Source organism: Notolabrus celidotus, chromosome 16 (genome assembly GCF_009762535.1).
Source record: "Notolabrus celidotus isolate fNotCel1 chromosome 16, fNotCel1.pri, whole genome shotgun sequence".
NCBI classification, from domain to species: Eukaryota; Metazoa; Chordata; class Actinopteri; order Labriformes; family Labridae; genus Notolabrus; species Notolabrus celidotus.
In genome coordinates, this window is record NC_048287.1 from 663973 (window position 1) to 798730 (window position 134758).

At 41.6% G+C, this 134758-nt stretch overlaps 4 protein-coding genes and 1 long non-coding RNA gene across 8 annotated transcripts in view; 3 read left to right on the top strand and 2 right to left on the bottom strand.

Moving 5' to 3' along the window:
• Positions 1-11905: 11905 nt before the first annotated feature.
• On the top strand, positions 11906-92308 carry hpca (hippocalcin). Of its 2 annotated transcripts, XM_034704076.1 has the most exons (5): positions 11906-12377; positions 69878-70046; positions 76894-77175; positions 84680-84785; positions 89860-92308. In XM_034704076.1, exons 2-5 carry the CDS (start codon positions 69951-69953, stop codon positions 89955-89957), a joined length of 582 nt encoding a protein of 193 aa, XP_034559967.1. In that variant the 5' UTR covers positions 11906-12377; positions 69878-69950; the 3' UTR covers positions 89958-92308. The 2 variants fall into 2 exon arrangements, with proteins under 2 accessions (XP_034559967.1, XP_034559968.1); XM_034704077.1 differs by lacking the exon at positions 84680-84785 and having other exon boundaries at positions 89860-90422.
• Positions 58868-59576, top strand: LOC117827512 (small nuclear ribonucleoprotein E-like). Its single transcript, XM_034704078.1, has 2 exons — positions 58868-59037; positions 59363-59576. The coding sequence occupies exons 1-2, from the start codon at positions 58942-58944 to the stop codon at positions 59543-59545; spliced, it is 279 nt and encodes a 92-aa protein (XP_034559969.1). The 5' UTR covers positions 58868-58941; the 3' UTR covers positions 59546-59576.
• A 3942-nt stretch (positions 92309-96250) lies between the features above and the next one.
• Positions 96251-120884, bottom strand: LOC117827905 (transmembrane protein 54-like). 2 transcript variants are annotated; one of them, XM_034704752.1, is made up of 6 exons: positions 120764-120884; positions 112011-112207; positions 109726-109785; positions 104703-104894; positions 100024-100167; positions 96251-97713 (listed from the first exon to the last, which is right to left on the bottom strand). In XM_034704752.1, exons 1-6 carry the CDS (start codon positions 120774-120776, stop codon positions 97279-97281), a joined length of 1041 nt encoding a protein of 346 aa, XP_034560643.1. In that variant the 5' UTR covers positions 120777-120884; the 3' UTR covers positions 96251-97278. The 2 variants fall into 2 exon arrangements, with proteins under 2 accessions (XP_034560643.1, XP_034560644.1); XM_034704753.1 differs by lacking the exon at positions 100024-100167.
• Positions 116033-117361, top strand: LOC117827906. The gene is made up of 2 exons (XR_004634299.1): positions 116033-116128; positions 116448-117361. It is a non-coding gene; the product is annotated as an uncharacterized LOC117827906 (long non-coding RNA).
• A 12096-nt stretch (positions 120885-132980) lies between the features above and the next one.
• The window catches only part of LOC117827907 (dynein regulatory complex protein 1-like), a 20752-nt gene continuing 18974 nt past the window's right edge, over positions 132981-134758 (bottom strand). The window contains exon 14 of one of the 2 annotated variants that reach the window (XM_034704755.1): positions 132981-133095. The gene's annotated coding sequence lies outside the window, so the exon portion shown is untranslated. Of the gene's footprint in view, positions 133096-134367; positions 134611-134758 lie in introns of those variants that run through there. The other variant, XM_034704756.1, reaches the window with a different exon arrangement.

Below are 134758 nucleotides of genomic sequence, written 5' to 3' on the forward strand. Positions count from 1 at the left end.
ACCTGCTCCTGACTGTGTGTAGAGCTTGTGTGTAGGAATACACATAAATACTGCTTGTCACTGTCGGAAATGACAATTTGAATACGTACTGCTCTCTGTTATGTTCACAATACACAGATGCCTTTGAGACACGTAATTTAAACATGACAAAATATTAAAAATATATATAACATATTTTTGCAACAAATAAGTTGGCAATTAAAGCTTGAGATCTAGATTAAGTTTAATATAGAATGTGAACTACTTGTTAAAAACAGACTAACTGGAACCTAATCTGACGAGGCCAACTACAAGAAGCCACACCATACCCACACATTTACAGGTGCTCTCTGTGCTGGGATTCTTAGCCACAGGGACCTTCCAGAGGGAGATGGCAGATAGATCTGGAATCATCAATGAGCCGCATTTTACCGGCAATACTTGCCGGCATTATTGAATTAAGGCCGGAGGACATTCAATTCCCCTATGGAGCACAACGACAAATCGAGGTAAAGAGGGGGTTTAGCGCGCTGGCCAACATGCCAAATGTCATCGGTACCATAGACTGCACACACATACACATCAAGGCTCCATCTGATGATGCATTTGCATACATAAACCAGAAAAACTTTCATTCCGTGAATGTGCAGCTGATATGTGATGCAAACTGTGTGTTGCTCAACGTTGTGGCTCGGTGGCTCGGTGGGACGCATGACAGCTTCAAAAGGTGGCACCCGTTTGGAGAATGGAGCTGTGAGAGACGGCTGGCTTGTCAGTAAGAATGTAGTGTTCTATACAAATGCATGTGTTTTATATGTAGAGACTTACTATTTTATATCCATACAACATAAAATGTACTTCCTACATTCCAATTTGCCCCAAATAATTTCAATCTCCACCTCTGAGAAGTTCTTTTTTCGCTCTCTATCCTTCTTTCCTTGCGCCATGACTGCAGGGCAGGCTGACCAGATGCACAGGTCTGTGTCCTTATATGGTGGTTATTTGATATTCATGGGCGGGGATTAAAGCAAATTGATGATCTCCAGGAGCGTGCCGTCAGTTTACTATGGGTTGGCATTCATGATCTTACACACGTGTTTACGTTCAAATCTGAGTTTCCCTCGCCGTTCATGAATGAGACCCATTGTGTGTAACTGTGTGCATTAGCTTGTACAATTACTAGTGACATAAAACTCATACAACCCCACTTCAAAAACACTGAAATATCCCTTTAAGATTCCCATCTGAGAACTAAAACCCCGAGAGGGGTGGATTCATTATATTCGACGCTCTGCTGTCCCTGCTGAGGGAATAAAACAAGGATCAAAGTCCACACGTCTTTGAGCTTTTTTTTTTTACACGCCTGTATGAATGGAAGCCGTCATGTTACTACGCACTTTTTTGGCCCTCCAGGCTGCTGCGGTGGTCACGTGACTGAAACTATGAATACATATCACACAGCACTTTCAGCAGACCTAGATTGTTTCTCCTGTTCAGTATTTACTTACAAAACAAATATTTCAATCAGCCAGTTTAATTTGACAAAAGTCCTAAAATATTCAAACTGGGCTCCAGAGCTCAACATAATCCTCCAGTGAAGGCTGAGTCAAACATGTGCCTTCAGTTCTACCGTCTACTGCAATAAAAACTGAAACTCTGGGATGTCCAAGTCCCTAAAAAACATGTTTCCTTATCCATGTGAGCTCAAAATGAATCTGTGGATTCAAACAAGTCTTTACGTAGAAGATGATCAAGAAGGAAACAAAAGTCAAGGCTAAAGTTTGCTGTGCTTTCAATCTGGCCAAATAAAAATTAAAGACCTTCTGTACTTTAATTTATATATTCAGCAGACCTCAGTGTCTGAATATCTGCTCAGGAAGTGTGAATGCAGTCAGTACACCTCCCATGTGAGCATACAAGTAAACTCAAGCTGTGCAAGGAAATTGTCATTCCACTCATTTCCCACACCGCATTTGATTTTTCCGACCTCCCTGTGATTTTTGTCCTCACCTTCATGTGAGATGGAACAGCGTGATGGCAATAACATGCATCTATAAATCCTTCCTATCAATCATTCATCATTCCTTTTAATCAGACGTGTAACATCTGTATTTGCAGACGCCTCTGTCTTCTGTTTAAAATCTTTGGGTGTCACACATAAATAGAGATATAGATAAAATTAAAGATATAGAATAGAATAGAATGGGGGCGGCAGTAGCTCAGTCCATAGGGACTTGGCTTGGGAACCGAAGGGTCGCCGGTTCGACTCCCAGCATGGACAAAGTTTGGCAAGTGGACTGGTGGCTGGAGAGGTGCTGGTTCACCTGCCTGGGCACTGCCGATGTGCCCCTGAGCAAGGCATCGAACCCCCAACTGCTCGGGGTGCGCTGGTTGACGGCAGTATCCTCACTCTGACATCTCTCCCTAAGCATGTTCACTGCATGTGTGTGCATTTGTATGTATATACCAAAAAATAAAAAAAAACTGTATGTGTAGCATGTCCAAAATAGCATGAGTGAAAAAATTGAATTTCCCCCCCTGGGGATCAATAAAGTACCTTTCTTCTTCTTCTTCTTCTTCTAGAATATCATTATTGTAATTGTCACAAGTACAACGAAATGAAGTGCAATCTTGTTTCAGTGCACATATAAAAAGTAAGTGCTAAGAAAACACAGAACCCACAAGTCAGACAAACCCACACTTGCATCTACATTGGACATTCATTTCACAATCCCCTTTGGCAAGATATCACAGTACTGAATTGATGTTTTAGCAGCGTTCAGTGCAGTGATGGCTGTGGGGTAGAAACTGTTTTTCAGTCTACTTGTCCTGGTTTTCATGCACCTGTACCTCCTGCCTGATGGTCGTATTAAGATGCAGATTGTTGTCTCTGCACCATCCCCTCATATGCTCCAACTCCACTCTGTAGGCGGACTCGTCCCCCCCAGAGATGAGCCCCACCACCTCGGTGTCACCCGCAAATTTGATGATCGTGTTGCCATGGTTGGCGGGGGCGCATTCGTGGGTGTAGAGACTGTAGAGCAGGGGACTCACACAGCCCTGTGGGGAGCTGTGTACTGTGTCACCCCTTCCCCCAAGCACAGAAAAAAAAATGCATAGAGAGAAAAACAACAACAAAAAAACACAAGTATTAGCACATAATAAGTCGTCCTCCAACTCCCATCCATGAAGAATGCTGAAAAGTGATGTTGTCATCTCTTATGTAGTTCTGGGAACCGTTTCTTCCACTCTGAAGGGTACTGGCCTTTCAACAGTGTATGTTTGAGATCTGAAGTTAAATAATCCAGGAGAGGATTCTAGATCTTAAGAAATGAGCCTTCATTGGTCCTAAGAACTGCACTTATCCTTTCATGAGGCATAACATTGAAGATCTCCCTATATCACAGTGTTACTGTGGGTGGGGTGTCTTTAACCCAATTTAACAGAATGCATTTGCGAGCAAGAAAGAGGAGTTTGTCCAACAATATGTAGTGATTATGAGAAAGTGCTAATTCTTTAGAGGGCAAACCCAATATGAAGAGCCCTGGGTCCCTTCTTATTGTGGTCTTCAACTTCTGCTCAGTTCTATGTGACTCCAGTACCTAGCAATTCTATTGCACTCCACGAAATAATGATAATGAGTCCAAAGGTCTGTTTAACATTTACTGCAGATGGGAGAATTAGTTTGCAAAAACCTATGGAGGGTGGCCGGGGATATGTGTGGCCTGTGTAATATTTTATATTGAATCTCTACAAGCCTGCTACAGGTGTAGGTTGAATGATCTAGTTGTACAGCCTCCTGACAATCTTCCTCATTGTATTGATTGTCAAGGACTTCTTCCCATTTTTGTGAGAACTTGGTCGTGTCCATAGACTGTATAAAATATGGACGTAGTATCCGTGACCTCACCCATCTGTTTCTGAAGAGCTGTTTTGAGGCCAATCAGCCCCCCAAAAATATCCACCCCCTGTACAGTGTGTGCCGATCGAGAAATGAGCTATCCACACTACACTGGTCTTTTGAACCAGACTGTAAACATGTTTATTTCTGCTGTAAAGATCGTCTTCTTTGAATTGGTGTGTATGTGGTTTCCGGTATTTCCAGAGCCAGCCTCAAGCGGATCCTCGATGAACTGCAGTTTTTAACACTTCCGCATTGGACTCATATTTTTAGACCGGAGGTTGCAGCTTGGTGTCACACCAAGTGGCTGCTGGGGGTGGCCATGGCCACCTCTGAAAACTGATTGACCACCCCTGTGGATACCCTGAGATTCTTAAACATGATTGGCTACTTGCCATGTCAGAGGCATTACTTATATTCAGATCAGCTGTTGTGTTTCAGCGAGCTGCAGAGACAGTCGTTTCTGTGGATTTGAATATTATTTTTGTTGATGCTGTGACTTTGGACAATCATCTTCATTTTGAGGCCCTAAAGAGTTCAGTTCAGCAGATTGAAATGTTGACACTCTGTCGAGTTTCATTTTTATGTTAACGTTAGAAATCTACAAAAATGTAATATTTGTTAAATGATTTTATAAAAGAAGTTAAAGTAGATGTGATTATTGGAAGTAACCCTCCTAGGTTTGAGATAAGCCTCTAATGTTTTCCATGCCTGGCCAACCCTTCAAAAGTCAGTGCCCCAGTTTGGCCACCCAAGTCAAAACTGTTTGGTGGCCACTAGTCACACCGTCATCTGAATCCACTCTGGTGTTCTGATCATGCTAAAGCAGGAGCGATGACTGGGATGAATCTGCAAGGATGTTTCATTAAACAACATAGTAAACATGGTGAGAGCATACACTGTCTACAGAATATGGGTTACCTAATTGATAAAAGCAAATGAGAAGTAATTATCACAAGCTTCAGTGGCTAACTGAAACCCACCATGGCAAGCTTTGTCTCAGGAAACTGTTGCAGCTCTAAGTACTTAAGAAGTCCCCTCCGGGATGAATCCTTTTTGATGTTCCTGTTGGGGAAGCACTTGTTATGCAGGCCAGCTGTCCTTTCAATGAGCAACCAGATTCAGTCCAGAGAGGCCACCGACTGTGAGTCATCTCCAATCTAAGGAGCTAATACGAAATCTTTCAACTGCTATCGAAAGTTCTGTGAGGTGTGACAAAGTATGGCTGATGTCTGGCTCAGATGGCGGAGGGTAAGAGTCTGAGTTATGTGTGTGTGTGTGTGTGTGTGTGTGTGTGTGTGTGTGTGTGTGCGTGTGTGTGTGTGTGTGTGTCAGAGAGACTACTCGTACTCAGTTTGTTCCATTGTGGATAACATAAACAGACTATGATGTCTGACTCACTGAAGTTGCTTCTTCTGACGTATGCATATTTGTGTGTGCTTGGAAATGAAATAGAGTCTTGCCCTACAACAGAGACAAGCAGTGCATATATTTCAAGAAGAGCACATGTTTCCATCCACCTGCTTTATGCAGAAACGTCTTATGTAGCAGCAGGAGGCCCCTCACAGCCTCAGTTTAAGTCCTACACATGTAGATCTATCTACTGACAAACACTTTAATCAGCTTGAATGATACAAACGAGTGAGAGAAACAATATAGACTTATTTTCCTCTTAACCGCTTCATCAATACAAATGAAAGAAAATATATGTTTGCCAGCTATGCTAAGTTACATCTCATTAGATTAAAAAGAACAGGCTGATACCACAGACTGTGTAAAAAATGGATGTAGTATCCGTGATGTCACCCATCTGTTCCTGAGGTGCTGTTTTCAATCAATCAATCAATCAATCTTTATTTGTAACAAACGTTATCTCAAGACGCTTTTACAAACATAGGAGGTCTAGACTACTCTATGTCAATATATATCTAATCTATTAGAATATATATCTAAAAAAGAAATGTTCATCAGAGACATCAGCTTGGCCATAATCGTCCTGTCAGCCACCACCTCCACAGGGTCCAGGACTGAGCTGGCCTTCTTCACCACTTAGTTCAGTCTTGCTCTCCTGTATCCTGTCCGCCCACAGCAGGTGACATCCTTCCAATGTGGCGTTCGTGTCCGGTGTTAGCTCTGTTAGCATTATGCTACTCTGCCAGTATTCCCTCTGGTGCTGGGTTAGCTCGTCCACCTTATCGTAGATAGATCTTACATTCCCCATAACGTTGGGTGGAAGGACAGGTCCATGTCGTCTTTTCTTAGCTTGCACCTCAGTACCAGCACGTCATCCTTGCCTCCTTCTCCTCAGCTCACAGGGAACATCATTTTTTTGTTCAACGTTTTGAGGCCAATCATCGGCGGCAGCCATATTGGAAATGTTGAACTCAACATAACTTCTGGCAAGCTAGTGTGACGTAAAGAGGCAGGCCTTTAGCCTTTATCGCTACCAGCTACAGTGCTCCCGCCTGTCAATCACATCAGCCTCTTCCTTATTTGGGCAAAAGTCGTAAGTTTAATACCTTTGAAAATACCAAGTTAAAAAAGAATTCACCACGTACAGTGTGTGCTGATAGAGAAATGAGCTATTCAGAATAAACAGTTTTTTGAACCAGGCTGTAAACATGTTTAATTCTGCTGTAAAGATCATCTTCTTTGAATGGGTGTGTATGTGGTTTCTGGTGTTTCTGCAGCCAGCCTCTAGTGGACGCTTGATGAACTGCAGTTTATATAACACTTCCACATGGGCTTGATATTTTAAGACCGGAGGTTGCCGCTTGGCAGATACTCTTTGAAAGTAGCTCACACTAGTTTAAGTTGACATGTAAAAACAGCCGTGTCCAAGTCTAGAGGCAACAAACTTCAAAGAACGCCAGGTGCAGAGCATGCGTCTTCTGTAGCATGTGTAGACTTTTAAAGCTAGGGTTGGTAGCCACGGAAAACTAGCATGAATTTGAATGTAGCATTTCCTCAGGACTCCGTCTAACCCCTCCCCCCCTCCCCTCGGAGCTCCTCCAAAACGGCGCCCCCACTCACATGCACGAGTGCCGCTGATTCACGACCATATGATGGTGACTGATTCAAAACTGGTCCTCAGCACATGGTTTGTGTTTTGCACTACGTCAACTCATGTCTCACTCAGCGGTAATATAACACCAAAACATTCTCATAGTGAAAGTTAAAAACACAAACAAACATGAAATGTACGCTCTGCAGGAGGCGGGCAGAACGGCAGGACAGGATTTGATTGGTTTCATCATTTGGCTCCTGATGGCAGGGATTGGTTGGTGTTTTCCCAGGTTTACTCCGGCTGTAGATAGCAGCTTTTTTTTACCTCTTTTTTAAGAACACATTATGTATTGATGTCATCAGGACATAAAGATCATTTTAACCAGTATAACAAAAAGTGGATCTAAATCTGACTACCAACCCCAGCTTTAAAGTAATAATCCACTTCAAGTGCCATGCAAAGATAAAACAGATCAGCAGCCTGTATGGACGCTCCACAGTCTTTGTTATGGAGGGGGATGATTCAGACTGTAACTTAAGCTGGGAGGGAGAATGTAGTGCATCCCTGAGTACAGGGATACTGGGATGTTATATTCAATATGTAGCCTAGATAACATGACATTTACTGGGGAAATACTCTACATAACATTATTTATACACAGACTAAAGTATCATCAACAATGGTGCATCTAAATCTGACTACCAACCCCAGCTTTAAAGGTGGCATATCATGCAAAATTGACTTTTTAATGGTTCTCTACCTGAAATATGTGTCCCTGGCATGTCTACAAACCCCCCGAGAATGAAAAGAATCCATTCTGCCCCTGTTCTGATTTCTCCACCTTTCTGTAAATGTGTGTGAAACGAGCCGTTTCAGACTTCAGTGTTTTTGTTACGTCACAACAATATCCGGTCTGTCACGGAGTCAGAGCTCAGAGCTTGTTCAGCCCATAGACTGTATAAAATACAACTCAACCCCTCCTCTGTTTTTCATTACCTGCACACATGTGTGCTAACAAGGAGCTTAGGAGGGAGGCATGCTAGTTGTAGGCTGTCTTAATAAACACAAAGGTCGGTTTTACTCCCCACGTCTGCAGATTTGAAGATCTAGTGGATGATTTTTATTTGTCATGGATAAGTGCTAGCGCTAGTTAGCATAGACACATAGCTATATGTTCGTAGCTGTAGCTGTAGCTGTAGCTGTAGCTGTAGCTGTAGCTGTAGCTGTAGCTGTAGCTGTAGCTGTAGCTGTGTACCAAGACACACGTCGACATACTGACAAATAAAACAACAAGAAACACTAAATCTGTGACCAATCCTTCAGAAAGGTCCTGCTGCCTTTCTGGTAGAGGTCGGTTTTACTCCCCACGTCTGCAGATTTGAAGATCTAGTGGATGATTTTTATTTATCATGGATAAGTGCTAGCGCTAGTTAGCATAGCCACATAGCTACATGTTCATAGCTGTGTACCAAGACACACGTCGACATACTGATAAATAAAACAACAAGAAACACTAAATCTGTGACCAATCCTTCAGAAAGGTCCTGCTACAGGCGCCTCTCCGTCAGGATCAGATTCAGAGGGTTGAAGTAACGTGATCTCTGAGCAGCCGTGTATATTCAGCCAACATGTAAACATTAGATCAACGTGCTGGAGAGCCGAGGCACATCCACTTCCTGAGGGGGCGTGGTCAGAGAGAAAACAGAGTGTTCTGATGAGGAATGAAGAAGAGGGTTTTTCAGGCAGACCAAAATCTGATTTCAAAGTGTTTTTTTGAGCATAAACTTTAAAGACATGTTTTGGGGACCTCTTAGACCAATATATATTGATGAAAAAAGCGCGATATGTCACCTTTAAGGTCAAATTGAAATGAGGGGGTCTGGACTGCAGTTGGTTAACTTCTGTTCCAGCCCTAATTTGAAAATGAAACGCCCCTTATAGTTTTTTCGTACATTTGTATTGGTAGCTTCCCTCTTGAGTTGAAGCCAAGCGGACATTCAGTGATGTATTTCTTAGCTGGTTGAGGGTCTACTGTGTAGGCATAGGTGGGTCAGGATGGATGCGTCCTTCATGGAGAGAAGAACGGCTCACTTATCTGCTGCCTCTGACGTAGCCTTCGAAATGGGGACAGCCTGCAATTGGTCTTAACTGTGTCCTCTGAAGGAGGCTGCCCCTGAATAAGGACACAGCTATCCTTGAAACACTAGGATGCATAACTCCAAAACAATGTCAGTGGAGCTCACACAGACATGTAGCACAGTGACCATAAACAAATTGGAGAGCAAGATAAAAATAAAAAACACTAATGATGTTAGCTCCAAAGAAGATGAATTGGTCTAAATCAGTTACCAGTCTTAACATTAAAGGTCAAAGTGCACGGCACATGAACCAGACTTGGCCGGTTTCCAAGCTGTTCCAGTTTACAGGGAATTTGCTGTTTTCTTTCTTTGTAATACATAACATGCTCCGAGTCTCCAATCTCAAGATTCAGACATCAACCTTTTACCTTTCACATTTGTTTAGGTGACCAGCCAGGTAGCAGTGGAGGAAACAGCAACCCCTGAGACAGTGTCCACCTCATAAATCCAGACATGTGGACTGAAAATGCTTTGTGGAAAAGAGAAAACAGGTACATTGGCTAAAAGACAAAGCCTGCACTCAGTGCTAGCATTAACATTAGCAGAGCAGGAGCAGACCCAGATATTAAACTTGTTTTTCCAGCCACATCTTGGTGAAGTCTACGGTTAGCATCACATCTTTAGCTCGTTTTATTACTTTTATTACTCAGGCACCTCTCTTTGGAATCATCAACCAGTCAGGATCCGGGAGGCAGACACCCTCTCCACTTTTAAGAGTAGGCTTCAAACTTTCCTTTTTGATAAAGCTTATAGTTAGAGCTGGATCAGGCTTGGACTGCCGGGGGAACTGACTAACTGGGATCCTGTCTTTCCATCTCTCTCCTCTCTCTGCCTGTCTCTTACTGTAACTCTCCCTGTCCCATTAAAGTTACTAACCATAGACCTTTCTGGAGTCCCTGAGTTCCCTTGTCTCGTAGATTCCTCTGAGCTGCCGTAGACGTCCTCCTGCTGTGGACGATCTGGACTCCAGCTGATACGGACGTGCTGGACTCCATCGGCAACAGCTTCTATGACTCGTCTCATCACTATCACCTCTCTCTCTTACTCCCCTCTATCCCTCTTTCCAGACCCAACTCGGTCGAGGTAGATGTCTGTCTAACATGAGTCTGGTTCTGCTCGAGGTTTCTGCCTGTTAAAGGAAGTTTACCCTCACCACTGTAACTAGCTAAATACTGCGATGTGCAATGCTCATGATGGATTAAGGTGGGGTCAGACTGAGTCTTACCCTGTCTTGGTGTTGGGTCTCTGTTCATAATTGGACATAGAGTGGTCTAGACCTGCTCTGTTTGTAAAAGAGTCTTGAGATAACGTTTGTTGTGATTTGGCGCTATACAAATAAAGATTGATTGATTGATTGATTGAAAATGCTGCTTCAGCGACCTTTGCACCCTGAAGAATATAGTTCTGTGAAAATGAATATTTACTGTGGAGATATTTAAAGACATTGAACACTGTGCAATATTATGTCCATAAACAGCTCCAATAGAAGATAGTTTGTTTAGGGAGAGCCCTATTGTTCACGCACTTTCACATATGTTATGTGTTTTTTTGATATATTTGTATACATTGAAAAGGCAGGGGGATTACTTGCCCTTCCTCAATAGTTCCCGCTTTAGTCTGTATGGTGTGGTATGTATGTTCAGGTGCCCAGGCTTACAACATAGATGTGGAAATAATTGATTTTGACAAGTTGTTTTGATCATAAAGTCAAATACTGTTGTTCATTTCCAGATGCCTGTGACTAAATGTGTTATGCCTCTGTAGATACACTGGTTTGTAAGTTGTAATGTACATGTGTAAATGATAAACTGAGGCATAATATTGTAGAAATTGCACTTCTTTTTCTGAAGAAATGTGTGGTTTTTCATATTGTTTTGTGAAAGGACAGTTTATTAAATGAGAACAATGTCAGAATTAACTTGTATTTTTTTTGTACTAAAACAAAGGGAAATTTGGAGTTGTTGTTATATAGGTTATTATGCTATGATTTTATTGGTCCTGCCCGCCTGACATCAAATTGGGCTTTATGCGGCCCCTGAACTAAAATGAGTTTGACACCCCTGTACTAGATGAAACTGAGTCCATGTCATGGTTTGGTTAGTTTAATTCTTGTGTTTCATGCCTTGGTTCCTCCCTGTGTTGATTCTGTAGTTATCCTTTGTCTCTCTTGAGTGTTTAGTGATCCTCTTCTTGTGTTTTCTTAGTCTAGTCTAGTGTTTAGTCTAGTCTAGTAGGGTCAGGGGGATGAGTAATATTTAACTCAACATTCATGTTTTTGTTCTTCAATGAAAGAATTGATTGTTCAATCTACTTACAAATAAATCTGTTTGATTTGTATTTTTTTGGATGGATGTCTGCTTATAACAAAACAAATATTTATGCTTGGATATGATACATTTCTATTAAATTTCCCTCAATTCACAGTTAATTCACAGTTTTAATTCCCATTAATTCCCATGGAAAGTTTCCAATTTAGAATATTTCCAAAATTCCCCAGCTTAATTTGGCAAATTACTGGATTTTGGAAATTGTCTTTCCCCAGAAATTAGTGTTACCATATGTTTCTTTTATTATTCCAAACCATTTCTCTTTTGCTGTGGCTCAGCATTTAAATAACCTTTATCAAAAAAGTGTTATACTTTCTTTCACAAATGTGGGAATGAAATTGCGTTCTCTGCGTTCTAAACATCCGATCCTAGAATCGCCCCTGGTGCAACACACCGTCCAGCTCTGTGACTGGGGGGAGAGAGAGAGAGAGAGAGAGAGAGAGAGAGAGAGAGAGAGAGAGAGAGAGAGAGAGAGAGAGAGAGAGAGAGATGGGAGGAAAGTTGGAGGAGGGCTGTGCGCAAGGTCGGTGCCAATAGGCGCTTCGCTGTCTAATTAAACCCCCACCACGCATTCCAAACGCAACCTTCCCCCTGTTTAAATCCACTCCAGCGGCGCTCTGCACTTAAACACACTGTGCTCCGTCACCATCCCGTCCCGGCCTGGCCCCCGGAGGAGAAGAAACGCCAGAAGCAGCAGCAGCAGCAGCAGCAGCAGCAGCAGCAGTCCCGCACCGCACCGCAGCACCATCACTGCTGCCTCTCGCCTGCACGGTAACATGGTCTACAGGGCTCGGCTGTTGTAGCCAAAGGCCACTTAGACAGTCTCTCAGCTAGTTCCGTGTGTGTGATTGGATGTGTGTGCAGTAAGAAGCAGGAGCAGCAGTAGGCCAGCAAACAGACGGAGATCGGTCCCTACACCGCTGTTCTTCACTGGAGGAAGGAGTCCGGAGCGAGCCCAGCATCCCCGCATCTCCGCAGCCGACACAGGGATACTCTCCTCCCCCACGACACCGCGGATTTATCGGGTAAGAAAGTGGGTCATGATGTGCATCGCACATCCTAAGCCTCCTTCATGTTTTGTATGCATTAATGCGCTCCCTGGTTAGAGGGATCGGGCTTCAGTAGAGGCGACGCATCGCTTTGTTTACCCTTATTGAGCAGAGGATTTCAGCTGTGGTGACAAGAACCCGCCGAGTAACACACTCACATGATATGACCTGAAAACATTCCCGCACAGCTCCAGCAGTCTGTGCGATCGAACCGAAACCACAAGGCGGTTTCGTTCTCGGTGGTTCTTTCTTTCTAATGAGTGCCTCAGCCGTGTTCCTGACCTGTTCGGTACAAGTGAGAGGACGGCCTGCCATCTTTTATGAATGATCTAACGCGGGACAAGCAGAGGGAAGAAGGATGCGCATGGTGGTGCTCTGGCTCCTCCAGCTCTCCCCTCTGTTACAGCCATGCGCTGTCACTGTCACCGCGCTGAGAGGAAGAGGAAGAGGAAGGGATCATTCCATTAAAACACATGTACACTTTAAGAAAACTGACATCCAGCTTTATGTTTTACAGGTTTCCTTTGTTTTGATATGAAAATAACATCTAAAAGAACATTTATACAATTTTAACAACACTGATATTTAGCAGGAAAATAATAATACAATTTCAAAATGCATAATGTAGTCGTAGTAGAATTGATTCAGTCATTATATAACAGTCATTTTCACAGTGCAGAACCTTTAAACAAAGCAACAGTAATGTTTTAAGTGATGAGCTTACAGTCAAGCTAACAGCTTCCAAAGTGTAAATAAACACAAATAAACACACTATGGATGGCCGGCACCCCTAGCATTGGCCTATGCTGCCTATGCCACGGGCCGGTGCTGGCCCTGTGCTGCCATATTTATGATCATTGTAGCTGTTGTCTGCACCATTGTTGTGTATAAATAATGTTATATAGAGTATTTCCCCAGTAAATGTCATGTTATCTAGGCTACATATTGAAGATAACATCCCAGTATCCCTGTACTCAGGGATGCACTACATTCTCCCTCCCAGCTTAAGTTACAGTCTGAATCATCCCCCTCCATAACAAAGACTGTGGAGCGTCCATACAGGCTGCTGATCCGTTTTATCTTTGCATGGCACTTGAAGTGGAATTATTACTTTAAAGCTGGGGTTGGTAGTCAGATTTAGATCCACTTTTTGTTATACTGGTTAAAATGATCTTTATGTCCCGATGGTAATCAATACATAATGTGTTCTTAAATAAGAGGTAAAAAAAGCTGCTATCTACAGCCGGAGTAAACCTGGGAAAACACCAACCAATCCCTGCCATCAGGAGCCAAATGATGAAACCAATCAAATCCCGTCCTGCCGTTCTGCCCGCCTCCTGCAGAGCGTACATTTCATGTTTGTTTGTGTTTTTAACTTTCACTATGAGAATGTTTTGGTGTTTTCTTACCGCTGAGTGAGACATGAGTTGAGGTAGTGCAAAACACAAACCATGTGCTGAGGACCGGTTTTGAATCAGTCACAATCATATGGTCGTGAATCAGCGGCGCTCGTGCATGTGAGCGGGGGGGTCATTTATGGAGGAGCTCAGAGGGGAGGGGGGGAGGGGTTAGACGGAGTCCTGAGGAAATGCTACATTCAAATTCATGCTAGTTTTCCGTGGCTACCAACCCTAGCTTTAAAAGTCTACACATGCTACAGAAGACGCATGCTCTGCAGCTGGCGTTCTTTGAAGTTTACTGCCTCTAGACTTGGACACAGCTGTTTTTACATGTCAACTTAAGCTAGTGTGAGCTACTTTCAAAGAGTATCTGCCAAGCGGCAACCTCCGGTCTTAAAATATCAAGCCCATGTGGAAGTGTTGTAAACTGCAGTTCATCGAGCGTCCACTAGAGGCTGGCTGCAGAAACACCAGAAACCACATACACACCCATTCAAAAAAGACGATCTTTACAGCAGAAATAAACATGTTTACAGCCTGGTTCAAAAAACTGTTCTGAATAGCTCATTTCTCTATCAGCACACACTATAGTTTTCCGTGACTAGCAACACTAGCTTTAAGTATGTCTTTGCTGTTCTTTACTCACAGACTGGTACAATAAGTCTATTACACCAACGAAGTGATCTGATGCAGGAAGCTGTGAGCGAGTCTGAGGTTGAGGACATCTAAAAAAAATACTTCTACATGCTTTCTTAACGTTGATAAAGCAGCTTGGTTAGAGTCAGTTATCCCACCGCGCCCTCTTAAAGCTTGCATCTGTGTTGAATGAAAACTGTGATCCATCATCACTATCACCGCTCCCTCTCTCTCTAATTTTCCTCTATCCCTCTTTCCAGACCCAACTCGGTCGAGGCATGATGGCTATCTAACATGAGTCTGGTTCTGCTCGAGGTTTCTGCCTGTTAAAGGAAGTTTGTCCTCTCCACTGTAACTAGCTAAATACTGTGAGGTGCAATGCTCATGGTGGATTAAGGTGGGGTCAGACTGAGTCTTATCCTGTCTTGGTGTTGGGTCTCTGTTCATAATTTAAGATAGAGTGGTCTAGACCTGCTCTGTTAGTGAAAGAGTCTTGAGATAACGTTTGTTGTGATTTGGTGCTATACAAATAAAGATTGATTGATTGATGACTGAACATTTTACCTGCTGATTGGCGCCACAGTTGTAGGCTAAATAGATACATTTACAGGGCCTTAGGATTCTGTGTAGCCTATATAACATCTGTATTTATCACACAGGCAGGACCAGTGCTCTGCCTGTTTGTGCCTTATTCAGGCCCAGCCATGTTACAATGCTGCAATACATTGGCCTCTACATTTTCTTACCTAAACACCACAGCTGTTGCGTGCCTTCAGTATAATCCCCTCAGATTGAACTTGTTTCCGTCAGACCCAGCACAGCAAGGAGGGAAACACTGAGCGGACAGACAGCGACTCAGAAGTCATGTGTAGTAGAGCTGTGTGTGCACAGTCGGGCTGTAAGACACTGTGCTGTTCAGCAGTCGTGTTTTACCGTAGCTAATAGTCAAAGGAATATTGACAGATCTGATAATGAGGCCATGGTGGGGTCTGACCCTGGGTTAATGGGAATGTGGTGCTGATGCACAGTCCTGATTCATACATTTGGATTGAGGATTTGTGTCCCGAGGAAATCTGCTCAACTTCATTTTGCCCCCGGCTGAGAAATGGGCAGAACCCTGCAGCTGATGTTTGGTTGAGGAGAGGCAATATTTAGCCTGCTTGTGCTAACGCTAGCCTAGCTGTTACATAAGAAGATAAATGTCTGCTGGAGCACTAGGAGCTCAGTCTCTCAGGCTTATATGAGCACACTCCCCTGCACACACCAACACTCATAAGGTGAATGTATATACACACACAAGCAAAGGTTGTAACCCTGAGGTGTTAAGCACCAAGCAAATGATCAATGTAGATAAGGTGTGTTTCAAAAGGCAGCTGGTTTGCAGTGCAGAGAGAGGGGGAAGTGGTTTCATTATTACACCTCTCTCTCTGTAAAGGCTCTCTCATGCAAGGCTGTGCTTTGTTCACTGTACTTCTTTCCACATTCACTCTGGAGGCTTTCACAGGAACAATCAAGTGTTGCTCATATAGACAACCTTGTTCTCATGTGACACTGCAAGGAATTCTAGACAGGATCCCGCTGACCACATGCTTGGAGTGCATAAGTCCGCTGTGTAAATGTCACTGTAAATGATGGTATCTGTCCCATCATGTGACCATAACACACAGGCTCAGTCTCTTGAAGGGAAACCTTTGGAAGCCTCTGATGCTGGGAGGCCTTGGTGGAGCTGAAGAGAGTATCAGGCCTTGAGACGGGTGGACGGGGCTCTCCTGCAGAGGTCTGCTTTGTGTTCATCTTCAGGCAGCGTAATGGATGTTTAATGGAGGTTTAAACAGCGACCCTGTTAACTGGAGACTCTCAGCCGGATGCATCCCTCATAAACGTCTTTAGACGATCATTAAATATCTGATGAGGATATTTTGAAATCTTGATAAAAACTCCCTCTGTGCTTCAACAGCTGTGTAAACTCCACAAACACTGACACGTTCAGCTGAAGGTCTCCAGTTTACAGGGTCACTTTTAAAACCGGAACACCGGGAGAGACACATTCACGGTGGGCTGAGAGAAGACTACTGTTACAAGCTGCTAAATCAAGAGAATCACAGCTTCTTCTTTTGAAAAGTACACACACATACAAAAAAGATAGAACAAATAAAAACTAATGAAAGAAAGAGAAATCAAGTGAATCACAGATGTGTGTGATGTTATTGTGGACGGAGGGAGGAATAAAAACACTGTGGTTAATCTACCAATCAGATACGTTCAGCATTGCAGGCCCTGCCCCAGAAAGTCCCGGGACCTTTGAAATATACTACCCCCCTAGCAGGGGCTTTTAAGGGGGGAAATGATCTACCCCTGAATTGCATTTAGACCCCGGTTCTTTCGGTTGAAATGCACATAGATCAGGGGTAAAGTTTCTGCGGTCGAAAAATGCCTTTAGATGATTGGAAGTGCAGACATGACAGCGGTATCCTTATCAGTTGATGATTACATTTTCCCTCTCTTAAAGTCTTAACATGGTTGTTTTTGTTGGCTTTCTTAACAGAGGCAAAAAAAAACCCAGCAGTATCTATATTAAGTCCTCTTACCCAAGACTTTTAAAGTCTGTCTGCATTTCCTTCTCCCTCAACCAGCCCTGTAACACGGTCACAGCTCATCCTGTGCTGCGGCTTGTGTCTGTTTTCTTCAGTTTGGATCTCCTTGTGTGCTTTAACACTCCAAACTAATATCTGTGCTGTTTTTTTCACTTCTCCTCTTCTTTTCTGTGTCTCTGACCTCAGCCATTAACCACCAATCTAACATTTGTGACGTAGCTTCTTTTCCCTCAGATATGCGTGACGTGTGTGATCAGGTTGCGTCATCTTTGCTTTTAAGAATTAATAACCCTTCATTAACTTGATCAAACCCAGATCAAGTATTTATCATAACCAGGTGATTACTCAGACACTAAGGCTTTAAGTCAAAGCGATGCATGGTAAGCTGTCTGTTTGAGAAATGAGCGGGCACAGTCTGTCCATGCTTGATTAACAGCTCTGTTTATGTTGTCTCCTCTTGTCTTCATACAGAAACACACTAAATCTAGCTGCATCGATATTTGGAGGACATTTAAAAGGGAATACAAATACACAAGAAACAACAAAAAATAAAAGCAAGGACGTGCAGTATCAGCTGTGTCTCATCTCTCCCCCATGTTTGCTGCTTACTCCCAGATGCAAGCTGCAACGCTTCACTGAAAGCAAGCTTGTGATTGGTTGAGTAGCATCACGTGAGCTTGTAGCTCTGACCTGAAACTAGTGAGACTCAGAGAAGGCTAAAAGAGTTCCTCTGAAAGGAAGAATGATATTTGTATTCTTTGTAAGCCAGCCCCCCATGTGCTTGTGTTTCATACACGGGGGACTTGGATTAAGTCAGTGTTTCTCTTGTCTGCTGCTGGCCCTATAATCTGTCCCGCTTCCATAAAGTGGGGCCTTAACCTATCTGTAAGAGCCATATTCATGGGTTTTGGGTCAAGCTGTGAACGACATTGATTATTGTGCCACATCACTGTCTTGTTGCTTGGGGCGCAGGTATATAAGTATCAGATGTGTGTCTTGACCCAGAAGTGCATATTGTTTTTGACTGCTGTGACGGTGGCATGGAGAACCACGGCTGAATTGTTTATCTAATGAATGAAACTGATGGATGCTGTTTATCACTTGGCATGGTGCTAAAATGAATGGATTGTAGTGTGCTGCAAACCAGAGTTACGCCTGAAGAATTGTTATTGAAAATCTACAGCAAACAGTCTCGTATTGACAAACATATTACAGTACAGCGCGTCAACCAAGTCATTCCTGGGAGTAGTACAAAACACATTGACAGCTTTAGTACTGGACTAAGCTTCTATACTGTCTATCAGACTGATCAATCAATCAATCAATCAATCTTTATTTGTATAGCGCCAAATCACAACAAACGTTATCTCAAGACTCTTTTACAAACAGAGCAGGTCTAGACCACTCTATGTCAAATTATGAACAGAGACCCAACACCAAGACAGGGTAAGACTCAGTCTGACCCCACCTTAATCCATCATGAGCATTGCACATCGCAGTATTTAGCTAGTTACAGTGGAGAGGAAAAACTTCCTTTAACAGGCAGAAACCTCAGGCAGAACCAGACTCATGCCTCGACTGAGTTGGGTCTGGAAAGACAGATAGATGGGAGTAAGAGAGAGAGGTGATAGTGATGAGACGAGTAGTAGAAGCTGTTGCCGCTGGAGTCCAGCATGTCCGTATCAGCTGGAGTCCAGATCGTCCACAGCAGGAGGACGTCTACTCCTAGACTGATGTGACCTGTGATGTGCTGAAAGAGCAGCTACCATGTGAAGGGGCAAAACTTCAGAGCCTAAATCCACACAGACTTAACCTCTCCAGAGCGAGGGGTGACTCTGGTCCTCCTCGTGGGATCTATGATTTAAAGAGTGGCAGTGTGTATTTTGTAGGTGCTTGATTGGGGATGGACATTGAGAATGAATTAACTCTTTGTTAAAGTTAAATAGAAACAATCTTTGAGTTATTTAAAGGTGAACATTTGATGAGAGGAGGAACCCCTGATCAGCAACCTCTAAACATCTGAGACATGAGACCACAAAGTAGAAAAGAAATGAGACAATCAATCAATTAATCAATCAATCAATCAATCAATCAATCAATCAATCAATCAATCAATCAATCAATCAATCAATCAATCAATCTTTATTTGTATAGCACCAAATCACAACAAACGTTGTCTCAAGACTCTTTTACAAACAGAGCAGGTCTAGACCACTCTATGTCAAATTATGAACAGAGACCCAACACCAAGACAGGATAAGACTCAGTCTGACCCCACCTTAATCCACCATGAGCATTGCACCTCACAGTATTTAGCTTGTTACAGCGGTGAGGACAAACTTCCTTTAACAGGCAGAAACCTCGAGCAGGACCAGAATCATGTTAGACAGACATCTGCCTCGACCCAGTTAGGTCTGGAAAGAGGGATAGAGGAGAATAAGAGAGAGAGGGAGCGGTGATAGTGATGAGACGAGTAGTAGTAGCTGTTGCCGCTGGAGTCCAGCACGTCCGTATCAGCTGGAGTCTGGAACGTCCACAGCAGGAGGACGTCTACGGCAGCTCAGAGGAACCTACGAGACAAGGGAGCTCAGGGACTCCAGAAAGGTCTATGGTTAGGAACTTTAATGGGGCAGGTAGAGTTAAAGTAAGTGATGAGAAGGGTTGGGGGGAAGGGGTGAGATAGGATCCCAGTGTGTCAGTTCCCCCAGCAGTCTAAGCCTATAGCAGTATAACTAAGAGCTGGTCGAAGCCTGATCCAGCTCTAACTATAAGCTTTATCAAAAAGGAAAGTTTGAAGATAAGAATAAAGTTAGTTAAAAACAGTTTGAGTCTAAATTGTAATAAACAGTGATTGTGCTGGTTTCTCTCCTGTCCTCTCCTCTCACCATCAGCAGGCTGAAAGGGCAGCCAATTACTCCCCGAGCTCAGCATGGGGTTCGGCTAATGAAGTCACAGGGGAGGAATGTGTGTGAAGGAGTGTCTATGTGTGTGTTCTTTAGCATGAAAGGGAAAACAGCCTTCGACTGTAAATGTGCACCCTGGCTGCTCCCTCCACTGATAACTCTTTAAAGATCATATCTCAGAGTGGCCTCTTCCTCCCTGCCTCTATCTGTCCTCCTCTGCTGTTGTCTATCACTTCTCTCCCGGACCGCGAGAACATTTCTGTCTCTCCGCTTGTTTCCTGGCGTATACAGTCAGTAGATCTCTTCCTGTTATTGGTTAGTTAGCCTTTCATTTCTTTCAGTTTATCCTGTCTCTTTCAGACTCTTAATTTTGGAAGGGGAAGAAAACGACAGACTTCAGATGTGCCTTGTACCACCTCCCTCTTCAGGGAGTTGGATGGAGAAGCTGACAGCGAGTGCAGAGTCTCCGTCAGAGCAGACTTTTATCAGACGGCAGGGCTCAATATCTTATATCTTAAAACTGAAGGCTTTAACATCCCGTGAGATCTGATCAGACTCGTGTCAGAGCGGTTAGGAGGGTGTTTATACAGACTCATTGGTGAAACTGTGTGCAGCCTTGATAAAGGATAACAAAGTGCTTCTTTTCTGAAGCAATTTATCACAGTTGTTTGTGTCCATGTGGAAAATGCAACATCAACTATCATCACAGTGATAAGATAAGATACTCCTTTATTTGTCCCACAACGGGGAAATTAATGGAGTTACAGCAGTAAACAAGAAGGTTTATGGTACATGAATTTCAACAAGAATATATATAGAGAAATGTTTTTCATCAGAGACGACAGCTTGGCCATAATCCTCCTGTCAGCCACCACCTCCACAGGGTCCAGGACTGAGCTGGCCTTCTTCACCAGTTAGTTCAGTCTTGCTCTCCTGTATCCTGTCCGCCCACAGCAGGTGAAATCCTTCCAATGTGGCGTTCGTGTCCGGTGTTAGCTCTGTTAGCATGATGCTACTCTGGTGCTGGGTTAGCTCGTCCACCTTATCGTAGATAGATCTTACATTCCCCATAACGGTGGGTGGAAGGACAGGTCCATGTTGTCTTTTCTTAGCTTGCACCTCAGTACCAGCACGTCATCCTTGCCTCCTTCTCCTCAGCTCGTAGAGAACATGGGACCTAGCATCGTTTAGCATTAACATGCTACGGGATGCTAACAGCTGATCTCGTATGTAAAGAATGTTACCATGGATACACACAGGATCTCCGGACACACAGGAACAAAAATAGTAAAAACACCACTGCGAACGTAGCCAGTTTGGTGTCGATGGCCAACAAATGAGTCATTAAAAGTCATGACAGTGTTTGCAGAGCATGTCCTCCAGTGAACCCAACCGTAGGATTTTGAATGCTTATCTATCAATAAGTCCCATAAGCCCTGTCCACATGGGACAGTAATACCTCGGGACCTCCAGTAACTTGTTGTAATTGCAGAGACCTTATGTGACCTCAATCCCACGTCAATCTGCTATGATCCAAAACTGGTAAATAAAAAAAATCCACCAAATATTCCCTCCTTTATTTTACCAAAGAGACGTCACATCAGGTCTTGTGATCTTTTTTTTTCTTTCTTTTGTGCAGTTTTTGTTCTCACCTTTCGTCAGGAGGCTGCTTCAACATTTATAAATAAAAGTTTGATTGTAATTTGAGTGGCTCATTTTAGAGTTCAGCAATGAGATTACAAAGCAGCGAGCATAAGCTCAGATCATCAATGGAGTACAAACCTCAAAGGATGATGAGATGGATGACGGCAGCATAGATAGAAGTCTTTGTATTACTCAATACCAGAAAAAAAAGCAAACATTCTGTGGTTGTATATTAATAGTGATGTTAAGCAACAAATGTTATGTGGACTTCACATCTGGGGGATACTGTCAGAACATTTGACTGGAATACAGATGTTGCTTACCCTGCACACATGTGCTGCAGTAAACACACAAACACAGATTTATTATGTAGGTTAATAAAAATAAAAAGTACTTATATATAATTTATATTAATATAGAATTTGATATATCATATTTTATTGATATTAATTTTACATGAAACTCCTACATACATCCAACCATGACACTCACAGTACAACTACATTTTTAATTTGTATATACAGAAAACTTAAATAACTTTAATATTAATATATATAATTTATTCATTCATTCGTTCATTTATTCTTTCATTCATTCATTCATTCATTCATTCATTTATTCATTCATTCATTCAGTCATTCATGTATTAATGAATTAATTTATTCATTCAGTTATTCATTTATTTATTATTTATTATTTTTTATTTTATGTATTTATTTGTTCATTTATTTATTTAATTTTTTTTATGTATTAATTAATTTATTCATTAATTCATTAATTTATTAATTTATTAATTTATGTATTTATTTTTATTTTTTTTATTTATGTATGTATTTATTTATTTATTCATTCATTTATTTATTTATTCATTCACTCATTCATTTATTTATTCATTTATTCATTTATTTATGTATTTATTTTTTATTAATGTCACATTGATGTCTTTACAAATATTAAAAGCATTGGAAACATTTAGACAAGCATAAAAGAGCACAATTATTATGACAAATATAATAAAACACAGAAAAGAAAAAGAAAATTAGAAATATATTACAAATAAAATTTAAAATTGGATTTAAATGTTAAAATAAGCTAAGATAGGAAGGCAGTGGCAAATAAAAAAGTCTTAATCATAGTTTAATCCTGCCCAATAATTCTTGAAAGATCTCATTTAAGTTAAAGACAAAATATCAAAGTGTTTGTGGACTAAGAATTGGTGATCGTATGGCCATGGGAAGGCACCAGATCTGTAATTGGAATGCAGAGTTAAGGTATCTATGTAAATGTTTCATGCTCAATCACGGCATGTAAATCTGCCGTCAAGGAAGGGAAAAAGTTACAGCAGATACAGCACCAGGAGTAAGCTCCTGAAAGCTGTATTTAATTATTGAATATCTGTCTGCCTTCTATGAAAGACCATAAGGTGCCGTAAATACAGGCAGTGAATAAAGGTGGTGGACACTGTAGCTAAAGTCCCATCACCTACAGTCAGACAAGTCATATTTTAATGATCTGAAATGTTTATTCCTACAGTAGCAGAACAGAGTTTGTGTTTGTCATTTGGGCTTCAACCTCTTCACTCCCTGCAGATTTGTTTTACATGCAAACATGGGTGGGATGTAAATGAGCACAGTACTGGTAGGAATGGAATAGAATTCAAGCCAAAATACTATTCGATAATCACTGGCATCTCTTCTGTGATTATTTGTAATCAATGTGCTGCTAGAAGTGGTCTGTTTCTGTGACGCAGCAGCGTGCAATGTATGTTTACATTTTACAGTAGGGGTGTAATGTAATGATTTTATGGACAGGATCTCAAGGCGCAGCCGGGGGGAGGAGGGTCTCCAGTTCGGGGAGCTTGGAATCTCATCTCTGCTTTTTGCAGACGATGTTGTTCTGTTGGCTTCCTCGAGCGGGGACCTCCAGCGGGCATTGGGGCGGTTTGCAGCTGAGTGCGAAGCGGCCGGGATGAGACTTAGCACCTCCAAGTCTGAGGCCATGGTTCTCTGCTGGAAAGCGGTGGATTGCTCTCTCTCGGTGGGGAGTGAGACTTTGCTCCAAGTGGGGGAGTTTAAGTATCTCGGGGTCTTGTTCGCGAGTGGGGGTAAAATGGAGCGTGAGATCCACAGGCGGATTGGTGCGGCGTCAGCAGTGATGCGGACGTTGTATCGGACCATTGTGGTGAAGAGGGAGCTGAGCCGGAAGGTAAAGCTTTCGATTTACCAGTCGGTCTGCGTTCCAACCCTCACCTGTGGTCATGAGCTGTGGGTCATGACCGAAAGGATAAGATCGCGGATACAAGCGGCTGAAATGAGTTTCCTGCGAAGGGTGTCTGGGCTCGGCCTTAGAGAGAGGGTCAGGAGCTCGGACATCCGGAGGGACCTCGGAGTAGAGCCGCTGCTCCTCCGTGTCGAAAGGAGTCAGCTGAGGTGGTTCGGGCATCTGATAAGGATGCCTCCCGGACGCCTCCCTTTAGAGGTGTTCCGGGCACGTCCAACTGGGAGAAGGCCCCGGGGTAGACCCAGAACGCGGTGGAGGGATTATATCTCCCGTCTGGTCTGGGAACGCCTCGGGATTCCCCAGGAGGAGCTGGAAAGTGTCGCCGGGGAGAGGGATGTCTGGGTCAATTTGCTTGGACTGCTACCCCCGCGACCCGACCCCGGATAAGCGGAAGAAAATGGATGGATGGATGGATGGGTGTAATGATTCTTTTTAACAGCGATTCGATTCCGATCATGATTCATGGTTGCCGATACGATTAAAGGACGATATTGGTTCATTTAGAACGATACGGTCCGAAACGATTCAGTGACTTTTTAGCCAAAAATTCAACCAGTGTGACTGTGAAATAAACACCTGGATACTGGACAGTTCTAGAGTCCTGATGTTTCTTGTAAGGGAATCAGGTATAAATTAATCATTTATTGCCCGAGCTGAGTTTTGTCCTAGTCTCTCACTAAACATGCTGGAGAGGCCTGAGGCTTCTGCAGAGCTGATGTTACCTTGATGAACGCTGCAAGAGGTGCCTGGACGGTCAGCGTTGTGTGAAATCCCATGGCGCCTTAGTAGGTGGTTGGACAGATTTGTGGTGTTGCCGTGGTAACTTTACTTGACCTTCACATATCCTACAAACAGCGAGCGACTTATTTAGAACATCTCCGTCTTTGTAAAAGCCAAAGTGTTTCCACACACTGGACCGCACTGGTGGCGTGATCATTTCTCGCTCGCTGGCTTCTCCTCTGTCATCCGCCACGCTATGTTTTGTTGTCAGCTGGCGCGTGGCGATGACATCACAGACAGGCAGCCTGAATTGAGTAACGTTTAACGTCTCCATCATTACATGTGTAAAAAAAAAAACATTCATATAAAGTCTGCCGTGCTTAAATCCAATGTGTTATTTCCTAGTATGGATACAATCGATTTATTACCTTTTAAAACGATGTTAGATCAACACATGTTGCCTGGAAGGCCAACTTACCGAGCACAGATCGATGTAGTCGGATCATAGGAAGATAAATCGATACATCGATGTAGTAGATGAATCGTTACGCTCCTATTTTACAGCTGTGCTCAGTCTCCGCAATGTTCCCTGTTTCTGAATCTCACATCAAATCACTGCACTCTTAAAGGGGACATATCACGCATTTTTCATCAATATATATTGGTCTAAGAGGCCCCCAAAACATGTCTTTAAAGTTTATGCTCAAAAAAACACTTTGAAATCAGATTTTGGTCTGCCTGAAAAGCCCTCTTCTTCATTCCTCATCAGAACACTCTGTTTTCTCTCTGACCACGCCCCCTCAGGAAGTGGATGTGGTCTCGGCTCTCCAGCACGTTGATCTAATGTTTACATGTTGGCTGAATATACACGGCTGCTCAGAGATCGCGTTACTTCAACCCTCTGAATCTGATCCAGAATCTGATCCTGACGGAGAGGCGCCTGTAGCAGGACCTTTCTGAAGGATTGGTCACAGATTTAGTGTTTCTTGTTGTTTTATTTGTCAGTATGTAGACGTGTGTCTTGGTACACAGCTACAGCTACAGCTACAGCTATGAACATATAGCTATGTGGCTATACTAATTAGCACTAGCACTTATCCATGACAAATAAAAATCATCCACTAGATCTTCAAATCTGCAGACGTGGGGAGTAAAACCGACCTTTGTGTTTATTAAGACAGCCTACAACTAGCATGCCTCCCTCCTAAGCTCCTTGTTAGCACACACGTGTGCAGGTAATGAAAAACAGAGGAGGGATTCAGTATTATTTTATACAGTCTATGGGCTGAACAAGCTCCAAGCTCTGACTCCGTGACAGACCGGATATTGTTGTGACGTAACAAAAACACTGAAGTCTGAAACGGCTGGTTTCACACACATTTACAGAAAGGTGTAGAAATCTAAACAGGGGCAGAATGGATTCTTTCATTCTCGGGGGGTTTGTAGACATGCCAGGGAAACATATATTTCAGGTAAAGAACCATTAAAAAGTCAATTTTGCATGATATGTCACCTTTAAAATGAAAAAGCTGTGAAAACTCAAAATTTCAAGGCACTGTCTGCACTAGATTTTTGAGTTTTGAGGCTAACTAGAAACTTTACATTTGAGCCAACTGATGAGTTGTTGTTGAGATAACTTATCATTCATATGTAGTGTAACTTAAAGTTTTGAGTTCTACTAAGAAGTGAAAGTTGTCCCAACTTATAATTGTTTGTTTAGAAAATGTCCCTTTGTTTACTGCACCGTTTTTCACACCTGCAAGGTAGCTAGCTAATGTTCAAGGCAGCTAACTATTGGTAATGACCATGCCTTATTAAACTAACTAAACAAATTAAAGTGACAGTAACCGGTAATCAACTCACTATCAACTGACCAACTGTAAAGGTAGAGTTTCAATACAACACTCAAACAAAATACTCACCTTTAGTGCGATCAAATCCACACAGGGCAGGAGAGATGGAGCCACATGTGGGGAATTGAAAGTGTGGATGAAGACCCCTGTAGATTTGAGATGGAGACCCCGTTCTTTGCCTGAAGCAGACTCAAATAATTCAGCCGAGCCTCAAACCCATCATTTCAAGTTTTGCCTAACTTATGAAATGAGACCAACTTTACACAACAAACTTCATACAGGGAGTTGAGATAACTACTTTGATGGAGTTTGAAACAAAATGAAACATTTTTTGTCTGCTTCACCAAAAAATCATTTTCAGACCAACCATTTGAAGTTTTCATTTCTACAGCGTACACATCAGTCACCTGTGTATTTGTTGTGAATGCACAGTATGCGTTGTATTGATCCCCATATTTAGTGGTTGGAGCTGTATTTGATTATTACTGCGTGCTGTCTGTAAGACAAACTACACTGCAGGGAGATTTAAGCTTTACTCAATGCTCGAGTTGAATGTGAAGAATTTTCCAGAAGACCCGGTGGTGAATGTTGTCCCTGTGTTTAGTTGCATTATATGTGAGTAGAGCAGTAATCTGACAGTGAGAGGAGTAGATAAAATGTTCTGGGTGAGAAATTATAACCTGTTTCATACCCTGACAGCATCAATTAAGCTCAGCGTTTCACCCCCCGACAGGCTCTCGCAGGGCTAGCTGAGCAATAACAGAGGGCCAATCAGAAATAGAAAAATCGATCTGGCGCCGGCTGGCTTGGATGCATTTACAAGCAGCCGTAATGACTGCCGACTCATTTCTCCAGCTGCTGGTGCAATCACAGAGCAACCTTTCTCTGTGTAGAGCTGTGAGCCAGAGAGCAGCGTTATTCTGTAGAGCCTGTTCAATTAAATGTGCTGTCTGCCTCTCAGGGCACAGCATGATATTCATACAATGTGAAGTTGTATTTTCTTCTTCTTGTTCAGTGGACACAAACAGGAGCTTGTTTTGGAGATACTTTTGACTGTCTTTGATCAGGAGCTGACTCGCACCAACTCATCAAACAAAGCCTTCTAATGAGAGCAGTGTCAGATGGACGTTAGGTTATTAGAGTTATGTAAGAATATGTTCTCCTGGAGTGGGTGGAGCTCATAAGTGATGCCTACTTTTGTGTTTTGTCCATGATGGTGAAGTCCTGCTAGGCCACACACACTTTCTTTACTTACAAAGGAGAGTGAATGACTGGGAACAGGATTCAAATGTGTGGGGTTGGATATTAATGAGGAAGCAGTCACATCTGTGACTTTAATGAGCAGCGATAGCACGTGAAAAAAACTTTCATTAAAGGCATTAAATGATACTCCAGGATGGTTCCCTGCAAACAATGTTGTAATATATTACCCAGCTCTCTTACTGATCGTTCAGCTGTGTAAGAAGCTTGATTCTGATTGGTCCAAACCCTTTGACTGCTGTTATTAACTTTCACTAACATGATCAACACCAGAGACAAACTGATTACACGTCATGTCAAATCAATCCACAGAAAAGAGTTCAGACACATTTAGCTTCTGCTTGTTGACACCATAGACCGTAAGGTGAGGGGAAACTGTTAGCTTCCGTTAGCATCAAAACAATGTGGCTAAACCGTTAGCTTAGGTTAGCATGCTAAATCAGCAGGCTACAGATGTTTCCATATTGGATCCTGTCCATCAATATGATGAAGGAGAGGAGCAGGTGAGAGAAACTTTAGGTTAGTGATCTCTCCAAAGAAAGTTAAACCATGAGCAGTGGTGATGATAGCAGCAGGGTTCAAAGTTGTGACATTAGTTTCTTTTTAAAGGTGTGTGAACCACAGAGCTCAGAGAAGAAGGAGAGCTGAATGAGGACAGTTTCATGTTCAATCCACCACAACAGGCAGAGAAGAATCCATCACCATGGAACGATCACTGACGAGGAATCACTGGGACTATTTTTAAAAACTCTAAACATAAATCATTTAAATCAATAAAATCATCTTTAATCAATGATTTTAACAACGTGTTTGTATCTGAAGTTAGCACATATTAGATAATCACATGTAGTGACACCCCAACACAACGGCTGCCTCTGCCATAGACATTGAGCTGCTAGTCTGATAAATGATGTTCATTTTACTCTCGAGCTTTTTAAGAGCTAGTTTGATAAATGTTGGGAACAAAGCTTTAAGATAGAAAAGAAAGAAAGTAGAAAAGGGAACCCCTCGGCTGTCGAACAGGTGAAGAGGGGTCCAGCTGCAGACATCCACTCTCAGCCGGCTTTACAGATCCTCCAACGTGAACCGGAAGCTCCCTTCCATCGTAGGATGGAAGTGACGTAAATCTAATCCTCCTTTGCGCTCTCAGCAGTCTGATAGGCTCCTCCCCCTCCAGCTCCTCCTCCTCAATCATTGGACGGAAGTCACATGATAAATACGCCCACCTAACGTAAAACAACGTCTTGAGCGAGAATAGTTATCATGAAACTGACTTTAATCAGTCCCTCCAGGATTTCGCAGGATTTGTTTGTGATTGTTGCGGCCCAAAAAGCCTGAATTTGCGACAGCTTTTTGAAAAAGTTGCGTTTTTTTTTTTTTCTGCTTTTTTTCTCCAATAACATCTCAGGGGCAAGTAAATATGCTAAATTACAGTTGTTTTTAGAAAACATTCTTGATGTAGCCACTGACTGTATTTTGATTGTCTTGATTCACAGAAAAATGCCATGAAAGGGCTGTATTGCACATTTACGACGGTCCCTGAATGCACCTCACAGCGACTGAGGCACAGACAGTCAGTTCACGGCACTCTGAAATGAATCTGCATCTTTAATGACTAGGAGTTGATCAAAACTTATTAAAGGTGTCTGATGTTTCACCAAACTGGATTAAATCAAGCTGTAGACGCAGAGCTTTTTACGGTAACCACGGCAACAACGTCAAACATCAAATATTAAACAGACGTCCCCTGGTTGTGTCTCTGTCTCTAACACACACCGGGGGGTAAAAATCATCAATGAAGGAGGGAGAGCTGGTTCATAAAGCACACCTGCTGCAGGTAGAGACCAAGCTAACACTGAGCCCCTCAATCTATAAATAACAACGTTGTCATGGTCACTTGTCCTGCCTGCTGTCCCCTCTCTCTCTTCACCCGTTCTCTGTGCGTGTTTTGTTGTTGAAAAGTGCCGATCAAGTGAGGACTTATGTTTATGTTCCAAGGAAGTGAAACTGATGACAAAACCGATGATGTACAGGGGCTGAGATTGAGGTGATTGGTCAAAGTTGCGGTGATTGTAAAAAATTGCAGGGCCGCGAAAAAATTGCACTGATTGGTTGACTTTGCAACTTCCTGGAGGGACTGTTTAATGAACATGTTTGACCATCATGTGTTGCATATAATATGAAGTGACTCATATTGCTGTGAATCTTTAACCCTTGAATTGATCCTACCTCCATCCCTCAGTCCCTCCAGGATTTCGCAGGATTTTTTTGTGAGTGTTGCGTCCCTAAAAGCCTGAATTTGCGACAGCTTTTTGAAAAAATTGCGGTGAAAGTTGCGATTTTTTTTTTTTTGCTTTTTTCCCCCCAATAACATCTCAGGGGCAAGTAAAAATGCTAAATTACAGTTGTTTTTAGAAAACATTCTTGATGTGGCCACTGACTGTATTTTGATTCTCTTGATTCACAGAAAAATGCCATGAAAGGACTGTATTGCACATTTACGACGGTCCCTGAATGCACCTCGCAGCGACTGATGCACAGTCAGTTCACGGCACTCTGAAATTAATCTGAATCTTTGATGACAAGGAGTTGATCAAAACTTACTGAATATGTCTGATGTATCACCAAACTGGATTAAATCAAGCTGTAGATGCAGAGCTTTTTACGGTAACCACGGCAACAACGTAAACATCAAATAGTAAACAGACGTCCCCCGGTTGTGTCTTTGTCACTAACACACACCGGGGATAAAAATCATCAATGAAGATGAGACAGATGCATGGAGGTGAGGAGAGCTGGTTCATGAAGCACACCTGCTGCAGGTAGAGACCAAGCTAACACTGAGCCCCTCAATCTAGAAATAACAACGTTGTCATGGTCACTTGTCCTGCCTGCTGTCCCCTCTCTTCACCCGTTCTCTGTGCATGTTTTGTTTTTGAAAAGTGCCGATCAAGTGAGGACTTATGTTTATGTTCCAAGGAAGTCAAATTGATGACAAAACCGATGACGTACAGCGGCTGAGATTGAGGTAATTGCTAAATTTGCGGGGAAAGTTGCGCTGATTGTAAAAAATTGCAAGGCCGCGAAAAAATCGCGCTGATTGGTTGAATTTGCGTTGATAGTTGCGATCGCGAAATCACAACTTCCTGGAGGGACTGATCCCTGTGTTACGGTTCAAACAACAATGAATGGAAACACAGAGGTTGTGATAGGACTGTAATTCAAACAACTGTCTCTCTGGAGGAAATGAAAAAGCTCAAGATCATTACACCAAACAGAGGTGCCCACCAATTCATGTTGTGTTATTGATGACGTGCATTTTACACTTTGTTTTTTCAATGTAACACTACTGAGGAATCAGGTTAACCAAGGTAATCAAACCAAGAGGGGTCCAGCTGCAGACCTCCACTCTCTTAATCCTGAAGTCACTTCATTCTGACGGTGGAGGTGAGCTCAGAGTGGAGCCTGCAAGAGAGTCGGTGGAGAGTGGAGGTCTGCAGCTGGACGGTCTTGAACAGGTGACATGAGGATGTGATCTTCGCTTTATGATGACTTACATGCAGTTCTCATATTTTATGAACATGTAATCAATCTTCCAGCGGGATAAAGTCAAAGGTTTTTCATTTCAGGACATTCAGGGTCGAACAGACAAAGATTTCAGTGTTTGCATTTTATTAAAACAACTGGAGTTTTGTTTCCTGTGGACTCCAGGAAGACAGACGCCAGAGCTGCAGCTGGTGTAATGTGGATCAATGTAAATGAATCAATAACAACATTTTGATTTGCAGTGACACACTTGGTGAAATATAACCTGTAAATCAAACCTTGTTTTTATAAATTCACCATAATGTCACTCGAGAATGTGGATCCCTTTTGCACAACCTTCATAAGGTATCCCTCAGGATTTAAATGTAGAGTGGATCAATAATGCATCAAGGATGTAGTAGTCTTGATTGCTCATCAACAAGGTGTAGTAACGTCTCAGCAGTTATAATACACAGCTTTAAAAACAGAGAGAGCTTGATTCAGTCCCAGAGCAGGAAGAACGTGACTTTATAAGCAGACCCAGAAAATCAAAGTCATTTTTTCAGAATCAGTGATAAGCTTATCTACTGTGTGCTTCAATGAATCAGTCTGGAGGAATGAGTGATGACAGCATAATAACAAACCTGTGACCCACTGCTGCACCCGACAGTGCAATGTCATATTTCCATCTGCAAAGATCTTGTAGCCTTCAAAACAATTCTGCTTTGCACTTCATACACATCAGTCTAAAGACTCAGTTAGCTAAGACCTCAAGACAAAAGGCCCTAACCTACACCCTGCACAAAGCGTCCACCAGATTCTTTATACCTAGCACCTGCAAAGTGTAAAGAGCGAATGAACTGGCCCCCACATAAGCGCCCATTGGTGTGCTAGTCTTAATATGAGGTTTGTTCAGGTGCAAAGATGGCTTGTTGCTTTCTTCTGGACGTGAAAAGCGTCGTAGCCTTAGACCAACAAACACCTGGTGGAAGGTCAGTTGTGCAACACTTTCTTTAGATGTAGAGAACTCACCACAAACTGTGCACGTCCCCTGCTTGTTGCACACGTATAAAGACATGCAGCAGTTCTTACACTCATGTGGATATCAGTGCATTTGCTGCAACCAAACTGTTCATTAAAGTTGGGGCAAAGTGGCAGGGAAAGGCAAGGCAAGTTTATTTATAAAGGAGCATTCACACAAAGAGCAATTCAAAGTGCTTTGCAGAGTTAAAAACGAAAAACAGAACAGGAACAATCAACAAAAACACATAGCAGACACTTCAAACACTTCAGTTTTATATGCATACAGTTGTGTTTGATCTACTCTCTCTCTCTCTCTCTCTCTCTCTATCTCTCTCTCTCTGTACTTATGTAACTTAACGTATATAGTAAACAGTGTTGGGTCTTATTATTTATTTAAATTAGGAGGGATATTATGAATAATAATCTTAACCGAAATGAACCTTTCAATTCAATTCAATTCATCTCAGAACTTCTTCTCAAGGATTAAGACTCACACATTGAATCTGTTCTGTGAGTTTCCTACTTTGACAAGTTTACAGAAGGTTATGATCACATGCTTTGTGAAGAGTTTAATCAAGTTGATCCTCCCAGCATGATGAGATATGAGTATAAAAACAAACGGTGATGGCCACCTTCCACAACACTTAAATGGGGACTGATGGCGTGCACATGGATTATTCCCTTCAGCGCAGTGTGCAGAGGACAATACCAAACATTCGCCCACTACTTGCATGTGGAATTCAGAGCAGAGTTGGATGCATAGGCGGACAGAGGATACCAGACAGACATGGCAGGTCATGCCTGTTGGCCCCAGATCAGAGGAGGCTCAGGTTAGAGTAAAAGTGTGGGGCTCTCAGGATGACAGACAGAGGATGCTCTGCTGCCTTTCATTTTTACTACAGAAGTTAGACCAAAATGAATAAATCCACCATGCTGCTGTCATACGGCCGTATTTAACGGTTGCCAGACGTTTTAATGTGGAGCATTTTCTTATTACTCAGTGCATGATTTCACATCGTGAATCAATCAAATCACTGACCAGTGTTTGTTCTAATCATCTTTCTTGCATGACATAAACTTTAGTTCTTCTTAGATAATGAAGCGCTCTATAATGTCCATGTGAATGTAAACCAGATTATGCAAACTGCACTTTAAGAAAGAAAAGTCCAGGCATGCCAGTCCGTGCGCTACAATACAGTCTCTCTTCCTCCTCCTCTGTCTCAATGCAGCAGGTTGGCATCAACGCGCTGACCCCCGGTGCTTGATCATATTATTTACATATTAAATGTGTTTATCTGGGTTACAATGTCAGTGTTTTCAGTGTTTTATTGATGGTAAATGTAAGTTATTAAGCAGATTGGGCTTTTAGAGCGGATGTCCAACAGTTGTTCTATATGGCCGGAATTCTGGAATAACTCCGGCCAAATTGGCGTCCCAATTAATGTAACCGCTGAACGAACCACAACAAAGGGATTTGTAGTTTTCCTCAGATCAACTCTGCATTATGTACAGATAACAGGATTTGATACAGCAGGATATACTCTATGAGCCGCACGCATCTTTATTTATGAGTATGTATTATTCTGATTAAGCAAATTAGTGACTGCACCCCCTGAGTTCATCAACACATACACCATCTGTGAACACATTCTGACTTCATTTAGGATGAAGTGTGATCGTAATGTGTCAGCTGCTGGATCAAACATCAGGAATAAATGAAGACACTGAATCAGCAGCCATGTGCTCGTGTTTAGAAAACATCTTACTGTGCATCAGATGTCTGCTGGGATGGAGAGAATAATCAATCAATCTTTATTTGTATAGCGCCATATCACAACAAACGTTATCTCAAGACTCTTTTACAAACAGAGCAGGTCTAGACCACTCTATGTCAAATTATGAACAGAGACCCAACACCAAGACAGGGTAAGACTCAGTCTGACCCCACCTTAATCCACCATGAGCATTACACCTCACAGTATTTAGCTAGTTACAGTGGAGAGAAAAAACTTCCTTTAACAGGCAGAAACCTCGAGCAGAACCAGACTCATGTTAGACAGACATCTGCCTCGACCCAGTTGGGTCTGGAAAGAGGGATAGAGGAGAATAAGAGAGAGAGGGAGCAGTGATAGTGATGAGACGAGTAGTAGTAGCTGTTGCCGCTGGAGTCCAGCACGTCTGTATCAGCTGGAGTCCAGATCGTCCACAGCAGGAGGACGTCTACGGCAGCTCAGAGGAACCTACGAGACAAGGGAGCTCAGGGACTCCAGAAAGGTCTATGGTTAGTAACTTTAATGGGACAGGGAGAGTTAAAGTAAGTGATGAGGGGGTTTGGGGGAAGGAGGTGAGATAGAATCCCAGTGTGTCAGTGCGCCAGTTCCCCCGGCAATCTAAGCCTATAGCAGCGTAACTAAGAGCTGGTCCAAGCCTGATCCAGCTCTAACTATAAGCTTTATCAAAAAGGAAAGTTTGAAGCCTACTCTTAAAAGTAGAGAGGGTGTCTGCCTCCCGGACCCTGACTGGTAAATGATTCCAAAGGAGAGGGGCCTGATAACTGAAGGTTCTACCTCCCATACTACTTTTAAAGACTTTAGGTTTGACCAGCAGGCCTGCATGTTGGGAGCGTAGTGTTCTAGAGGGGTAATAGGGCACTATGAGCGTTTTAAGATGATCATTAAGAGCTTTGTAGGTCAGAAGAAGGATTTTAAATTCTAGTCTTGGTTTAAAGGTGTATAAAGTAGTTTGGTGAGAAGGTAAAGAAAAAGAAAAAGATTGATGCTTGCTCGTCCTATCTGTCTGTCACTCCCCGGACATTATCTGAATTCCTCTTCTTTCTCTTGTTGTTACCTCAGCTTCTTTCTATCTACGTCATTGATTTTTGCATCTTCCCACACTGCTTACTCTCCTGGTGCATCCTTACAGTTGTCCTGCTATAGAAGTGGAAGTGTACCTGCATTTAATAACAACAAACTCCATCAAATTGACTCATTTGTTAAGGAATATAACAAGTGAAGTCAAGACAACTTTCTTAACACAGCTCTGATTCACAACAGGGATTCATATTTCATAAAAATCAAAGGGCAGCACTATAAATAGGATTAAAAGCAAATTGTGGTAGCTTCAGGGTTAACCCATAAAGAGTGCTTACCTTTGGGGCAGCTGTGGCTCAGTGCAAGGGTAAGTCATCTCTCAGTCTGAAGGTTTGCTCCCAGCTCCTGCAGAACATATGCTGAGGTGTCCTTGGATGAGACACTGAACCCCACTGTGCTCTATAGTGTGAGGACATGAATGGGACAAGTACATACTGATGGGTATTTTGTTTTTACCAGCCTCCACATCAATGTGAATCTGTGAATGTGAGATGTAAAAGTCTTCTGAGTGTTGTACTTCACACCCACCCTGCAGGTTATGTTTAGGATAAGAAATCAATGAAAGCACGGCTGCTCGGCTCACAGACTGAGAGGGGGGAACAGAGGAGGGTACATGTTTAAATTCAGTCTCTGTACGTGTCCTGCAGTTTTACAGGATGTGTGTAAAATAACAGCTGATCAGGAGGATCTAGTTCTTGTGGTTATATCTGTTTTACTCTATTTCTATGGTGAAACTTCTCCCAGTAAACATTCATGTTACAATTCTATTAGGTTTGAACTAGGGATGTAAATTTCCAGTGTTTTCTGTGATCGATCTTTGAAAATGTTAAAGATCAATTATCGATCAATCATTTAAAAACGAAAATGATTTCCATGTCAAAAACAAAGCCAAATGCGTTTTTTTCCCTGAATCAATTTTTCCAACACAATGTGTATAACTGACAGTATTGAATATCTACGGATTGTATTGAGGTGTTCAAAATGTTAAACATGCTGAATATCAACATTCGGAGTAGGCTAATAATCTCTGCAGACATACAGTCATAAAAGTGAAGGCTCAGACTTCAACAAGAGAACTGAACAGAAACAGATTTCAGACTCTCAGTGTCCAGTTTTCTGTCTACTCGTTTTTATTGAGAAAAATAAGCATGTGAACGTGGTCAGGTGTCAGCCGGGAGTGCAACCGGGTCAGAATCAGTCCGGCGGCGGAGAAAAACAAAGCACTCGTGGAGACCTGTCACTCAGCTGCAGCGCCCAGCTGAGAGTCCCCACTGTGAGCAACACCTTCAGTCAGCTGATTCACATGAAACATGCTTTAAAGGTGACATATCACGCTTTTTTCATCAATATATATTGGTCTAAGAGGTCCCCAAAACATGTCTTTAAAGTTTATGCTCAAAAAAACACTTTAAAATCAGATTTTGGTCTGCCTGAAAAGTCCTCTTCTTCATTCCTCATCAGAACACTCTGTTTTCCCTCTGACCACGCCCCCTCCGGAAGTGGATGTGCCTCGGCTCTCCAGCACGTTGATCTAATGTTTACATGTTGGGCTGCTCAGAGATCGCGTTACTTCAACCCTCTGAATCTGATCCTGACGGAGAGGCGCCTGTAGCAGGACCTTTCTGAACCATTGGTCATAGATTTAGTGTTTCTTGTTGTTTTATTTATCAGTATGTAGACGTGTGTCTTGGTACACAGCTACGAACATGTAGCTATGTGGCTATGCTAACTAGCGTTGGCACTTATCCATGATAAATAAAAATCATCCACTAGATCTTCAAATCTGCAGACGTGGGGAGTAAAACCGACTTCTGCCAGAAAGGCAGCGGGACCTTTTATGAAGGATTGGTCACAGATTTAGTGTTTCTTGTTGTTTTATTTGTCAGTATGTCGATGTGTGTCTTGGTACACAGCTACAGCTACAGCTACAGCTACAGCTACAGCTATGAACATATAGCTATGTGGCTATGCTAATTAGCGCTAGCACTTATCCATGACAAATAAAAATCATCCACTAGATCTTCAAATCTGCAGACGTGGGGAGTAAAACCGACCTTTGTGTTTATTAAGACAGCCTACTACTAGCATGCCTCCCTCCTAAGCTCCTTGTTAGCACTCCTTGTTGTGCAGGTAATGAAAAACAGAGGAGGGATTCAGTATTATTTTATACAGTCTATGGGCTGAACAAGCTCCGAGCTCTGACTCCGTGACAGACCGGATATTGTTGTTACGTAACAAAAACACTGAAGTCTGAAACGGCTGGTTTCACACACATTTACAGAAAGGTGGAGAAATCAGAACAGGGGCAGAATGGATTTTTTTCTTTCTCGGGGGGTTTGTAGACATGCCAGGGAAACATATTTCAGGTAAAGAACCATTAAAAAGTCAATTTTGCATGATATGTCACCTTTAAACTTCAAACACCTCCCTGATAGCTGAACCAAACATGAGACCACATGATGTTTGATCACCGTGATGGATAAAGTGTGTTGGAGTAAGTTCTTAACAATCAATTAATCCATTCTCCATTAATTGTTGACATCCTAGTTTGAACTCAAGTAAAGCTGGTCGTATCCAAATTACAAATGTTATAAACAATGCCCCCTCCAGCAGAAAAGCTAAACAGTGATTAGGGATGAGCGATGATCTTCAAATGCTCAAATATAAAAATCAAAGAGTTACTTTGAATATTATCTCATTTTAAAAGTACAATTTCTCATGGTTTTTACTACTAGGGGTGACCCCAAATAGTGGAATATTGGACGATTCGTTCTAACGAGTCTTAGTCGACTGCCAATCTCATAGTCGAATATTTGCATATGAAACGTGGATCATTCCATTCAAACCATGGGGGTGCTCAATGTCTAATGTTACATTATTTTCCTGTTTCCCTTAAAAATAGTGTCTCATTTATCCTATTTTGATATAAATATAGACTTATTTAATGTAATTCTGAGAACAGCTCTTGAAGTGTTAAATCTCCTTAAAGTGGTAATTAAATCTCCCCTGGTAATTAAAGGTGGACTCTCCCATTTAGCGGGGACCTGTGGAGCAGACGTACCTCAGCTGGTCTTTAAATCTTTCTACGTTCATGGTAGCTCAAAATGTCAGGAAATAAAACTTCAGTTGATCCTAAAAACTAGTGATGAAGATGAGGAGCAGCTTCATGAAGAGGGCTGTGAGATCAAGGATTACCGGACCACACAAAAACTGTACGGGGCCAAAAGAACGAGCAGGGATACCCAAAGCTGTCTGAAGCCTCAAAAACAATCCACAGCATCCCATCCACCTCCACACCATCAGAGAGGATATTCTCAAAGACAGGATTTACAGTCAACAAAGACAGGAGCGCACTTCTGCCCGTACACACGTACAGTTTGAAAAGACTCAAGCGGACAAAGACGAGATGAAAGACTGTTTTAAAAGGTTCTGTTAAGAGATTTAAAAACCCTTTAGCTGGTTCAGGTTTGATTTTGAACATTATACAAATGTTTAGTCTTAAGTTGGACAAACTACCCTCCACAGTGCTGCTCTCCTCTGTGTGAACACTGTTTAAATATCTCCTGATTCCTTATTCTATAGTGGAGCGTTGTTCCATGTTTAACTGATGGTGGTCTTATTTGAGTTTTCTCTCCTTCATCACCTCGTTGTTTTTGTAATATAGATTTAAAAAATCTAAGTTTTATACTTATAATATTCTGTTGTCCCTTTTACTTTAAGCTATGAGTCTCTTAATTGTAAATGGTTATGTGTAATATTGTCATGCGGTCACCATCATGCAGACTAATAAGGAAAAACAACAAACATTCTACTATTCATCGACTATGGGCAAAATCTGATGAATCAGATTCAACTAATCAGATCCTTAGTCGGGCTCACCCCTAGTTTTTACTGGTGCCTGGTCGTAATACGGTCTTCCCGCCAGACGGCGGCTATAGAGCAGGGGTGTCAAACATATGGCCTGCATGCCAAATCTGGCCTGCCAGATGATTCTCTTCAAATTTGTCCTCTGGGGGTCGCATACAGTCACAGTGCTGATGGAGCGCACCTGAACGACGCTCGGGGACTTTTTTTCCTCTAAGTGAGGAAAAGAATACTTGCTGTTTGCATAATGCAGTTGAAATTCAGAAAGACTTTTAACAGAACTTCATGATCCAATTAGCACTAAAGTTGAAGTATATGTGAACTTGTCACAGCAGGAGCTGTGGATCCACAATCTAAGAAAGGAGCCACATATTGTGAATCGTGCTTACCATACACGTGCATGCATCACGTGCGCTCCCCCACTGCTAGCATAGTAGTACTAAAATACAACAGCTGTTTTTGTAAAAATATAGTTTTTTAAATGTGAACATTTACAGAATTGTATCTTTTTTGCACTAACTGCATTAGCAAACAGAAGAAGAGGAATGCTAACTGCATTAAATAGCAAAAGAAGAAGAAGAAAACATTGGAGACAGTCGCAGTGATTTTCTCTGTTTCTGTATCTCACACTACTACACACGTATTTCAGAGACTGAGCATGGCTGTAACATGTAAACACACACGCCACGCTGCTTCTTCATAAAGATCGAGACAGATGCAGCAGTGCTCGCTACTAGTAGCACCTCGTCCTGCTGCTGGTTGAGGAGACTGCCACACAAACCGGCTGTTAATGGGACAGGTGTGTGAATAATCGTGGAATAGATGCCAATGGTAATTGAAATTTATCTTGGCTTGAAATGCCCATCCTTGCTGTTGATGTATTGTTCCACTCATGTTTCATTACAGTCCTTGACCTAAATAAGCAAACTGCCTCCAGCCACAAAGAACAGACGTTGAACAGACGTAGGATGATAACTGTGTCCATGGGAGTGTGGTCTCTGTCCTGTCTGTTTAGTGATTGCTGCACGTGATTCTAAGTATACGTGCTGCTCTCGGTGCTGGTGTGCTGTTTTGGGACATGTGTGGAAATACAATCTGCTGCCTCAGAAGCCCTTCACCCCAGAGACCCAGAGGTAAGGGATGTCCCCTTTTTAGAGCCCTCAGAGAGGCTGAAAAACAGCGCAGTAACCCTTTAAGTACTCAGTGCACATGGAACAATTCAGCGAGCAGGCAACATGATACTGTTGGCAGGTTGAAAGGAGAGAGGTTTGATTCAGTGTCCTATTTAACTCACCCTCACAGTATAATTTAGACCGGAGCTACAACTAAACCTACAACAAGCAACATATCATCACAAACACTTCTGTTGCATTCAAGTTTGAACATGCATTTGAATGATTATGTCCTACTTAACATTATGCACACATGGACCTCATTAAACTTTAGTGTGTACATGTCAGGTGCACAAAGGTGAGAGACTGACCTCTCTGCCGAGCGCCCAGACAACCAAACCAGGACAAATAGCAGCATCCAATACAACACGACACATCTGAACCCCCTTTCTGGTGGTTTAATAACAAGGCAAAAGGCCACAAGGGCAGGTTCGAGCAGCCCTGTTGCCAGTTTGTGTTGGCAGAAGCAGGACGAAGAGATCTAGAGCAGCGATACCAGGGGAGCTCAGACAGCAGCAAACTAAGCCCGAGGCATTTAGCAAAGATCAAGGGCTGTTAAAAAACGACAAACTGACATTGGAGATGGATTGGAGGGGCGGCAAGACCGATGCAGGAGGAAGAAAAAGAAAAAGAAGAGGCTCAGTGAGAGGCAGGGAAGACGGGTGTTGTTTGTCAGCAGATCGATTACAGCTGAAGATAGAATGATTCCAGGATTTTCCTTCACCTAAGCTGCAGGGAGAGCTGCACCGCTGACCCCTGAGAGAGGCATGGGTGGATCAGATGGAGCTTTTAGGGGTTACTATGACAGACAAAATACCAATTTTACCTTTAATAGGACTCTTGGAATATCATCATGATGATACGAATATGATTTTCATTGTACAGTCATGGCCAAAAGTTTTGAGAATGACACAACTATTCATTTTCACAAAGTCTGCTGTTTCAGTTTTTATAATGGCAATTTGCATATACTCCAGAATGTTATGAGGAGTGATCAGCTCAACTGCAATTAATTGCAAAGTCCCTCTTTGCCTTGAAAATGAACATTATCACCAAAAACACATTTCAACTGCATTTCAGCCCTGCCACAAAAGGACCAGCCAACATCATTTCAATGACACACAGGTGTCACACACATTAACACAGGTGTGGGTGTTGATGAGGACAAGGCTGGCGATCAGTCTGTCATGATTGAGTGACTGGACACTTTAAAGGGAAGATGGTGCATGACACCATTGTTCCTCATCTGTTAGCCATGGTTACCTGCAAGGAAACACGTGCAGCCATCATTGCATTGCACAAAAAGGGCCTAACAGGGAAGTTTATAGCAGCGAGTAAGATTGCACCTCAGTCAACCGTCTATCCAATTATCAAGAACTTCAAGGAGAGAGGTTCAATTGTTGCCAAACAGGCTCCAGGGAGCCCAAGAAAGTCCAGCAAGCGCCAGGACCGTCTCCTGAAGGTGTTACAGCTGCGGGATCGGGCCACCACCAGTGCAGAGCTTGCTCAGGAATGGCAGCAGGCAGGTGTGAGTGCATCTGCACGCACAGTGAGGCGAAGACTTTTGGAGGAAGGCCTGGTGTCAAGGAGGGCAGCAAAGAAGCCGCTTCTCTCCAGTAAAAACATCAGGGACAGACTGATATTCTGCAGAAGGTACAGGGACTGGACTGCTGAGGACTGGGGTAAAGTCATTTTCTCTGATGAATCCCCTTTCCCATTGTTTGGGGCATCTGGAGGAAGGCTTGTTCGGAGAAGACGAGGTGAGCGCTACCATCAGTCCTGTCTCTTGCCAACAGTGAAGCATCCTGAGACCATTCATGTGTGGGGTTGCTTTTCGGTCAAGGGAGTGGGCTCTCTCACAATCTTGCCGAAAAACACAGCCATGAATAAAGAATGGTACCAGAACGTCCTCCGAGAGCAACTTCTCCCAACCATCCAAGGGCAGTTTGGTGATGAAGAATGCCTTTTCCAGCATGATGGAGCACCTTGCCATAAAGCAAAAGTCATAACAAAATGGCTCGGGGAACAAAACATTAAGATTTTGGGCCCTTGGCCAGGAAACTCCCCAGATCTTAATCCCATTGAGAACTTGTGGTCAATCCTCAAGAGGCTGGTGGACGATCAAAAACCAACAAATTCTGACAAACTCCAAACATTGATTATGCAAGAATGGACTGCCATCAGTCAGGATTTGGTCCAGAAGTTGATTGACAGCATGCCTGGGAGAATTGCAGAGGTCTTGAAAAAGAAGGGTCAACACTGCAAATATTGACTTATTGCATGAATTCTGTGTAATTCTCAATAAAAGCTTTTGATACTTATGAAATGCTTCTAATTGTATTTCATTATACCATAGAAACATCTGACAAAAACACCTAAAAACCCTGAAGCAGCAGACTTTGTGAAAATGTAATATTTGTGTCATTCTCAAAACTTTTGGCCATGACTGTATATAGCATCAAACACATCGATGACAATTATCATGGTAACAGTCTTTCAGTTTGGGATTCACCTCTTTTTCAAAGAACTGAGCGCATGGCTTCATAGAGTAGTCATTTATATTTAACAACATGAAATATGCATAACTAAAAACATCTTCTAAAAACACTGTAAGTAATAGAAAACAAACTAAAGAAAGCAGCTGTCACGATCAGATCTGATTGACACTCTCAGCCAACCTTTCTCCGGTGTGTTATCGTACACACGTGTGTATTTCTAATAAAAACAGGAAGAACCAACCTTTCTTTTGGGACATCTTAAAATAATAATCTGACTTTATCTCCATCGTGACTGAGAGCAGAAACATGTTTATCGCCTTCTTGGTGTCTGAATCAGTAGCTTCATAGTGCTCTCCTGGTGGTGACTGGAAACAGCTGAAAGTTTAGAGCACATTAATATTTCATGATCATATTACTTAAGACTAACCTGGCAAACATTGCTGAGGAGCCGTATAAGCTGAGCTCATTAAGGACCTGTGCTTAATTAAACTGCTGTCAGTGAAGAACAGAAGTTATTATCAGTTGTTAACATTAATATCAATAATAATATAATAACTTTATTTATATAGCACCTTTAAAAACAAATGTTTACAAAGTGCTTTGAGTGTGGTTCTCACACACACCAAGCCCTGGTAGCACATCACCCCCACTCTCATTCACCTCCACTGGCTCCCTGTTAGGTACTGCATCTCCTATAAGCTCCTCCTCCTCACCTACAAATCCCTGCATGCCTTCACCCCCCAATACCTGGCTGACCTCCTCCACCAACACACTCCATCCCGGAACCTAAGGTCTTTGGACCTGGGTCTCCTCTCCCTCCCCAAACTAAGCTGCGGACTTTTGGAGACAGAGCCTTCAGTGTGGCAGCCCCCACTCTGTGGAACTCTCTCCCTCCCGACATCTGCAGCGCCCCGACCCTGGACACTTTTAAAGAAGCAGTCAAAACACACCTTTTCCTCCTCAAGGCCTTTCCCCATTAGATATCCCCACCTACCCCCCAGACCCCTACCTGACCCTGTGAAGCGACCAAGGGTTTCTTGAAAGGCGCTATATAAATCCCAGTTATTATTATTATTTATTATTAAAAGCAAGTCTGTAAAAATGGGTTTAAGAGGAGATTTAAAAGATGTCAGTTCAAACAGTTTAAAGCATCAGATACTGAACTATCGTGAGTGATGGTTTATCTCTGTGCTGAACAAACCTCAATGTGTCACAGAAGTTGTTACAAATGTCCACGTTGGGTACGTGTACAGTATGTACTTTGTGTACCATATTATTTGTGAGAGCTGCTTCAATAATCTGCCTATAATCCTGAGTTCATCCACAGGATTACACCGTTAGCTTCGTGGGTGCTATACTGGTATATATGGATGTGAGGAGGAAACTGAAGGGTTCAGATCAGGGTTCAGAATGAATCAAGAGATGTTTATTTGATGGGGTATCACTGGACACCTGAAACGATATCATAAACAGCAGAAGCATGGACATGAGGGGGGTCAGCAGCAACAGATTTCATATCCCATCCAACCTATCACCCGTCACATGTTTTGTGCACAGGATCTGAGTTTCTATGTCACTTCATTTCAATAACAGTCTTCAAACTGCTGCTGGGTTCAGAGGTGTACTAGGCTGTCCCTCCTACAAGGTGCAGAACCAAACCCACAAGCTACTCTGGATTTAAATGCTGTTAGAATGGAGTGTGATCTGTCAGCCAGCGGCACTTTTTTAAACTTGATCTAATTAAAACACAAATATCACCCACAGGTGTACGCCACAGTGGGTTAGACCTTACTGACATGCTTCACTGCTCCTTCTTGCCTTCAATGCTCAGACCCAGCTGAGAGTCAGATCTGCAGCCGGTATCTTACAAAGCATGATCAAGCAAGCATCTCTGCTGTCCCTAATAAACCAAGGAGGTGCAGGGGGCTGGACGTCACAGCGAGGAAGGCCAGTGCAGTGCCGGTGGTTTAAAGATTTAATTGGATGACCTTGTTTCATACAACAGAGAGAGCTCTGCTGCTGTGTGTGAGTGCATGCACCGCTCTGCACACCCTCTCTATCTGTGTTTATAAAATATTTATCTCCAGAGCGCTGCCTTGTGATTATAATGAAGAGGATGTTGATTTAGGCTTGCAGCAGGGTGTGTTCTGGTTCATGTTTGGTTCTGTGTGTTTTTGTATAAATAGGCTTGAGCTGAGTGTGTGTCTGTTTGGGTGTCAGGTGAGAGGGTTACTCTGAGTGTGGTTCAGTCAACTGTGCGCATGTTCATCAAGTATGTAAATGGCACAGAATGAATTCCTCACACAGCTCTCTCACAAAGGGTCACATTATTCTTTAAAGGTGACATATTATGTCACTTTGAAATCAGATTCTGGTCTGCCTGTAAACCCCTCTTTTTCAGCCCTGCTCAGAACAGGCTGTTTTATGTGTCTGTGCCTTTAAATGAGAATGAGCTCTCTGACCACGCCCCCTCAGGAAGTGGATGTGGCCTTGGCTCTCCAGCACGTTGATCTAATGTTTACATGTTGGCTGAATATACACGGCTGCTCACAGACCCGCGTTACTTCAACCCTCTGAATCTGATCCAGAATCTGATCCTGACGGAGAGGCGCCTGCAGCAGGACCTTTCTGAACCATTGGTCACAGATTTAGTGTTTCTTGTTGTTTTATTTGTCAGTATGTTGACATGTGTCTTGGTACACAGCTACAAACATGTAGCTATGTGGCTATGCTAACTAGCGCTCGCACTTTTCCATGAAAAATAAAAATCATCCACTAGATCTTCAAATCTGCAGACGTGGGGATTAAAACTGACCTTTGTGTTTATTAAGACAGCCTACAACTAGCATGCCTCCCTCCTAAGCTCCTTGTTAGCACACATGTGTGCAGGGAATGAAAAACGGAGGAGGGGTTGAGTTGTATTTTATACAGTCTATGGGCTGAACAAGCTCCGAGCTCTGACTTCCTGTTACAGACCGGATGGCGTTGTGACGTATGAAAAACACTGAAAACTGAAACGGCTCGTTTCACACACATTTACAGAAAGGTGTAGAAATCAGAACAGGGGCAGAATGGATATTTTTCATTTTGTAGACATGCCAGGGAAACATATTTCAGGTAGAGAACCATTAAAAAGTCCATTTTGCATGATCTGTCACCTTTAAGGAGAGTTGAGAAGTCTTCATTCCTAAAAATATGAGCTCCAGCCCGGCTGTTGAACTGTGACTAGCTCAGCAGCTGAGGTCAAGTTGTCTCCAAGATGAAGACAGGCTAAGATGTGGCAGTACACCTCAACCCCCCCTGCCCACAACCCCCACTGTGGGCGAGGATGCTGCTGATATAATAAGCTGTCAGGGTGGAGGAGGGCCATGATTCCGCTCGTCAGCAGCCGAGCCTCCTGTCTTCAGTCTGCACAGTGTGCAGCAGACGCTATGGATTTTCATATATTGTTATGCTCAGGCTCTGTGCTAGAATTACACTCTCTGTAAAGGTCAACGCTCTGCACCGAGCAGATACTGAAATGAAAACAGACAGAGGGAAGGGGAGAGCAGAAAAAGTGCCATTAATTATCCATTAGTGTTCCTCTTGTTTTGTTAAATCTTTTTTTATCTGTTCTCCTCTTCCCTTCTCTTCCTCTCTTCCTCTCGCAGTACTCCACCATAAAAAAGTGCAATGAACCCATGAAACATGTGCATCCTTTCTTAGAGTCACATGTTGCACACTGATGTAACACAAATGTTAATGCCTGACTGCTTTCGGTGCACAAACTTATCAGACATTGGATAAGCTCCTCAAACCTGACCGTCACCACACAGACACATGAGGTGCATTTCGACCAAGAGTTCCTGGGTCTTTTACCCCCAGAACTACTTTACCTTGAACTAAAAGGTTCCTGTGCCCCCATTGTTGTCTGTGTTTTGACAGCGGGCTGAAGTCCCGGGTAGATTGTGTAAATCAGGCCAGTGACGTATGGAGAAAAAAAAAGTAAATGCACTACACCACCAGACCAGTAGAGGGCAGTAAAACAAAGAGGAATGCCATTCATCACAGATGACACCATAGAAGCAGACGGACAGGCAGGCATCATTATGAGCAACACAACAGTTAGCCTGTTAGCATGAAGAGACTGGTGCTGTTTTAGATGGTGCTATATTTCATCACAGATGGATTCACTGAATCAACACGTGAGAGGAGATAAGCGCGAGTAGCAAAGACGTTTCAACACGGCACCGAGAGAGACGCATTCACGGTGGGCTGAGAGAAGACTACTGTTACAAGCTGCTGAATCAAGAGAATCACAGCTTCTTCTTTTGAAAAGTACACACACATACAAAAAAGATAGAACAAATAAAAACTAATGAAAGAAAGAGAAATCAAGAGAATCACAGATGTGTGTGATGTTATTGTGGACGGAGGGAGGAATAAAAACACTGTGGTTAATCTACCAATCAGACACGTTCTGCATTGCAGGCCCCGCCCCACAAAAGTCCCGGGACCTTTGAAAAGTACTACCCTACTGGCAATTTTAGTGGGGAGATTATCTACCCCTGAGGTCCACTGGTTGAAACGCACGTAGTTCCGGGGTAAAGTCCCTCCGGTCTAAGGTGTACCACAGAGCCACTGATAGCCCCCTCCCCTGCTGTGAACTCACAGACAGATGCGTTACTGACCTGAGCCATATGCTGCTGCACACGGCTCCTCCTCAAAGCAACAGCTTGGAGTGTTAGCAGCAAACGCTTGATTTTCTGCCTTCATTAAATGTGTTGTAAGTTTTAAAGCTGTTATGTCTCAGCCATTAATCAAAATAAACACTCAGAGACGAGCTGCCCACGCTTCTCTCTGTGTGAACACCTCGCCCTACTACTGTGCTCTCTAATCATACACATTGTTTAAACTGCTGGTGTCAACAAAGGGAAGCACATTGTAGGTTTGCACTGACTGTTTTGTGCTTAACCTTATGGGCACTAAACCATATGAAAGATGTGTATTTATTGCACAGTCCTTGCACATACCTCTGACAACTGCATGTCGTCAAGATGAGCATTTCATGTATTTCAAAGACCCAGGGTGAGGCAGCTTTTTATCATCATGGCCCACATCTGTGGATGACCCTACCTGAAGATGTGAGGGCTGCACAGCGAGTAAATATTTTTCAATTCAAACATTAAGGCCGAACTTTTTAGTCTCGCACTTAACTGAGTTTTATTCTTTTAACAGTTTTATTTCACCTTACTTACTTTATTTATTATTTATTCAAATTTAAGCCACTTTTTATTTATTTATTTATTTATTATTTATTCAAATTTTAGTCACTTTTTATTTATTTATTTATTTATTTATGTATTTATTTATTTATTTATTTATTCATTTATTTATTATCTAGTTCAAATTTTAGTCACTTTTATTTATTTATTTATTTATTTATTTATTTATTTATTATCTAGTTCAAATTTTAGTCACTTTTTATTTATTTATTTATTTATTTATTTATTTATTTATTTATTATCTAGTTCAAATTTTAGTCACTTTTTATTTATTTATTTATTTATTTATTTATTTATTATCTAGTTCAAATTTTAGTCACTTTTTATTTATTTATTTATTTATTTATTTATTATCTAGTTCAAATTTTAGTCACTTTTTATTTTATCTTATTTTATTATTTATTTACTAATTAATTTTAAGTATAGCATCTTGTTTTCTTTTACTGGTTTTACTTCTTCACCCGCGATGTCTCATGGAGAGATACTGCAGGTCTTTATATATATATATATATATGTGTGTGTGTGTGTGTGTGTGTGTGTGTGTGTGTGTGTGTGTGTGTGTGTGTGTGTGTGATTTTAAGATGTGCTTATCTTTTACCTCTTTCATTTTGATTTTAATTTGAATTTCTAATAACTTTTTGATAATTGTTACTCTATAGGCTCTTCTTTGCTTTATATATTTCTTTTGCACTTTGTCTACTCTGTTACTGTGACACTTGAATTTCCCCATGTGGGACGGTTAAAGGACTCTCATCTTAATATTTTAGTTTTTTATTATCTTAGAAATGTATTTTATTTTGGTGAGTTTAATTTCCTGTGTTGAGTTTTTACATTTAATTTTCCTCCAGTGTTTCCTCATTAAGATATCATGAGAGCGTTTCCTCAGTTCATCCAGCAACTTCTTTTTTATTTATTATTTATTTATTTTATTTTATTTGTCATTATTCAGTCCCTCCAGGATTTCGCAGGATTTTTTTTGTGATTGTTGCGTCCCAAAAAGCCTGAATTTGCGACAGCTTTTTGAAAAAATTGCGGTGAAAGTTGCGATTGTTTTTTTTTGCTTTTTTCCCCCAATAACATCTCAGGGGCAAGTAAATATGCTAAATTACAGATGTTTTTAGAAAGCATTCTTGATGTGGCCACTGACTGTATTTTGATTCTCTTGATTCACAGAAAAATGCCATGAAAGGACTGTATTGCACATTTATGACGGTCCCTGAATGCACCTCACAGCGACTGATGCACAGTCAGTTCACGGCACTCTGAAATGAATCTGCATCTTTGATGACAAGGAGTTGATCAAAACTTACTGAATGTGTCTGATGTTTCACCAAACTGGATTAAATCAAGCTGTAGATGCAGAGCTTTTTACGGTAACCACGGCAACAACGTCAAACATCAAATAGTAAACAGACGTCCCCCGGTTGTGTCTTTGTCACTGACACACACCGGGGGTAAAAATCATCAGTGAAGATGAGACAGATGCATGGAGGTGAGGAGAGCTGGTTCATAAAGCACACCTGCTGCAGGTAGAGACCAAGCTAACACTGAGCCCCTCAATCTATAAATAACAACGTTGTCATGGTCACTTGTCCTGCCTGCTGTCTCCTCTCTTCACCCGTTCTCTGTGCATGTTTTGTTGTTGATCAAGTGTGCCGATCAAGTGAGGACTTAAGTTTATGTTCCAAGGAAGTGAAGTTGATGACAACACCGATGACTGAGATTGAGGTAATTGGTCAAATTTGCAGGAAAGTTGCGCTGATTGTAAAAAATTGCAAGGCCGCGGAAAAATCGCGCTGATTGGTTGAATTTGCGTTGATAGTTGCGATCGCGAAATCGCAACTTCCTGGAGGGACTGATTATTATTATTGTTGCATATATTGTGTTTGGGGCAGGGGTTGGGATTAGGATCGGGGGTCTTTTTCTTTTTATATATATCTTTCTTTTTTTAATTTATTCTATTTGAAGTTGTTTTTATATACAGCACTTTGTGTTATAATGTCATTGTATGAAAAGTGCTTTAAAAAGTCTGATTGATTTAGTAGAATTAGAGACTAGTAATATTAATGTTTCTCTAAGTCACTAATATCAGCTATAGGAAACAAACTGAGCTGAAGCCTACGTGCCGTGTCTCTGGTTGTCCTGGTCCTACGTCACCAGAAGAGGAAGGTTAGAAAGAACACTACACAGATCTACTGATTGTTGGGATTCAGGATCATACATGCAGAGTGCAGAACGAGTGGAGCAGCTACAGGACTGCAGAGATTGATAAAAACATGCTGGTGTTGCTGAGTGTGAAGATGAGCCTCTCACTGTAAATATTTCATAAGAAATGGCAGCATGGAGGCTTCCCACCAGCTCCTGCTCCTTGAAAGATATGGATGTTATATTAATGAATGTCTTCTGGTGGTTTCTCTGCCTTATATTTCCACCCTGTAAAGCCAGAGTGGAGACCGTGTGTGCATACATTCCTGTATATTGGATGTTTGTGCATGAGCATGTTTGATTTCCCTCTACCTTCTGATGAATCATTTATCAGCCTGTGGTCAGGGTAATCATTAGAGGATGACGTTCAGAGCAGAGCTGTGTACTTCTGATGATTGAGGATGAGTGATACAGTGCTGCAGGGGAGAAATTAACATCTCTAATTCATAGTCAATGGGATGTGCAAGACATAAACATGGCATCTTGTGGAGTCAGACTGGGAACGAGAGTGTCAGTGTTTCTGGGAAATGAAATCAGTGTCTGTCACCAAGAAGGCTTGCACCGGGGCGCGGTTGGCCTAGCGGTCTAAATGCGCGCCCCATATACAGAGGAAGGAGTATCTTTACAAGGCAAAGCAGTGGTCGGCCGAGGAGACAAGCTGCCGTTGTCCACCGTCCTGTTGTTGTTGTGAGGGAAAGTGTGCGCTGCTGGGAAAAGCAGTCACATAAATCAGACGTCATGATGTGCCTCTGTCCCCGCCGATTGGCTTCAAAACAGCGCTCAGGAACAGAAGGGTGACGTCCCGGATACTACGTCCATTATTTATACAGTCTATGCTTGCACCACAAACTGCCATATTTCTCCATGGAGCTGTGAGAATATGTTACCTGCATGACTTTAAACATCCACAGATTCAGAGTTCCATCTGTATACGCCTGCTTGAGACTGAGTAATGGATAGAGGGAGGCGCTGGGGTTGATGGGAGTTTTCAGCCACGTGGAAGTGATTGTTAGTTCGAGATGGAGGACATTATTTCTTGTCTTGTGACCCAGATGGAAATAGCTTTGCCCTCCAACGAACGCGTTATAAATGAGGTCAGCCTCCTCCCAGATAGAGGTGTGAGTTCCTGAAAAGAAGCCAGAGGAAAAGAAAGAGGAAGTGTGCAGAAGCCACGTGTGAAAATGTGGTAATACCTTAAAGGGACATACACACCGTGTTGCAGAATGGAGCTGATTAGAGATTTAAAGTTGTACAGTAGCCCAGGATAAGAATCATACATACAGTTTGTAAGCTTTCTGTTTACTTGTGCCAGAAGAAATAATAATCTAACATGATGGATCCAGAGACGGCTTAATCAATATGAAATCAGAGATACACACCCATAAGTTTTCATTAACCAAACCCTCAATCAGATTCTGTCACCATAGGAGACCTGTGCCTTTAAAGGGGGTCTCCAGGTCATGATAACGGATTAACCTCATGAGTGTTTTCATCTTGTGTGTATTCAGAGCAAGTCCACTACACCACATGTTTATGTTTATCTTTGTTTATTTGCACAATTAAAAGAAATACACACAAAAAAGAGCAAAGATAAATATAGTGCAGGAAGAGGCAGAAAACTCAGAGAGCTTATTTGAAGCCTCCACCCAAATAATGTTCTAATGTTAAAGATGAATTAAAAGTACAAAATTGATACTAGAAATAAAATAACACAAAAATATACAAAATTAACAATTCATATAAATGCAGTTATTACCTCAGAAGAATTGGTTGAGCATAATAAGTATAATTAAAGAACAGTGGTTCAAAGTTTTTTTAAGGATCCTTTATAACATTTGAAAGATAAACAGTTTTTTGCCACATTGGAATAAACATTCCAGAGTTTGCTGCTCCTGAACTGATCGATAATTGACTTCTGCAAGTAAAACATTCAGGAGGATGAAGACATGAAGTTTGACTAGTTGAGTGAGAGTGGACATGCAGATTTAATTTGAAGTAACAATATTTCAGAAACTGCTTTCTTCCACCTCAAAAACATCGCCCTCCCTTTCCTACACTGCTGCTGAAACTCTCATCCACGCCTTCATCACCTCAAGACTCGATTATTGCAATAGCATCCTCTACGGTTCACCCAACACCCTCCTCAACAAATTACAATGCATACAAAACTCAGCTGCACGCCTCCTCACTCACTCCCGCTCCAGAGACCACATCACCCCAGTCCTCCAGAACCTCCATTGGCTTCCCATTACCTCCCGAATGCAAGATCCTCCTCATCACCTACAAAGCCCCCCATAATCTAGCTCCCTTCTACCTCACCGACCTTCTGCAGCCATATCCCTCCGGCAACCTCCGCTCCACCAATAATTGATTGATTTTTGTTTGTTTTGTTTTGTTTTGCTTTTCCTTTGCTAATTGATTTTCTTGTAAAGTGTCTTGGAGAAGCTTTTAAAGGGGACATATCACGCTTTTTTCATCAATATATATTGGTCTAAGAGGTCCCCAAAACATGTCTTTAAAGTTTATGCTCAAAAAAACACTTTGAAATCAGATTTTGGTCTGCCTGAAAAGTCCTCTTCTTCATTCCTCATCAGAACACTCTGTTTTCTCTCTGACCACGCCCCCTCAGGAAGTGGATATCCCCTCGGCTCTCCAGCACGTTGATCTAATGTTTACATGTTGGCTGAATATACACGGCTGCTCAGAGATCACGTTACTTCAACCCTCTGAATCTGATCCTGACGGAGAGGCGCCTGTAGCAGGACCTTTCTGAACGATTGGTCATAGATTTAGTGTTTCTTGTTGTTTTATTTATCAGTGTGTAGACGTGTGTCTTGGTACACAGCTACAAACATGTAGCTATGTGGCTATGCTAACTAGCGCTAGCACTTATCCATGATAAATAAAAATCATCCACTAGATCTTCAAATCTGCAGACGTGGGGAGTAAAACAGACCTCTGCCAGAAAGGCAGCAGGACCTTTCTGAAGGATTGGTCACAGATTTAGTGTTTCTTGTTGTTTTATTTGTCAGTATGTAGACGTGTGTCTTGGTACACAGCTACAGCTACAGCTACAGCTACAGCTACAGCTACAGCTACAGCTACAGCTACAGCTACAGCTATGAACATATAGCTATGTGGCTATGCTAATTAGCGCTAGCACTTATCCATGATAAATAAAAATCATCCACTAGATCTTCAAATCTGCAGACGTGGGGAGTAAAACCGACCTTTGTGTTTATTAAGACAGCCTACAACTAGCATGCCTCCCTCCTAAGCTCCTTGTTAGCACACATTTGTGCAGGTAATGAAAAACGGAGGGGGGATTCAGTATTATTTTATACAGTCTATGGGCTGAACAAGCTCCGAGCTCTGACTCCGTGACAGACCGGATATTGTTGTTACGTAACAAAAACACTGAAGTCTGAAACGGCTCGTTTCACACACATTTACAGAAAGGTGGAGAAATCAGAACAGGGGCAGAATGGATTTTTTTCATTCTCGGGGGGTTTGTAGACATGCCAGGGAAACATATTTCAGGTAAAGAACCATTAAAAAGTCAATTTTGCATGATATGTCACCTTTAAAGCGCTTTTATAAATAAAATGTATTATTATTATTATTATTATTATTATTATTATTAAGTAAGACTTGAAGTGATCAGGGATATTCCCTTCACGTTGTATGTTATACGAACAGACACATATTTGAGAGATATTGATGTTATAGATATTAAGAAGCTGGAGTTTCTGAAACAAAGGAGCAGATGAGACGTGTGGCTTCCATTGAGTTCCTAACAGAACGTTTCTGAAGGAGCAGAATGTTCTGGAGAGTCGTAGGAAAAGCCCAAACTATATTACAAAATGAAAGATGACAGTTTGTGGTAACAAAATGACTTATCCTTCTTATAATACAGAGAGATTTATTCGTTTTTCTGCTCACCCAATCCATTTGTTCTTTCCTACTCCGATTCTCATCAACAAAAACTCAGAGGAATCTAGTCGCTGATACCTGAGGCATCTCAGAGTCAATATGAACTTTAAACAAATCCTTAGTGTATTTTTTTTACCACTAAAAAAGATCAAATGAGATTTTTTAATATTCAAAGATATTTTAATTAACCTGAAGCAGTTTACATAAGGCGTTTTTCTAGGAACCAGGATATTCAGGACTTTACCCCTGAACTACGTGCGTTTCGACCGGAGGAACCAGGGTCTAAATTTAGTTCAGGGGTAGATAGTCTCCCCCCTGAAAAGCCCCTGCTTGGGGGGTAGTACTTTTCAAAGGTCCTGGGACTTTCCGATGAACCTAACGGTGTTTGTGGAGTTTACAAGCTGTTGAAACACAGAGGGAGTTCCTGGGAATGTAAACTAGTTTAGTTTTTATTAAGATTTCAAAATATTATTTAATATAATTTATCTTCTCCATACGTCACTTTGCCTGATTTGCACAATCTACCCAGGACTTCAGCCCGCAGTCAAAACACAGACAACAATGGGGGCACAGGAACCTTTTAGTTCAGGGGAAAGATAAGGTAAGATAAGATAAGATATACTTTATTTGTCCAGTGTTGGGGGAAATTTCTTTTGTTCCAGCAGCTTACAACACAGGACAGGGGAATACAACAATCTACTAACATAGTTAAAAAATATCATAACAGTAATAATAGAAATGACAAGGGTAAAATATTATAAAATAAAATAAAATAAAATAAAATAAAATAAAATAGAATACAATAAAATAGAATAGAATAAAATAAAATAAAATAAAGTAAAAATAAAATAAATTAAAATTAAATAAAATTAAATAAAAATAGAATAAAATAAAATAAAATAAAGTAAAAATAAAATAAATTAAAATTAAATAAAATTAAATAAAAATAGAATAAAATAAAATAAAGTAAAAATAAAATAAAATATGACAACTATTACAGATATATACACACTATGTACACTTCTATCTGATAAATAGATAAGGTAAGTTATTGCATGATAAAAATTGCACCAGGTTATTTAAACAAACATACACAGTATGAAGAACAGTGTGATTCAGATGGATACAGTAGTTATTTGTGAATGTGCCAAGTCACATAGTAACTTCCATGTAGTGGAATGAAAGATGAGAACAGATGATTAACGGGACACAGCAGTGCTGGTGTTAAACAGTCTGATTGCAGATGGGATGAAGGACCTGAGGTAGCGCTCCGTCCTGCAGGGTGGGAGTCTCAGTCTGCTGCTGAAGGAGCTGCTCAGGGACCCCACAGTCTCATGCAGGGGGTGAGAGGGATTGTCCATGATGTCCTCCTCTCACCCACCTCCTCTGTAGAGTCCAGAGGACAGCCCAGGACAGAACTGGCCCTCCTGACCAGTCTGTTAAGTCTTTTCCTGTCCCTGTCTGTGCTCCCTGCTCCCCAGCAGACCACTGCATAGAAGAAAGCAGACGCTACCACAGTGTCATAAAATGTCCGTAACAGAGTCCTGCACACTCTGAAGGACCTCAGTCTTCTCAGCAGGTGCAGACCACTTTGGCCCTTCTTGTACAGGACGTTGGTGTTGTGTGACCAGTCCAGTTTATTGTTGAGGTGAACACCCAGGTATGTGTAGGTCTTCACCCTCTTGATGTCCAATCCCTGGATGTTCACCGGTGCAGTCTGGGGTGACTCTGGGGAGTCGATCACCATCTCCTTGGTCTTGCTGGTGTTGAGTAGTAAGTAAAGTGTTGTGTCATCTGCAAACATTATTGGTGGTATATGTTCACAATGTGGACACAGCATATTATGAGTAGGAGCAAATTGTTTTAGTTCTCTCCTCTTGATGACAACGATCTCCCTTCAGTATTTACTTCATCAGTGTTATCATTTATAAACCATCTCTCCTCTTTCTGTCCGTCTCTCATCCTCGCTCCGAGGCAGATACCACACACCGCACGCCTCTGACGCCTTCTGTTCTGTACGTTAGTTATTTTAAGTGAAAGAAGGAGGATCAAAGAACACTGAAATCTAGCGTGCATGTGTGAGTACACGTGTATGTGTGTATTCCCCCTCTGACGGGGAGTTATTATCAGGATTTGGACATGCTCTGAAAACTGAGTGCAGCAGAGGAGGGAGCTCCACACTGAGGACCAGTCCTCATTCTTATTTTTAACCACTCCATTAATGCCTTTCCCTTCACTTCTCGTCTTCATCAATCCTTCCTCTCCACTTCTTCTTCTCTGCTTGTCTTTTTTCCACTTCTCCTAAAAAAGGAAATGGATTTTGATACTTTTATTGATCAGCAGTCTCTAGTAGAAAATAAAAGCAGGAGCTTGAACGAGAGCAGAAGATTATCAGGATCACATGCTGATCTATAATTTTAATTTGGGGAGACTCTTTCAGCACCTGCAATAAGAGCTTTGCAGATTACTTGTATTTTCCCTCACTGATTACCTCTTTCCTTTTTGTCTCTGCTTTTACCTGAAAGTTTGTTTGATTTGACATTTCTGACAAAGTACCAACATACATTCATTTTTCCTCTTGTTGGTTCTGACACACTTTCACTATTAATCATTGGTATCTATTTGACGATGATTCGAATAATCCCCTGGACCACAAGCCCTGTGATTGGTCCGATCGGCAGCATTGTATTTCCCACATTTACAGCACTTCTGGGATCCCCGCTCATCGCCCGTGTATTTCATCTCCTCTTCTGTCATTCTTCATGTAGTCATGTCTGTATGATAAACAGCAACATGTATCAGCTGTAGATTAACAGAACACACTCTGAATTGCTGTCGACCGGCTATCAGAGAGACCGCACCGCCCTCAAGTGTTTCGGAGGAGATATGCTGCGCGACACGGACACATTGATGCACAAGTATGTGGTGCTCATGTCCGCGTCAGCCCCTGCTGCGTAGGGGAGACGCAGAAATATAAACCAGCCTTAAACCAGCAGCAGGACGAGGTGCTGCTCGTAGTGGGCACTGTCAGCATCTGTCTTGATCTTTATGTCTGTGTTTCTGTGACGCAGCGTGGCGTCTGTGTTTACATTTTACAGCCATGCTCAGTCTCTGGAAATACGTGTGTAGTAGGGATATCAACAATCAATCTAGTATCAATCAATCAATCAATCAATCAATCTTTATTTGTATAGCGCCAAATCACAACAAACGTTATCTCAAGACTCTTTTACAAACAGAGCAGGTCTAGACCACTTTATGTCAAATTATGAACAGAGACCCAACACCAAGACAGCATAAGACTCAGTCTGACCCCACCTTAATCCACCATGAGCATTGCACATCACAGTATTTAGCTAGTTACAGCAGAGAGGACAAACTTCCTTTAACAGGCAGAAACCTCGAGCAGAACCAGACTCATGTTAGACACACATCATGCCTCGACCGAGTTGGGTCTGGAAAGACAGATAGAGGGGAGTAAGAGAGAGAGGGAGCGGTGATAGTGAAGAGACCAGTAGTAGTAGCTGTTGCCGCTGGAGTCCAGCACGTCCGTATCAGCTGGAGTCCAGATTGTCCGCAGCAGGAGGACGTCTACGGCAGCTCAGAGGAATCTACGAGACAAGGGAGCTCAGGGACTCCAGAAAGGTCTATGGTTAGTAACTTTAATGGGACAGGCAGAGTTAAAGTAAGTGATGAAGGGGTTGGGGGGAAGGGGGTGAGATAGGATCCCAGTGTGTCAGTGCGCCAGTTCCCCCGGCAGTCTAAGCCTATAGCAGCATAACAAAAGCTGGTCCAAGCCTGATCCAGCTCTAACTATAAGCTTTATCAAAAAGGAAAGTTTGAAGCCTACTCTTAAAAGTAGAGAGGGTGTCTGCCTCCCGGACCCTGACTGGTAGATGATTCCAAAGGAGTGGATTAATTGATTGTTAAGAACTTACTGGAACACATTTTTTTGTTTTGATTTTCCATCACGGTGAACAAACATCTTGTGGTCTCATATTTGGTTCAGCTATCAGGGAGGTGTTTGAAGTTTAAAGCATGTTTGGATGTGAATCAGCTGACTGAAGGTGTTGCTCACAGCGGAGACGCTCAGCTGGGGGCTGCAGCTGAGTGACAGGTCTCCATGAGCGCTTTGTTTTTCTCCACCTCCGGACTGATTCTGACCCGGTTGTGCTCCCAGCTGACACCTGACCACGTTCACATGCTGATTTTTCTCAATAAGAACAAGTAGACAGAAGACTGGACACTGTGAGTCTGAAATCTGTTTCTGTTCAGTTCTCTTGTTGAAGTCTGAGCCTTCACTTTTATGACTGTATGTCTGCAGAGATTATGAGCCTGCTCCACACGTTGATATTCAGCGTGTTTAACATTTTAAACACATCAATACAATCCGTAGATATTCAATACTGTCAGTTATAAACACTGTGTCGTGAAGGAAAACTTGATTTAAGGAAAAAAATGTATTTGTGTTTGTTTTTGACATGGAAAACATTTACATTTTTTTTAATGATTGATCGATAATTGATCTTTAACATTTCCAAAGATCGATCACAGAAAACACTGGAAATTTACATCCCTAGTGTGTGCGTACTATGAGATTCAGAAACTGAGAAAATCACTGCGATTGTCACAAATGTTTTCTTCTTCTTTTGCTATTTAATGCAGTTGGATTCTTCTTCTACTATTAATACAGTTAGCAAACAGCTTTGAGAAATGAGAAATGAGAAATATTCAAAGTAAGATTTTTACAAAGTGAACAAATATTTGAATATTCAACATTCATTGCCCATTCATTGAAGCGAGCTGACAACGTGAGCGTGTCGTTTATTAAGAGCACCTCTTTCAGAGGGTGCAATTTTTTCCTTTCTATATCTACTGCTGGTATACATTTGAGAGATGGCGTACAGAGGACAAGGACAGAAGGTCCAGAAGGTCATGGTCCAGCCCATCAATCTGATTTTCAGATATCTGCAGAATCGCTCAAGGATTCAGGTGTGGCTGTGGCTCACTGGGTAGAGTCGGTCGTCTATCAATCGGAAGGTTGGCGGTTCAATCCCAGCTCCGGCAGTCACATGCCGAAGTGTCCTTGAGCAAGACACTGAACCCCGAATTGCTCCCTCTGTTGTTCAGAGGTGTGTGAATGTGTACAAATGAGATTAGCTAACACTGATGGTCCCTTACTGTAGCAGCCTCTACCATCAGTGAGTGAATGGGTATGAATGGGTGAATGTGACAAGTAGTGTAAAAGCGCCTTGAGTAGTCAGAAAGACTAGAAAAGCGCTATATAAGTACAAGTCCATTTACCATTTACCATTAGGTGTGGCTGTACGAACAGGTGAACATGCGGATAGAGGGCTGCATCATCGGATTTGATGAGTACATGAACCTGGTTCTAGACGATGCTGAGGAAGTCCACATGAAGACAAAGAACAGGAAGCTTCTGGGGAGAGTCATGTTGAAAGGAGACAACATTACCCTGCTGCAGAGTGTGACTAGCTAGGACAACAGAGACCCAGCCAATTCACCTTCCTCCTTTCCCCTTTTTGTTTTTGAAAGTGTCTTGAGTTTTTTCATGCTTATTTCACATGGATATTGTAATTGATTCTGTCCATCACATAGCTGTTTTTGGAAAATAAAGTTGTCTTTTTTTTCTTAAAAACAAAACAAAACAAAAAACATTCATTGCCCATCCCTAGTAGATAACAGAAACCAGAGGCCTCTTCACACACTGCTAAGTTGGAGCAGTGTTGTTTGACAGTGTTGCCTCCAGCACACGTCATGATGCTCCTCTTATCACAGGGTCAATAACCTCATCTGGAGACGCACAGTGACTTTACGTTTAGGTGAGCTTCACATCAATCTCTCTAAGTGGCTTTAATCAATATTTCTTTAAAATAGACAATGTTTCACTGACAATAGACAGCACGGCTACATTTGTATGAAAGGGGCTGCTCATTGTTACAAACACAAAGAGAGTTATTGACTGACTCATTCCTTCAGGTCAGAGCTGTAGGAAGAAAGAGCCCTCTGTATGTGTTACTTTCCCAAGCATCTGATCTTCACTGTGTTCATCTGGAGTAATTATAGTCATCATCATCATCATCATGGGACCTGAAAAATAGACAAAACTCTGCATTGAGAACACAGAGAGGGATGAGGAAGCATCGAGCCATCACATCTGTGTGTGAAGAGACGATCTTTGCATCTACGCTCATGTTCTTGTGAGATAAAAACAAAGCTTGTGCAGAAATGATCTGAGATAAAAGCCTGAAGAGCAGGAGGAATAGAAAATAAAGAAAACAATATAAAGGTGAGGTATGAGCTGCTCAGCGTCTCAGGTGGCCTCTCAGATTGCCGGCTTTGAGAGGAGGCAACGGGAGGCTGAAAACACTTGAGTGAAGAAAAGAAAATCAATGGTGCTTGTCAGATTTTTTGATCTGTCCCTTTTTTCACGCGGCACCAGCTATGTCTGCTTTGTTCTGGCGCCCCCCTTCGTTTTCTATCTTCCCCTCTCCAGCCCTCTTCTTTTTCTCTCCCTCTTTACATCCCTCTTCCTCCCTAATGACTGAGCTGTTGGCAGGCGATATGAAGGCGTATTTTTTGTATTTTAAGCACATTAAAGAGTCGAGCAAAAGACCGGCTCTCTGAAATGTTAAATTGGACTTTGGACTTATCTCTTCTCTAACTCTCTCTGACTTTCTCTGTCATAAATTCCTCCTGCCTCATTTTAAGTTCCTCTCTCTTCATCTCAATCTGTTCCCCACCACTTTCTCTCTCTCTCCTTCTGTTTATTGCACTGAGGTACTGAAACAGGCCTTATTAAAAACCTGATTTCAGCCAGGGTGTCATCTACCTCTGTGATGATAGCAGTACCTCTCTGACCACAGAGAGTCAATATGCTGTTATTTAATACCAGGGGAAATCACTCCAGTGTGGTGTGGGAGGATTTTATGTAACAGTCTATAAAACCTGCAACCTGCTTTAATCCTTCTTAAGGAGCAGCTAAAGTCCAAGAAAAAAATTACTTTTAGTGTCCACTGATGTCCACTAAGGGGCTTTCCAAAGGTTCTGGACAATAAAACAGTCTTAAATGAAAACCTACAATAATCTTTGTGCCAAATAAAGGCTACTGAGGCTGAAATGAACCAAAAAACTGATTTTATTTTTATTTTTTATTTTTATTTTTTTTGGTTATTATTATTATTATTATTATTATTATTATTATTATTATTATTTTTTTTTTTTTTTTTTTTTTTTTTTTTTCTGAAAGATCAATTATTTAGGGAAGGAAACAGTTCTTATGAAACTTTAAACAGTAAAGCAGTTTTACAGAAGTTTTGGTTGTAAATACAAAAATGAGTAATAACTGCACCTGGGTGAAAAACTGGAGCAAGATAAAAATAAACAACTAGTGGCATCATGTAACATCTGGAGATGGCATAGGAAGTAATAATAATAATAATAATAATAATAATAATAATAATAATAATAATAATAATAATAATAATATTCTTAAAAATATAATCATCACAATCAAAAATAAAATAATTATAATTATAATAATAAGTATAATAATAATAATAATAATAATAATAATAATAATAATAATAACAATAACAATAATAACAGTCTTACAAACATTATAATCATAACAATAAAAAATATAATAATAATAATAATAATAATAATAATAATAATAATAATAATAATTTTTAAAAACATTATAATCATAACAATAAAAGATATGATAATAATAAGAAAATAGATTATTAATATTAATATTAATAATAATAATAATAATAATAATAATAATAATAATAATAATAATACCTTTCATAAAACTCAAGGTCACCTGACCCAGCAGAGTTCAATAAGGAACAGCCTTGTAAAAGTTAGATTGTTCAAATGAACAGGACTGGAAACATAAACATAAAGAAAACCGCACAAAAAGGATTCCCATGAGAAAGTGAGACTAACACTTCATAAAGCCTATTCTGTGAGGAGCTGAATAACTGCTAGGGATTGTGTATAGGTAGATGACATGAGGGATTCTATTTCACTTAAACCTGCTAACGAATAATGATAGGAAACTTTATTATGGAGCACTTTTTATAAACAAGTTACACCAAGCTTTACAAGAGCATAATAAAACAAGCAGGTCTTCAAATGAAACAGAGGAAAGATTAAGAAAAAACACATTTAAAAATGTTAATAAATTCAGGTTAACTCCAGCTCTGGTAGAAGTCTGTTTGAAGAAGGGATTTTGGACCCATCACTAAATGCCCTTACCTTTAATGTCAGTTTGGTTTATGACAAACGCAGAAGACCTCTGCCAGAGGATCATGATGTACATGTGGACTGGTGCAGTATGGCCAGGTCTGATAAGGTCTGAGGGCTTTAAAAGTAATCAGTAACATCTTAAAGTCAATCCTCAAACATCGCCTGAGTGAAGATGCTCAAACATGAGTGATGCCTTCATGTTTTCTAGTTCTGGTTAAAACCCTCACTATAATGTTAGATTATCAAGCCTATTACCCAGCCACCGACTAAATACACAAACAGGTTTTACAGTTTGGTCAGTTTGTCAGACAAGAGGTGAAATCAGAAACAGTGTGATAGTTGGGCTGTAACTCCTTTCCATGGATTGATTTGATGTGTGTGACATGAGTGACCAGGTTGTCTTTAGATTCACTTTGTGTCCTTTTTAATCTGAGTCATGACCTCAGTCATATCTTTGGGATTCTCCTCCTTGTTGTTCGAGTTTTTAAAAACTGAGTGAGTTTATTCTAGTTGTTTTTCTTAAAGTGGCTCCATGAGTTAATGTGATATAAAGACACAAACAGAGGAGTGTACACTGTTTTGCTATTTTAGATTTAGATTTAGTCTTTAGATGAAAATGCCTGTTAGTTTTAGTCAAGTTTTAGTCTTTTCAGCCCTTTAGAGTTTTAGTCTAGTTTTAGTCGACGAAAACTCAAAACATTTTAGTCTTTGATTTTTGCCAAAACATTTTCTCTCTTTAAAATAATTAATGTAGTCGATCAGATATCGGTATTAGGGTTCTACCAAGTGTTAAAATCATCAACATTTCACTCTTTAACACTTTTGTGTAATATCTTAAGTGAAATAATTCAGCCTGTCCCTGCTAAAGAGTAAAAAGAAAACCTTCTTGATGTGACCACTGTGACTGTATTTTGATTCTCTTGATTCACAGAAAAATGCCATGAAAGGACTGTCTTGCACATTTACGACGGTCCCTGAATGCACCTGCAGTGACAGGCGCACTGGACAGACAGTCAGTTCACGGCACTCTGAAATGCATCTGCATCTTTGATGACAAGGAGTTGATCCAAACTTACTGAATGTGTCTGATGTTTCACCAAACTGGATTAAATCAAGCTGTAGACGCAGAGCTTTTCACGGTTATAGCAGCAAAAAACTTCAAACATCAAATAGTAAACAGACGTCCCCCGGTTGTGTCTTTGTCACTAACACACACCGGGGGTAAAAATCCTCAATGAAGATGAGACAGATGCATGGAGGTGAGGAGAGCTGGTTCATAAAGCACACCTGCTGCAGGTAGAGACCAAGCTAACACTGAGCCCCTCAGATAATAACTCAGCCTGTCACAGGAAGTCATCACTTTATCTTTAAAGACGCACAGCGGGGGAAACATGGATTCTTAATGTCCGACGGTGGGCCACTAGAGTTTTTGTCTCGTCAACAAAATCTAAACATATGTTCGTCAGAGTTTTTATTATCGGTGATGCACTTTAGCTCGTCATAGTCTTGTTTTCATCATAAAAAATGAGTCGTTGATGAACATTTATTGTCATAATTCTCATTCACGAAATGAACACTGGGAGTGTAGCTACTCTTGAGTCAGATCCAGGTACCCCCTCATGTAAGTGTGTACCTCCTTCCTCCCCCCAGTATCTCTTTTGTCTCTGGTAGCACCTCGCTCTGATCTTAGCTTCTTTCTCTCCCTGATTCCATCTTTACTGTTACATCATTTGCAGGCATGTCTGTATCCCCTGCTTTATCTGTCTTTCCCTCCTTCCTCCCTTTTGTGCAAGCATTATCAACCCAGAGGTTAGTGACCCGCTTAGTGGCACTGGAACAGATGTTCAAGGGTCTGCGTCTCCGTGTGCGGGGTAACTTATGAGGGGGGTGAACAACAACAAATAAGCACCGGGCACTTGGACTGAAGAGATGGATTAGTGATTCATGCTTCAGGATGCAGGGATGAAGGAAGGGATTTGAAGTAGAGGTCTGGGTGGATGTGGACTGATTAAAATAACTTCAGCCAGAGAGGGGAGAAACATTTGTTGTGATTCTGTGCTTCTCAGAGCAGCGGGGAGGCCTGTAGTGAGCTCTCACTGGTCGTAGCTGGGATGCAGAAAAAGAACAGAGTGGAGGGAGAGAGTGAAAGTGCAGGGAAAAGGTCAGGGTCTAAGAGTAGTCTTTGTTGTGTGGTAGAAAATACTTAAAGCATGCTTAACACTGTCTGTGATTTGATCTCTGAGGGCTTCGTCAAACCTGCAGACGGATGATCTCAGCAAGAAGGGCCAGGAGAAGCTCTTTGTCTAATCCCCAGAAACAACACTGAACATACATCTGTAGAAGACCTCCTTTCATCTTCTGATCTTTTTTAATCCTGCAAACTAACTCATACTTAGTCGTCATGATGCAAACTTCAGTCACTGCAAGGACTCATGTAGCTGGCTCAGAAAGCCACGTTAGAACAAATTCAATGCAGGGAGCCGGGTTAAGAAAACATGTCTCTGTGGTTTATTTTCTCATTCAACAGTACAGGGGGACACTTTTATACAACTTCTTATTTGAATTGCAGTGAGGATATAAGACATGCCATAATTTAGATAATGACCGCTTTGAGTGAGAGTTGAAGGACAATAAGTTTTTTCTGTCTCTATTCTTGTTATACTACAGTAATGTGCTGGATTAGTATTTGCACCAATAGGCGTTTTTCGACCGGTGGACCCAGGGTCTAAGTTTAGTTCAGGGGTAGATAATCTCCCCCCTAAAAAGCCCCTGCTAACGGAGTAGTACTTTTCAAAGGTCCCGGGACTTTAGGGGGGCGGGGCCTGCAATGCTGAACGTGTCTGATTAGTAGATTAACCACAGTGTTTTTATTCCTCCCTCCGTCCACAATAACATCACACACATCTGTGATTCACTTGATTTCTCTTTCTTTCATTAGTTTTTATTTGTTCTATCTTTTTTGTATGTGTGTGTACTTTTCAAAAGAAGAAGCTGTGATTCTCTTGATTTAGCAGCTTGTAACAGTAGTCTTCTCTCAGCCCTCTCCCGGTGTTCAGGTTTGAAAAGTGACCCTGTAAACTGGAGACCTTCAGCTGAACGTGTCAGTGTTTGTGGAGTTTACACAGCTGTTGAAACACAGAGGGAGTTCCTGGGAATGCAAACTAGTTTAGTTTTTATTAAGATTTCAAAACATCCTCATCAGATATTTAATGATTGTCTAAAAACGTTTATGAGGGATGCATCCGGCTGAAAGTCTCCAGTTAACAGGGTCGCTGTTTAAACCAAAACACCGGCCGATCTCTCCCACAGCTTTTTGAGTTCAAAAGGATTTTAAAGGCGTGTTGAAACGTCTTTGCTACTCGCGCTTATCTCCTCTCACGTGTTGATTCAGTGAATCCATCTGTGATGAAATATAGCACCATCTAAAACAGACCAGCTGAGTCTCTTCATGCTAACAGGCTAACTGTTGTGTTGCTCATAATGATACCTGCCTGTCCGTCTGCTTCTATGGTGTCATCTGTGATGAATGGCATTCCTCTTTGTTTTACTGCCCTCTACTGGTCTGGTGGTGTAGTGCACCAGTGTACTTTTTTTTTCTCTATATGCATCGCTGGCCTTCAGCCCATGGTCGAAACATTGGGGGCACAGGAATCTTTTAGTTTAGGGGAAAGTATTTCTGGGGGCTAAAAGACCCTGGAACTCTTGGTCCAAATGCACCTCATGGTTTATTGTTTTCATAGAGAAGCCCACAATGAAAGGATAGAGCTATTCTAATCATTACAACATGAGCTGTCCTGTGACTCTGAAGGTGGGTGAGAAGCCAGCCACTATAAAATATTATTTTTTTATTGAAAGTTTTTTAAATGCATATATTGTGACACTTGAGAGATTGTTGGATGTAGAGTAGTATCAGTAAATCTGTGATGTTACCACAAAGCTTATATTTGCTGCATGAGGTCTCACAGAGCGGAATCATTTTCACTTCATGGCATGTTGGTCTAGGTTTGTCATTTACCATCTAAACGAGTGTGCAGCAGTAGCTGGGTTAGATCAGACTCAGACAGTTTGGTTAGTCCCTGCACATATAAACAATGTCCCCAGCATCAACACTATCAATGTGTAAAGTAGACTAAATCTGACGTGAGTCCCTCGCACTAACGGCAGGTTGCTTTTCTTATCCCTCCTCTCTGTCAGCTAATTAAGATGATGGTTTGTTCTGTTTGCATCCTCAAGCATTAATTGGTCTAATTATAAATCTTTGTCTCTCCAATTTAATCCATTCATCCTTCCAAGCTCCTCTTCTCTGAAAGCACCACCCACGTGTCCTCTCTCACACACACAAAGGTGCACACTGTGTGTTTTGTTACTTAGTTCTCTAATCAACAACTGGACTGTGTGGGCGCCTGGTGTTGTTCTTCTGCAGGTCCTATAAAGCATCTGCGTCAGTGCATGTATCACGGGCGTGTTATCTGAGACACAGCTGTCAGCTCGCTCTGTTCTCCACCTTATCAGCTAACATGTAAATTGCTGTTTTATAGCGATGCCGGCAAACTTCAGTTGTAGCCTTGAATGCTGCAGGTGCCATTTCATAACTCCTCCAGGAGTCATTTAGCTCCTGCTTGTGTCCTTTGACTTTGTATGAAACTGTGGTGTGTGGCTTTATTCATCAAAGACAGATTAAAACAGAAAAACTGAACTTGGATTTAAAGCCTCTGGAAACATTAGTGAAATATTTAAAATGCAGTGAAAATAAACATCCACAACTCTGAAAAAACTCTGTTCAAAAAACAGCTTCTTTTGCAGGTCAGAGCATTTCTCAGGACTTGCTGTCAGTGTTTGCAACTCAAGCTGATCATAAGTGTGGGTTTTGTTTCTGCGTATAAAGATGATGATCTGCAAGGCACACACCTTCCACCTCAAAGGTCTCTCAATCAGAGGGTTCGCAGTCCCACTCCAGGTCCTGCAGTATCACCCATAAGTGTCCTTGGGCTAGACAGCGGTGTGTGAATGCATATGAATGGGATTAGCTAATACTCACGGTCCCCTATAGCATCCTACAGCATCATCTGCCATCATCCCTTCCTCTAATACACATCTGTAAAAACACAGTGTGTGTGAGGAACAACTGGAGGTCAGCGGTCTGAAATAAACCCACCCACACATGTTTGTTTGGATTTTCATGTGTTGAATATAACACCTGACAGTCTCATTACATGTGATACATCATATTATGTCATTAAAACCATCATCATCTATATGACATCATCATTAACGGGCAAACGATGGTGTTTTAAAGGGATTTGGTTACATAGCGACAGGCACCATTACATAGTTGCATCATTGAAATGTGTTTTTTTTTTAAGGGCAGGTTTAGCTGAGATGAAGATTAGGAGATCTGGGCGCACACATAAACACACACACACACACACACACACACACACACACACCACAGCTGATCTGACACACAAACACACAGCTGGTCAGATAAACCCAGAAATGTGATCAGTGGGCTAGTGTTTGACGTCACAGGGGTGCGTTTGGGATTATTCAACGTTTTTTCAAATGTGATGCAGCAGTGGAAAGACTTGTGGGTTTGCATAACGTCTCTTGGCAGAGGAATTAGGAGACAACACAGTGACATGACTTACCCTGGTTTTATAAAATAATTAGAAAGTCATTTCGTGGGTGGACAAAGTTACATCATTTTCAGTGTCTTGTTACAGACTTCTGTTATGTTTCTGTTGTTCTATTTGTTTTTATTTGCACAAACTCAATGTGTATTCTTCCTGTTTAAGGAGTGCAGCTTTCTTTTCTCTCATAGTTAGGTCCCAACAAGCGAAATGAAGAAGAAGAAAGAGTATGTTGGTGAGGGACAATGTGGGGCATGTTGCAGCGATGCCATGATGTGAAAAATGAACACTTTGAAACCATTAGCTCAGACATATCATCAACAATGCTTTACCACTGGATGATTTGGTCACTCTTTACACAGGGTGTACATTGGGCCTGTCTCCATAGAATGTTCATAACAAGCATACTTAGTTTGAATCAAGCAGCAACCTCCGGTCTGAAAATATCAGTCCAGTGTGCAAAGAACTGCAGTTCATTGAGGATCCGGAAGTACCAGAAACCCCATACACACCCATTCAAATTGTCTTTTATCAAGCAAAAAAATCTGCCAATGGGGAAAGCCAATTTTGCTTGGCTGGAATTCTTAAAACTAGCATGAAAGTCTAGCCACTGAAAGACCACAACTAGCCCTCAAACTAGACCAAAATGCCAATATTTAAGCAAATTGGGCTCATTCACTGCAAAAAAGGAATTTCAAGAAAGAAGAAAAACTTGTTTCTGGGGAATTACTCTTATTTTTTGTCTAAAAGGACAATTTATCTCGTCAAGCAGGTCTTGCATCAGAAAATAAATCTTATTTGAAGAAAACAAACCTTACTTGATATGATATTCGAGCTGGTATTGAGCTTGATTAAACTGGTAACAAGCTTCAATAATGGTTTGTGTGACACACAGAAATGTGTGATCACATTATGTGATTTATTTTGTTGTGTATTTGGTATATTTCATTTTGTCAATGTATATTTGGGAGCATTAGTTCATTAACTTTGTGTAAAATCTCATTCAGAGTGTGGTTCCAATTTGTGCCACAAGGAGGCGTAACCTCCAGGTGAGACGGCTTAGTGTGCTCGATCGTCCTTGTCTTCAGACTGGCAGAAGCAAGGAGAAGAAACACACTACCTGTTTGCTTGTCTCATTATTTCCCTGTTATTTACAGGGCAAATCTAAGCTGGCAACAGTCCTCCATACGGGGCCTGTTACATTTGCATAATTCCCAGCCGTAGAACAAGATTGTTTTCTTTATTTCAGGACCACTCTTCACAGTTCCTTAATTCAAGAATCTGCATATATGACAATACAGCCTGGTTTAAAAAAACGAGTGGAGTCTGGATCAGCACACACTGTATGGGGGTGAATTTTTTTAGAACGCCGCATTTTCAAAGATATTGAGATTACGAGTCTTCCAATGAGAGGCACAGCTGACTTGATTGACAGGTGGGAACACTGTAGATGTTGGCGAGGAGGCTCAAAGCCCGCCTCTTTACATCACCCTCGCTCGAGAGCAGCAATATGACTGCCGCCGACGATTGGCCTAAAAAAAGTGCTTTAGAAACAGATGGGTGAGGTCACAGATACTACTTCCATATTTTATACAGTCTATGGTGTGGACTGACACAGGTCTGAACTCGATGATGGTGATGGCCTTCTCTTGCTGTCATTGGATAATATGCAGGTTATGGAAGATGACACTCCTATCACATGTGAGACATTGTGTTACTCTGCTGGACGCAGCACTTGTGATGAAAATGCTCTGAACGAAGCAGAAAGTCACGTAGTCATGTTTTTATTTGTTCCAGAGTTATAAAAGAGACGTGCTGATATCTGCTGACCATTTGTCTTTCACTTCTGATTCGTCACTGGGGATCAGTCTCCTGTCTGCCTAATTGTTGCTGACCTCCTGTTTCTGTTCTTTGACTGACAGGTGTGAAAAACGGCTTGGCCAGCGCTACAGTCACTGTTGTAGGCAAGGAAACCAAAAGTCCTGTCCTGCTGCCATGGGGAAACAGAACAGCAAGCTGCGGCCAGAGATGCTGCAGGACCTCCGAGAGAATACGGAGTTCTCAGACCACGAACTGCAGGAGTGGTACAAGGTAGATTACTTTTTATTGGATGCTACTCTTTACTTCTGAAGCTTGACATTAAAATGTGAGTCACATTTGTAAAGACGCTTTTGATAAAAAGAACTTTGTTTTAAAAAATGCCTTCAAAGCCTCAGGAAGTAGTTCAAATTCACAAACAATATCAAAATGTATTGTGTAAGCATTTCTCAGGACTGTGTGGGCGTGGCCTAACTCTTTGATTGACAGGTCAAGAGAGCGTTCACAGCCTGCATGTTTGAGGACCATGGGACGCCCGGAGCAGAGGAGGCTGAAGTGTAGTATGTGCACACAGAGGAGCTCGGCTCCGAGTGACACACGGAGATGTTTGTCTAAACTCTGAGCTGTTTGAGGAAAGTTAATGAACCTGTCCTGAGGAAAGTTAGTGAACAGGTCCTGGAGAAAGTTAGTGGACAGGTCCTGGAGAAAGTTAGTGGACCGGTCCTGAGGAAAGTTAGTGAACCGGTCCTGGGGAAAGTAAGTGAACCGGTTCTGAAGAAAGTTAGTGGACAGGTCCTGGAGAAAGTTAGTGGACCGGTCCTGAGGAAAGTTAGTGAACCGGTCCTGGGGAAAATTAGTGAACCGGTCCAGAAGAAAGTTAGTGGACAGGTCCTGAGGAAAGTTAGTGAACCGGTCCTGAGGAAAGTAAGTGAACCGGTCCAGAAGAAAGTTAGTGGACAGGTCCTGGGGAAAGTTAGTGGACCAGTCCTGGGGAAAGTTAGTGAACCGGTCCTGAAGAAAGTTAGTGAACCGGTCCTGAAGAAAGTTAGTGGACAGGTCCTGGAGAAAGTTAGTGGACCGGTCCTGGGGAAAGTTAGTGGACCGGTCCTGAGGAAAGTTAGTGAACCGGTCCTGGGGAAAATTAGTGAACCGGTCCAGAAGAAAGTTAGTGGACAGGTCCTGGGGAAAGTCAGTGAACCGGTCCTGAGGAAAGTTAGTGAACCTGTCCTGAAGAAAGTTAGTGAACTGGTCCTGAGGAAAGTTAGTGAACCGGTCCTGGGGAAAGTTAGTGAACCGGTCCTGAGGAAAGTTAGTGAACCGGTCCTGGGGTAAGTTAGTGGACCGGTCCTGGGGAAAGTTAGTGAACCGGTCCTGGGGAAAGTAAGTGAACCGGTCCTGAAGAAAGTTAGTGGACAGGTCCTGGAGAAAGTTAGTGGACCGGTCCTGGGGAAAGTTAGTGGACCGGTCCTGAGGAAAGTTAGTGAACCGGTCCTGGGGAAAGTTAGTGAACCTGTCCTGAGGAAAGTTAGTGAACCGGTCCTGGGGAAAGTTAGTGGACCTGTCCTGAGGAAAGTTAGTGGACCAGTCCTGGGGAAAGTTAGTGAACCGGTCCTGAGGAAAGTTAGTGGACCGGTCCTGAGGAAAGTTAGTGAACCGGTCCTGGGGAAAGTTAGTGAACCTGTCCTGAGGAAAGTTAGTGAACCGGTCCTGGGGAAAGTTAGTGGACCAGTCCTGGGGAAAGTTAGTGGACCAGTCCTGGGGAAAGTTAGTGAACCGGTCCTGAGGAAAGTTAGTGAACCGGTCCTGGGGAAAGTTAGTGGACCAGTCCTGGGGAAAGTTAGTGAACCGGTCCTGAGGAAAGTTAGTGGACCGGTTCTGAGGAAAGTTAGTGAACCGGTCATGGGGAAAGTTAGTGAACCGGTCCTGGGGAAAGTTAGTGAACCGGTCCTGGGGAATGTTAGTGGACCAGTCCTGAGGGAAATGAGCCGAGCATGTGTGGGATTGCTTTAGCCGCGTCCCAACGTTTCCCAAAATCCACTTCAGTAAGGGAAATAGAAGAATGACAACAAGCTGTCATCTCCAGCGGTGAATGTGCAGACAGGGACACACGAGCACAGCGATGCAAAGAGCAGAGAAACAGCTGTACAGACAGATTACAGGCAGTACGTGATTAGCAAACAAGCTAACAGCTTAGACAACACTGAGGGGAAGCTGGCTGAGACGTCAGGAGACGGTCTGAGCAGGAGCGGAGTAGTTTTGTTGAACATGTGTGGGCGTGACTCTGTTTCATGTCTGATTGGTTAGATAATTATTTTGTCATAAATATCCAGGTTAGCTCCGCCTTCTTTATCCTAGTGTCAGAACGATATTAAAAAACCTAACCGATAATACTTAACAAATTGGATTAAAGTTCAGTTCTAATATTTTAAATACATATAATAGTATGTAAATGTGACTATAAATATCAGAGGTAGAACGTTTTTGTTGATTTGAGTTACCAGAGGCTTTAAAGGGGCTTATTATATTTTATAAATGAAAAACGTTTTTGTTGATTTAACCAAACACTGCATACAGATTGCATAGTCTGGTTTTAGGATATATGAAGTGACATAAACCCGATCTGTATATGAATATAAAGAGTTAAGGTTCACAGCTTTTAACTGTGGATTCACAGTAAATACTCTACTCTTGGTCTCCACCAAGTATTTCAGGAACCTTTTGGGAACAGCTGTTTTGCAGCTTTTAGCTCCACAATAAGCATTTCCAACAATAGAAGGACTTCCTTTAAAATAATTACCCACAAGGGAGCTTCTCAGAAAACGGTGTACACAGGCCTTGTATCATTGGGCTTATAAACTTTTAATGGTGCCTCTGAAGTGGCATAAACACGCTTGTGGTTGATGAAGCAACACCAAATCCAGTTCTTGCAATAACAAAAGGATGCCATGACAGTTCTACTGTGTTTAGGGTCAGTTTTAAAGCACATGGTAATCCTTCTGATAAAAAGGATTTTGATTTGTTGGTTGTTAGAGCTGCATTGGGTTCACTTGTGTCTGACAGTCACGGTGCTTTATTTCACTTCAGGTTTTTCTTGTACAGAACTTAATCTGAAAGATTACACAGTTTTAGTTCAAAATATAAAAGAACGAGTGAGTCTTAAGAGAAAAATGTCCATCCTGCCAGAGTCAATATTCTTATTTGGCATACTGAAGTTCATTAAAAAATCATTTTAAGTTGAAGCGCTTATTCACAGATTTAATTTTCACTTTACTATCATTGTTTTTTGGCAATGATATTATAATGTCCATTTTGATTGAATTCAATAGTCTGGCATTTTTCATGAAGAGGTCAGGACCATAACCGAGTTTCATGGATTGAACCATGAGCAGACCCTCAGCATTGGTGGCAAGGAAGCTCACGACTATGAAATCATGAAATCCTGCTGTAGTCACGTGACAGCAGGAAGGGATACAGGGACAGTATCATCAATCAATCAATCAATCAATCAATCAATCAATCAATCAATCAATCAATCAATCTTTATTTGTAAAGCACCAAATCACAACAAATGACTCTTTTACAAACAGAGCAGGTCTAGACCACTCTTTGTCAAATTATGAACAGAGACCCAACACCAAGACAGGATAAGACTCAGTCTGACCCCACCTTAATCCATCATGAGCATTGCACCTCACAGTATTTAGCTAGTTACAGCGGAGAGGACAAACTTCCTTTAACAGGCAGAAACCTCGAGCAGAACCAGACTCATGTTAGACAGACATCTGCCTCAACCGAGTTGGGTCTGGAAAGAGGGATAGAGGAGAATAAGAGAGAGAGGGAGCGGTGATAGTGATGAGACCAGTAGTAGTAGCTGTTGACGCTGGAGTCCAGCACGTCCGTATCAGCTGGAGTCTGGAACGTCCACAGCAGGAGGACGTCTACGGCAGCTCAGAGGAACCTACGAGACAAGGGAGCTCAGGGACTCCAGAAAGGTCTATGGTTAGTAACTTTAATGGGACAGGCAGAGTTTAAGTAAGTGATGAGATAGGTTCCCAGTGTGGCAGTGTAAGCCTATAGCAGCATATAGCAGCATAACTAAGAGCTGGTCGAAGCCTGATCCAGATCTAACTATAAGCTTTATCAGGAAGGAAAGTTTGAAGCCTACTCTTAAAAGTAGAGAGGGTGTCTGCCTCCCGGACCCTGACTGGTCGGTGTCTGAAATCACGCATCCAGAGATGACGGCTCCAGACTCAGAGAAACCAGCAGACACATGTGACAGGAAGCAGAGAGCGGGACAATGAGGTAGAATAAAACACTGAGCAGCAGTTCAGGGCTCACCTCGCCTCTATTACTGTAAGCTTTATCAATGAGTATAATTTAGGCCATCTTGGATGGGTGAGGATTCCCCTCTGTGCAGTCATGTTTCCACATCATGATGACAGTATTACTTACAGCTGCCTTAAATGGGACAATGTTTGTCTAAGCCCATCTGTTTAGTCTGGGAGGTGGTTAAGACCTGACCAAATGACTTATCTCTTCATGTGCGTATGGGTGTGTGTTTGTGTAATGGCTATATGGCTTAATGCCGGGTTAGTTCTATTGAACAGCTGTTCCACCCACCCTAAATGAGGGCTGTACATGTTACACCATCAGTCCCCTGACCTGTGACTTAAGCCTCACACTGAAAGTGGTCAGGATGGAGCCTCCTCTCTACAGACCAGCAGCTGGAAATGTATTACAGACTGCAAAGCCGAACCCACATGGTGCTGAGGTCAATGTTCCTGATTGTTTATCCAATTTATCATTTTCAAGAACTTATTGGCACTAAATCAAATCCTTACTGAAAGTCATGCTCTCTCAATTTTCAATTCAATTCTATTCAAAGGGCTTTATTAGCATGGAAAACATACGTTGATATTGCTAAAGCTTAATTAGAAATAAAACACAAAATAACAATTACAGAACACCAAAAATTCTATGTTAAACTAAAAGAGCATTTTTGTTAAGTATAGAAGAATATATCTAAAATATAATAAGCTAAAATAAATGAATAATAATAATAATAATAATAATAATAATATTAATAACAATAATAATAATAATAATAATAATAATAATAATAATAATAACAATAATAATACTAATTATGATCATAATAATAATAATAATAATAATAATAATAATAATAATAGAATTAATAATAACAATCTCTCTCTCAATTCAATTCAAACAGCTTTATTGACATTAAAGTTAAAAAACAATATTGTCAAAGCAAAAATAATAGTAATAACATTGATAACAAATCACATCAAATAATACACACATATATAATATACAATATATTCTCACATCACAATTAGATCAAAAAGTGTAAAACAATATATACAATATATAAAAATGATACATAATTATAATTCTTAATTGATTTAAAAAACCCTATATATATATAAATAATAATAATAACAAAAATAATAATAATAATAATAATAATAATAATAAATAATAATAATAATAATAATAATAATAATAATAATAATAATAATAATAATAATAATTAAAAAATAAAACAACAGGTTTTATTATTTCATTGCTAGTGTCTGACATTTTTAGAGAGGTCAACCTCTCTAAAAATGTCAGACACTAGCAATGAAATAATAAAACCTCTCATCATGAACTTAATTGCTTTGACATTCTACCTCCTCTTTTAGTAACATCCACTGCACTGATCCAAAGTGTCTCCAGCCTTAAAATCTGGATGTTGACTTTGTCACCTTGCTGCCTCTGTCACATCCATCAAACAGAGCTTCTGCTGAATAAAGACATGACTTCACTTCCCTTCTCCTTTCAGGCAAAACTCTGAGTTATAAAATGGGACTCCTTGAGAAGAGGCTGAAACTGCCTTTAACTATTCAAGACTGAAGGCGTTTTTCAACCGCAGGGACTTTACCCCTGAACTATGAGCGTTTCGACCGGTGGACCCAGGGTCGAAATTTAGTTCAGGGGTAGATAATCTCCCCCCTAAAAAGCCCCTGCTAGGGGGGTAGTACTTCTCATAGGTCAGGGACTTTAGGGGGGCAGGGCCTGCAATGCTGAACGTGTCTGATTGGTAGATTAACCTCAGTGTTTTTATTCCTCCCTCCGTCCACAATAACATCACACACATCTGTGATTCTCTTGATTTCTCTTTCTTTCATTAGTTTTTATTTGTTCTATCTTTTTTGTATGTGTGTGTACTTTTCAAAAGAAGAAGCTGTGATTCTCTTGATTTAGCAGCTTGTAACAGTAGTCTTCTCTCAGTCCACCGTGAATGCGTCTCTCCCGGTGTTCCGGTTTTAAAAGTGACCCTGTAAACTGGATACCTTCAGCTGAACGTGTCAGTGTTTGTGGAGTTTACACAGCTGTTGAAACACAGAGGGAGTTCCTGGGAATGCAAACTAGTTTAGTTTTTATTAAGATTTCAAAATATCCTCATCAGATATTTAATGATCGTCTAAAGACGTTTATGAACCAAAACACCGTCCGATCTCTGCCACGGCTTTTTGAGTTCAAAAGGATTTTAAAGCCGTGTTGAAACGTCTTTGCTACTCGCGCTTATCTCCTCTCACGTGTTGATTCAGTGAATCCATCTGTGATGAAATATAGCACCATCTAAAACAGACCAGCTGAGTCTCTTCATGCTAACAGGCTAACTGTTGTGTTGCTGATAATGATACCTGCCTGTCTGTCTGCTTCTATGGTGTCATCTGTGATGAATGGCATTCCTCTTTGTTTTACTGCCCTCTACTGGTCTGGTGGTGTAGTGCATTTACTTTTATTTCCTCCATACGTCACTGGCCTGATTTACACAATCTACCCGGGACTTCAGCCCACAGTTGAAACACAGACAACAATGGGGGCACAGGAATCTTTTAGTTCAGGGGAAAGTAGTTCTGCGGGCTAATAGACCCAGGAACTCTTGGTGGAAATGCAACTTCAGCTTCTTATTTTTTCTTGTTCACGTTGAGAATAAAGCGTTGTGTGAATGAACAGTTCCTGGACAGATACATTTGTTTGGCTTTGAAATGAAAGACTTTATTTTATTAATTATTTTCATCCTTTTTATGTGTTTATAATCTTTCAGGGTTTCTTAAAGGATTGCCCAAGTGGAACCCTGAATGTGGAGGAGTTCAAGAAAATCTACGCCAATTTCTTCCCTTACGGTGACGCATCCAAGTTTGCTGAACACGTCTTCCGAACGTTCGACACCAACGGGGACGGCACAATAGACTTCAGGGAGTTCATCATCGCCTTGAGTGTGACATCACGGGGAAAACTGGAGCAGAAACTGAAATGGGCCTTCAGCATGTATGACCTGGATGGAAACGGGTACATCAGCCGTGACGAGATGCTGGAGATTGTACAGGTAAACCGAGGACGCTGGGTCATGATATTTAGGGCTGGGGTGAGCTGATGCATTGGGACTGTAGAAAGAGGTTCATAGGTTTGATTTTTTAAAAGGTTCATCCTCTGGGATCACTACTGGTGTCCAATAAACTCAGCCCAAACACGATTCATCAGAATTCTAACTTACCAATCAACTTAATAACTGTGGTTAAATGATATTATCGTTAGCATGCTAACACAGTGAAGTGATGAATGGGCTCAGTAACTTTAGCATCTCTCTTCTCTGGGTTCATCCTGTACAGATGTCTGTTAAAGTTTGAGCTGGTCTCTTTCCTTGATGGGTCTCTTAAATCTCCAACATGTTGCTCTGCTCTCGCTGCATTTACTGTGAAATCTTTGAAAGAAGAACGCACGGCTGGTCGTGTCTTTTAATCCTGGCGAACGCTTGTGCCAGCCCTCGCTCTGAACGGAATACATCATATGAAACATACAAAATCAAACATGAACATTAAAACAGTCTGGATCAATATATAAGCTGAGTCCTCCTCTCTGTCATCCGAGTCCTTTTGCAGTCAATGCTCGAGTCCGAGAACAAATCCGAGTCATCGGTGCTCGAGTCAAAGTCAAGTCACAAGTCCTGCAACACTTGACTTGAGTCACTACAACACTGCAATGTGTTGACACTAAAGAGCTTGATTCAATATTACGTTTGGCGCTATACAAATAAAGATTGATTGATTGAAGAGAGAGAGAGAGAGAGAGAGAGATTATAGTGGGGAGACGGATAGTAGTAGTTGAAGCAGCTGGAGTCTGGCACGTCCACAGCAGCAGAGATCCAGAGGAACCTACGAGACAAGGGTGCTCAGGGACTCCAGAAAGGTCTATGGTTAGTAACTTTAATGGGACAGGAAGAGTTCAAGTAGGAGACAGGCAGACAGAGGAGAGAGAGGGAAAGATAATGTGTGATTAATGTATATATGATGAGTGTAGTGTGTTGTGAATATATATAATGTACTGTAGGAATTTATGTGCTTTGGCAATAATATCTCGTTGTTCATGCCAATAAAAGCAAATTTGAATTTGAATTTGAAGACAGGATCCCAGTGTGTCAGTCTAAGCCTATAGCAGCATAACTAAGAGCTGGTCCAAGCCTGATCCAGCTCTAACTATAAGCTTTATCAAAAAGGAAAGTTTGAAGCCTACTCTTAAAAGTAGAGAGGGTGTCTGCCTCCCAGACCCTGACCGGTAGATGATTCCAAAGGAGAGGGGTCTGATAACTGAAGGTTCTACCTCCCATATTACTTTTAGAGACATTAGGCCAGCAGGCCTGCATGTTGGGAGTGTAGAGTTCTAGAGGGGTAATAGGGCACTATGAGCTCTTTAAGATATGAAGGTGTCTGATCATTAAGAGCTTTGTAGGTCAGAAGAAGGATTTTAAATTCTATTCTAGATTTTATGGGGAGTCAGTGTAGAGAAGCTAACACTGGAGTAATGTACTCTCTCTTCCTAGTTCTAGTCAGTACTCAAGCTGCAGCGGACTGCAGAGAGAGAGAGAGAGAGAGAGAGAGAGAGAGAGAGATGATAGTGGCGATAAAATGTGTTGTTTATGGGCAACTGGGGTCAGGAAGGCAAAGATTTATATTATTACTCTATACTCTCCAATTCTAAAGCCTGATTTATACTTCTGCTTCAAATCAATGGCGCAGCCTACGCCGGAGGTCTGCGTAGCTCCTGTACCTACGCAGAGGCCTACACACCTAGCTGACGTGCACCTCCTCCAAAATGTAACTACAAGTAGAATCGACGCGGACACTTCTGGGATCCCGCTCATCGGCCGCACATGGGCCGTGTATTTCATCTCCTCCTCTCTATTCTTCATGTAATCATGTCTGTATGATGAACAGCAACATGTATCAGCTGTAGATACATGCAGGAAGCAGGTGACCGGCTAGCAGAGAGACCACACTGCCCTCAAGCGTTTCGGAGGAGAATTGCTGCGCGACACGGACACATCGATGCACAAGTCTGTGGTGCTCATGTCAGCGTCAGCCCCTGCTGTGGAGGGGAGACGCAGAAGTACAAATCAGCCTAAACTTGAATCTCTTTTGTAAACACACAAAAAGGCACACAAAAAAAAAAACAGTTCCAACTCTTCAATTGTTTTTTATTTAATTTGTTTAAGTGAACCGGAGCTCTCCTGCATGCATAATGTCTCCCTCAGCCTTGATTCAATATTACGTTTGGTGCTATACAAATAAAGATTGATTGATTGAAGAGAGAGAGAGATGATAGTGGTGAGACGGATGGTAGTAGTTGAAGCAGCTGGAGTCTGGCACGTCCACAGCAGCAGAGATCCAGAGGAACCTACGAGACAAGGGAGCTCAGGGACTCCAGAAAGGTCTATGGTTAGTAACTTTAATGGGACAGGAAGAGTTTAAGTAGGAGACAGGCAGACAGAGGAGAGAGAGGGAAAGACAGGATCCCAGTGTGTCAGTCTAAGCCTATAGCAGCATAACTAAGAGCTGGTCCAAGCCTGATCCAGCTCTAACTATAAGCTTTATCAAAAATCAATCAATCAATCAATCAATCTTTATTTGTATAGCGCCAAATCACAACCAAACACAAAAAAAACAGTTCCAACTCTTCAATTGTTTTTTATTTAATTTGTTTAAGTGAACCGGAGCTCTCCTGCATGCATAATGTCTCCTTCATGTTTAAGTCTGTCAAACTCAACATACTCACTGGACTAACACCAGAAGTCCATCTTTTCCTGATCAAACTGAAGTCACTGATGTTGTGGATCAGACTATGAATGTGCGTAGAGATCACATCATAGAGGGCGGGTAAGGAGATAAGTAAGGATGTGTCTGCAAAGTCACAGTGACTTTGGATGCTGTTCCAAATATGCCATTAGCAGGCACAGTCCTCAGATTCTACCTCAGAGAAGTGTTGGCCATGAGGTGCTGTAAATTCAGAGATGTTGTCGTGTATTGCTTTGGCTTTGGGTTGTCTCTGGTAAACCCTCTGCAGCTCTTGAATCAGCACTACTGCACTCACCTAATTGGTGCCAATGCAAAAACTGCTGCTTCCCATTTCTTGAATACATCTTTGTTGAGATGACCAATTTTCAGGTGACTTGACGATTCTTTGTGTTGAGGACTTCTTCCTCCTCAGAATAATTGTGGAACATGTCTTGCAAGACCCCGACGCGAAGAGATAATGTATGCTAACCTTCGCATTGTGTCTTGTCTCACCCTGTCGGGATTCTCACCTGCTAACCATACATGATCCCGCTTATTACCCGTCTACTAACTTCAGATACAAACACGATGTTAAAAACATTGATTAAAGATGATTTTATTGATTTTTTAAATGCTTTATAGTTTTTCATTTTACAAACAAGAACATTTGCCCTCTACCCACACAACCACCCATATTACCCACCCACCTGTAGCGTATTGTCAGATATCAAAATATTAAAACATTTAAAAATGTATCAAATATGAAATTAAAATTTCATATACATTTTCCTCGTATGATTAGGGCACCACCTCGTAAGAGGACGTTATCTTGTCTAATTACCTGGATAGTTAGATTTGATTACGTTTAACAATTTGGATCAGTCTCTATTATTATATCTAAAAATCATCTGACATCTGAAATCCTAAAGTCGTGTAGTTCTTCACATGTGCATTGGCTAAACCTACTGATGAAATGAGTATACAGACAACTTCTCTATGATATAAAAACATTTATTTACTAAAAGAGGAATAATATTGGGACGAACATATTAACACACAATGAACAATTAAACAAATCATAAACAGAGATACCTTGAGGTATCAATCATTAAGAGGCTTGAAACAATAATAAGGTCTATCTTGGCAATAGCGATGTTGGATACGTGTATAGAATCTAATTGGTTTAAAGGTGACATATCACGCTTTTTTCATCAATATATATTGGTCTAAGAGGTCCCCAAAACATGTCTTTAAAGTTTATGCTCAAAAAAACACTTTGAAATCAGATTTTGGCATGCCTGAAAAACCCTCTTCTTCAGTCCTCCTCAGAACACTCTGTTTTCTCTCTGACCACGCCCCCTCAGGAAGTGGATGTGGCTCGGCTCTCCAGCACGTTGATCTAATGTTTACATGTTGGCTGAATATACACGGCTGCTCAGAGATCACGTTACTTCAACCCTCTGAATCTGATCCAGAATCTGATCCTGACGGAGAGGCGCCTGCAGCAGGACCTTTCTGAAGGATTGGTCACAGATTTAGTGTTTCTTGTTGTTTTATTTGTCAGTATGTGTCTTGGTACACAGCTACAGCTACAGCTATGCACATGTAGCTATGTGGCTATGCTAATTAGCGCTAGCACTTATCCATGACAAATAAAAATCATCCACTAGATCTTCAAATCTGCAGACGTGGGGAGTAAAACCGACCTCTGCCAGAAAGGCAGCAGGACCTTTTCTGAAGGATTGGTCACAGATTTAGTGTTTCTTGTTGTTTTATTTGTCAGTATGTCGACGTGTGTCTTGGTACACAGCTACAGCTACGACATGTAGCTTTGCTAACTAGCACTAGCACTTATCCATGATAAATAAAAATCATCCACTAGATCTTCAAATCTGCAGACGTGGGGAGTCAAACCGACCTTTGTGTTTATTAAGACAGCCTACAACTAGCATGCCTCCCTCCTAAGCTCCTTGTTAGCACACATGTGTGCAGGGAATGAAAAACAGAGGAGGGGTTGAGTTGTATTTTATACAGTCTATGGGCTGAACAAGCTCCGAGCTCTGACTCCGTTACAGACCGGATATTGTTGTGACGTAACAAAAACACGGAAGTCTGAAACGGCTGGTTTCACACACATTTACAGAAAGGTGGAGAAATCAGAACAGGGGCAGAATGGATTTTTTTCATTCTCGGGGGGTTTGTAGACATGCCAGGGAAACATATTTCAGGTAGAGAACCATTAAAAAGTCGATTTAGCATGATATGTCACCTTTAAGGAATTAAACACGCTGATTTCTATTCCCAACTTTGACGCTAAAAGGCGGTAACATATTGGATTTGAAACACACCACACAACGATCACAGTCGTGGAAAGAGTTTGCCTACTTTGAGAGGCTCCACTCAGGAATCTCCGATGGGTCTGGCGAATTGTTTGATCCGACCACGTAAGTGTCCCGCTCCATTGGATTGTCCAGCGAACCAAGACGTCACAGCCGCGGTGCAGATTCCTTTATCTCAGCCGGCCCCGAGGTAGATTCCTTCAGCTCTATTTGGATGGACGAGGCTTCACTCCGACTGTTGCTTCGTGGTGGAGGATGGAAGGCTTTCTTGATTTGCTCACTGTAAAAGTTAAAAGTGTTCTTCGTCGGCCTAGCGATGACACTTTAACTATAAAGCGAGGAAAATAAAGACTGGAGTCGTTATGACTGAGCTGTTCAAAAAGATGACTAGGAATTAAAAAGAAAGGTCACACAAAAGTTAAACTTGTTTCTTGTTATAGGCAGGAACAAAATATCATCAAAAGAAACGATGAATGCTGTGAAGACAAATACGTTCAATAAATGTGCTGATGAAAATATTAGCACAAGCAACAGGCAACATGAAAACTTGAAGTCCTGTGTGTGCGTGCATGCGTGTGTGTGTGTGTGTGTGTGCTTCTGGGTCTCATAGATTAGCAAATTAAAATTAAGCAGTTTATCCATGAGTGTGCAGAATACTGAGATTATACTCAAGCTCATTGAGGTTGTGCATGAGAGGAGGGGCCAACTGTGTCATTGTAAAGAGAGAGAGAGAGAGAGAGAGAGAGAGAGAGAGAGAGAGAGAGAGAGAGAGAGAGAGGACACTATAGTGGGTCAGTTTTGTTTACATTATCATGCTACAAGCTAACCTTCAACCTCCAGCCTCTGCACAGTAATAATAATAATAATAATAATAATAATAATAATAATAATAATAACATTATTAACAATATTAATAATAATAGTAATAATAATAACATTATTAATAATAATAATAATAATAATAATAACAATAATAATAATAATAATAATAACATTATTATTAATAATAATAATAATAACATTATTAACAATAATAATAATAACAATAATAATAATAATAATAATAATAATAATAATAACATTATTATTAATAATAATAATAATAATAATAATAATAACATAATTAACAATTATAATAACAATAATAATAATAACATTATTAACAATAATAATAACAATAGCAATAATAATAATAATAATAATAATAACATTATTAATAATAATAATAATAACAATAATCATAATAATAATAATAACATAATTAACAATAATAATAATAATAATAATATCATTATTAACAATAATAATAATAATAACAACATTATTAACAATAATAATAATAATAATAATAATAATAATAATAATAATAATAATAACAATAATAATAATAATAATAATAATAATAATAATGTTACAATGTCATTTAGGAGACGCTTTTATCCAAAGCGACGTACATACAAGAACAAGAACAACACAAACAAAGATTTGGACAAGAGGAAACAAGATCAGAACAAGAAACAAAGTGTTTTAAAAACATTGATTAAAGATGATTTTATTGATTTAAATGATTTATGTTTACAGTTTTTAAAAATAGTCCCAGTGATTCCTCGTCAGTGATCGTTCCATGGTGATGGATTCTTCTCTGCCTGTTGTGGTGGATTGAACATGAAACTGTCCTCATTCAGCTCTCCTTCTTCTCTGAGCTCTGTGGTTCACACACCTTTAAAAAGAAACTAATGTCACAACTTTGAACCCTGCTGCTATCATCACCACCGCTCATGGTTAAAGTTTCTTTGGAGAGATCACTAACCTAAAGTTTCTCTCACCTGCTCCGCTCCTTCATCATATTGATGGACAGGATCCAAGATGGAAACATCTGTAGCCTGCAGATGTAGCATGCTAACCTAAGCTAACGTTTCAGCTATGTTGTTTTGATGCTAACGGAAGCTAACGGTTTCCCCTCACCTTAGATCAGTGAGAGAGCCGGGTAATGAAGTGTAATTATAGTGTGGGGTGAGGATTAATAACAGCGCTCAGGAACAGATGGGTGACGTCACGGATACTACTTCTATTATTTATACAGTCTATGATAAAGACGTATCAGATCAAAACAATGAAGTCTGTTTGATGACATGTGATCTCTGTAAGTGTGTGTCTGTGTGTTGTTGTTTCACAGCCTAACAGCATTGTGTGTGTTTGTGCAGAAGCTGCCCAGAGAGTAGATCTGGACTAACAAACGTCAGATAGTGTGAACTTTAGAAAGTGTGTTTATCACCATCAAGCCAGAGTGACTTTATTTTCAGCTCAGCTTTGTTCCAGCTGAGTCTTCATAATTGGTCCTTGCTAGCTTGACATTATTTCTGTTCTCCCTAATCATCCTTTCTTCCCTGTTTCTCTCTGTTTCTCTCTGCCTCTCTCTGTCTCTCTCCGCTCCGTATATCAGGCCATCTATAAGATGGTGTCATCTGTGATGAAGATGCCAGAGGATGAGTCCACGCCGGAGAAGAGGACAGATAAAATCTTCAGACAAATGGACCTTAATAACGATGGTGAGAGGAGGAAATGGAAACATGAAGGGATGAACATGCTGCAGATAGGGAGGAGGGAGGTGGGAGGGGTGAACTGGGGATGAATGTAAGAGTTTAATACAGATAGTCATCTTCTCTGATTTTACTGGAAGCTGGAGATCCATGAAAGAATTTAGGACTTCTACACTGTCCATTCTCTGGACTGAAATATGTCCTCCTTTAAACATGAAATGATCATTAAATGTTAAAATAAAAGATCTCACACGTGTACATAAAGATCTCAGCCTGTGTTTATACCATGTGATTATCATAAGAATCCCTCTCTTACCCATACAATGAAAAAGAAGATCTAATAGGTAGATTATTCTACAGATTGGACTGCACGGTGATGCAGTGGGTAGCGCTGTTACCTCACAGCTAGAAGGTTCCTGGTTTGAATCCCCGGCCGGGCGGGTGCCTTTCTGTGTGGAGTTTGCATGTTCTCCCCGTGCATGTGTGGGTTCTCTCCGGGTACTCCGGCTTCCTCCCGCAATCCAAAAACATGCTCAGGTTGATTGATCACTCTAAATTGCCCGTAGGTGTGAGTGTGTGTGTGAATGGTTGTCTGTCTCTCTGTGTTAGCCCTGTGATAGATTGGCGACCTGTCCAGGGTGTACCCTGCCTTCCGCCCGAAGCCAGCTGGGATAGGCTCCAGCCCCCCGTGACCCCTAACGGGATAAGCGGTCAAGATAATGGATGAATGGATTCTACAGATTGGTTCTTGTCTTCTTTCGTACATTTTAAAAGTATATAAAGAATCCATTGCAGCCCAGCTGAATGTTTGCAGACCACCAACAGCTAGCTTAATGTCAGCCCTGTTGGTTAAACACATCAGCCCCTCAGACTCTGAAGCCTCAGACTTTTGGACAGAGCTGCCTCTCATGAACAGATCCTGAAAGAGCCAGAGGAGAACTCCTGAAGGAAGAAACACTCGACTCAAACACTCGACGTATCAAAATGCCTCTAAAACGCTGACATACGCTGATGTTTTTTCAGTTTTGGGCGTATACATCTCATATTCATAACTTCTGCCCAACTATAGTCCACTTGTGCAAAGCGTGCGGCAGTGTAATAACACAGGCAAAGTGTATAAAAAGGCTGCAGCTCGTTAATGAGGATGCATGCGTGTTGAAATGAGATGCTCTTCATTGGTGATTCAAAAAGGTGTGTGTTATTAAAAACTCTGCAGTCTCTCTTTGTAAGAACATGATGAGGCGTGGAGAGTGTCAGAGGAGTGAAACCAGCAGGAACACTTAAAGAGAAGTTACACTTATTGACTGCAGGGCTTTCAAAAACGTCACATTTTGAACTTCATTGAATTCAACAACAGCAGCTTTATCATTGAACACCAGCAGACTCTGACATGCTGGCTTCAGCTTCTGTTTCAGAGGCTCTGCTGTTTGACACTGAGTGAGGGCTCCAAGGCTTCTCACACACACACACACACACGCAGACACACAGCTCTACGTGTGTGAACGTGTGTCAACCATCGCAGAACAACAGGCGTATGTTGGACATATAGAAATATAACAATAGCAATTTTAATTATAAAGCACATTTCATTACACATAGCTCAATGTGCTTTACATGGAGAATTAAAAACAGAAAGACATTTTTATAAAAAATAAAGAGAATAAAATCAGAAAACAATAGATACACCCAACATTCATCAGACACAGCAATCAAACAAACAGCAAGTGTCCCTGCACATGCAGCCGGTCACAACAGTCATCATATCATTCATACGCTTGAGAAAATAAATATGTTTTCAGTCTTCTTTTAAAAGTGGACACAGTAGTGATGGACCTGAGGTCAGCAGAAAAGGACCACAGTAACTAAAGGCCCCTTCACCAGACTTTGATTTGACTCTGGGTATATTTAAAAGACTTTTATTTATTTATTAGTTTATTTGACAGGGGCCATGCAAAACAAAAACTGTCAAGCCAGAGTTAGCTATAAGCTAATTTTCATCTGTGGTCCCTGGGCAGGAAGATGTTAACAAATGTACAATACAAACGATAAGAAAACATACTAGCATTTAAAACAATACATAGACTGCTCAACACAGTCCATCACTAATAACAGCACATTTAAAATGACATTTCATTGTCTCTGATTTGATGCATTCAGATGATCACATGATTGTTTTTCCTTGAGCCATAATTTCAGTGTACTTTTAAAAACACTGAGGTTTGTACAGTCTCTAATGTGGGTCGGGATTGAGTTCCATTTTCCTGCTGCTCTGACTGAAAATGCAGACTGTCCAAATGCAGTCTTCCTAAGTTTAGCTGAACAGTCTCCTCTTGCTGATGCCCTGGTCTCCCTAAGATTGTTCCTGCAGAGTAACACACATTGTTTAAGTGGTGGTGGGGCCTGATCATGAATTAATTTATACATCAGACACATATCTGCATAACAAAGAAAACTGTCAGGGGTCATTAAGTTATATTTTGTAATGATTCTACAGTGGTGGTACTTCCTTGTTTTTTTTATCCAGAGTTGTCAGTGATGGTTTGTAGAGGGTGTATAATGGTTTTAGAGTGGTTGCTCCAGCCTGAGACCAGCTCGTGGCACAATAAGATAGATGAGAAAAAAATCATTGAGTGCATGTAGAGTTTAGCAGCGGCCAAAGGTAACTGATGCCTGACATGTCTGAAGTTCATAAGGCTGGCTCTTACATTTCTGCAGACATTTTTTACATCCATCCATCCATCCATTTTCTTCCGCTTATCCGGGGTCGGGTCGCGGGGGTAGCAGTCCAAGCAAATTGACCCAGACATCCCTCTCCCCGGCGACACTTTCCAGCTCCTCCTGGGGAATCCCGAGGCGTTCCCAGACCAGGCGGGAGATATAATCCCTCCACCGCGTTCTGGGTCTACCCCGGGGCCTTCTCCCAGTTGGACGTGCCCGGAACACCTCTAAAGGGAGGCGTCCGGGAGGCATCCTTATCAGATGCCCGAACCACCTCAGCTGACTCCTTTCGACGCGGAGGAGCAGCGGCTCTACTCCGAGCTCCCTCCGGATGTCCGAGCTCCTGACCCTACCTCTAAGGCCGAGCCCAGACACCCTTCGCAGGAAACTCATTTCAGCCGCTTGTATCCGCGATCTTATCCTTTCGGTCATGACCCACAGCTCATGACCATAGGTGAGGGTTGGAACGTAGACCGACTGGTAAATCGAAAGCTTTACCTTCCGGCTCAGCTCCCTCTTCACCACAATGGTCCGATACAACGTCTGCATCACTGCTGACGCCGCACCAGTCCGCCTGTGGATCTCACGCTCCTTTACCCTCACTCGCGAACAAGACCCCGAGATACTTAAACTCCCCCACTTGGAGCAAAGTCTCACTCCCCACCGAGAGAGAGCAATCCACCGTTTTCCGGCAGAGAACCACGGCCTCAGACTTGGAGGTGCTAACTCTCATCCCGGCCGCTTCGCACTCAGCTGCAAACCGCCCCAATGCCCGCTGGAGGTCCCCGCTCGAGGAAGCCAACAGAACCACATCGTCTGCAAAAAGCAGAGATGAGATTCCAAGCTCCCCGAACTGGAGACCCTCCTCCCCCCGGCTGCGCCTGGAGATCCTGTCCATAAAGATTACAAACAGGACCGGTGACAAAGGGCAACCCTGGCGGAGTCCAACACGCACCGAGAACGCGTCCGACTTTGTGCCAAGTATGCGGACACAACTCTCACTTTGGTCGTACAGGGATCGGATAGCTCGCAGTAGCGGCCCCCGAACCCCATACTCCCGCAGTACCCCCCACAAGAGCCCCCGTGGTACACGATCGTAGGCTTTCTCCAAGTCCACAAAACACATGTAGACTGGATGGGCAAACTCCCATGCCCCCTCCAGGAGCCTCGCAAGGGTAAAGAGCTGGACAGTGGACCATTTTTTACATGTTTCTTAAAATTTTGATTGGAGTCAATTGTTCCGTCCAGAAACTTGAAATGTTGAACAATCTGTATTACCTCTCTGTTTACAGTCATATCAGGTTGAGGTGTATTGTTTCCCCTGATAGAAAAATACATTCCTGCAGTTTTGCTCACATTAAGCGTTAGACAGTTGTGAGTGAGCCAATCTGAGACTTTGTTTAATGCTGCAGAGAGTTTGGATGCAGCTTGTTCTCTTGTTTTAGCATGGATATAGATAACTGTGTCATCTGTGTCCACCTGCTGACCTAAGGATCCTGGTCGGGTTAGACACTGTGAGCAAGTCAGAGATGTACTGGGGAGCTGAACCATTGAGTGCTTCATGGACTAATAATGTGATTTTGAAAATGATTCTTCTTTTGAATGGGGAGCCATTGAAGTGTTTTGAGAACCAGGGTGACGGGCAAACGGCAAAAATGTTGTGCATGCACAACTTTTTTTCGACTTACTCGCCGTACTAAGACGTATACCAGCGTGCTTCAGCGTGTTCTTAACTTGAACAAAACGTACCTATAACTTGTGCGACGTATGCCAGCGTACTCGCCAATTTCTTTATACGCCAGCATACACTGGCTAAAGGTGTGACAGGGCTTAGCAAGAAACCCAAAACATCAAGTCAAATATGTTTGAGGTTCATGCTTTTGTTTTTTGATAATGTTTCCACTTAAGCACTTCTCACTCCACTCTACCATCTGCCTTGAAAAGCTTTGGCTAGCCCTGCAATCAAAACAAAGTACAGACAAGCTTGGCTTCCAACACACACACAGAGGAACGTGACTTACTGAGAAGACACACAAATCAATGCATCCAGTTTCTCTGAGCTGCCACAAGCTAGCATGGCTGATACTATTTCTCCATTGAACAGAACTAAGCGACACCAGCCAGTGATTAAACTCCTAGTTAGACCAGAGACCCTGAACACTGGCTGAGTAGTTTATCTCAGGTAGTTTTCAGGATAGAGAAATGTAGTATGATTGATGATTGAGTACTATTAATGATCGTTTTGTCTCCATCTCTGAAACTTCACTGACTGCAGTCACGTTGTCATTTGTGCAGTCTTCCTGTAAAGGCCTTATGTCCTTGCATCATGTGTTTCTTACCATCCTCTCATTCTGTTATCTTGCAGGTAAATTGTCTCTGGAGGAATTCATCAAAGGTGCCAAAAGCGACCCTTCCATCGTCCGGCTACTTCAGTGCGACCCGAGCTCTGCTTCCCAGTTCTGAAAGGCCCCCCCCAACCCCCCGACCCTTCGACACCCCCTTTCTTCCTCACTCTCTCTGATGCTATTGAAACAGTCACTCAAATCAATGCATGATGGTTCTCGTCTCTCATATCATCTTTTCTGTTGTTATTGTGTGATATAAAGGATGGAGAAATGTAAGGGGGCAAGGAAAAGTAATCTCTGAGGTTTTACTTTTTATTTTTCTCTGTTAGGAGGAGTGAAGAGACATGCATAGGTTTAAAGTAGAGTAGTGGAGTCTACTAATGTTCCTCAATATCTTTCTTTTCCTGGAGCGAGGGATTCCCGGCGAGTTCGACACAGGGAGTGAATTTCTCAGTGTGCCCTCCAACACATGTATAACATGTATATATTGTACGTCTATGTATATCATAAGATGAAAAGTCTTCATGTATGAAGCACTCTATGGCATTGAAAGGCAGTATTATGTAGCGTAGCTTCCTGGTCTGAGCAGGTGGGTGGGGTGTAGAGGGGTGGGGTATTATTGGGATTTTACTGCTGTATGATCTTTCGCTGAGAAAAAGAAGGCCTAAGATCCCATTTAGTTTCACTGATATACAGATTTTTTTTTTGGTTGTTGTTCAGTTTGAAGTTCCCCTTCTTGCTTTGTACATATTGTTTTCCTCCATTGTTTTATTTATTGATTTGTATTCTTATGATTGTCCTTAACTTTGATACGTTGTTAAAATGACCATGCTCCAGTTTACAGAGACGGAGAGAGGAAACGTGAGTTCAGATTGAAGTCTTTGGGTTTTGTTGATTTGTTACAATGTAAGATTGTAAAATAAGCGTATCCCATCATAATGCTTATGATCAATGACACCAGTAGCACATATCGTTTGAGCCACCATGTGTTTATATCAAGTACGGCTGTGCATCTGGTATGTATGAGTGTACAGTATGTGCATGTGAATATGCACTGTATGCTTGATGCTAACTTTTATAGTATTATTATCATATTGTGTTGTTTCTTAATTTTTAAGTATTTTAAAGTTCTTAAACAATGAGCAGTAATTAAGATAGTTGTAACCTGTAACTTTACTGCATGATCCTCTGAACTAAAAGATGACAAACACACAGAATACACTCCGGTATCTTTTTGTAGCTCTGCAGCCTCCTCCACGCTCCACCAGGCAGACAGGATTGAGTATTTGTTGTGCTTTGGGGAACACCCTCTCCCCTCCCCTCCTCCCCTCCCCTCCATATTCCTCTGACAGACAGAGAACTTACTAAGGGCTTGTTCATCACTCTCCAGCTGATTGCTTTCATAATCTCCTGGATTAGTCTGTCTGCAGAGCAGGTAGATGAAGGGACATGTAGAGTTACATGTTCTAATAGGAGCTTTTAGGATTTACAGACATACGGCGACAGAGATTATTGGCTGTGTTTGCACTAACTGACGTCCTTAATTGACATTTTGGATGCTTTTTGGAGGCAACAAGGAAGTTGACATTAAGATGGCATCAAATAAGTTCCTTCAATTATAAGGAAAAGCAAATCTTCAAACTACCTTTCAAATAAAGAAGCCTTTAACACCCTGCATGTGTAAACACCGGCTCTGACTGCAGAGATACTGTAGCTATGTGCTGACATCTGAGGCCTCTACAGCCGGAGTAAACCTGGGAAAACACCAACCAATCCCTGCCATCAGGAGCCAAATGATGAAACCAATCAAATCCCGTCCTGCCATTCTGCCCGCCTCCTGCAGAGCGTACATTTCATGTTTGTTTGTGTTTTTAACTTTCACTATGAGAATGTGTCGGTGTTTTCTTACCGCTGAGTGAGACATGAGTTGACATGGTTCAAAACACAAACCATGTGCTGAGGACCGGTTATGAATCAGTCACCATCATATGGTCGTGAATCAGCGGCGCTGCAGCGTGCATGTGAGCGGGGGCGTCGTTTTGGAGGTGCTCCGAGGGGAGGGGGGGAGGGGTTAGACGGAGTCCTGTGGAAATGCTACATTCAAATTCATGCTAGTTCTCCGTGACTACCACCCCTAGCTTTAACACAAGGTATGTTTGTGATGAAGCAGTAGTTAAATATTGCACATCTTTCTGCCTTTATTTTCATTCCACTCTTGATAGAAGTTACTTTCTGGATTAAGGATTACTTCATGTTTTATGATGCATCGTATGGATTAATCTGCCCACTTTTGTGTTCAAATTATCTCCAATCTCTCTGCACCTATACAGATAGCAGTCTAATAATGTAGTATTACAGTATTATGTTCAAATGAACCAGCTGCCAGGGTTCACTCATTCATTCAAACAGAATCACACACTTTAAGGAGCCTCTTGTAGTAAATGGTTGAAATACACTACCAGTCAAAGTTTGGACACACCTTCTCATTCAATGGTTTTATTTATTTTAATTATTTTTCACACATTGTAGATTAATACTGAAGACATCAAAACTATGAAATAATCTGGTTTAACCATAATCTGGATTACAACAGTAGTCAAATAGGGCTATCCATTGTGTACTAACCCTACCTCTGAACAACACAACTGATGGTCTCAAACACATTAAGAAGGCAAGTCATTCTACAAATGAACTCTTGACAAGGCTCATGTTCATTAGAAACCATTCCAGGAGACCACTTCATGAAGCAGACTGAGAGAATACCAAGAGTGTGCAAAGCTGTCATGAAGTAAAAAGGGGGCTACTTTACAGAATCTAAAATATAAAACAGATTCTGCTTTGTTTAACACTTTTTGGTTCATTCAATAATTCCATATATGTTCTTTCATAGTGTTGATGTCTTCAGTATTAATCTACAGTGTTTACAATCATTACAATAAATACAAACCCTTCAATGAGAAGGTGTGTCCAAACTTTTGACTGGTAGTGTAGTTCTTCAGCCACTCTTATAATCCTGTAACTTCATCACGTCCATGGACTTGGTCTACCCCTGCTCTGTAAAAGGACTCAGTATGAATTTAAAATGTCGTGATGAAAGAAAATGTGTGCTGAATCCAGGCAGATGTCATCTATGGGGCAGCAGCTCCGTGCTGCAGGTTCAGACAGATTAAACTCTACACACACAGGAAGCTGAGGAAAACACACTTTCAGATATTTCCACCACACTTGGCTGAGTCCTCTCTCAGCCATGTAAGATAGAAAGATAAAATATTATATATATTTTTCTTTTTCTAGTCAGGGAGCAACTCCTGTCACAGCAGATATATGTGACACACACCGCCCAGAGTGTCAGAAGAGGCTCAGAATACACTGACCAGCTGTGAACGTTAAGTGAAAGAGAGTCGGAGACTTGTTGAGTTCTTGCTGGTGCAGCAGCATCCACTATCATTAGGACTGAGCTGGGATTAACTTATACCAAACCTTTGCACAGGAGCTTCCTAACCAGCCACACCTCTGCTTTGGGGATCCTTTAGTGTCACTGCCTTCTGCTGGTAGGATAAGGAACAGCAACTGCTTTACCCTTATCTAAAATCCTTTTCTATCTTCACTGCCTCCAATGAACTGGTACCTTGTGTTGCAGAATTACACCCTCTTCTTTCTTTCTTCCTTCTCTCCTAGCCTCCTTTTCCTTCCTATATTTCTGTTGCATGAAAACCTCACGAGAGGATGTCATGATTGTTTTGTTGGATCTAAAAGCAAAATATACTTCTGTGTTTCAAAGCTGCTTGTGTGCACTGTTTCTTTATTTCTGGTGACTTAGAAACACATGACGGAGCAGGGGATCATGGAGGAGGCTCCTGTCTGGTCCGCCTGCTGGTTTTCAGTCATACATGTTACATTGACCTTCCACTGGATCCGTTGCGGTCTGGCTCCATGCTCTTTCGTCCGTCAACACCATAGACTGTATAAAATATGGATGTAGTATCCGTGACATCACCCATCTGTTTCTGAAGAGCTGTTTTGAGGCCAGTCAGCGGGAGCCATATTGCTGCTGTCGAGTAATTTTGACTTAAAGGGGACATATCATTCGCTTTTTTCATCAATATATATTGGTCTAAGAGGTCCCCAAAACATGTCTTTAAAGTTTATGCTCAAAAAAACACTTTGAAATCAGATTTTGGTCTGCCTGAAAAACCCTCTTCTTCAGTCCTCCTCAGAACACTCTGTTTTCTCTCTGACCACGCCCCCTCAGGAAGTGGATGTGCCTCGGCTCTCCAGCACGTTGATCTAATGTTTACATGTTGGCTGAATATACACGGCTGCTCACAGACCCGCGTTACTTCAACCCTCTGAATCTGATCCAGAATCTGATCCTGATGGAGAGGCGCCTGCAGCAGGACCTTTCTGAAGGATTGGTCACAGATTTAGTGTTTCTTGTTGTTTTATTTGTCAGTATGTCGACGTGTGTCTTGGTACACAGCTACGAACATGTAGCTATGTGGCTATGCTAACTAGCGCTAGCACTTATCCATGATAAATAAAAATCATCCACTAGATCTTCAAATCTGCAGATGTGGGGAGTAAAACCGACCTTTGTGTTTATTAAGACAGCCTACAACTAGCATGCCTCCCTCCTAAGCTCCTTGTTAGCACACATGTGTGCAGGGAATGAAAAACAGAGGAGGGGTTGAGTTGTATTTTATACAGTCTATGGGCTGAACAAGCTCTGAGCTCTGACTCCGTGGCAGACCGGATATTGTTGTTACGTAACAAAAACACGGAAGTCTGAAACGGCTGGTTTCACACACATTTACAGAAAGGTGTAGAAATCAGAACAGGGGCAGAATGGATTCTTTTCATTCTCGGGGGGTTTGTAGACATGCCAGGGAAACATATTTCAGGTAGAGAACCATTAAAAAGTCCATTTTGCATGATATGTCACCTTTAAAGAGAAGACTCATAACCTCAATACCTTCAAAAATGCTGCATTAGAAAAATATTCACCCCCTGTACAGTGTGTGCCGATGAAATGAGCTATCCAGACTACACTGGTCTTTTGAACCAGGCTGTAAACATGTTTATTTCTGCTGTAAAGATCGTCTCTTTGAATTGGTGTGTATGAGGTTTCTGGTTTCCCTGAGCCAGCCTCAAGCGGATCCTCTATGAACTGCAGTTTTTAGCACTTCTGCACTGGACTCATATTTTTAGACTGAAGGTTGCAGCTCTGTGCTCTCTCATCCGTCAACACTCAGCGGTTGTGTTTTTAGAACGCAGCACAGAGCAGGACCTCCAGACCATAGACTGTAAATAAAAATGGACAGCGTTGCTCCGCCTCTTCCCGTTGTACGGTTCTGAAGCCAAAAAATCCAACTCCTGGGTGCAGCCATTGTGCAGCCAGAGTCTGTGAAGCCACTGTAATGAGTTCCACCCTACATAAGACGCTGTGTGTCCTTTGAAGTTTCACTCTACGGCGGCTGTGAATCAAATCTAAACCCAGAAGTAAAACCCTGTTTTTTAACCTCTAATAACTAACGAAAAATAAACTTTTCAGAAAAAAGAGGCCTTGAACACAAAACAGTCAAATACTAACTACATATCACCACAGCATACGGATGGGAGAAACATTCGTACGATGTGTATTTATTTTTTAAAGTTTGACTACGGATTTTTTTTACCTAAACTGCAGCCAGCCACCAGGGGGCAGACACTCTGCTGAAAGCTTCACCACCAGCCGAGGGAGCTGCTCTCCTGCTCCGGACAGCTGGAGTCATGTGACCGAGGTTTTCCCTCTGTAATCACTGAATCAAGGATTCTCCTCCTCCTCTCCTCATCCATGTTGTCTTTCTGGTCCTCTGAAAACCTCTGACCTGTTGACTCCAGGTCTGGCTCCGCTCATCATGACTTTGGTTTGTTGTTGTAGTTAAGTGAAATACGATCTGGTGATAACACAGAGTGTTTTATTCTGAAAATTAACCGGATGTTTTCATTTTGTTTTGGTGAAACCTGACTTCCTGTCCCGCTCCATCTGCTCTGTTGAGATTGATGCGTCGTGCTCCGGGAATTCAGCAAAAATAGAAGTCTTGTGTATCTGATCCGGAGGACGCAGCCTGAACGCAAAGGAGCAGATCCAGTGGAAGTTAACACATTGACTAGAATAGAAACCTATCAGATCTGGTGCTGTGACAGATCTGATAGGTTTCCTATCCAGACACGGATCTGGTGGAAGTCCCGTGTTAGAGTTGCCGCCTGTCAAGGTCCTCACTGACAGTTTGACATGGGTGAATGTGTTGGTGCTATGTTTTGGGATGACAACATGTGTGTCTGCGTGTAACCACTCAGACCTGTCAGATCACTGCTGACACCAACTCATGTTAGTCACCAAGCTCAGATAAAAACCCTGTAAAAGCAGAATAATGACTGAAATCTTTATTTAAAATAAATACAAAAGCCCGCAGGACGAGTTCCTCATCCTCTCTTTGCCTGGCCAACAAAGAATGTGAACACACTCGCTTGTTGAAGTCAGACAGGCTCCACAAGCCAGAGGATCAAGCCTCTACAAAAACAGGAATAAAGTCACACCTTCATTTATTCTGTAAACTGTGCTGCTTTACTTATCGGAGGATCTTTACTGATTTGTTTTTGTCTACATTATATCTTTAAAACTAAAAATTAAAGTACAGGTTCAACAATATGGGGATCTGCCAGGAGTTTAACAAGGCTATCCAGGCCACTCTGGTCTCTGGTTTAAACATGAGCTTAAACCGGGGCTCAGGATGGACAGAGGACAGGAGGATCTGCTAGCCTAGCCTGTTTTAATCTACTCCTCGAAGAAGGGAAAAACATGCATTACCTGAATTGTGAAAATGATGAGTCATGGTTTCATGAGAGAGGACTTTCTGTAACTCTTCTAGGAGACGTCCAGCATGAAATCCCTGCATAACGGGGCATCATTAATCACATTTAGAAGCACCTTGTTCTGTTAAAAAGGAAACTGCAGTAAGATAAGAGGGACACTCCAGCTCTGTCTGACACACAGACTTCAGAGAGGGACACATCCTCCTGTCACCATGTTGGCAAAGAAGTAAACTAATCCCCCAAACTGTCCAACATTTACTCTAACTATGACTAAAATCCTGGAAGAACAAGGATTGGCATCATGTCCTCACTCTGGAGGTTGAGTGAATGATGAGAAGAACTTGATCCTCACACAAGCAAAAACACAACACACACTCACATAACAGGGATCCTGTACACTGTGCAAACACACTGCACCTCTAAAAAGACATTCAGACGGTCCCCCAGGTTCACTGCACCGCTCAGTAAAACACCTCCAGCTTTGAGTTCACTTCAATAAGGGCTGAGACATGGTGTTTGAATCCAGCAGCTGCAGCCAGAACCACAGGAGCGTTTGGTCTGAAAGAGGGTCCAAAATATCACGGCTAAATCCAGAAGCTGGACCTTTCCAGAGTGCCCCTCTCCAGGAGCTGGTGCTGCTCAGGTGGGGTGTGCAACTGGCGAGGAGGCCTCCTTTCTGAGGGGGGAAGACTCTGACGCTGAGGGGGGCGATGCTGAGGAGGGCGATGCTGAGGGGGTCTGTGCTTCTGTCTTGGAGGTGCAGAAGTCCGCCTCGGAGGTTCAGTATAGCGTGTTAGAGGTTCATTGTAGCTGCTCTGAGGTTTATCGTAGCTTCTTGGAGGTTCAGTATAGCGGGTCAGAGGTTCAGTATAGCATGTTAGAGGTTCATCGTAGCTTCTTGGAGGTTCAGTACTCCGCCTTGGAGATTCACTATAGCGTATTAGAGGCTGATCATAGCTTCTTGGAGGCTCAGTGTAGTGAGAGAGAGGAGCTTCTTCCATCGGCCTCACTACATTGACCTACAAAAACAGACAAACATCCAATGATTATTGTTTATCCAGCTTTTAAATATTGCTTCATTAGAATTACATTATTCATCGTTAGGGATGTAAGGATATATCACAAGACGGTAAGAAAATCAGTACAAAGAAGGGTGGATTCAAATCAATTCAACATTTGTATTGTGATATTATTTTTAAACAGTAGAGGGCGCTATCTGCATTTCACTCCTCTTGTTCCACATCATGAACAAGGCTGTTTCCGAAATCGCCTACTATACTAGCAGTACGTACTGATATGTCCAAAATTCAGTATGTAGTAAGTAGTATGTGAACAAGAGCAAAATCTGCAGTATGCCAAAACTCCCCGGATGTCTACTGATTCAGGAAAATATCTCAGTGTGCATCGGACCAGTCTGCCTCACGTACTGTTTCCCATAATGCACAGCGCTTGTTCTGCTTTTTCTTTTTCCTCATTTTTTGACGGGAGGAAATCCGCTTTTTGGGTGCTGTGAAAGTTATCAAATTACATATAAACTACTTCCTAACTTTTTAAATCATAAATGGATGCTAAATAAGCTTTTTATTTATCGGCTTCGCCGTTGTTTACTCCCGCTTTCCGAAACCGGAAATCCAGCGACGTCTGGCTCAGCATGCTGCATGACAGATCGAACAGAACAGTCATACTACAGACTAAATTCAAACGCAGTATGTAGTAGGCAATACCTACTGCCTACTACATTAGTAAGTAGTATGTAGCAGGCCGTTTCGGAAACAGCCCAAGTCTCTTGCGCTGCTCTCTCGTCACTCGCTGAGTGGAGTGTAACAGACATGGAGGCAGCAGGTGAAGACCGAGCAGGTCAGGATGCACCTTTGTGTTTACAGTCTGAGGTACGGCAGCATTTTGTCTTTCCCTGATATTCCTGAAGAACAACATGTCAATTCACAGCCAGGAGCAGAAGCTACACTTTAGTTTATTTAAAGAGAGTTACCTTATTTGTTTGAATATTTCATACTTTCATTCCGAAATGAAATCCGAAAATTCTCATCATAGGCCCAAAATCCTTCACTTCCACCTGCCCAGACTTCTCACTCACTATTGATAAATCCACTGTTTCAGCATCCACCCACATCCGTAACCTTGGTATCATTTTTGATCAGTCACTTAACTTTCAACAACACATTAACAATATTTCAAAAACTGCTTTCTTCCAACTCAAAAACATCGCCCGTCTCCGCCCCTCCCTTTCCTTCACAGCAGCTGAAACTCTCATCCACGCCTTCATCACCTCAAGACTCGATTACTGCAATAGCATCCTCTATGGTACACCCAACACCCTCCTCAACAAATTACAATGCATACAAAACTCAGCTGCACGCCTCCTCACTCATACCCGCTCCAGAGACCACATCACCCCAGTCCTCCAGAACCTCCATTGGCTTCCCATTACCTCCCGAATGCAAGATCCTCCTCATCACCTATAAAGCCCTCCATAACCTAGCTCCCTCCTACCTCACCGACCTTCTGCAGCCATATAATCCCTCCCGCAACCTCCGCTCCACCAACGCCAACCTCCTCACCCCTCTCACCAAACCCAAGCACCGAACCTGGGGGGACAGGGCCTTCTCTGTCGCTGCCCCCACCCTCTGGAACTCTCTCCCCCAACACCTCAGATTCTCTCCCTCACTCACCAAATTCAAATCCGGACTCAAAACACACCTATTTAGAAAGGCTTTTAAACTAGAATTCGTTGATTTTTTTCTTGTTTTGTTTTATTTTGCTGCCTTGCTTTTCTTTGCTTTTTTGCACTGTTTTCCCTTTGCTTTCCTATTGTATAATTTTATTTTCCTGTAAAGCGCTTGGAGAACCTTTTAAAGCGCTTTTATAAATAAAATGTATTATTATTATTATTATTATTATTATTATTCATTTGGGAATCGTTCACTTTACATTTCTTTACAATTATTCTGAAATTTTCCAACAAGGTATTTTTGTACGGTGATTTTAGTTTTTTTTGAAGGTGCTGAAAAAAAGTGTGCAGTGGTTTAATTTGAGTTACAACACACCTTAAAAATGAAAAAGGATGACTTTGTTTACAAAGAAATATAAGAGACAAATATACATCCCAACTGTCCATATCTGAGGACTCTGAGGACATAAAATAAAAGTTATTTAAATTTTGAGTTCAATCCAGTTTTCTTGAAAATCGTTAGAGAATCGTGAGTGAATCGTATCATGAAACAAAAATCAGGATTCAAATCCTGGGTTGAGTGTATCCTTACATCCTTATTCATCATTCAAATGAGCAGCTCAGTGAAGGTCAATCTCACCGCTCTGCTGTAGTCTCTTTTATTTCTCCTCTTGCATCGAGGCAGGCCCAGGAATGAAGCGCAGACAGCAAAGCACCGGGCGGAAAACACCATCTGGATGACACAAGTGACGATCAGAGGCACCCACAGGATCAGAGTGGTACTCTGGGGAGGGACGGAGGAGTGGAGTTAGCAGCTTCCACCAGCTGGACAATAACAACACAGTTTGAGGCAACAGCAGCTTTACATAACCAGGCTACAGTTTGGGTAATGATGTGATACAGAACCTTGTTTTCCTCCAATGACTGTGGAGCTTTGCAACAACACAGCAGTGGGTTTGGGAATTTCAGTCAGCACAGTAGAGTCAGTGTTGTGAATAAAACATGCAGGGCAGACTGTATCAAAGGAAGTGAGCACAGGGGGAATTCAAAGAATAGAGCTGCCATTTGTCAGGCGCACTACAAAGAGAATGACACGGTGGAGCTCAGCTGTCTTAAGGATTCATGATGAAATCTGTGAGAAGCAAACAATCAGAAAACTTGCACGGATATCCTGATTACCTCTTGGCAACTATGAATCTCAGAACTATAACTCCAAGTCTTTGGAGCAGCAGCGTCATGCAGCCTGCAGCTGCCATGTTGGAGGTCCCTCGCTAATAGGTGCCTCTCAGTGAACAGCATGGTTTGCAGTCTCAGAGGACTAGAACAAAGTTATGTAACTGTATCCTAAGTTCCTGATAAGAGAATCCATCTGTGTGCTATGACGTGGATATTTAAGTTTAGTGTTTTATTTAGGATTAACCTTAAATGACTGGAGAACGAGATCTAAGCATGGGAGCACCGTATCAAGGAGGAATCAAAGGTCCTTGTTGTTGGATGTTACAGGTGTGTGTGGATTTAACAGACATTCTGCAGACTAAAACACTCACTGAGCGCCATCTTTTTCTCAAATATAACTCCTTGAAATGCCTCCAAAATCCTTCAAATCCAGGAACATCCAGAATCACACAGAGCTGTCACCAATCTGCTGCTGTTTGTAAAGATTGAAAGCCTTTTATATTTACACTTCATACCAAGGTCAAATCTATCAGGCCCCTCTCCTTTGGAATCATCTACCAGTCAGGGTCCGGGAGGCAGACACCCTCTCTACTTTTAAGAGTAGGCTTCAAACTTTCCTTTTTGATAAAGCTTATAGTTAGAGCTGGATCAGGCTTGGACCAGCTCTTAGTTATGCTGCTATAGGCTTAGACTGTCAGGGGAACTGGCACCTCATCACTTACTTTAACTCTTCCTGTCCCATTAAAGTTACTAACCATAGACCTTTCTGGAGTCCCTGAGCTCCCTTGTCTCGTAGGTTCCTCTGAGCTGCTGTAGACGTCCTCCTGCTGCGGACGTTCCAGACTCCAGCTGATACGGACGTGCTGGACTCCAGCGGCAACAGCTAATACTACTCATCACTATCACATCTCTCTCTTACTCCCCTCTATCCCCCTTGCCAGACCCAACTCGGTTGAGGCATGATGGCTGTCTAACATGAGTCTGGTTCTGCTCGAGGTTTCTGCCTGTTAAAGGAAGTTTGTCCTCTCCGCTGTAACTAGCTAAATACTGTGAGGTGCAATGCTCATGGTGGATTAAGGTGGGGTCAGACTGAGTCTTATCCTGTCTTGGTGTTGGGTCTCTGTTCATAATTTGACATAGAGTGGTCTAGACCTGCTCTGTTTGTAAAAGAGTCTTGAGATAACGTTTGTTGGGATTTGGCGCTATACAAATAAAGATTGATTGATCTCATTTTAACACATCAACAATAATAAAGTATAGTTCCTCAGAGCACTGGACGGTTTGGTCAGATATTTGACCCTCAGTGTTTCTGGCAGGTCAGTTTGGCTAACCGTGTCCTCTGATGATCCACCGTTTCTTCTAGTGAGTAATTATGTTTGAAAGGAGAGATTACCAGAGTTGTGAGATCAGGAACAACATTGTATTGAATAGTAATTATATTGTTAACCTTTTACTTTGGTGCTCAGGATTAATCACTGATGTAACACACACACAGTAACACACAAACATGGGAAGCTAGCATACGGTGAAAGGAGTGCACCCTTTATTAGCAACACTGAAAAGTGTGTGATTCTGTGTACCACCTTATTATCTGTGTGTTTCATAGACAGGCTGTTAAATGCAGCAGTATATCTCCTGTTCCCTGATGAGTGTGCCTTAGTGCGTCCAGCACAGATCTATAACTCAAAAATTCACTCAGTGCGTGTCTGCAGCTGTTCTGCTATTAACCTTGTGCATTATGTTTAAATCCAGCTGGAGAAAAAGGTCCCTTTACTGTCAAACTGCAGACAACTGGCTTTGCTAAAACGCCAAAGTCTTGCTGATGTGTGGCTGCAGCTGTGAGCCTGAGCCGGTCTGACAGTCCATCTGTAACACACTAGAACAGGAAAGAGCCTGAAGTAGACCGACAGGGTCGGGTCAGCACTTCTGCCACCAACCCACCGGCAGCAGAGTGAGACAGAATGACAGAACAGCAGACACCAAGCTTCACATTGTTCCACACCTTGGGTCCAGACCAAGGTTATTATCGTTAACGAAAACTAATGAAATAACAAAAACCAGAGTTGAAAAAACATTTTTGTTAACTGAAATTAAAATAAAAACAATGCTTTGCAAAAAACAATAACTAACTGTAACTGTATTGTGAGTTTATAAAATAAACTCAAATTAAAGCCGCAAGCGGTGATGAATGGGCCCTCACACACCTGCAACCACCACCTCATGTGAGCCACCATCTCATGTGAGCCACCGCCTCATGTGAGCCACCGCCTCATGTGAGCCACCGCCTCATGTGAGCCACCGCCTCATGTGTGCCACCGCCTCATATGAGCCACCGCCTCATGTGAGCCACCGCCTCAAGTGAGCCACCGCCTCATATGAGCCACGCCTCATATGAGCCACAGCCTGATGATTTGGTGAGATTATAGGCATTTTAAAGCCCCAAAAAATCCATTTCCTGTTTATGGTGAGACATGCATGTTTGATGCATCGCCTGAATGTCTGCCACGCCCACAATTTTAGTCTGAACTGAATGCCTCTAACAATTATGGATCTTCTATGCGTCTACTATAGAATGTGTGTGGTTTGGACTTGATCGGAGAAAAGGCCTAGGGCAAGATGTCTTAAATACGTACCCTTATTTAGGCGCCATTTCTCATGTTCAAAGCTAGATGGCGCTCTTCCTGTTGAGTGTTGGATATGGGTGTAAGAGGCTTTTTGGTGCATCTTGATGCCCTGAATGTGCATGTAGCTCAAGAAAACATCTATGGGGAGGGGTATTTGACCATTTTTTTTTAACCCTTTAGGGCGCCCTTTGGAGCAGATTTTTGAATTTTTTGGATGAGAGCCCCAAAATGTTTAAATTGAATGCGTGGTCGATGCGTGTGGCCGATTTCGTGAGATTTCGTGCATTTTAAAGCCTGCAAAAATCAATTTCCTGTTTATGGCAAGACATGTGCGTTTGATGCATAGACTGTATAAAATATGGAAGTAGTATCCGTGACGTCACCCATCTGTTTCTGAAGAGCTGTTTTGAGACCAATCGGCGGCGGCAGCCATATTGCTTCTTTGGAGCCAGTGTGACGTAAAGAGGCGGAGTTTGAGCCTCCTAGCCAACAGCTGCAGTGTTCCCACAGGCAGCTGTGCCTCTCATTGGAAGACTTGGAATCTCAATATCTTTGAAATTGCTGCGTTAGAAAAAAAATTCACCCCCCTCACAGTGAGAGGACATTGAGAAATGAGCTATCCAGACTACACTCATCTTCTGTACCAGGCTGTAAACATGTTTATTAATGCTGCAAAGATCAGCTTTTTCCCATTCATGTGTATGTGACTTCCTGTACTTCCAGAGCCAGACTCAAGCTGATCCTCGATGAACTGCAGCTTTTAACACTTCCGCATTGGAGAATATTTTTAGACCGGAGGTTGCAGCTTGGTTTAATGCATCGCCTGAATGTCTGCCACGCCCACAATTTTTAGATTTTGTGACATTTTCCAATAACTTTGAATCATCAATGTGTTTACTTCAAAATGTGCATGGTTCGGACTTGATCAGAGAAAGGGCCTAGGGCAAGATCTCTTAAATACGTACCCTTGTGAGTCAGGCGGAAAAAAAAAAAAAAAGGAAAAAAGATGGCCGACTTCTTGTTGGGATTTCACCGTGACATTAGGTATCTTTTTTGTAGGTCTTGGACTGACAGATATGTGAAAAAATGTCATGCATGTAAGTTGGTGTCCAGTTGGAAAGAAGGGGGCACCATTGAGCCATTTTTGGGACTTTTTGCACGGGACCAAACAAACATCAACATGTCACCAGGCATGATGAGTGAGTCAATGTTGTTTAGTTTTGGGGCATGTTGAAGCTCAAAGAGGCAATTTACTTTACTAGGTAGAAAGAAAGAAAGATCCTTAGGGTTAGAAGAGGGCCTTCGCCGACCTTGTCAGTGCTCGGGCCCTAACTAATGAAAAATGCAAAACTATACTAACCTTGGTGCAGACTTGCTCTCACACAAAAGGCAAGCAGTGAGCATAATGTGCAGACGCACCACTCTGCCCCCCTGACAATGGTCTGCTGTGCACAGAGCCAGCTGCAGCAGAGCAACATCAGAGTCTATGCCTTCATCTTAGTATCCTCAGTACACTCACATAGATGCGTGTGGGGTCAAAAGGACACTCGTTGGTGATACTGGAGTAGCCAATGGCATCAGGGAAGCGGCAGTGAGTCAGGAGGCTCCGCCCACCGTGAATGATGGCCCTCACCACAGACACAAAGAGTCCAATGGCTGCTGCTGCCGCCATGAGAGCTGCAGCCAGGCTGACTGTGAACAGGGACCATGTCTGTAGACAGAGCAGAAGACAATACAAAAACAATCAGGGATCAGAGAAGAGAGGACGAACAGGAAGAAGCTTCACTGCTCCCAGATTAGAAACTGGAGCATCAGAGCGTAGATAACACCCAGCAGGAGGTGTGTTTTATTAATAGAAACAAAGCAATTACAACAGATTAAAACGAACAAAGGCGTGAGTGAATGAAGACATATCAGACAAACAAGGCATGAAAATGTCCTCCTTTAGAAGAGGACGGTCACTCCATGTTTCACTGCTGTCCTGTCAAAATCTGAGGAACTCTGTCAGTCAGCATCTCTTCTGGGCTCCATTACAGTCATGCTTTAAGAGGCAGTACACAAGTTTAAACATGAGAATGAGTTAAATTATTATTAGTAGTAATATTCAGGGAAGGAGTCCCATAGTGTGTACCAGGGCTGTGGTGGAAGCTTTCTAATGTTGACCCTGAGCTCACAGCACTGTGGACACATCCATAGGTTACAGTCAGGTCTGAGGATGAGGCTGAACATATAATACAACCTTTTCATATCAACATCTAATCATTCTACTTATAGAACTACCAATAACTCAACCAATAAGGGTAATTGATCTGATCAGACAAATGGAGACTTTTAAAGATGCCATATTTAGCATGTAAGAGATGAATGAGTAAATGAATCATATAATACCTAAAGTCTCTGAAAGTAGTATGGGAGGTAGAACCTTCAGTTATCAGGCCCCTCTCCTTTGGAATCATCTACCAGTCAGGGTCCAGGAGGCAGACACCCTCTTAGAGCTGGATCAGGCTTGGACCAGTTCTTAGTTATGCTGCTATAGGCTTAGACTGACACACTGAGACACTGTGATCCTCTCTCATGACTTACTTTAACTCTCCCTGTCCCATTAAAGTTACTAACCATAGACCTTTCTGGAGTCCCTGAGCTCCCTTGTCTCGTAGGTTCCTCTGAGCTGCCGTAGACGTCCTCCTGCTGTGGACGTTCCAGACTCCAGCTGATACGGACGTGCTGGACTCCAGCGGCAACAGCTACCACTACTCGTCTCATCACTATCACCGCTCCCTCACTCTCTTATTCTCCTCTATCCCTCTTTCCAGACCCAACTCGGTCAAGGCATGACGGCTGTCTAACATGAGTCTGGTTCTGCTCGAGGTTTCTGCCTGTTTTCCTCTCCACTGTAACTAGCTAAATACTGCGAGGTGCAATGCTCATGATGGATTAAGGTGGGGTCAGACTGAGTCTTATCCTGTCTTGGTGTTGGGTCTCTGTTCATAATTTGACATAGAGTGGTCTAGACCTGCTCTGTTTGTAAAGGAGTCTTGAGATAACGTTTGTTGGGATTTGGTGCTATACAAATAAAGAGATACTTCCTATCTCAGAGCGACGCAGAAAAGCTAGTCCATGCATTTGTTACCTCCAGGTTAGATTACTGTAACTCCCTCTTATCAGGCTGTCCCAATAAGTCTCTAAAGACTCTTCAGCTAGTTCAAAACGCTGCAGCTCGAGTATTGACTAAAACTAGGAAGAGGGAGCACATTTCTCCAGTGTTAGCTTCTCTACACTGGCTCCCAATAAAATGTAGAATATAATTTAAAATCCTTCTTTTAACCTACAAAACCCTTAAAAATCAGGCACTCTCGTATCTTAAAGACCTCATAGTGCCCTATTACCCCTCTAGAACTCTACGCTCCCAACATGCAGGCTTGCTAGTTGTACCTAAAATCTCTAAAAGTAGTGTGGGAGGTAGAACCTTCAGTTATCAGGCCCCCCTCCTTTGGAATCATCTACCAGTCAGGGTCCGGGAGGCAGACACCCTCTCCACTTTTAAGAGTAGGCTTCAAACTTTCCTTTTTGATAAAGCTTATAGTTAGAGCTGGATCAGGCTTGGACCAGCTTTTGTCATGCTGCTATAGGCTTAGACTGCCGGGGAACTGGCACAATGACACACTGGGATCCTAGCTCACCTTCTTCCCCCCAACCCCTTCATCACTTACTTTAACTCTGCCTGTCCCATTAAAGTTACTAACCATAGACCTTTCTGGAGTCCCTGAGCTCCCTTGTCTCGTAGATTCCTCTGAGCTGCCGTAGACGTCCTCCTGCTGCGGACGATCTGGACTCCAGCTGATACGGATGTGCTGGACTCCAGCGGCAACAGCTTCTACGACTCGTCTCATCACTATCACTTCTCTCTCTTACTCCCCTCTATCTGTCTTTCCAGACCCAACTCAGTCGAGGCATGATGGCTGTCTAACATGAGTCTGGTTCTGCTCGAGGTTTCTGCCTGTTAAAGGAAGTTTTTCCTCACCACTGTAACTAGCTAAATACTGCGATGTGCAATGCTCATGATGGATTAAGGTGGGGTCAGACTGAGTCTTACCCTGTCTTGGTGTTGGGTCTCTGTTCATAATTTGACATAGTGTGGTCTAGACCTCCTATGTTTGTAAAAGCGTCCTGAGATAACGTTTGTTGTGATTTGGCGCTATACAAATAAAGATTGATTGATTGATTGATTGATTGATAATAGTTTTGAAATGAATGGATAGTGAAATAATCCCTCAGTGAGTCCATGTTGATCCTTTGCAGCTCTCTGTACTCACAGTGTGATGTTATGTCTCTATGCCTCAGAGCTGTTGTAGTCTGAAAACCATTAATCACACATCACTCAGCCACAACGTTAGACTCGCTGACAAGTTCCTTCACCTTAAGATCACACACTGTAGTTTAGTTTATACACGATCCCACATGGCCTCTCATGCTAGTGAGAGCATGTGCATCGACTCACCACTTAAGATGGCCTCCAACAAACACGCTTCCTCCTCCTGTTTGCCTACGAAGATGTTTTGAAGAAGTAACTGACACTTAAACAACAAAGTTAAAGCTTGCACAGGGTGTGAGCTGTGTTTTGATTCAGTGTGTGATTCAGTGAAGAAAGATGGTCACACAAAGATAGTTACATTGATTAGGAAGGCCAACAATGTGTCGCAATCTTCTGTCATGAAGCAGGGATGAATATATTCACTGTTAAACTTACTCTTGCTGATTTTTCAACTAATCCAGGGTGTCTTTTAGCCCCCAGAACTACTTTCCCCTGAACTAAAAGGTTCCTGGTCCCCCATTGTTGTCTGTGTTTTGACCGTGGGCTGAAGTCCCGGGTAGATTGTGTAAATCAGGCCAGTGACGTATGGAGAAAAAAAAGTAAATGCACTACACCACCAGACCAGTAGAGGGCAGTAAAACAAAGACGAATGCCATTCATCACAGATGACACCATAGAAGCAGACGGACAGGCAGGTATCATTATGAGCAACCCAACAGTTAGCCTGTTAGCATGAAGACTCAGCTGGTGCTGTTTTAGATGGTGCTATATTTCATCACAGATGGATTGACTGAATCAACACGTGAGAGGAGATAAGCGCGAGTAGCAAAGACGTTTCAACACGCCTTTAAAATCCTTTTGAACTCAAAAAGCCGTGGAAGAGATCGACCGGTGTTTTGGTTTAACAGCGACCCTGTTAACTGGAGACTCTCAGCCGGATGCATCCCTCATAAACGTCTTTAGACCATCATTAAATATCTGATGAGGATATTTTGAAATCTTAATAAAAACTAAACTAGTTTGCATTCCCAGGAACTCCCTCTGTGTTTCAACAGCTGTGTAAACTCCACAAACACTGACACGTTCAGCTGAAGGTCTCCAGTTTACAGGGTCACTTTTAAAACCGGAACACCGGGAAGAGAGACGCATTCACGGTGGGCTGAGAGAAGACTTCTGTTACAAGCTGCTAAATCAAGAGAATCACAGCTTCTTCTTTTGAAAAGTACACACACATACAAAAAAGATAGAACAAATAAAAACTAATGAAAGAAAGAGAAATCAAGTGAATCACAGATGTGTGTGATGTTATTGTGGATGGCGGGAGGAATAAAAACACTGAGGTTAATCTACCAATCAGACACGTTCAGCAGGGGATTATCTACCCCTGAACTAAATTTAGACCCTGGGTCCACCGGTCGAAACACCTAATATGACAGAGATGTCTTGAAGTTATAGAACGGACAAACTCATGTACGTTTTGATATTTAAATGCCATATGTTGAAAAAAAGTGTCAGAATAAAGCCAGGCATATTTAAACTGAGGAGCTGCAGCCTGAAGCAGACACTAGAGCTTTCAGACATGTAAAGTAAACATATCAGTAAGTGAGATCACAAAGGGTTAGACTGATAGAGAAACTCTCTTCATGCAATTTGTTGAGTAGTTAAGAAGTCAGTGTTGAATATATATATTTGATAAAAGACTTAAAAAATGTCTCATCAAAACACCTGGAAGACTGAAAAGGTAAAGAGAAAGAAAAAGAGACTGCTGCTCGTCCCGGCCGCTCTCACTGACAAAGGAGAATGGGAGTGGTTTGGCCCTGTGGCTTTAGGGCTTACTCATAACATGCACTCACGGTCTCGTCAGTCCCGTCTGAGCAGCCTGACAGCTGACTGAGTAAACAGAGAGAGGACTCGTGCTGTGTGACCGAAGGGAAAGTAACAAAGGAGAGACTATAAGAGCTCTGCAGGACTGCATCAAGACACCTGGGGAAATACTGTAGAGCTTAGAGGGACAGTTTTTAAAGTTCTCCTGTGAGGGAACAAAAAACACTGATAATGAAGTGAAGACAGAAAGGAGAGTCTGCTATCACTACTAAAAATGTACCTGCTGAGTGCAGGTACATTTTCAGTAGTGATATGGCAAAGCAGAAAGGATCATTAGTTTATGTTGTCAATGTTTTTCAAGAATATAAAAGAAATACAGTATTAGGAGAAAATAAAGAATACCAACCAGGCCTCTGTTTCTCTTGTTTTTAGACAGGACGATAGCCAGAATGCCGACAATGATTCCCTGAGTGGAGAGAACACAGATGAGGTTTAAAGAACACTCCTGTTTAAATGATTATACAACAGTAACTTCGTCAATAACCAGAGTATGAAAAATCCCCCCATCATCGTCATCTTTATCATCATCACTTCTTTTTGTATGCACCTAAACTCTTGAAAGTGCATCCAGTTGGGACTTCATTAAAAACTGGGTCAAGTTTCACACAACAACAAAGCAGACGAAGGAATGATGCAGAGGAAGGTCAAAAGTTAATTTCTCTCAGCAACACAGCTATCAGCTATGCCGTCACTACAAATATTTCAAACATGTCTTTAAGTATGCCGTCTGCTTTGAAAGATGTTTGTGCAAAGCCTTCAGAGAAGTCACCACAGAATGGCCCTTTAACTCGGCAGCACTGTGGAATTAATACGATTTGTCAAAACGGACAGGGAAGAGGTGAAAAAGAAAAACTTTAGAGTCCTCAAAGTAATACTTTCATAGTTCTTAACTCTACCCGTCAGCCCACAGAGGGGAGGATATAACATGAGATGTAATTAAAGCTAGGGTTGGTAGTCAGATTTAGATCCACTTTTTGTTCTACTGGTTAAAATGATCTTTATGTCCTGATGGTAATCAATACATAATGTGTTCTTAAAAAAGAGGTATAAAAAGCTGCTATCTACAGCCGGAGTAAACCTGGGAAAACACCAACCAATCCCTGCCATCAGGAGCCAAATGATGAACCAATCAAATCCTGTCCTGCTGTTCTGCCCGCCTCCTGCAGAGCGTACATTTCATGTTTGTTTGTGTTTTTAACTTTCACTATGAGAATGTGTCGGTGTTTTCTTACCGCTGAGTGAGACATGAGTTGACGTAGTGCAAAACACAAACCATGTGCTGAGGACCGGTTTGGAATCAGTCACCATCATATGGTCGAGAATCAGTGGCGCTCGTACATGTGAGTGGGGGCGTCGTTTTGGAGGAGCTCCGAGGGGAGGGGGGGAGGGGTGAGACGGAGTCCTGAGGAAATGCTACATTCAAATTCATGCTAGTTTTCCGTGACTACCAACCCTAGCTTTAAAGATAGTGACATTTTCAGCCTGTTGTTCGTACTGTAACGACAGCCTTGAAGGACAATCTGTTAATTGATTGATAACTTGATAATGGTAAATGGACTTCTATATCTCTTTTCTTTCTGAGCACTCAAAGCTCTTTGACTCTACTCGTCACATTCACCCATTCACACCACATTCACTCACTGATGGTAGAGGGTTCTATAGTAAGGGACCATCAGTGTTAATCTCATTCACACACATCTGTGAAGCTTCTCAGTCATCCAAGTCATGGTGATCCAAAGCTTGATCCGTTAGGCAACCGGACTGGTAGAAATTCTTGAAGACGTTTCACCTCTCCTCCGAAAGGCTTCTTCAGTTCTGACCAGACTGGGGAAGAGCTCGAAAATATAAGCCTCTAACTAATTCATACACATTCACACACCGCTGAACTACAGAGGGAGCAGTTTGGGGTTCAGTGTCTTGGGAACAAACCGCAAACCATCAGATTGAGAGACGATCCAAGCGGCATCCTCCAGCCTAAAAATTTGAGTCCAAGTGTTAAAAACTGCAGTTCATTGAGGATCCGCTTGAGGCTGGCTCTGGAGGTACCGGAAACCACATACACACCAATTCAAAGAAGCTGATCTTTACAGCAGAAATAAACATGTTTACAGCCTGGTTCAAAAGACCAGTGTAGTCTGGATAGATCATTTCTTGATCGGCACACTCTGTACAGGGATGAATTTATTTCATAACGCAGCAATTTCAAAGATATTGAGATTATGAGTCTTCCAATGAGAGGAACAGCTGACTTGACTGACAGGCGGGAACACTGTAGCTGTTGGCAAGGAGGCTCAAAGCTCACCTCTTTACGTCACAATCGCTCGACAGCAGTTATGTTGAGTTCAGCATATCCAATATGGCTGCCACCGACGATTGGCCTCAAAACAGCGCTTCAGCAACACATGGGTGACGTCACAGTGACTATATCCATCATTTATACAGTCTATGGAGACGACCCACTCTACCCACTGAGCCACAGCCAGTAAAAGAGCCCTTTGTTTGTTACTTGTTTTGTTGTTTGATGTAAGCTTGATTTATATTCCCAGAGACAGTCCTAAAATCAGGACTACAGTAGAGAATGTGGACCTGCTGTTGGCTGGGATGAATCTATATAATCTTTAATGCACTCACCACAAGCCCAGCGGTAAGAGCAACTACATTTGAGATGGCGTACTCCATGGCTCGGGCCTGCTTGTGGAGGTTGATGTGTCTGAGCACCACACCGTGCACCAGCGCTCCCAACAGGAAGTTCACATGACCAATGAGGACCATGCTTAGGCCCATCTTCATCAGGGCCCTTGGGTCCTCCAGGCTGGCACAACACACTCCTGTGGAAAGCCAAAAACAGAGGAGCAACTTTATTCTCCAAGACACAGAAACTAGAAATGACTTACCAAATGCTTGTCCAAATGTTAACATGCAGTTATACGCGGATGACATAGTTGTATATGCACATGCAAACACAAAGCATGATGCTGCCGCCAAATGATCTGAAGCTATGATACCAGTCACACGCTTCAAAATTATTGTTCACATCTTAAAGCTGGGGTTGGTGTTCAGATTTAGATCCACTTTTTGTCATACTGGTTAAAATGATCTTTATGTCCTGATGGTAATCAATCCATGAACAGAACTGAACAGAAACATATTTCAGACTCACAGTGTCCAGTTTTCTGTATACTCGTTCTTATTGAGAAAAATGAGCATGTGAAAATGGTCAGGTGTCAGCCGGGAGCACAACCGGGTCATAATCAGTCTGGCGGCAGAGATCAACAGCGCACAGCTGCAACCAGCTGAGCGTATCTGCTGTGAGCAACACTTTTAGCTGATTTACATCGAAACATGCTTTAAACTTAAAACCCCTCCCTGATAGCTGAACCAAATATGAGACCACATGATGTTTGCTCCATGTGATAGAAAATCAAAAACAAAAAACGTGTTCGAGTGAGTTCTTAACAATCAATTAAAGCTGGGGTTGGTAATCAGATTTAGATACACTTTTTGTCATACTGGTTAAAATGATCTTTATGTCCTGATGGTAATCAATACATGATGTGTTCCTAAAAAAGAGTGAAAAAAAGCTGCTATCTACAGCCGGAGTAAACCTGGGAAAACACCAACCAATCACCGTTTTTTGGCTCCCCAAATTTTAAACCAATCAAATCCCGTCGAGCCGTTCTGCCCTCCTCCTGCGCGTACAATCCCCGGCGTGCACTCCTCCAAGTCCCCGTCTCCTGCCTCTACTTCCCCTGACTCTACTGACTGCCCCTCTCGCTCGTCCTCGGGCCTGTCCCCTCTGACCTGATGAGGTGCTTTGCTCAGGACTGTAGTCCGGATCAGAGTCTAAAAAGCTCTCACCAACAAGCAGAATAATTAATGACGTTCAGTAAGTCCTACAGAAAATGTAGATGTACTGTAGCGTCCGTCCGGACGCTGTAGTGATGACGAGCGGATTCGTGAACACGTTGAGTTTTAATAACCGGTCACTGTCGGCCGTGATCACGCCAACCAACAAAACAACAATCAATGTTTGAGTGAATGAAGAACTTCTCCTCTTGTCTCTCCTCTCTCCCACTCACACACTCTACACCTCTCTTGATGCCTTCACTGACCATCAACACTGTAGGAATTAAGAACATCTACACTGAACACGTTTAACAAACAGTAGAGTTGTTACAGTATTATATGTATTTAACTAATGCTAGCATGATAGTTGTGAGTACTAACAGCAGCCATGTTTGTTTGTGTTTTTAACTTTCACTATGAGAATGTTTTGGTGAGGGCCGTTTTTGAATCAGTCACCATCATATGGTCGCAAGTCAGCGGCGCTCCTGTATGTGAGCGGGGGGGGGGGGCGTCGTTTTGGAGGAGCTCCGAGGGAGGAGGGGAGGGGTTAGACGGAGTCATGAGGAAAAGCTACATTCAAATTCATGCTGGTTTTCCGAGACTACCAACCCCAGCTTTAACACAAAAAAACAGTTCCAGGTTCTTGGTGTAGTTTTTGACTCCAATCTCACCTTTAAGGAACACGTTAAAAAAATCTCAAACATCACAAAGTTCAACCTCTTAAATTTCCGTCATATAAGACCTTTCCTCACTTCAAGGTCAGCAACAGCCTATATGCACGCAATGATATTTTCTCACATTACTTATTGTTTTACAACTTGGTCACACACAAGCGGCATCCTCCAGTCTAAAAATATGAGTCTAATGCGGAAGTGCTAAAAACTGCAGTTCATTGAGGATCCGCTTCAGCTCATTTCTTGATCAGCACACACTGGAACAAACTACCAGCTCACATCAGAGAGCTTTAGAACTACTGTACCTTTAAAAAAAAGACTTACACATTAAAAACAAACCAGTCATGTTCACATGAATACACTGTTTCCTCATCTGATACCTGTTCCCAGGGCTCCTGTTTTTATAAAGTCACTTAAGTGTACATTGTGTATGTTAAATGTAGGGATGCACGATATATCGGCATTAATATCGGTATCGGCCGATGTTTGTCATTTTTTAACATATCGGCATCGGTCTGATGAGTAAAATTGGGACGATATTAACAACCGATGTTTATTTCCGTCTAGTTGCTGTTTGTGTAGTGTGCCGGGAGGGGGAGGGGGATTTGGCCATGTGGTATCTGTTTGGGCATGTGACAGTGACACTGCAACACGGAATTGTGGGGAGTGAAACTAAAAGGAAGAAAAAATGTCAGCGGTGTGGTCGTTTTTTACGGTGTTGATTGAAGATACTCGAAAAGCAGTATGCAACACTTGCAAAGTCGAGGTAATGCGAGGGGGATGCCGCGTCAAGTCATTCAACACAACAAATTTAATATGTCACTTGAAAAACCGCCATCCAGAAGTTCACAAACAATGGCAGGAAGCTAACGCTACTAACGTTAGCCAGAAGGCAAAAACAACAGCAGCACCAAGAAATTTGCCAAGGACAGCGCAAAAGCCAGGTCAATAACGAATAAGGTAATGGAAATGATTGCTCTTGACGACCAGCCATTTTCCATAGTGGAGGACAGAGGATTTCGGCGGTTGATGGAGCATATTGAACCCCGCTACAGCCTTCCAAGTCGGCGCTACTTTTCCGACGTTTCCCTCCCTGCTTTGCACGAAGTCGTGGCCACGCATATCCACAAATTGTTGGACAATGTGACTGACATTAGTTTCACTACGGATATATGGAGTTCGGATGTAAGTCAGATGAGTATGTTGAGCCTTACTGCTCAGTGGATTGATGAAAACTTTGAAATGAAGAGAGCTGTTTTGCATGCACAAGAGTTTGCAGGATCGCATACTGGGGCTGCCATCGCTAGCGCATTTGACTCCATGTTTGCTCAGTGGAAAATTAAAAAAGACAATGTGCATGTTGTGCTTCGCGACAATGCTCGGAATATGCAGAAGGCAATGGACGAGTGCGGCGTTAAAAGCCTGGGCTGCATGGCTCATACGCTGCAGCTAGCAGTGCATAATGGAGTGTTAAGCCAGAGGAGCATCTCTGACTGTGTGGCTATTGGAAGGAAAATAGTCGGACATTTTCGCCACTCTCAACTCGCCACCTCTCGACTGAGAATCATACAGCAAGAGTTAGGCATGAAACCCAAGATGCTACAACAAGATGTCACAACCAGGTGGAATAGTACTTTTTATATGATGAAAAGTTTACTGGATCAGAAGCGCGCACTTGGTGTGTATGGAGCAGATCATGAGCTGCCTGCTTGTTTCAGCGCATATCAGTGGGGCCTCGTTGAAAACATGACCACGCTTCTCACTCCATTTGAACAATTAACGAGGGAGATCAGCTCACACTTGGCTACTGCTGCGGACGTGATTCCCTCTGTTGTGGCGCTGAAACGTTTGCTGAGCAAGACGGCTGACACAGACAGTGGCGTCGGCACAGCAAAGAGCACTCTACTGGAAGCTGTGAACGAGCGATTTGGAAGCGCTTTCTCCGAGCCGCTTTACTACTTGGCAACGATCCTTGACCCTAGGTACAAAGACCGTTATTTTGACACGGTCACCAAGCAAGCGGCTGTAAATATGCTCCAGAAGCAAGTGGACAAAATGACGCACAGCGACAGAACTACGGAGACACCGGACACAGAAGAACCTCAAGAGAAGAAGATAAGAACACGCGACGAGGGTGGAAAGTCGCTGCTGGACATGTATGATGAAATTCTGGAGGAAAACTTGATCATGGAACAGCACGCAGGCCTGACGAGCCGCACAAGTGTGCAGGTATAGTATTATCAGATCCTGTCTCTTATTCAAATAATGAAGCCTGTTAGAATCCTTTGTGTAATGATTTTGTATTTTTTATTAATGTGCTGTACATTCTATAGAGTTACTAGTCAATTTAATTAAATAAAAAAAAACTAATTGTTAAGAAATACCGTATTTAGTAATGCTTCTCTGCCCTCTTGTGGTCGACCTTTAGCACTGGTCATCTGCTCAGAGCAAAGTTCAACAAAGCTCTTAAGAAGAAAATGTTGTAATGTCCAGATTGCTGGTAATTTATCAGACATACATAGTAATACACTTGTCTACATTTCTGTAGGTGCATGGCTATTTGAGTGAGGCCCCCATCCCCAGAAATGAGAGCCCACTGAAGTATTGGAAAAGCAACTTGTCTCGCTTTCCTGCCCTGGCCAAAGCAGCATGCAAGTACCTTTCAGCTCCATGTACAAGTGTGGACAGCGAACGTCTCTTCTCTGCTGCATCACACATTGTTGATGAAAAAAGAAACAGGATCCAGTGTGAGAAAGCAGAAATGCTTCTCTTTGTCAAAAAAAACCTGCCTTTGCTGATGAAGGAGGCCTAGACTATAACCTACAGTGTCAGGTGGAAACCCTGTTTCAGTGTTTGGGACATTAATTTGAGTACATTGTGGCTGCTTTAAGTTGGTAAATGTACACAGACTACCATGTCTTTTGAGTTAGTTATGTCACAGTTCTAATATTTTGATTTAGCATTTTTATAGATAGGACTTGAAATTGACTTGCACTAATTTGCACCTGTATAGTGTTTTTTATGTTTGCTTGGTGGAAACATTGTTTCAGTGTTGGGACATTTACTTGAAAATTACAGTGCAAGTTGGAACTGACAGTCAGGACATGTTTTTGATTTAGCCTTTTCACAGATTTGAGTTGAAATGCAGTGGAGCTTAAAACTTGTTTTGCAATTTAATAAATGCCTGGTTGCCATGAATACTGGTAAGTTTGTAAGGTAACTTTGTCAGGATTTTATTTTGATTTATGATCATTTTTGTAATTTATGATCCAGACATTCTCACAGGAGTTTTGTGAGTTGAGGGGTTTAATTACACACTTGCTACAAGTTGTGAGGGTTGCTAAAAAGTAACACTGTTGGTTACTTGTGTTTTATGGTAGCCCTGTAACCTTCTTATTTAGAAGTGAAACACCTTTTGAAAATAAAGGAAGACATTCAAGAATTCTGTTTGCATGATTTTAAGTCTGTACAAAATTTTGTCATCTCAGAAACTTTATTTTTTTTAACATATATCGATATCGGTAAATATCGGTTATCGGACATAACAGAAATATTAATATCGGATATCGGTATCGGCCAACATTTTCATATCGGTGCATCCCTAGTTAAATGTGTTTGTAAGTCAGTTGGTGTAGTGTCCTGTTAACTGTCCTGTGACATCCTGTTATTTATTTATTTATTTAAATCTTGTTGTTTTAGGTTTTATGTAAGTACCTGCCTTAGGACTACAGATGAAATTTAGCTATTGTGCTAATTCCAGCATATTTACATTGAGGCATACTGCTGACATGTTGATTAAAGTGCATTGTCCTCATCAAATGAACTCAAATTAAATTGAATTAAACATCATCATTAAAACAATGCTGCAGGGATTTCATATAATGTGACATCATCAATGATGTTCATGTTGTATCGATTAGAGACACGAGGCCCGGGTCAAAGGCTCAGTGGGATGCTACGTGCATTAATCATTAGCTGTTAAACACATAATACAGGGCAGGCTGTAAGGTCTGCAGCTGGACTAACATGAACAAAGCAGACTGTGAAACCCCAAAAACATGAAACTACAGCCCAAACTGAGTGAAATAATGTAGAGACTGGAGTAAAGAGGACAAGGGTGTCAACAAACAATTACTGTTAACATAGAAAGCAACAAATACTGAAGCATAACCATGAATACTAAAAAGCTACATCTCATTCTGCAGAGTAAAGACGGTTATCTATGTGACGTCGTTTGTAAAATTATGTACACCAAAAAAAATAAACCAGCAACATTTCTCCATATTTAGCTCCAAAACATCTCTGAAAATATCACCTCACGTTTATATCACAATATTTGTAACCTTTTTCACATTTACTTTTCTCGCCACAAATATATTTAAGATAATAATACTGTTAAATCTAAATGTTAAATCTAAACATAAATGTTTAATGTTAAATCTAAATGTTAAATACAACTCTAAATGTTAAATATTAAATCTAAATGTTAAATGTTGCTCTGCTAAATATTTAGCTAATATTCAAATTCACACTGCTGGCTGGTGGAAATACCAAAATAAAAGCTTCATAAAGTGATACAGACTTAGCAATAGCAACTTCTCTTGTCCATCCCATAGACTGGGTCAGTTCTGTCTCTGAGCGTTGTGAAATCTCTTTATAATCCAAAACTGCCTTTAAAACATTTTTACAGCGGGCAGTCCAGCTATAACCTGTAGGAGTCATACTGACAGACCACGGTTAGGATATCTGTATCACTTTATCATGCTTTTATTTTGGTTCTCGGCTAGTCAGCAGAGTGAATTTGTTTTGGGGGCTGTTAGTACCAAAACAAAAACATTTAGGTTTATATTTAACATTTATATTTATATTTAACATTTAGATAAAACATTTACATTTATATATTTAACATTTAGATTTAACATTTAGATTTATATTTAACATTCAGATGAAACATTTACATTTATATAGTTAACATTTATATTTAACATTTATTTTTATATTTAATATTTAGATTAAACATTTACATCTATATATTTAACATTTATATTTAACATTTATTTTTATATTTAACATTTACATTAAACATTTACATTTATATATTTAACATTTATATTAAACATTTATTTTTATATTTAACATTTAGATTAAACATTTACATTTATATATTTAACATTTATATTTAACATTTATTTTTATATTTAACATTTAGATTAAACATTTACATTTATATATTTAACATTTATTTTTATATTTAACATTTAGATTAAACATTTACATTTATATATTTAACATTTATATTTAACATTTATTTTTATATTTAACATTTAGATTAAAGATTTACATTTATATATTTAACATTTATATTTAACATTTATTTTTATATTTAACATTTAGATTAAAGATTTACATTTATATATTTAACATTTATATTTAACATTTATTTTTATATTTAACATTTAGATTAAACATTTACATTTATATATTTAACATTTATATTTAACATTTATTTTATATTTAACATTTACATTAAACATTTACATTTATATATTTAACATTTATATTTAACATTTATTTTTATATTTAACATTTAGATTAAACATTTACATTTATATATTTAACATTTATATTTAACATTTATTTTTCTATTTAACATTTAGATTAAAGATTTACATTTATATATTTAACATTTATATTTAACATTTATTTTTATATTTAACATTTATTTTTATATTTAACATTTAGATTAAACATTTACATTTATATATTTAACATTTATTTTTATATTTAACATTTAGATTAAACATTTACATTTATGTATTTAACATTTAGATTTATTTTTATATTTAACATTTAGATTAAACATTTACATTTATATATTTAACATTTATATTTAACATTTAGATTAAACATTTACATTTATATATTTAACATTTATATTTAACATTTATTTTTATATTTAACATTTAGATTAAACATTTACATTTATATATTTAACATTTATATTTAACATTTATATTTATATTTAACATTTTCATTCAACATTTTCATTCAACATTTTCATTCAACATTTTCATTCAACATTTTCATTTAACATTTTCATTAATCATTTATATTTAACATTTACATTTATATTCAACATTTAAATGTGTATTTAACATTTAGATTTATAATCAGCATTTGGATTTAACAGTGATTTTAACTTTATATATTTTTCTTATCAAAATGAAATATGAACAAGATCACAAATATTCCTCTAAAAGTGATTTTTTTTTAAAGTGACTTTTAAAAATGTACTCTACATTTTGATGACGTTTTGGAGCTAACTGTGGAGAATTGTTGCTGTTATTTTCAGTGTGCTCAACTTTACAAACAGCGCCCCATAGTTATCTGGTTTTTCAAGCACAACCAGGTAAAAATAACAGAAACATGTTTAGCCAACACTCCTATGAGACACTTTAACCTGCAACTGAACCAAGCTTTGTGACGACACTATTTCACAGGTAGATATTGGATATCTCTTACACGTTCCTGCACTCACAGAGACACCCACCTACAGAGGGTCTCACTTCCACACCTCACACTTTAACCACGAGGGCCAAGGGTCCTCTGTTCCTCTGTTTTATTCTAAACAGAGGAATTAATGTGAAACATCAGTCACAATCACTTTGATACGGCTAACAGTCTACTGATAGTTAGTGTTCATGTCTCCAGAGTGGATCACCTGTGAGGAGGAGTGTCCCCACTACCACACCCAGACACACTGAGAAAGAAAGTTCACCTCAAACAAACAAACAAACAAACAAACAAACACATGTCTGCGTTTCAAACTATTTGAAGTAAACTTTAAAGAAACACATTGATTACCCGTATTTGCCATCTCTGTAAGGTCACCATCCGTTCAGCTGGACGGAGAGTTTAGTGCACAGAGCTGAGCTGAGTGTGATACTCCTCTCAGAAAGCACCCTGCTGCCTGCCACAGTCACGCCTCCACTCAACCTTTCAAAATAAAAGAGCTATCCTCTTTAAGATTGTGTCTGTTGATGCTTATTCATCTTAACGAACATATAACACATACCAAGCATTACGTGGTTTTTGAATATATTCTTTAAATATATTTCATATTCCCAAATCTTTCTTATTTACCCTCCAGGTAGATTTCATGCTTTTATTTTGACACAGCTGTAAATTACCCAATGACTTTCGGAATTTTCGTAACCCTGATGTGCACACGCGTAAGGTGCACCCCAGCACATCCCTGTTTTATTTATTGAACATTTAGTATTATACAAAACATCTCTGTGAGGATGTACACAAAATACACAATAAAAGAGTCATCCTTAAAAACCTTTAAATAAAATAATCTGATGAACTGATTAAAATAAATCAAATATGCACATACACTACCAGTCAGAAGTTTGGACACACCTTCTCATTCAATGGTTTTCATTTATTTATTTAGAACATTGTTTTGATGTCTTCAGTATTAATCTACAGTGTTTACAATAATTAAAATAAATACAAACCTTGAATGAGAAGGTGTGTCCAAACTTTAAATAGTAGTGTATATTGGAGGGAATCATAAAATGTTTCTCAAACGTTGTAGATTATTAAATGAAATACCAGGCAATTAACATAAAAACAGAAGGAGCAAGGAAATTTAAATTTAAAAAAAAACAAGAGCATAATTTAAATCAACAGTAAGAAAGCTAGAAAGATCATTTTTATATTTCTTGTAATCCTACTGGAGTTACATTTCTTCTGTGATAAGAAAAAAGTCTTAAACTCATTTATGATGCAGCTAAAGGAGTTCCCTGTTTTCATTAGCTGAAGACAAGATATGATAATCCTTTATTGGTCCCACAACACCGGGGGACATTTTCAGTGTTACAGCTGCAAAGTGGATAGTGCAAACAATAAAGAGCATGTACAATTTTAAGAATTTATTAAGATCTAAAAAAATGTAAATCCTTAGAAAATGATGCATAGAACTAAATAAGTAAATTTACAAAATATTTACAAAACCAGAGACAATGTGTGGCACAGTCGTATGTAACGTTTACAGATCTTTGTGGTCAGTACCAAAGTTCACTGAAGTTGCTCTGCAGTGTCTTTATTATTGTTTTGTTTGTTTTGTGTCCATCTTGATGAAAAATCTCAAATGAGAAAGCAGTTTAGGATTTTAAGAAAGGGATGTAAATTAAGTCAGCAACGTGGTCTAAAGCAGTGGTTCCCAAAGTGTGGGTCGGGACCCCCTGGGGCGTCACAAGATACTAATTTGGGGTCGCAAGATGTCTTCCAGAATTGTTTTTCTTTTTTAAACGATCTAAAGTTGCCTATTTTACCCATTATTCTACAAGATATTGACAAAAATAGTTACATTTCAACTAAAATCTTGCAGAATTAAAATGTTGAATTAGTTTTCTGTCTGTCTTTGTTGCCTGATGACTCCTAAGGTCAGGGTGAGTTAACAATGAATGAATAAAAGCATCGGTAGCAGCAAGTTAATTCACATCACCACAGGAAATACAGCCAGGTGTGCATGAAGGTGCTTCATTTTCTACAGACCAGCTAAATGAAGTATGAAACAACATTTAATCACTTTGAGGGATAGCGGGTCACGAGTCTTTGGTACCTATATTTTGGGGGTCGCAGGCTGAAAAGTTTGGGAACCCATTGTCCAAAGCAGTCTTCAGCATAAAGAAACAATATGCAGTTCTTTGGTTCATTATTGTGGTTTAAAGATAATAACCCTGCAGGTCAGCCAGTGGGCTACACAAGCTCACATGTGACTGAGAGAGGGAGACTCAGACTTATTCTTAGATCAAGCACTGGTTGAATGTAGTGCATTCAGGATACACTAGGATACATAAACTGCTAAATGTAAACATTCTTGATATGTCAAAAATGTATTATTTTCTCAATAATTACTATTTTAGAGCTTTTTTTAATTAGATAAAAATGTTTGTCTCACAGTTCAAATCATTTCTGATGATTGAAAATACGGGCGGCATGGTGGTGCAGTGGGTAGTGCTGTTGCCACTAAGTTAGAAGGTTCTGGGTTTCGAGTCAGGTGCCTTTCTGCGTGGAGTTTGCATGTTCTCCTTGTGCATGCGTGGGTTCTTTCTTGGTACAGTACATGATATGTCACCTTTAAGTCCAGATTTTCTCATTTATTCTTGTGATTTTGTAGTTTGTATTGGTTCATTGTTTTCTGATATGCCTTTCAAATGTAACCTTTAGCACTTTTATCATTTGATCTGTCTATTGATTGAAACATTTTTTAGTATGTTTAGGACATTAGTTTGTTCCGTCTTGTAATTCTGTAATGACTTAACATCTCACTGGCTGCAAAACAAGTTTACCAACGGGTACAAATAAAGTAACCTGACATGAACCTGAACATTTTGGATACCAATCCTGCAACACAATTGTCAACATGTTGCTTCAGCATGAAGCTGGAGGTGCTCAGTTTGGCAACATTCCCTACATGCATGACACATACTGAGAAACTAAAGAGTCACCTACCACGGAGCCTTTGAATACCTGAAATACTGTGAGAGAGCAAATAGTTCAGCTGAAGACTGAAACAAAGAGACGTGACATTTGTCATGTTTTCTGGTTTCTTCTCTTCCTTTAGATGACGATGTAAAGGCCTTTGGTGCCACCAGGTGGAGAATTGGCTCCATTAATTATGAGAGAGCAGAGCTGCAGTGGATTAGTTCTTCAGCTTAGAGCAGGTCTATATTACAGTATTTCTCAATTGCTAAAACACATTTCTTGACATCCTTAACACTATAAGCAAAAAACCCAATTTTTAAACTACATTCACCAAACCTCTGACTCTTCCTGCAAAAACAAACAATGTTGTCAGATCATACACCAAGTCAATCAAAATTAAAACAATACTGAGGAGTCATTACACACTACATCAAATCACTGAAAACACAATGCTCAGGACATGAAGCTGGAGAAATCCTGTTTATTGTTCACAGGAGGATAAATGAATGTAGCTCCTGTATACAGTCAAAATAAAGTCAACAAATATATATGAGAAGCAGGTTACAGTATAATTCACAAAATCAAACTGAAGTGCTTACAGTCTCTACGATCATTCAGCCACAGCATCAGGTCTACGTGCTGGGTCAGGCCACAGGACTTCATCCACATCACAGGACACATTCTCCCTACTGGATGTTATCGCCCTACTGGATTCTACGCTAACTGGTTTCAGTGATCCAGCTGTGTTGTATTTACTTACAGGCAGGCGCTGTGCTCTGCATCAGACACAAGATTCGCCACACATTTACAAACATATTAACAGAAGTTCTCGGGTCTCATCTCACATCTACTGCAGCAAAAATGGTTGGATCAGTGAGCAGTGCATCACAGCTACCAACGAAAGTCATTAAATATGTAAAAATAAAGTATTTTCAAACCTAAGTGGAGTTGGATTCGTTCCCAAGAGAGCAAAATATGATTAAAATCAGGGAACTGCTACCTAAGCTCGTGAGCCATGGAGCTCACTCTAGTTTAGTGACTCTGACAGGTATGAGTCAGGTATGAGTCAGGTATGAGTCAGGTATGAGTCAGGTATGAGTCAGGTATGAGTCAGGTATGAGTCAGGTATGAGTCAGGTATGAGTCAGGTATGAGTCAGGTATGAGTCAGGTATCAGTCAGGTATGAGTCAGGTATCAGTCAGGTATGAGTCAGGTATGAGTCAGGTATGAGTCAGGTATCAGTCAGGTATGAGTCAGGTATGAGTCAGGTATCAGTCAGGTATGAGTCAGGTATGAGTCAGGTATCAGTCAGGTATCAGTCAGGTATCAGTCAGGTATGAGTCAGGTATGAGTCAGGTATGAGTCAGGTATCAGTCAGGTATCAGTCAGGTATGAGTCAGGTATGAGTCAGGTATCAGTCAGGTATCAGTCAGGTATGAGTCAGGTATGAGTCAGGTATCAGTCAGGTATCAGTCAGGTATCAGTCAGGTATGAGTCAGGTATGAGTCAGGTATCAGTCAGGTATGAGTCAGGTATGAGTCAGGTATGAGTCAGGTATCAGTCAGGTATCAGTCAGGTATCAGTCAGGTATGAGTCAGGTATGAGTCAGGTATCAGTCAGGTATGAGTCAGGTATGAGTCAGGTATCAGTCAGGTATCAGTCAGGTATCAGTCAGGTATGAGTCAGGTATGAGTCAGGTATCAGTCAGGTATGAGTCAGGTATCAGTCAGGTATGAGTCAGGTATGAGTCAGGTATGAGTCAGGTATGAGTCAGGTATCAGTCAGGTATCAGTCAGGTATGAGTCAGGTATCAGTCAGGTATGAGTCAGGTATCAGTCAGGTATCAGTCAGGTATCAGTCAGGTATGAGTCAGGTATGAGTCAGGTGTCAGTCAGGTATGAGTCAGGTATGAGTCAGGTATCAGTCAGGTATCAGTCAGGTATCAGTCAGGTATGAGTCAGGTATCAGTCAGGTATGAGTCAGGTATGAGTCAGGTATGAGTCAGGTAAGAGTCAGGTATGAGTCAGGTATGAGTCAGGTATGAGTCAGGTATGAGTCAGGTATGAGTCAGGTATCAGTCAGGTAAGAGTCAGGTATCAGTCAGGTATCAGTCAGGTATGAGTCAGGTATGAGTCAGGTATCAGTCAGGTATCAGTCAGGTAAGAGTCAGGTATGAGTCAGGTATGAGTCAGGTATGAGTCAGGTATGAGTCAGGTATGAGTCAGGTATGAGTCAGGTATGAGTCAGGTATGAGTCAGGTATGAGTCAGGTATCAGTCAGGTATGAGTCAGGTATCAGTCAGGTATGAGTCAGGTATGAGTCAGGTATGAGTCAGGTATCAGTCAGGTATGAGTCAGGTATGAGTCAGGTATCAGTCAGGTATGAGTCAGGTATGAGTCAGGTATGAGTCAGGTATCAGTCAGGTATCAGTCAGGTATCAGTCAGGTATGAGTCAGGTATGAGTCAGGTATGAGTCAGGTATCAGTCAGGTATCAGTCAGGTATGAGTCAGGTATGAGTCAGGTATCAGTCAGGTATCAGTCAGGTATGAGTCAGGTATGAGTCAGGTATCAGTCAGGTATCAGTCAGGTATCAGTCAGGTATGAGTCAGGTATGAGTCAGGTATCAGTCAGGTATGAGTCAGGTATGAGTCAGGTATGAGTCAGGTATCAGTCAGGTATCAGTCAGGTATCAGTCAGGTATGAGTCAGGTATGAGTCAGGTATCAGTCAGGTATGAGTCAGGTATGAGTCAGGTATCAGTCAGGTATCAGTCAGGTATCAGTCAGGTATGAGTCAGGTATGAGTCAGGTATCAGTCAGGTATGAGTCAGGTATCAGTCAGGTATGAGTCAGGTATGAGTCAGGTATGAGTCAGGTATGAGTCAGGTATGAGTCAGGTATGAGTCAGGTATGAGTCAGGTATCAGTCAGGTATCAGTCAGGTATGAGTCAGGTATCAGTCAGGTATGAGTCAGGTATCAGTCAGGTATCAGTCAGGTATCAGTCAGGTATGAGTCAGGTATGAGTCAGGTGTCAGTCAGGTATGAGTCAGGTATGAGTCAGGTATCAGTCAGGTATCAGTCAGGTATCAGTCAGGTATGAGTCAGGTATCAGTCAGGTATGAGTCAGGTATGAGTCAGGTATGAGTCAGGTAAGAGTCAGGTATGAGTCAGGTATGAGTCAGGTATGAGTCAGGTATGAGTCAGGTATGAGTCAGGTATCAGTCAGGTAAGAGTCAGGTATCAGTCAGGTATCAGTCAGGTATGAGTCAGGTATGAGTCAGGTATCAGTCAGGTATCAGTCAGGTAAGAGTCAGGTATGAGTCAGGTATCAGTCAGGTATCAGTCAGGTATCAGTCAGGTATCAGTCAGGTAAGAGTCAGGTATGAGTCAGGTATCAGTCAGGTATGAGTCAGGTATGAGTCAGGTATGAGTCAGGTATGAGACAGGTATCAGTCAGGTATCAGTCAGGTATCAGTCAGGTATCAGTCAGGTAAGAGTCAGGTATGAGTCAGGTATGAGTCAGGTATGAGACAGGTATCAGTCAGGTATCAGTCAGGTATCAGTCAGGTATCAGTCAGGTAAGAGTCAGGTATGAGTCAGGTATCAGTCAGGTATGAGTCAGGTATGAGTCAGGTATGAGTCAGGTATGAGACAGGTATCAGTCAGGTATCAGTCAGGTATCAGTCAGGTAAGAGTCAGGTATGAGTCAGGTATGAGTCAGGTATGAGACAGGTATCAGTCAGGTATCAGTCAGGTATCAGTCAGGTATCAGTCAGGTAAGAGTCAGGTATGAGTCAGGTATGAGTCAGGTATGAGTCAGGTATGAGTCAGGTATCAGTCAGGTAAGAGTCAGGTATGAGTCAGGTATCAGTCAGGTATCAGTCAGGTAAGAGTCAGGTATGAGTCAGGTATCAGTCAGGTATGAGTCAGGTATGAGTCAGGTATGAGTCAGGTATGAGTCAGGTATGAGTCAGGTATCAGTCAGGTAAGAGTCAGGTATCAGTCAGGTATCAGTCAGGTATGAGTCAGGTATGAGTCAGGTATCAGTCAGGTATCAGTCAGGTAAGAGTCAGGTATGAGTCAGGTATCAGTCAGGTATCAGTCAGGTATCAGTCAGGTATCAGTCAGGTAAGAGTCAGGTATGAGTCAGGTATCAGTCAGGTATGAGTCAGGTATGAGTCAGGTATGAGTCAGGTATGAGACAGGTATCAGTCAGGTATCAGTCAGGTATCAGTCAGGTATCAGTCAGGTAAGAGTCAGGTATGAGTCAGGTATGAGTCAGGTATGAGACAGGTATCAGTCAGGTATCAGTCAGGTATCAGTCAGGTATCAGTCAGGTAAGAGTCAGGTATGAGTCAGGTATCAGTCAGGTATGAGTCAGGTATGAGTCAGGTATGAGTCAGGTATGAGACAGGTATCAGTCAGGTATCAGTCAGGTATCAGTCAGGTAAGAGTCAGGTATGAGTCAGGTATGAGTCAGGTATGAGACAGGTATCAGTCAGGTATCAGTCAGGTATCAGTCAGGTATCAGTCAGGTAAGAGTCAGGTATGAGTCAGGTATGAGTCAGGTATGAGTCAGGTATGAGTCAGGTATCAGTCAGGTAAGAGTCAGGTATGAGTCAGGTATCAGTCAGGTATCAGTCAGGTAAGAGTCAGGTATGAGTCAGGTATCAGTCAGGTATGAGTCAGGTATGAGTCAGGTATCAGTCAGGTATGAGTCAGGTATCAGTCAGGTATGAGTCAGGTATCAGTCAGGTATCAGTCAGGTATGAGTCAGGTATGAGTCAGGTATCAGTCAGGTAAGAGTCAGGTATGAGTCAGGTATGAGTCAGGTATCAGTCAGGTATGAGTCAGGTATCAGTCAGGTATCAGTCAGGTATCAGTCAGGTATCAGTCAGGTATGAGTCAGGTATCAGTCAGGTATCAGTCAGGTATCAGTCAGGTAAGAGTCAGGTATCAGTCAGGTATGAGTCAGGTATGAGTCAGGTATGAGTCAGGTATGAGTCAGGTATCAGTCAGGTAAGAGTCAGGTATGAGTCAGGTATCAGTCAGGTATCAGTCAGGTATCAGTCAGGTATCAGTCAGGTATAGGAAAACTTTCACTAAACATGGTTCAGTATTTCCTGATATGAAATCAGGGAAACCAGTTGTTTCAGGTGAGCACAGAATAAAATGTTCCCTGGCTGTGACCTGGATGATGACGTACCTGACTGATACCTGACTGATACCTGACTGATACCTGACTCATACCTGACTGATACCTGACTCATACCTGACTGATACCTGACTGATACCTGACTCATACCTGACTCATACCTGACTGATACCTGACTGATACCTGACTCATACCTGACTCATACCTGACTCATACCTGACTCATACCTGACTCATACCTGACTGATCCTTGACTGATACCTGACTGATACCTGACTGATACCTGACTGATACCTGACTGATACCTGACTGATCCTTGACTGATACCTGACTCATACCTGACTCATACCTGACTCATACCTGACTCATACCTGACTCATACCTGACTCATACCTGACTCATACCTGACTCATACCTGTCAGAGTCACTAAACTAGAGTGAGCTCCATGTCTCACGAGCTTAGGTAGCAGTTCCCTGATTTTAATCATATTTTGCTCTCTTGGGAACGAACCCAACTCCACTTAAGTTCGAAAATACTTTATTTTTACATATTTAATGACTTTCGTTGGTAGCTGTGATGCACTGCTCACTGATCCAACCATTGTTGCTGCAGTAGATGTGAGATGAGACATGTAATCCATCCACTAACCCCTTGAACCAATTCTGCTCAACTACAAGCACAATTCCTGCTTTACACTCAAATTGCAGTTCTAAAACACACTTTTTTCAAAACACTACACACAATTCTCTGCATTTTCATGAAGAAAATCTCTTGTTTTCACAAGGAACACACTGTCATTCAAAACTCTAAAGTGAATTGCCCTACTATGCACACTGCCTCATCACATGGGAAAACACCTGTCACACAGTTTTAAATTAGCAATCAGAGCTTTAGCATAAGAGGGCAATAGGTGAGCTTTTCTGTCTTGGAGCAATGGATGCCAACATTGGAAACAGAGGCAGAGCCAGTACCAGAGCCAGAGAAGTGAGAGTAAGAGGAGGAGGACGGGGAGGATGAGGACGAGGAAAGCCAAGGACCGTAATCTCTGAAGAGATCCAAGCCACTTTGGTTGACCATGTGCTCACTCTTTACTTTCAAATTTAAGTCCAACTGTGTGTGTGTATGTTCCCCCCCCCCCCCCCCCCTTACCAGATATGAGCTCAGGGTGATTATTTGGAATACAGACAAAGTAATTCTGGAGGACAATGATTACTTCACTGGGGAAAAGTCCAGTGACATATTTGTCAGGGGGTAGGTACAGAGGGACGCTGTGACCAAGCCTCGTCCCGTGGGTGTGAGCTGTGTGTGGATTTTTTTTTTTTTTTTTTTGCAGTTAACCATTTTTTCGTTTTTTTTCTCCCCTTTTTTTGTGTGCGTATTTGTGTTGTTCGTCTTTGTGTTTGTGGTGTGTCTCCTGTCTGTCGTCCTCTCTCTCTCCTCTGGTCAATGCTCTGCTGCTCTCTAGCTTTGAGCTTCGTGTTGTTAAAGTCATTCCCTCAAGAGCTTAGGAGGATACTTTTGGGAATTTATTCATTTATTAAAACCCGTTGGTGAGATTATTTGGACAACTTCTTTTTTTTTTTTTTTTTAAAAGGAAAGAAAATGTTTATGGTTCTTCACAATTCTTTAGCAGCTCCTCAAGGAACTGAACCACCTCCTCCTTACCTTACCATTTTATTTTATTTCTTTTAAATTTTATTAGCATTCACAGGATCAGTGTTTCCCCTAGGTTTACAGCTTTGGGGGCGTATTTCCTTTTAATACGTCCCCCGGTTGTGTTTTTGTCACTAATGCACACCAGGGGTAAAAATCCTCAATGAAGAGGAGACTGGTTCATAAAGCACACCTGCTGCAGGTAGAGACCAAGCTAACACTGCGCCCCCCCAATAATAACTCAGCCTGTCACAGGAACACATAGCTTTAATTTCTAAAGATTAGACACACAGCGGGGAAAATATGAACTCCTAATGTCCGACGGTCCTTCTTAAGTTTTCATCTGAGTTTGTATTATCAGTGATGCACTTCAGCTCGTCATAGTCTCGTTTTGTCTTGAAAAAACGAGTTATTGATGAACATTTATCGTATCGTTGTGCTGTGATGTGTGTATGTGTGCGCACGTGTTTGTGTGTCTGTGTGCGCATGGAGCGGAACCAAGCGGCAAACTCCGGTCTCAAACGATGAAGCCAATGCGGAAGTGTTATAAACTGCAGTACATCGAGAATCCTCTGGAGGCTGGCTGCAGAAACACCGGAAACTACATAGATATGAATGGGAAAAAGACGATCTTTGCAGCATTAATAAACATGTTTACAGCCTGGTTCAAAAACCGGCTTGGCCCTACAACGCTAATCTCTCTAATGGCACACACTGTACGGGGGGTGAATTTTTTTCTAACGTGACGGTTAAGAAGATATTAAGATTATGAGTTTTGCCCAAATAAGGACATGACTGACGTGACTCCCGGTCGGGAACACACAGCCATTGGCTAAGGGGCTCACACTACGTGACACTCTGCCTGGTTGAGTTCCGCATTACCAATATGGCTGCTGCCGTCGATTTGCTTCAAAACAGCTCTCAGGAACAGATGGGTGACGTCACGGATACTACGTCCATATTTTATACAGTCTATGAGCGGAACGCTGCCATGCAATACAGAGAGCAGATGAGCATAATGACATCCTTTCATGTTAATAAGATAAATAACATCAGGATATTTAGTCTGTTTAATAAAAGAACAAGTTTAAGACCTGATCTATAAGAGAAGTAACCCTGAATTACTTCTACTGTGATCTGGCGATATGTAGAAAATAAAATTTACTGAACTTCCAAGGGGGGCGGGGGCCGCTGTTGGGGGGGGGCGCCCCGCCCCCCCTGTATAATGGTAGGGGAAACACTGAGGATTATACAATAATGGTGACAGATACATACCTTTTGTAAAGTGGCATCAACAATGCACATATGACTTGATTTTTTTAGAAGGTACAAAAATCCTGTTAACCAAAGACAATCTTAAACAAATACAGGTAGAGATATCAGAGGAAACAATAGCTGCTTTAACATACTTGTTGATGTCAAACAGACATTACAAATAACAATGACCACACTTGTGGACAACTTCAAATACATTTGAAAAAAAGTGTCCTCTAAGCAACTTTTTCTTTAACTTTTATCTTATGAATACTTTCTGTTTTACTTTATAATTATCATTATTACCATGTATTTATTTATTTAAGCAGATCTCTTTGGTTTTGACCAAATAAGGTCCATAAACTATCCGTCCCAGAGCTAACATTTCCTGTTATAATACAGTCAGCTTATGAGTCTGCTTAGTTTCTTGTACTTTTTTCAAAGTTCCCTAATCTTTTTTTTTTTTTTACTACAATTATCTTACATTTTTTGATTTTTCAAACTACTAATTATGTTTTATTTTGATCAACTCCCATTCCTCTGTCCATTAAAACTACAACTTTCCTTATTCACACTGCTGTTTCCATTGTGAGGAGTGAACTTCTGGGCCTGTACCCAGCTTTCAAACAAAAAGGAGAAAGTTTTCTTTCTGTTCTGTGTTTTGATCCTGTATTACAAATTTGACACAGTTATTTTTTTATGATGATTTTCATGATATTTTTAATTCTTTTGAAAGTTGTTTGGAGCTTTTTGCATGTACAGAAGCAAAACAAAAAGGAAGATGCATGGTGGCACAACAAAACTGCAATGTTTTGTAAAACGTTGTCATCCTGCAGACTGGTCCCAAAAACTGCAGCCTCTCTAAAAACATGGGATGTCACAGGACGGTAGTGCCTAAGGTCCTGCATCAAGCAGAGTGTTGTGTGCTTGTTGGCTCGCGCAGGGTTGCTTTGTTATTGTTGTTAGTTAATTGAAGTCCTGCATTGCCCTACATGCATGATGTGGCCATTGTTTGCTCTATCTTCACATGTGATATGTCAGTGTTGTATTCACACCATTTTTTTGCTGCCCCCAAGAGGCAAAAAGTATAGTCACGAGTTAAGTACATGACCACTTCACAGTGTGAGAAAGTGGAAGTAGAATTGTCATGATTTCTGTTATTTGCAATAAAACAACAATTGACAGCTATCACACTCTGACTCTCTCTGTGCAGCCGTCCCAGTGCCAGCATGTCATGGCTGCTGAGCCCAGTGAGGACACTGTGTGTCCTGGTCTGGAGGAACTACAGGCTCCAATGTGTGCTGCTGCTGGCTGCTGTGCCGGGTGGACTCTTCCTGGCTCTACTCTTCTTCTCTTTGCCCTCAGAGCTCAGCCACAAGCTCTTCAACACCGCAGGATGAGACAGCTGTATGTCTGTTTTATTGTGTGTACACTGTAGTCCACAGCAGTTGGTGTGTGTTGACACTCATTGTACTACCAATTTATTTTATCTGGGGCTGTAAAATAAAAACTGCAACCACATCGTGATGCAATAGAGGCTTCATTTTTTGTGTGACTTTCAGTCCTTTTAGTTGTGTCTGAGCTTTGCTGATTCCATGTAAACCATAGGCTATGGTGTCTCCAGCTCTGTGTTGAGCTGTGAAAGAATAAAGTCAGTCAAATGATGCAACAACATTTTATGAGGTTTTAAATATGCATCACAATCTATCAAATTAAAAATAAAAAAGATTCACAGCTCAACACCCCCATGGCAGGGGCGTGTCCAGAACTTTCTGACCAGGGTGGCCCAACTGAGGCTCTCACATAGGCAGGGGTGGCCAGTGCATTTACACATAAATAACATTTAACCTTTCTGTCTTCACAACCTACTTTCATTAAAGTATTAAACAGTTGTTATATTCCTTTTAACTTAAAAAAAACACATGACAAAGTGTCATAAATCTTCTAAGCTTGATTCTTTAAGGACTAACAAAAGATGTTTTTTCAAAGTCACATTTGAGGGCACTAGTCAAGAAATCTACTGTCAGCCTTTTAACTCATCCCAAATTATAGATTTTAACAGAAACCCCACCTCTGACAAGGCAAACAGCCAATCATAGTTTAGGATTTGGAGTGGCCCCTGGGGTAGGGCTGAACGATTAATCGAATTCAAACCGACATCGCGATGTAATAGAATGCAATTTTCAAATCGCAAAGGCTGTGATTAAAAAAAAAAAAAGTTTCATGTACACAGACACAACCTTACATGACATCATGCAGTAGGTGGCCTTATTGAACCTTTCAGCTGGTTTGCTGACGGCCAAAAATCTCTGAAGAACGAGACACGTGTGAGCGGGGGATGAAGAAAACAACTTCAGCCACATTAAGTTTTGATTTGTTGTTTTGTTGTTGACATCTTTAAACATGGCCTCAGCAGAAGAACCCATCATATTGAGGCGTACAGAATAATCAACACGCTGAATATCAACATGTGGAGCAGGCTTATAAATAATCTCCACAGACACAGAGTCAGTGAAGACCCAGACAACATGTGGATTTACTGCAACAGGACAACTGAACAGAATCATATTTAAGACTCAGTGTCCAGTTTTCTGTCTACTGGTTCTTACCATAGACTGTATAAAATATGGACGTAGTATCCATGACGTCACCCATCTGTTTCTGAAGAGCTGTTTTGAAGCCAATCAGCAGCAGCAGCCATATTGCTTCTGTCGAGCCAGTGTGACGTAAAGAGGCGGAGTTCGAGCCTCCTAGCCAACAGCTGCAGTGTTCCCACAGTCAGCTGTGCCTCTCATTGGAAGACTAGTAATCTCAATATCTTTGAAATTGCTGCGTTAGAAAAAAAATTCACCCCCCTCACAGCGAGAGCACATCGAGAAATGAGCTATCCAGACTACACTCATCTTTTGTACCAGGCTGTAAACATGTTTATTAATGCTGTAAAGATCAGCTTTTTCCCATTCATGTGTATGTGACTTCTGGTACTTCCGGAGCCAGCCTCAAGTGGATCCTCGATGAACTGCAGCTTTTAACACTTCCGCATTGGACAATATTTTTAGACCGGAGGTTGCCGCTTGGTTCTTACTGAGAAAAATAAGCATGTGAACGGGGTCAGGTGTCAGCCAAGGAGAGCAACCGGGTCATAATGAGTCTGGAGGCAGAGAAAAAAAGAGACCTGTCACTGAGCCGCAGCCTCCAGCTGAGCGTCTCCGCTGAGAGCAACACCTTCAGTCAGCTGATTCACATCCAAACATGCTTTAAACTTCAAACACTTGTTTGGCAGAATGTTAAGTAGTTGT

Coding starts and splice junctions, on each gene's coding strand:
- LOC117827512 (XM_034704078.1), top strand. CDS start 58,942: ATGGCGTACAGAGGACAAGGACAGAAGGTCCAGAAGGTCATGGTCCAG. Junction 59,038..59,362: donor AGAATCGCTCAAGGATTCAG/GTGTGGCTGTGG, acceptor ATTTACCATTAG/GTGTGGCTGTACGAACAGGT.
- hpca (XM_034704076.1), top strand. CDS start 69,951: ATGGGGAAACAGAACAGCAAGCTGCGGCCAGAGATGCTGCAGGACCTC. Junction 70,047..76,893: donor AACTGCAGGAGTGGTACAAG/GTAGATTACTTT, acceptor ATAATCTTTCAG/GGTTTCTTAAAGGATTGCCC. Junction 84,786..89,859: donor AATGGACCTTAATAACGATG/GTGAGAGGAGGA, acceptor GTTATCTTGCAG/GTAAATTGTCTCTGGAGGAA.
- LOC117827905 (XM_034704752.1), bottom strand. Junction 109,786..112,010: donor CTCTTACCGCTGGGCTTGTG/GTGAGTGCATTA, acceptor CTCTCCACTCAG/GGAATCATTGTCGGCATTCT. Junction 104,895..109,725: donor ACAAGAGAAACAGAGGCCTG/GTTGGTATTCTT, acceptor CTCTGTCTACAG/ACATGGTCCCTGTTCACAGT.